Raw genomic sequence first — 144,179 nt, forward strand, 5'->3', positions numbered from 1 at the left:
ACCATGTGCTGACGTATTACGGCAATGAAGACACATCAGGCAGGATTCATGGCAAGAAGGAAAAAAGAAGGGCTGATCACGCCCGTGGGTCCCTTTTTATTGTACATGCATCCATAGCATACAATGTGCCATCACATCATTGGCTCCCCTCCCCATAGCATACAGACGTGTCATTAGACCATTGGCTCAGGGGGTGTGTACGGATCATTTCATTGGCTGCTGAATCCTATACCATATATGTGTCTGTCTTTTTCTTGCATCTGACTACATGACAACTAGCTATCCTTTCAGGCAGTCAGGGTTAATTATAAGCTAGAGAAATACGTGACAGCCAGGTATCCTCTCCTTAGGCAGAGAGGTTTAATTATAAGCTAGAGATTTAGATGCACTAGTGTTGCTGTATTCAGTGCAAAGGTCAGAGTTAGTATTAACCCCTGACATGGCTTACTGGCAAGCTCATAATTCCCCACATCTCACCTTTTCTGTCTTTATTTAAGCAGCATAAGAATATCTCTGAATCCATGCTTTAGACCCCTACTGAAATCTGTTATGTCTTGGTATGGGCTGGAGATAGGGGAAGGAGGACATGGAGAGAAAAGCTGAGTCGGTGTGGTGTGCCAGCTGCCGCAGAGCTCCTGAATCTCCACATCACCCAGAGCTGGTGCAGCGTGGTGTGCCAACTGCTGCAGGGCTCAGGATTCCCTATTAAGCAGCATACAAGACATCTTTGTATCCAGGCTGAAAGCAAGGTTTTAGTATGGATATGAGGTTGGGTATGCACTGAATACAGCAGCACAGGCAAATAATTAAGACAATTACAGTCATTATAATAGAAATCACCCTTTTGAGACCAGAAATATCAGGGAGCCAGGACCATAGCCAGTCCCATGGAGAAGTTGGTATTCTGTCAGAAAGTGGTGCATCAGCAACCATGGTTTCTATCTGCTCTATGGTATGTGTGAGGTTTGCTTTATAATCTGATATGTACACACAGCAATGAGATCCAATTAATGCACAAACACCACCCTTTGAAGCTAAAATGGTGTCTAAGCTATAGTGGTTCTGTAATGCTACCTCTCTAATCTGAGAAACTTCTGTTGTGAGTAGTTTTAATGCATGGACTGTCTGATTGAATAGGTCAGTCATCCAGTTAGCTAGGATGTGTAAGTCCCTGTAATTCATAGCTGTTCCCATTGGAGGAAACAGGCTTCTAGCTACCTGGGTTTCTGTATACTTATCTATGGGACTCTTGATCGCCTCCCTTTTGTTACGGAGTCTTGATTTGGGTAGATTGTTGACTGCATAGTATGAGGGGAGGATGTAGCCTAGAGTGCATCTGCCTCTCCATCTGGGGGGGGATGTGCATATATGCTCTACGCCCACATAACATCCAAATGTTCCCTATCTAGTTAGCGTACCAGTTACGGGGCTGTTTGACTTGTTGTACCATTGCAGATACATATTCACACAAGCTAAATTGCCCGTCTGAGAATTTTTCTCCTCTTTCACACCTTTTTGTTTCCCCCACTGAACATCCTGAGATCAGCCAATTGCACATATAGTGGGTAAAGCTATGCAAGTATTCTGTGATATTTTGTGGGAATTCAGGGTATGCTGTTACATTAGAGTACGACCTGATCATGACTTCTTCTAATACAATACGGATATTTTCCCACCTGAAGCCCCTTCCCATCCCCTGGATCATAGTCCCAACAAAGAGCGGTAGTCTCTTGAATACGGCTGCCGATGGGTATTATGGTATTACCAATTGGAGAGTTAAGGGGATAACCTCCCGGCCACGGGAAACTCATCCATCCTGTAAGATTAAATGGCACGGCATGCATAATTAGTCCTCCACGGGTATGGGTTGGCATGTGTGTGCAGATCCAACCGTTTGTTCAATTCAACAGGTGTGAAAAGTTCTGTGCATCGAGGTTGTACATGTTGTCCTGCCAGAGTCCTTGTTCGGAAATCGCCATAGCTGGAGAAATAAGGCAAAGGAGGAGGATGCAGAACACAATTGTTAATGAGTTGGCATTCAGGCAAGAAAAGGCGGCTAATAAGTTCTCTGGAGTTTTCTCAAAGCCTTGTTGTTCCAAGAGTTGTGCAGATTGGTTGGATAGGGCTTTGATCTGTCCCCAGGTCATTTGGTGCTGCTTTTTGCGGGGAGTCCGGTCTCTGTCCTTCTGAGGGCTGTGGAGGCTCAGGGAGAAGTTGGGGATCGGGTTCTGTAGATCCGGACGCCTTTCCATGGCTTGATACAACGGCTTGGAACCCAAAGTGGACCTGTGGGAGCAAGCACAGCAGCTTCCATGCCAGACAGGGTTAGGTAACATTCTATACAAGACTGACGGCTGTGGGTGACTAACCCTAGTCCCATAATGATTATCCATGGCCGTGGTCTGATTTGCACCTGATATGTTTAGATGATTTAAAGTGAACAGTACTTTGTTCAGCCAGTCCTGCTTAGGGGGCAATCCCTGCTTTTTATTTGTGTTTGTCAAGGGCATTCTTTAAGGTGTGATTGGCTCGCTCCACAATGGCTTGACCTGTGGAGTTGTAGGGAATGCCAAATATGTGTTTAATGTTTTAACAATAGACTTAGCATTCTGATGAAACATGGAATGACTATTCCAGGGAGTGACTGTAAGCACTGCCTGTTTCATGGCTGCATTTATGCAATTTTACCAAATGAAAACAAATCATTTAAAGGAAAAGTCATTTGCAGTAGGCTGAACCACGAACAACAAGTATATCTCTCAAGGCCCAATTACGCCTTATCTGGACAGCCCACTTCTTTTGAAAGACTCCTTTGTTGATGCATTAGTTCTTTAGCTCATGCATTACTCATGTTTATGCCCATCAACACTGTTCTCTGTTACCTGTATATCCCAATTTAGCCTACCCTCTTTTTTAGCTATTCCCTACATTTATTCACGTTATTTTGACGAGTTATTGTTGTCTATTTAATATTTATGTTCTTATGTTCAGAAACTCTGTTTAATGTAACGCCTTAACCGCGACAGTTTTGTTCTATGGAAACCGACCTGATTTGATATTTGTATCGAGAATGTCGGTATATAAAAATCCTAAATAAATAAATAAATTACATTAAACATATGTTACACAAGACTGACACATTCATTCATCCTACAAATATTCATTCATAGTCTTCTTAACATCAAGACAGACAACAGATAACACATAATTTGAGTTCAAAATTCGTATCAAAAACAAAATTAGATCAAAAATCAAAAGGTGTCAGAAAAATGTTTGAAAAATGTTAAAATAAGCTGCAAAGTGTTCATCTTCACATCTCTCATGGCAGGAAGGTTGTCAATCTGGAAAATATTAAAAACTGGCACACAGCAAAAATTTACTAAGGTAATGATTAAAGTGAAATTTTTACTTTTTTAACCTTGGAGAATCAATTCTATTATTCAATTTAATAAAATCAATTTGGATTTGCAAGAAAAGGCTTGGGAGGGATTACTTTAGATGTAGCAACCGCTGTCAGTAAAAATTTTAAGGTTCAGAATTCTGTAAAAAATTTAGAAAAAGAAAATAAAACTGAAGTTTCTTTAAGACAGAAGGACTGTAGACCTGAAAAATAAAAATTATTATTCAACAGAATTATTAAAATAATAATATAATATAACTGGTAGAATAGCATAGCGCCTCCTAGTGGAGGCACCATCATTACTTTATAGATTGCAACCTGGAACAATAAATTCAATCAATAATACTCCAAGCTTAATTTCAATGTGGAATATCAGAATACAATATCTTCATTTAATTATTAGAATAGGAAATTAAACACGCTGTTAGCTCAGCTCTGTCTGCTGCACGCTAAAGCAACTGTTACTACTATTAGATGTCCTTGTCAGTAACCTCAGTTCAGTATTAAAGAAGTTTGAAAGTATTAATGTAATAAAGGTTCAGCATTGAAGGTAGAGGGAGAAGGAGGTTTGGATCAGCAGGAGATCTGATCTGTGCCCCCCCTTTGAAAGCTGCAGCGCACAGTTAATGAAATCTATCAGAGTTATAACAAATATAGAAATTAGGGAGAGAAACTGCAGTACTAAGTCCAATTTTTTCTTTTCAAAAATTCTCCCTCCCCCCCATGAGTGGCAACCAAGAGTTAATAACAGAAAGACAGAGTGAGAGGGGGAGGAACAGTGATTCTCAAAAGAAAATAAACAGAGGAGAAAACTTCATTCAATGAATTAATCCTTCAGTCTATTGGAACTGAAAGGCAGCACTGTATAACATTAACTTAGTATGCAAGAAGTGTACCAGCAAGTGATAACATAACTAGATAACATCAACCAGAGACAATGACTGGCAAGGATTTGCTGATCTCTTGTAAACAGATTCTATCTTAACTTACTTTGTCCTAAAGGGAAAATTACAGTAAAAATACAAGTTCTGTGCACTGGCAATGCAAGCAATTGCTATAAACTTAAATCTCAGAGAAATGGAGTCATTTTAAATGTGAGAATTTAACTTTGCAAAAGGGGAACATTTCACATGAAATTTACACAGTATACTGTTCAAGTTTCAGTACAGTTATAACATAAGGCTGTGCATACACTTTCTGTGGGGAAATGCTCTCTAAGTATGCAGACTTTCTGTAACGGAATATCAAAGACCAAGACAAACACTCCTTCCATGTTTGGTGTGTCTGCTCCAGCACTAGGTGTAGTCTGGTTTGTAACAGGTCATTGTACTGTCTCATTAGATCATTTCTTTCATGTTGATACTGTTTTTATTTGTAACTCCACTGTGATTTCAGGAATGTCGCTGCCTGGCCCAAGGTCTTATATGCTAATTTCTTTGAAGACTTGGGGGCATAGTTACTGCTTATGGCACTCCGGGCGGTATTCAATTCGATTGCTGTCAGGTATCTCTCTAGCAACCCTCGGGTGTAAGAGGAGTGAAACCCTGCCTCTTTGATTCTTGTGCAGAGTTCTCTAAGAACACTATAGGGAAGGGCAGACCAACTATATTCTGTCCCACCTAGTTCTTTGGTCCTTTCTGTAATGGGAGAGGCTTGAATCCCTTCCAATAATTCCTCCCTTATGAGATTTCCATTCACTTGTTCTAGGTGAAACTCAATGCTGACCGCAGCACATAAATCGTTATCGGGAGCAGCGGTTTGAGATGGTAATTTACCTAGACAAATCGGTGATGCAGAATCAATGACTGTCTCAGGCAATGGCAACTGGGGGTACAGGGAGTTGGTGGTTGGTGGGGGAAGGGCTTGCGGGTAAGGTGGAGGGAGGCTAGCTTCTCTGATTTCAGTGACTTTAGTTTTCTGGGGTTTTTTCTCTGACTGCCTGAAAGGATAGCTAGTTGTCACGTAGTCAGATGCAAGAAAAAGACAGACACATATATGGTATAGGATTCAGCAGCCAATGAAATGATCCGTACACACCCCCTGAGCCAATGGTCTAATGACACGTCTGTATGCTATGGCTAGGAGAGCCAATGATATAATGACACATCTGTATGCTATGGGGAGGGGAGCCAATGATGTGATGGCACATTGTATGCTATGGATGCATGTACAATAAAAAAGGGACCCACGGGAGTGGTCAGCCCTTCTTTTTTCCTTCTTGCCATGAATCCTGCCTGATGTGTCTTCATTGCCGTAATATCTGGTGACCCCGATGTGATAGCCCCTGCTCACTCGGCTGGAACAGCCTAGGTGGCCACCGCAACAGCAGACTTGCTCCCGTAATCGTAAGTAATTTTTCAGCAAGTCTGCTCCCAACAAGCGTGAGTATGGGGGGGAAACTGTCAGCTAAGCAGACGTGTCATGCTAGAAAGCTGCAGATAATAATAAAGAATCATTATTTCGTCACCAAGGGAGAAATAGCACAAGTCAGACTAGGGGACTTAGAAAAATTGATAGGTGAGATAGCTTGCCGTTGCCCATTTTATCCAGAGGCTGGAACTCTGGATGTCCAAGATTGGATTAAGATAAGCAACAGCCTGCATCCGCCCCCACGAGCTCCCATACGGCAATTGTTACTCTGGCGATAGAATATCTGGGGACATCCCCGTCCCCTACCATGGCTCCTGTGGCTTCCTCTGCATCCACCTCAGAGAAAAAACCCCAGGAAACTAAAGACACTGAAATCAGAGAAGCTAGCCTCCCTCCACCTTACCCGCAAGCCCTTCCCCCACCAACCACCAACTCCCTGTACCCCCAGTTGCCATTGCCTGAGACAGTCATTGATTCTGCATCACCGATTTGTCTAGGTAAATTACCATCTCAAACCGCTGCTCCCGGTAACGATTTATGTGCTGCGGTCAGCTAGAGAAATACGTGACAGCCAGGTATCCTCTCCTTAGGCAGAAAGGTTTAATTATAAGCTAGAGATTTAGATGCACTAGTGTTGCTGTATTCAGTGCAAAGGTCAGAGTTAGTATTAACCCCTGACATGGCTTACTGGCACGCTCATAATTCCCCACATCACGTCCGATCCGTCTCCAACTGCTAGCACGAGCACACTATACCCATTTGTAATGAGTCCATCTGTTACACGCTAGGAAATGGATTATTTGTGCCCTTCTGAAGTGCTTATATCCAATGCACTCAAGAAACAGGACATCAGCTAGAAATGCAGAGGCCAGAGATGGTGAGTGCTGAGTCCCAGAACCCAAAGGACAGTGAATACAGAGTCAAGAGAGTCAGGATCACAAAGCCCTGAGCCCCATTGAGAGTCCTATGGTCACAGAGAGAGGGAATGTAGAGTCCTAGAACCCCAAGGTCACTGATCACACAAAACCGAAACAAAGAACCCAAGGCCCCTGAGCCCCCTACAGCCTCAGAAATGGGGAGCTCAGAGCTATAGCAGCCCAGAGCCAGAGACTGCACAGACTTCAGAGTCTTCAATCTATGTTACCACCATCGAAAAAGTCAAGTCACCTTTTCATTCAGACATGTTTGTGATGCAATGAAGGTAGAAAGTACAAGGATAAGGAGAAAAGGTTTCCCTAAGACAAAGACCCCCATCAGGGCACTGTCAACATTATCCAGTAATTAAGGAAAGGAGTCCAAAAGTGAGCTCGGTCCGGGGGGGCTACTGAAGTGCCAAGTACAGTTCAGGGCCCTGTCCACTGAGTCTCCTGCAATACTAAGAACAGCCCCTGGCCTGGTTTTCAGGGGTTTCCTGTAGCACTGACTCCCATCTTTGGGAGTATTCTATAGCAACACGCACAGTAGTGGTTCTTGTTTCTAGGTTGTTCCAGCGGCCCTGGGGAAGGGGGACAAAGAGCTTGGCTAACAGCATCAAGCATAGTAATGGGGGGGGGGGGGGGGATCTCCTACAGCATTGGGTCCCTATCCTCAAGAATTTACCGCAGTGCTGGGTCCTGGCTCAAGAGGGTTCCAGCACTGGGCTCCAAAAGTTATTGGTAATGTTGGGGCCTGTTGAAGGTCTCTAGCAGCACCAAGCACACCACAAAGACTGCTCCAATGGGTCTCCTGCATTATTTAGCCCTTTCCTCTGATGTCTCTTAGGATCCAGTCCTATGCATGACCTCTCTCTAAGCCTTTCCTGTAGCACCAAGCATAGCATTGGTCCCTGTCCCTTGGGGGTGTGCTTCTACCCTAGCAAACAGCACCAGGCCATGTCCCTGAAAGTTTTGTGTAGTGATGAATCCTACAAAGCATTGGGTCTGGTCTAAAATGGATTTCTGCATCAAGCACACCACTGGGCCTTGTCCCCAAGGGGCTCTTGCAGCACCAGACTCTGACCTTTAGTGGCTCCTACAGAAATCAGCATCCCACTAGGTGCTCTACACAGTAGTCTGCCACCCCAAGCACAGTACCCGCTCTATTCCCAGGAATCTCTTGGACCACAGAATATTGTACTGGGCCCTATGCATAGGGGCCTCCTGCAGTGCAGGGCTCTAGTCTTGGGCCTCTTCTGCATCATTTGACCCTGTGTCTGGAGGGTCAGTCCACAGCTCTGGCTCCTTTCTTCTCTGATCTCCTGCAGTGCCAGACTGTCTTTGGGCATCTTCTGTAGTGCCAAGCACCATACTGTCCTGGCCCTAGAGCACTGAGCACAAAACTAGGGCCCAGTCCCTGGGACTTTAATTTTTTTTTAAATATTTTGATTTGGCTTATGACTCTTCATTGAAGTTTGCCATACTAGGTCAGACCAAAGGTGCATCAAGCTTAATATCCAGTTTCCAACAGTAGCAAATCCAGGGCACAAGTACTTGGCCAGATCTGAAAAGGTAGATAACATACTGCTTATTCCACACATAAACAATGGATTTCCCCATGTCTACCTTAATAATGGTTTATGGACTTTTTCTCCAGGAACTTGTCCACACCTAATAACTTTCACCATCTCCTCTGGCTCTGAATGCCAGAGCTTAATTATATACGGAGTAAAAAAAAAATTCCATTTGTTTTAATTCTACTACTTAGTAACATCATTGCACAGGCCCTAGTCTTTGTTCTTTTGTAGACCTTTATCATATCTGCCCTCAGAGCTCTTCAGCTTGGAGAAAAGATGGCTAACCTCCTTAGTCTTTCCTCAAAGAGGAATCATGCCATCGCTTTTATCATTTTGGTTCCCTCTCTCTGTATCATTTCTAATTCTGCTCTATCTTTTCTGAGATTATGGTGACCAGAATTGCACAAAATACTCAAGATAGAGTCACACTATGGAGCAATATAGAGGCATTATGATATTTTGTGTTTTAGTCTCCATTCCTTTCCTACTAATTCCTAGCATTCTATTTGCTTTCTTGGCTGCTACCACACTAAGCAGAGGATTTCAGCATATTAACCATGGTAATACTTAAGATCCTTTTCCTGGATGGCGACTCCTAATGTGGAAACTTGCATTGTGTAGCAATAATTTATATTGCTCTTCCCTAAGTGCATAACTTTATACTCACTTGTGCACTGTTATTTTTTTGAGGTGTTGGGAGTGGATTCTTGGGTACTGTGGTACCCAGGGAGGAGCCCCATGAGGATGCACAGGACTAGGCTAGACTCTAGACATGCAAACACAGAGATTTGTCTTTTATTGTACAGAAGAAAGATACCACCAGAGGTGGCAATAGTGAGGCAACAGTCCAGGGACCCTCGGCGGAGGAGACCCGTCTCGCAATGATAGATTACTCACTAAGTTGGTAGCTGTATAGATGGAGATCGCAGCAGCCAGAAATAGTTGAATGCAAGCACCGAGGCAGGGAGAGCAGGCCCTCAAGGAGCGAGTACCTGATCCCTGATAGACACCTGAAAGAAAGCAAAGGGCCCCTGAGAGCAGGTACCCAGGTTAGAGAATTACCCCGAAGGGCAGAGAGAGCTTCCAGCGGCAGCAAGGAAGTGGCAGAGTAGCTTAGACCAGACAAGTCCAATCCTTGCTAACCCGAATTGTTAGCAAACGAAGGGCAGGCTAAATACCCAGATGGCGTGATGTCACTCGAGGGGACCGCCCTTGAGGTTCCCGTCCTGACGTGAATAAAGACGTGGGTGGCGTGCACACCCTAGGAGGCCCTCAGGAGAAACAAGGCGGATTGCCTTGCCATTGCCGTTCCGGGGACGCCGGAGCGAGTGGCATACAGACGAAGCAGTAGCCATCTTCCCAAGGCTAGCGGGGAGAGCAGAGAGAAAGGTGAGGCACAGAGGTTGAAGCCGTCAGACTGACGGATGCAATATGCACATTAAATGTTATCTCCATTTGTGTGCAAGGCAAGGTTCTCTTGCAATTCCTTACAGTTCTCTTGTGAATTAACAACTTAAAATAATTTTGCGTCATCTGCAAATTTGATCATCTTACTTGTTACCATTTCCAGGTTATTTATAAATATGTTAAAAAGCAGTAGTCACTGAACAGAGGCCGAGGGTACGCCCCTATTTACTTTTCTCTCTTGAAAAAAATGACCATTTAGCCCTGCTCTGTTTTCTATATTTGAACTAGTTCCTACTCCATAATATGATATTGTCTCCTATCCCATGCCTTTTTAAATTTCCTTAGAAGTCACTCCTGATGGACTTTGTTAATGCTTTCTGGAAATCCAAATGCACTATAATCAACTGCTCACCTTTATCCACATGTTTATTTACACCTTCACAAACATATAGCAGATTGATGAGGCATGACTTTTCTTGGTTAAATCCATGTTGACTTTGTCTCATTAAATAAGGACTCTCTCTATGTTCATTAATTTTTTATCTATCATATATTCTACCATTTTGCCCAGCCCTGGTTTGTAGTTTCCTGGCTCACCCCTGCAACCATTTTTAAAAATTGGTGTTATATTGGCAACCTTTCATGCTTTAGGTACCGAAAAAGTAATTTGTAAATTATGCTTAGAATCAAATATTTATTTACTTATTTAGTGCTTTTCTATACCGACATTCATGATACAGATCATGGAACATAGGGGAAATAACATTAACATAACCAAGAAGAAGCGAAAGTTACAATAAAACAGGGGTACTCAAACTGGGAAGAAGAGGAGCCAATGGCAGAGGAAACTCTGAACTAAACAAAATATGTTTGCAATTTTATTTTGCAGTTCTTTCAACACTTGGTTGGTGCTTTGCTACTCTTTAGCTTCTCAGGTTCACTAAGATTGGTTTTGGTTTCTCTGAATCATTACTTTATGTATCATTTTTGGCATGGGTATTTACCTTATATTTTCCTCAGTAAAGACTGAAGCAAAGAATTAATTTAATTTCTCCACCCTGGCCTTGTCTTCCCTAAGTGACCCTTTTACCCCTTGATCATCTAGTGGGTTGAATGACTCCATTGCAGGCTGTTTTAAATATACCTGGAAAAGGTTTTAATCATGAATTTTTGCTTCCATGGCAAACTTTTTTCACATTCTCTTTGCCTTTCTTACTAATGCTTTGCATCTAATTTGCCAGTGCTTATGCTGTGTCCTGTTTTCTTCATTTGGATCCTTTATCCATTTTTTTTTTAAAGATTTTTTTTTTTTATTTAGATTTATATTCCACTTTTTGCACTTTTTTCAGCACTTCAAAATGGATTACATTCAGGTACTGTAGGTATTCTTTGACCTATAATAGTACCTCTCGCCTCCCCTTTTAATCATGCCAGTAGTCATTTAGCCTTCTTTCAACCTTTTGTAATGTAGGGAGTACAACCGGTTTGGGCTTCCAAGATGGCATGTTTAAACATTCATGCCTGATAAACGCTTAATTTGGGCAGCTACTCCTTTCAGTTTTTTCCTAACCATTTTTCTCAATTTATCATAGCATTTTTCAAAAGGCAGACTATCACAGTAGCTTTCTTTAGTGTCCTCCCTCCAGTTAAGTCAAATTTGATCATGTTATGATGATTCACTATTGCCAAGTAGCTCCCAACCTGTTACCTCATGCTGTAGCCTCTAGAGCCTGTATGCCAAAGACTAGGTCTAAAATAGCTCCCCCTTTGTTGGTTCTTGCAAGAGCTGCGTACTGAAGCAGTCATTTATTTCATCTAGGAACTTCACCTTAGCATGTCTCACTAAGACACTTATCCATTCAATACTAGGGTAATTGAAATCACCCATTATCACAGTGCTGCTAATTGTGTTAGCTTCCCTAAGTTCTTTTAGCACAAGGTGCATTACATCCAGGCATAGTGGCCATTTATCTGTTCGCAGCAGCCTTACAATCTAAATTATAGCTAAGGAAATGGAGGGTTAAATGACTTGCTTAACATCACAAGACGTAACCATGGAATTTGAACCCTGCCTTCCTTGCTGCTATAAGCATTACGCTATTCCTCCACCCCACTCCTATTATGCCAGGCCTTGGCCTCAACGTGTGTGTGGGGTGGGGGTGGGGGGAGTTAAGGTAGTGTCACCTGCAGCACCACGTACAGTGCTGTTCACCTGCCTCTCTAGGTCCGGTCCTTGGTGGTCTTCTGCAACATGAAGAGCATGGTGCCTTTCCCTCAGGGTCTTCTGTAGCAGCAAGCCCAGTCCTGGCGGTCTCCTGCAGCATAGGCTTTAGCAGTGGGCCTAGCACAGTACTGAACTCTGGCCCTCAGGGGCTGCTGCAGTGCCCAGCCATGGTCCTTTCCCTGGTCATCTTCAGTGTTGAGCACAACTTTATGCCCCAGGTCTTGGTTTATGGTACAATGGCCAGTCTTGAACATGCAAATCTTCTGCAGTGCTGGGCACAGAGTCATGGGCCTCCAGGGTCTCCTGCAATACTAAGCGCATTGGCACAGTTGAACTTAATGGATTCTTACTAGCACCATGAATTTAAAATAAGATTTATGAGTAAATCTGACTCAGCTAGAATATGGCAGTTTGTTATGGGGTAGTTTTATACCAAGGAACTGCAGCCAAAAATCACAGAGAGAACTAGTATAATTTCTCTTATTGAAAGTATATTTGCTGCTGCTTAAGCTCTTCTGAGAGAATTGGATCACACTGCAGACTGTAAATACTAAAGTCAAGGAAGGGTCAGGCACTGTAAGATTCTTAGACAAGGTAGGTGTCAGCCAGTGTGTAGGGGCCATGGGTAGCTAGGGTGGGAGTCAATCAGCAGGTAGGGACTTCAGGGCAGGTAGTGTGTGAGGGTCCTGGTTATGATGACAGAGTAGCAGCATACGAGGAGTGCGTGGAATGAGTTAGAAAGCATAGGGGAGGGGAAGAGGCCATGTTTAAGCAGAAGGAAGCAAGTTACAGAAGCTCCCTTGAGGCTGCCTTATTTTTGCCATATTTAACTACTGCAGTTAATATAGTTTCCCATTTAATGGAGCTTTCCACCAAGGTGTCCACACCTCCTTCCCCTCCCCCCATGAAGATAGCCACTGGTCCCCAACACCCACAGACCCAAGTCATAACAAAGGCACAGCGCTGCTACCAAAATAAGACAGCCTAGTCCTTGAGCTATGGGCCTGACTTATCAGACTCCCTATTCCCAACCCACAGAGTAGGAAAAAAAAAGTATTAATAATAGGGATGTGAATCGTGTCCTCGATCGTCTTAACGATCGATTTCGGCTGGGAGGGGGAGGGAATCGTATTGTTGCCGTTTGGGGGGGTAAAATATCGTGAAAAATCGTGAAAAATCGCAAAACCGGCACATTAAAAACCCCCTAAAACCCACCCCCGACCCTTTAAATTAAATCCCCCACCCTCCCGAACCCCCCCCAAATGACTTAAATAACCTGCGGGTCCAGCGGCGGTCCGGAACGGCAGCAGTCCGGAACGGGCTCCTGCTCCTGAATCTTGTTGTCTTCAGCCAGCGCCATTTTCCAAAATGGCGCCGAAAAATGGCGGCGGCCATAGACGAACACGATTGGACGGCAGGAGGTCCTTCCGGACCCCCGCTGGACTTTTGGCAAGTCTCGTGGGGGTCAGGAGGCCCCCCACAAGCTGGCCAAAAGTTCCTGGAGGTCCAGCGGGGGTCAGGGAGCGATTTCCCGCCGCGAATCGTTTTCGTACGGAAAATGGCGCCGGCAGGAGATCGACTGCAGGAGGTCATTCAGCGAGGGTTCCGGTGCCTCGCTGAACAACCTCCTGCAGTCGATCTCCTGCCGGCGCCATTTTCCGTACGAAAACGATTCGCGGCGGGAAATCGCTCCCTGACCCCCGCTGGACCTCCAGGAACTTTTGGCCAGCTTGTGGGGGGCCTCCTGACCCCCACGAGACTTGCCAAAAGTCCAGCGGGGGTCCGGAAGGACCTCCTGCCGTCCAATCGTGTTCGTCTATGGCCGCCGCCATTTTTCGGCGCCATTTTGGAAAATGGCGCCGGCTGAAGACAACAAGATTCAGGAGCAGGAGCCCGTTCCGGACCGCTGCCGTTCTGGACCGCCGCTGGACCCGCAGGTTATTTAAGTCATTTGGGGGGGTTCGGGAGGGTGGGGGATTTAATTTAAAGGGTCGGGGGTGGGTTTTAGGGGGTTTTAGTGTGCCGGCTCACGATTCTAACGATTTATAACGATAAATCGTTAGAATCTCTATTGTATTGTGTTCCATAACGGTTTAAGACGATATTAAAATTATCGGACGATAATTTTAATCGTCCTAAAACGATTCACATCCCTAATTAATAAAGCAGAGCCAGTAGGGCTAATTAACCCTCTCCTCTTACAATGTCCAGAGGGAACTAAGCAGGATAGATAATGCCCTACTGTATTCTAACAGGACCAAGAAAGCCTAGACTAGGTTAGAGAAGAAAGACAGAACCAAGGTCCCATTTCTATTCTCTCTCAAATCCTAGAACAAGACATACCCTTCTCCCCACTACTAAAAAAAGAGTTGGAAAGCTCAGACAGTGGCAGGTATCAGACAACAAATTCTCAGCTCACTCTCCCCTTACATTTTTTATTAAATATTTGAACAAACAAAAAAAGGGAGAAAGCTGTAAACAGAAAGAGCAAAAAAATAAAACGAACAGCAGAACATAAGAACGGTGATCATCAGGGTGCCAAGGACTTGCACAAGGCTCAGGAGGTCCTAGAAAATAAAACTCTTTTCCCTTCTTGCTGACTGTTACCTATAACTGAAGGTTTACAACAATCTACATGAAAATGAAGTTATCATTTAAGATATCTTGAAAGGTGAGAGAAATCTCTTTATGGTGAAATAATTTTGAAAATATTCAGTTTCAAATGGAGAGTAAAAATGCTAAAAACCGTAAGAGCATCTCTCGAATTTCTTAACATGATTCAGTATCTCTGTTTCAATGTTTCTGTTTGAGTTGAAGTACTTCTGGCTTCCATTTACAAGTTCCAACTTTCAGTGCTTGTCTAATGAGAAGCTGTTCTGCTTAGTGTGAGGAGATGAAGATATTCTGAGAGATTTTTATGTAAGTATACTTGCACATCAGAGCGGTTTTGTAACATCATACATTTTCTGTATGCTTAGTTTAGCATTATGGACTCTCTGGCTATCTCTAAGTTTGTACCTCTCCTAGCTAAACAGTGGTGGAAACCAAGTTCCTCAAACAATGGGAACATTTTCTTCCCACTTCTAGTTTATGGATGCTATGATTTTGTTAATTAGTAATCTGCCTAGACAACTGCTTTTGTTCACAGGACTCCTTAGCCTTTGTATTAGAGCTACATTTTTCCATTTGGAGTTGGGTTGCTTGGACTTTCCAGTGCTACTAAACTATTAACCTGACCATTGTGTGGGATGCTACTAGAGATTGCTCCTCAGCTCCCACACAATGGTCAGGTTAATAGTTTGGTCTTTTGAGGACTCCAAAAAAATGAAGTTTACATTAATAAAGGGGCTAATTTGGTTGGCTTGATAGGTTGGGCTCTCTAAGGATCAGTTACAAATTAGGAAATGAGAATTTTGGTGTGGTGCGATTGCTACAGTATGGGTTTTTAGAGATACTATTACCAGTCCCTCAAGTTCCAGTTTGGTGGAAATTGTTTTCTTATGAAGGGTTTCCCCCATATTCTATTACTAGTCACATTTGTTTGGTCTAATGATTTGGCTCGTCAGGGGAGGAAGGTTTGTTTCTTCACAACAACTGTTACTGGTACCTCAGTTGTTAAATTTGGTTGTTACGGATATAACAGAATCTTCAGTTATCTCTAAGTCCCACTTTTGGTTGGTTGCTGGTACAATTGTAATGGTTTTGCTTAGATACTATTAATGAGTCTTTGGGTCTCACATTACGTGGGTTGAGGAATTGGGTTGCAGAGGCTGCTTGAAAAGTTGTTACAGATTCCTCAGATTCCAGTTTTGGCAGGTTAATGGTCCGAGTAGTAGGTATCTTAATAAATATTGCTAATTGTTCAGGTGTCAGTATAGTAGGACTAGAAATAGAGTCATTATCGGTCTCCAAAGACAGCAATATGGGTCCTACAATTTCCAGTTTAGTATTCACCACTTGATCATTAGGGACTTTTTGAGTAGCTGTTTTTGATCGCTGAAGCCCTATTTTAGCAGCAATGGTGGACTTCAGCGATACCATGTGGTTAGATTCTATTAGTGCTAGATACTCAGTTTCTGGAGACATAGCATGCAATGTTATAGTTCTTAGCATAGGGTCAGCAGGCGGTCTGGGGGAGCCCTCCACAGAGGCAACTGGTAGACTTATGCCATTGGTAGTGAAGACCACTGGAGGCTCGAGGGGATGCTCAGCAGAGCCCACTAAGAGACTATTAATGGATACAGTACTGGTCTTTCTGGATATATCAGAGGGAATTATATTGCTGTTTTCTCTCGTAATAGAAGAAATATTGGATGAAAGAGTCATAACAGTCCCAGGATCATCTTCATATTCCAATCCTGGCCAAAACATAGAAAAAGAAAATGCAAAATCTAAAACCTTATTCAATTTACTTCATGAAACTTTCCTCACACTGCTCCTCCTTGCTTACCCTGTTAATCAGTTCCTCCTACATCCCAGCTCTGGACCTGGTGTGGAGACAGCCCATCCCTCCCCTCCTAGATACAAAAACAGCAGGGACTCCTCCAAACAAACAATTCTTATCCCACCGACTCTGAAGTACAGGATAAGGACCAAAAAAATAAAAGATAATCCCATTGCCATGAGCCTTGGGAGGAAGACTACTCCCACCTCATCTTCCCTTTTTATCTGTGTAGGACTCCTACCTTTTGCTGGCTGGTACTGGGGGCAATTGTAATACTTGTTGATGCGGAGAATATCAGAGGCACTCAAGCTGAGCCTCTGACCCATGTTAGTGCTGTAGTAGTGCTCTGTAGTGATGGTAGGCAGCCCAGACCTGCTAAATGCATACCTAAAAATGCAAGCAGAGGGGCACAAAGCTTATTATACAGTTCCACAACAGAGGGGTGCTTAAGCAGTAGGCAAGAAATAAAAAAAGAAAGTAAATAGGTAGAACACAAGTACTGTACCCAATCCTGGGGGGGGGAAGAGGAATAAACATTTTGCTTGCCCACACTTAATGGGAACTTGACCTCATTTACATATGTTTTGAAAGTCTTATGGAGCCTGGGTGGGTGCATAGAAGTTAACAAGGAAAAAAAGGAGCAGACAGCTACAGAAAGCACCTTATAAAAGTCAACATTAAAAAAAAACACAAAAAAAAACCACATCCCCCCCCCCCCCCCCTTAAAGTAGAAAGTGCCAAACACTGCTGGAAGTTCAGCATGGCTGAAAACATTGCATACCGTCTTTTCCCCTTTCTGCAATCTTTATTCAGCATCATTTGACAGAAACAGACCGACAGCAGATAAAGAGCATAAGACATCTGTGCCTAAATTAATTCCTGTTGCATTGCCATAGGTTCCTTGTTGCTCTCTGGCTTTCCCCTCACTCCCTCATAATTAAGGAGCTTGTGTGCCACTTTAAATTCTGTTACCAATTTTGACTACCACACTCCAGTAGAAGGCCATTCCAAACATCAACCACACTTTGGTGGAAGTATTTCCTAATGCTATTCCCAAGTCTTCCATTGTTCCCTCTAATTTTTTGAAAGGCTGTGTGCACAAACCTTCTCTTTTGTGCATCTTTTTATAAGCAGAGTTCAACTTTGTGTGCTATGAGCCAGTATAATACAAACATTAGGATTGCACACAAGCACAACTAAGAGGGAATAATGCTGGCCTCTGATTCTCAGCTCATGACCTCACCTTCTAGAATGCCTCACCACTGAAAAGATTGCTTTTTATGCATCATTTATAAAGCTTAAAGGATATGAAAAATACATTCAAATACTAAATCTCCTCTTCTCTAGGGTATACATGTTTAGGTCTTCTCACATTGTGCTTTTGGTTTAAGCCCTGCACAGTGGCTGAAAGGAATCAGTAAGTTTTTGCTTGGGACATTGTCTTTTTTAAAAGTATTGGGGCAAAGTTAACTATTTGGGAATATTATTTAGTGATTGTGCTTTTAATAGTCAGTAAGGCAGTGAATAAACAAGTTAAGACTGTATTTTTAAATAGTCAGTCAATAAGGCAGCTGGTAAGCAGTAGGTAGTGTGTTTATTTTTAAAAGTCTGTAAGGCAGCTAGTAAGCAGAACTGAGTGTTTGTATTTAAAAAAAACCAAAAAACCCCACACACAAAACACAAACCCAAGAAGTAGCCAGAAGCTAGAAAGAAGCTAGGAGCAGTGTATACCTAAGTAAAAAGGTTGAAAAGTTCAGCTCAGTTACTCACCTTGGAAAGGTGTTGAGGTAATGTGATTTGGTTTGAATAGGTACCAAGATTTGTTAATCAAGAGAGCTGACTAGTCTGGCTGACTAACTGAAGTTAGACTGTTTGTATTTCCCAACCCTCGCCCGCCCACCCACCCCTAGCTCATCCTTTAATTTTTAGGCAGGTGCCACTTTCACAAAAAAAAAAAAAAAACACCAACAAAAACTTTGAGAGTTTGATCAGACCCCGGTAGGCCACTACCAGATATATAGTGAATTCACTAATACATTTAAAAGGATGTTAGACATTCCTATTCCCATACCAACCTAAAACTTAACTAGGAACTGATCAAAATTGAGATGAAGGCAGCAGTCCAGCAGCAAGAGGGGGGCTTCAAAGTCTTTTGCATAGAGTGTCACATTGTTGAGATTACTTACCCTGATAATCTCCTTTTCCTTAGTGTATGCAGATGGACTCAAAACAAGTGGGATATAGTGTGCTCGTGCTAGCAGTTGGAGACGGATCTGACGTCAGCATGGGTACATATACCCCCACAGGAAGTGTAGCAATTCAGTAATCTTCCTTGCAAAAGCTTTTATGGATATATGTGTGACTGACCGATCGTTTAAATGAACAGGATTACCCTGACCAATTGATGGTAGCTGGAGACCGCCAGTGTACTTAACTGGAAGGCGTCGACACCCAGCAGGGTGGAAGCCCTATATAAGCAAACATGGCTTACCGTGAGTCGGCGAATCCCCATGTATACCGGCAACCGGGCGGGATGCTGAGTCCATCTGCATACACTAAGGAAAAGGAGATTATCAGGTAAGTAATCTCAACATTTCCTAGCGTGTAGCAGATGGACTCAAAACAAGTGGGATGTACAAAAGCTACTCCCGGACTGGGTGGGAGGATGCCTGAGGTCCGTTTAGGATTGCCCTCGCAAATGTTGTGTCCTCCCTGGCCTGAACGTCCAGACGGTAGAACCTGGAGAAGGTATGGAGGGAGGACCACATCGCCACTTTACATATATCTCTGCAGGCGACAGCATCCTAGTTCCTGCCCAAGAGGCTGCTTGCGCTCTGGCAGAATGCGCCTTAACCTGTAGAGGTGGTGGTCTTGCTGCCTCTACATTGGCCGCCTTGATAACTTCTTTGATCCAGCGGGCGATGGTTGGCCGTGAGGCCTCTTCTCCTTGCTTCTTCCCGCTGTGAAGGACGAACAGTCTTTCGTACTGCTTCTGACATTTCCAAGTATCTGGCCAGTATTCTGCCGATGTCGAGATGACGCAGTATTCGACCTTCTGACTTCTTCAAACCTTCCGTGGTTGGCAAGGATATGGTTTGGTTGAAGTGAAATTGGGAGACTACTTTGGGTAAGAAGGAAGGAACCGTGCGAAGATGGATAGTCTCTGGAGTGATTCTGAGGAATGGATCACGGCAGGACAGTGCTTGTAGCTCTGAGATGCGGCGTGCTGAACATACAGCCAGCAGGAACACCATCTTCAAGGTCAACAAACGAAGAGACAGGCCTCGAAGGGGTCTGAAGGCGGATCCCGCTAGAAATTCCAACACTAGGTTGAGGTTCCACAGGGGCACCGGCCACTTCAGTGGCGGGCGAATGTGTTTGACTCCTTTCAGGAAACATGAAACGTCTGGGTGTGTGGCGATGCTTGTTGCCGTCACTCCGGGGACTGTAGCAGGATAGCGCTGCCACTTGAACTTTGCTGGAACTGAGGGACAGTCCTGCAAGATGGACTTCCTTCTGAAGTCCATCTTGCAGGAAATCCAAAAAGATAGGGATCTTAGTGGCATGTGGATTGGTGCCGTGAGTTTCGCACCAGGCTTCAAATACTCTCCAGATCCTTATATATGTTAGTGATGTGGAGAACTTGCGTGCTCTGAGGAGGGTATCTATTACCGGCCCCGAGTATCCACGTTTCTTCAATCTAGCCCTCTCAAGGGCCAGACCATAAGAGAGAATTGAGCTGGATCCTCGTGGAGGATGGGACCTTGCCGCAGCAGGTCCCTGTGTGGAGGCAGGAGTAGTGGAGTCCCTGCCAGTAGTCTTCTCATGTCTGCGTACCAGGGTCTTCTTGGCCAGTCCGGTGCCACTAGAAGAACTAGGCCTCTGTGCTGCTGAATCTTGTGTATAATGGTGCCCAGCAGGGGCCATGGAGGAAAGGCATATAGCAGGATCCCCTGAGGCCATAGCTGGACCAGGGCATCGATCCCCTGGGATAGAGGATCCCGCCTGCGGCTGAAATATCTGGGTACTTGAGCGTTGGACCTGTCCGCTAGTAGGTCCATGCCCAGCGTCCCCCACCGATCCACAATCATCTGGAAAGCTGAGGGAGACAGCTGCCATTCCCCTGGATGTAGGCTTTCTCTGCTGACTGCCAGAGAATGTGGTTCGTGCAGTTAGTATAGCTGTGTTTAAAAAAGGATTGGATAAGTTCTTGGAGGAGAAGTCCATTACCTGCTATTAAGTTCACTTAGAGAATAGCCACTGCCATTAGCAATGGTTACATGGAATAGACTTAGTTTTTGGGTACTTGCCAGGTTCTTATGGCCTGGATTGGCCACTGTTGGAAACAGGATGCTGGGCTCGATGGACCCTTGCTCTGACCCAGTATGGCATTTTCTTATGTTCTTAAGTCTGCCGTGGCGTTGTCCTTCCCGGCGATGTGGACGGCGGAGATGTCCTGGAGATTTGCTTCCGCCCAAGTCATCAGGGGGGCTATTTCTAAGGAAACCTGTTGGCTTCTGGTTCCGCCCTGTCGATTGATGTATGCCACCGTGGTGGCATTGTCCGACATCACTCTGACCGCTCTGTTGCGAAGTCTGTGGGCAAATCGCAGGCACGCTAGCCTGACTGCCCGTGCCTCTAGTCGGTTGATTTCCACCCCGACTCTTCTCTGTTCCACCGCCCTTGGGCGGTGAGTTCTTCGCAATGTGCTCTCCATCCATTCAGGCTGGCATACGTAGTGAGCAGGGTCCAGGTTGGGGAGGACATTCTTGACCCCCGGCTCATGTGGCCGTGCTGCAACCTGATTCTGCACTCTGGCTGGTAGAGGTAGGTGTGTGGTGTAGTTCTGTGATCGTGGGCTCCATCGAGATAGGAGGGCGCGTTGTAATGGTCTCATATGAGCCCGCGCCCATGGTATTACTTCCAGAGTGGATGCCATAAGGCCGAGGACCTGTAAGTAATCCCAAGCTGTGGGCCGGGTGGTGCTCAGCAGGGCTTGCAGACGATTCCGGAACTTTGATCTTCTCTTGGAGGTCAGGCTGACCTTGTCTTCCTGGGTGTCGAATCGGACTCCTAGGTATTCCAGCAACTGAGAAGGCTGTAGGGAACTCTTGTTCAAGTTTACAACCCATCCTAGGCTTTCCAGAAGAGCTATAACTCTGTTGGTTGCCTGGCGGCTCTCCTCTGGCGACTTCGCCCGGATCAGCCAATCGTCCAGGTAGGGATGGACGAGGATTCCCTCCTTCCTGAGGGACGCTGCCACTACTATTATGACCTTGGTAAAGGTCCGCGGCGCGGTGGCTAACCTGAAGGGTAAAGCTCGGAACTGGAAGTGCTGGTCCAGGACCTTGAAGCGTAAATAGCGCTGATGATCCCGATGGATTGGGATATGCAGGTAGGCTTCCGACAGATCTAGGGATGTGAGAAACTCCCCTGGCTGTACTGAACTTTTGACAGACCTCAGAGTTTCCATGCGAAAGCTGGGACCCGCAGGTATCTGTTGACTGACTTGAGGTCCAGGACGGGCCAGAAAGTGCCCTCCTTCTTAGGCACGATGAAATAAATGGAATAATGCCCAGAATTCATCTCCCTTGTAGGCACTTGGATTATGGCCTTTAGGGACAGGAGCCTCCGCAAAGTGACGTCTAGGGCCGTCCTCTTGATTGGCGAACAAGGAGATTCCACAAACCTGTCCGGCGGAAGCCGAAGAAAATCCAGGTAATACCCCTCTCGGATGATGGCGAGGACCCACCTGCGGTAGAAAAGGGACAGCCTGCCCCCTATGGCTGCAACCCCTGGATGGGTCGGCTGATTGTCATTGTGGGGTCCGGCCAGGGCCGGAACCAGAGCCGGTTCCCCTCTTGTTGTGCTTAGTCCGAAAGGACTGGTTCCTGGCCTGTGAACGAGGTGCTTGGTAGCGAGTCTTGTAAGGGTTGACGCGCTGAGAGTTTCTACCTCTGGATGGTCTGGGGAAGGGGCGCTGGTTCCTCCTTGACCGGTCTTCTGGTAGACGGGGTAATGGAGAGGCGCCCCATTTATTGGCCAGTTTCTCAAGGTCACTGCCGAACAGGAGGGATCCCTCAAAGGGCATTCTCGTGAGGAGCGTCTTGGAGGAGGAGTCGGCCGACCAATTACGTAGCCAGAGCTGTCTCCTGGCCGCCACTGAGGATGACACTCCCTTGGCTGCCGTACGGACTAGGTCGGAGGCTACATCAGTGAGGAATGAGAGAGCTGATTCCATTTCTTCTCCCAGGGTGTTGCTCCTAGCCTGTGATAAACAGGAACATGTCACCACGGTGCAGCAGGTCGCAATCTGTAGGGACATGGCTGCCACCTCAAAGGCTTGTTTCAGAATGGTGTCCATGCGCCGGTCATGTGTATCCTTGAGGGCCATCCCCCCCTCCACCGGAATGGTGGTGCGCTTCACAATTGCGCTAACCATGGCGTCTACCTGGGGGCACGCCAGCTTCTCCTTGGTTGCCGGGTCTAAGGGATACATGCCAGCCAAGGCCAGACCCCCTTTGAATGAGGCCTCTGGCGTATTCCATTCCAGATCGATTAACTGCTGAGCTACTTGTAGGAGGGGAAAATGGTGAGACGTTTGGCGCAGGCCCTCCAACAGGGGGTTCACTTCTCTGTTCCCCCCTGGAGCGTCATGGTCCGGAAGAGCCAGTTCCGACAGGCATTGAGAGATCAGGCCTGGGAGATCCCCTCAAGAAGAAGCGCCTCATGGTCCGATATGGTTCAACCCCCGAGGGAAGTTCTCCCTCCTCGGGGGAATCGTCGTCTTCCTCAGGGCAATCTGAATCCCCATAAGTGGGGGTCCCGGGTGGTGCGTGGCCATGCCTAGGCCTTGAGGGTCCAGGGGCCAGGTCATCCGGTATGTATGGACCCGCTCGGGGAGCAGCCTGCATTGAGACAAAAGCATGAATCCCCTTGAATAATTCCACCCAGGAGAGCGAAGCAGGATCTGGTCTGAGGGGTACCAGGTCCCTCGGGGTCCCCGGCTGCCCACTACCGCTGGCTAGGTCCGGTGTGTTCCCTGAGGAACTGGCAAGTACGCTGGGCTGAGACCGGTCCTGGCCTGGAACTCCCAGGGCCTCTTCACATTGGGCACATAGAGAGTCTGCTTCCTCGCTCTGTGTAGCTCTGAGGTTGCATGCTGAGCAGAGGCTCATGCCTGATGTTGGAGGGACCAGCTCCACTGATGCCTGGGCTCTCTTACGCTCCATGTGCGTCTAGGAACGGACGCTGTAACAGCGTGTGCGGAGCAGTGTGCGTGGAACAGTGTGCGCCTAACAATGTGCGGCTAACAAACCCGGCAAGAAAATGGCAACCTCCGTGGCGGATTTCCACCCAGGCAGACTCTGCAAAGCCTCACTTCCTCAGAGACCAAGTAAAGATGTATGCCTTACCTTGTCTTCGGTGCTTCCCGGTTGCGACCCGGGCGGTCTCCGGCTGCGGGGGGAGAGGGTAAGTACCGTCACCGCCGTGCTCGAGGAAGTTCACTCGCTGCCTCTGGGCCGCACCCGAACTCATCTCACTCGGGGGCCAAGTCCACGCCGGGACCGAGGCTGCCTCTATGCCACGCCCGAGCCCTTCTCACTCAGGGGCTAGGTCCCTGCCGCAAGCCGGCCACAGGACCGAGGCACTCACCTCCGAGGGACCACGGAAATCGCCTCGGGAAACTCAACTGGGGGAGGGACCGACTGGTATCACCGCAGGAGTGCGGGGCTCGTCTTCAGGTAGGTGTCGTCTATGAATTTAGTCGTGTAGAAGTTAGAAACACGCTCAGCGAGCCTGAGGGAGCTCCAAACTGCTTTGGAGACAGAAATTACTGAATTACTACACTTCCTGTGGGGGTAATATGTACCCGTGCTGACGTCAGATCCGTCTCCAACTGCTAGCACGAGCACACTATATCCCACTTGTTTTGAGTCCATCTGCTACACGCTAGGAAAGTATGATTTTTTTTACCCACTGGTGAGAAGTTGTACATGTGCATGCGATGCAAAGAGCTCCTGGCTCTCAAAGAACGAGTCCGATCTCTGGAGGCTAGAGTGGCAGACCTGGAGGAGCTGAGGCAGACAGAGAGGTATATAGATAAGACCTTCAGGGACATAGTAACCAAGTCCCAACTTCAGACTGGCAGCCCTGGTGCTGCCTTGGAGGAAGGTGGTCTCATGATTGAAGAGCATCAACCGGGTGCAGCAGGAAATGATCCTGTAGCAAGGACATGCTCTCCAGGTGATGCATTGACCTTTCGCACTAAGGATATCTCCCCAAGGCCTACTGCCCAGGAGGGAAGGGTTAGGTCGGCTGTCATAGTTGGTGATTTGATTATTAGGAATGTAGACATCTGGGTGGCTGGTGGGCGTGAGGATAGGCTGGTAACATGTCTTCCTGGTGCAAAGGTGGCAGACCTCACGCGTCACCTAGATAGGATTTTAGACAGTGCTGGGGAAGAGCCGATTGTCGTGGTACATGTGGGCAGGGAAGTTCTGGAAGCCAAATTTAGGTTTTTAGGTAGAAAGCTTAAATCCAGAACCTCCAGGGTAGCATTCTCTGAAATGCTCCCTGTTCCACGCACAGGTCACCAGAGGCAGGCAGAGCTCCGGAGTCTCAATGCGTGGATGAGACGATGATGCAAGGAAGATGGATTCAGCTTTGTTAGGAAATGGGGAAACTTTTGGGGAAGGTTGAGTCTCTTCCGAAGGGATGGGCTCCACCTTAACCAGTGTGGAACCAGACTGCTAGCACTAACCTTTAAAAGCTGCTCTATCTCCTTTTTAAACTAGAGCAAAGGGGAAAGCCGACAGTCGCTCAGCAGCGCATGGTTCGGAGAGAGGTATCTTCAAAGAATACTAATGATGCATTAGAATTAGGGCATCCCGACAGTGAGGTTCCAATAATAAGAAAAGTAGTCCAAGTGCCTGTAACTAAAAACTCACCTGAGCTAAAAAATTCTAACTTATCCCTATTAATTAAAAAGTAGAATGAGGGAGCAGAAAAATTCGAGGGGGTGAATCCCATTGTGAGCACGCCGGGAGGAGAGGCGTTTTCACCAGGGACGGAGGTTTCCCTCAGCCCCCCCGACGCACGCCCGCCGGCAGCCAGAGGAACCTCGACCCCGGACGCGCAGCAACCAGCGCAGACTGATGAGGTCAGAGCGACAGGATTGCTGGTAGAACCGTCAGTGAGTCTTGAGGAAGAAGGAAGGGGAGAGGATACACCGCGGGAAGGGGTGCTGACCCACGCTGTACCTGAAATTTCATCGGACCCCACAGAACCGACCCCCCTAACAACGGGAGAACGGCCGGAACCTCTGGTAAGGCCTGCGGTCGTCACCCTTGAATCCTTATGGGAACTCTCTGCGGGACTAACATTGGCTGTTCGTGACTGTAACACTAAATTAGACGCTTTTGCTTCTCAAGTGAATTCCAAAATTCATACTCAAGATGAAACTCTTTCCCATCTTCAGACGTCAGTTGGGAAGGTCGAATCCGAAATTAAACATTTTAAAGAATTTAATTTTGCTACTATACAGGATCGAGCCGCGCTTTCCAGGAGACTGGAACTATTGGAAAATTGGAACCGTCGGTTAAACTTAAGATTAATCAAGTTTCCAAGAATCATGGGAGAGATGCCTATTACCACACTAAAAAGATATTTTGCAGAAGTTCTTTTGCTTTCCGAGTCACAATTTCCTTTAATTAATAAAGTTTACTTTCTTTTGGGTCAAAATCGCCCAAATGAACAGGCAGTCCCTCCTATTGATTTTCAAAATTTGACAAATTTCTTAGAATCGTCTGCAATAGAGATAATAGATTTTTCTACATTGCATGTATCATTGATAGTTGAACAAGATATTAGTAGGTTGATGGTTCTGTATTTCAAAAATTTAAATACCCTGTTTCACAGTAGTAAGGTCCGTGTGTTCCCGGATATCTCTAAAATAACTCAGGAAAGAAGGAAAGGGTTTCTGAGTATGAGACAGAATGTGATATCTTTAGGTGCAACTTTTGTCCTAAGATATCCGTGTAAATGTGTTGTAAAAAAAGAAGCAGATACATATATTTTTTTTTCCCCAGAACAATTAAAGCTTTTTTTAGATTCTCATAGCTCTCCAGAGCATACCATATTTTCAGGGGAATAAAGCAGGTATTCTGCTCTTGTTCAGGTTAAATGTCTAGAATTTGACAATTTTTCCTATATTCTCCTTTAAAGTTTGTCTCCCTAAAGTGTTTATTTGAGAATTGGTTGCAACTTAGGTATATATTTTCTTTTAAATGAGATTTATTCAAATATTGTTTTCTCCTATAGTATGCAACATGTTTCCTGTTTTACTTTATGATACAAATTGTATTAGAAAAGTTATAAATAAAGATTAAAAAAAAAAAAAAGTAGAATGAAAATACAAACAAAAAACAAACTTTGAAATGTTTGTATGCTAATGCCAGAAGTCTAAGAAGTAAGATGGGAGAATTAGAATGTATAGCAGTGAATGATGACAGACTTAATTGGCATCTCAGAGACATGGTGGAAGGAGGACAACCAATGGGACAGTGCTATACTGGGGTACAAATTATATTGCAATGACAGAGGAGCACCCGGGAGACGGTGTGGCGCTTTATGTCCGGGATGGCATAGAGTCCAACAGGATAAACATCCTGTTGGAGACTAAATGCAAAATTGAATCTTTATGGGTAGAAATCCCTTGTGTGTCGGGGAAGACTATAGCGATAGGAGTATACACAGGACTTGGTGAGAGAGGTAACGGTGGTGGGGCCGCTTGGCAAAAGTGATCATAATATGATCAAATTTGAATTAATGACTGGAAGAGGAACAGTATGCAAATCCACAGCTCTCGTGCTAAACTTTCAAAAGGGAAACTGATAAAATGAGAAAAATTGTTAGAAAAAAAACTGAAAGGAGCAGCTACAAAAGTAAAAAATGTGCAAGAGGCGTGGTCATTGTTAAAAAAAAAATACTACTCTAGAAGTACAGTCCAGATGTATTCCACACATTAAGAAAGGTGGAAAGGCGGGAGGTCGACGAGCCAAGCAAGGAGAGAACTATCCAGGGCCTACCGGGGGTGAGGACACTATCCCGGCCCCGACGGCGCCCCTGACTCCTCCCTCTCTGACGTCACTGGACCAGCGGGGTTTTTAAACCGGGTCCTTTTTCCTCTGAAATTGAGGTCGACGAGCCAAGCCAAGTAAGGAGAGAACTATCCAGGGCCTACCGGGGGTGAGGACGCTATCCCGGCCCCGACGGCACCCCTGACTCCTCCCTCTCTGACGTCACTGGACCAGCGGGGTTTTTAAACCGGGTCCTTTTTCCTCTGAAATTGAGGTCGACGAGCCAAGCCAAGTAAGGAGAGAACTATCCAGGGCCTACCGGGGGTGAGGACGCTATCCCGGCCCCGACGGCGCCCCTGACTCCTCCCTCTCTGACGTCCTTTGATTGGATAGACTTTTTAATTTGGTGACTCTGCGGCGCATCGCGTCCGCCAGTGCGTCGCTAAAGGCGCATGCGACTTTGCTCCGACTTCGCTCCAGACTTCGAGTAAGACTTTGATATTGGACTGTTCTAATTACTTTTGGCTTTGAAACCTCCGTTTAAAAGTGGTGTGTATAATAGTGCTTAGAAGAGGCTGGTTTAAAAAATCACCATATTGCATATTTTTATAAGTAATGCCTCATACTAAGCGTAAGGGGAGGCTCCGTTTGGAGTCCTCTGCCCCACTGGTACCTGCCCCTATACAGCCATTGATTGATGTTTTTTTTTTGAGCCAGCTGCAGCTTCATCTCCGGGAGTTTCCGCTGAGAGGTTAGCTAAGGAGCATAGCCTTCCCTCCTTGGAAGAACCATCTTTAAGCCCCGGAGCTCCTGAGACTCCTCCACCCCCATCCCATACCAATCCTCACGAACTAGTCCGGGACTTTCCACCTAAGGTAGGAATAAGTACGGACTCAGAAGAGTTGCTTGGGGTAAAGGGAAAAGGGAATGAGATACCTAAGACACCTGAGGAGGGTCTTAAAGGGGAAGAACAAGTGGGTGGAGGAGCATCGGCATTAGAAATTAGTAAGATTTCTGAGATATGCCGAGAGGGAGGGACAAGTAGTAACCTCACATTACAAAAGTTGAAAAAACCAGACAAAATATCTTTAGATACTATTTGGAATGCAATAGTTATGCTGGAAGGTTCTATATCAATGCTAACAAATGTGGTAAACAATGTACAGAAAACAGTAACAGACTCGATAACAGGGGTTAATAATTGTGAAGGAAAGATAAATGAAGTTACAAAACAACTAAAAGTGGTTCAACAGGTTCAAACTAATTTAATTTGTTCAGACAATATGTTGAGAAGGAAAGTAGAGAATATAGAAAATAAGATGAGATATCTTAATTTACGGATATTAAATTTTCCTTCCTTAAAAATGATATCTCCAAAAGAACAATTTAGAAAATATTTAATGGAAATATTATTGATATCAGCAGAAAAAATACCTTTGACAACCAAAGTTTATTTTGTGGTAACATCAAAAACTACTTCTCAAATAGAAGAAAAAGATCAAAATTTGAATTTAAATATAGAAGCTGATTTAACAGCTTTCTTGGAGACACCAAGTGAGGAGCAAATTGAGTATAGAGGAACCTTGTTGGTATCCTTTGTTAACCCTACAGATAGAGATCTTGTGCTAAGATTATTTTTGAGAAATCGAAATAAACTTTATTTTGGGCAGAAGATATGGATCTACCCCGACATAATGAAAGAAACCCAAATTCGTAGGAAATTATTTGTTGAAATGATTCAAGAAGCAAGATCTTTTGGGATTAATATAAAAATAAGATATCTATGTAAATGTACTCTTCAATATGAAAAAAAAACAATTATGTCTTTTATGAGCCATCAGAATTGAAGAAGTTTTTAAACAATTGTAAAAGAGAGGTTAAGACTACCTGAATCCTGCAGGAGATAGATATAGAAGTAGATATGTTGGCCTTCTAAATTTAATTTTGGAATATATATATAATATGTTATTGCTCCATTTATAGATACACCACTTTATCTTTCTTTATGATTCGTATTGTGAATTATATGCTTATTTGAATAAGTATATCTTGCAATTATGTATTGTTAAAAAATTTTCAATAAATAATAAATAAATAAATAAAAAAAAAAGAAAGGTGGAAAGGCGGCAAAACGATTACCAGCATGGTTAAAAGGGGTGAAAGAAGCTATTTTAGCCAAAAGATCTTCATTCAAAAATTGGAAGAAGGATCCAACAGAAGAAAATAGGATAATGCATAAACGTTGGCAAGTTAAATGTAAGACATTGATAAGACAGGCTAAGAGAGAATTTGAAAAGAAGTTGGCCGTAGAGGCAAAAACTCACAGTAAAAACTTTTAAAAATATATCCAAAGCAGAAAGCCTGTGAGGGAGTCAGTTGGACCGTTAGATGATCGAGGGGTTAAAGGGGCACTTAGAGAAGATAAGGCCATCACGGAAAGATTAAATGATTTCTTTGCTTCGGTGTTTACTGAAGAGGATGTTGGGGAGGTACCCGTACTGGAGAAGGTTTTCATGGGTAATGATTCAGATGGACCGATTCAAATCACGGTGAACCTAGAAGATGTGGTAGACCTGATTGACAAACTGAAGAGTAATAAATCACCTAGACCGGATGGTATACACCCCAGAATTCTGAAGGAACTAAAAAATGAAATTTCATACCTATTAGTAAAAATTTGTAACCTATCATTAAAATCATCCATTGTACCTGAAGACTGGAGGATAGCTAATGTAACCCCAATATTTAAAAAGGGCTCCAGGGGCTATCCAGGAAACTACAGACCGGTTAGCCTGACTTCAGTGGCAGGAAAAATAGTGGAAAGTGTTCTAAACATCAAAATCACAGAACATACTGAAAGCCATGGTTTAATGGTACAAAGTCAGCATGGCTTTACCCAGGGCAAGTCTTGCCTCACAAATCTGCTTCACTTTTTTGAAGGCGTTAATAACATGTGGATAAAGGTGAACCGGTAGATGTAGTATACTTGGATTTTCAGAAGGCGTTTGACAAAGTTCCTCATGAGAGGCTTCTGGGAAAAGTAAAAAGTCATGGAATAGGTGGCGATGTCCTTTCATGGATTGCAAACTGGCTAAAAGACAGGAAACAGAGAGAGTGTAGGATTAAATGGACAATTTTCTCAGTGGAAGGGAGTGGGCAGTGGAGTGCCTCAGGGATCTGTATTGGGACCCTTACTTTTCAATATATTTATAAATGATCTGGAAAGAAATACAATGAGTGAGAATCAAATTTGCAGATGATACAAAATTGTTCAGAGTAGTTAAATCACAAGCAGATTGTGATAAATTGCAGGAAGACCTTGTGAGACTGGAAAATTAGGCATCAAAATGACAGATGAAATTTAATGTGGATAAGTGCAAGGTGATGCATATAGGGAAAAATAACCCATGCTATAGTTACACAATGTTAGGTTCCATATTAGGTGCTACAACCCAAGAAAGATCTAGGCATCATAGTGGTAACACATTGAAATCATTGGTTCAGTGTGCTGCGGCAGTCAAAAAAGCAAACAATGTTAGGCATTATTAAAAAAGGGAATGGTGAATAAAACGGAAAATGTCATAATGCCTCTGTATCGCTCCATGGTGAGACCGCACCTTGAATACTGTGTACAATTCTGGTCGCCGCATCTCAAAAAAGATGAAATTGCAATGGAGAAGGTACAGAGAAGGGCTACCAAAATGATAAGGGGAATGGAACAGCTCCCCTATGAGGAAAGACTAAAAAGGTTAGGACTTTTCAGCTTGGAGAAGAGACGGCTGAGGGGGGATATGATAGAGGTGTTTAAAATCATGAGAGGTCTAGAACGGGTAGATGTGAATCTGTTATTTACTCTTTCGGATAATAGAAAGACTAGGGGGCACTCCATGAAGTTAGCGTGTGGCACATTTAAAACTAATCGAAAAAAGTTATTTTTTACTCAATGCACAATTAAACTCTGGAATTTGCTGCCAGAGGATGTGGTTAGAGCAGTTAGTATAGCTGAGTGTAAAAAAGGATTGAATAAGTTCTTGGAGGAGAAGTCCATTACCTGCTATTAAGTTGACTTAGAAAATAGCCACTGCTATTACTAGCAATGGTAACATGGAATAGACTTAGTTTTTGGGTACTTTCCAGGTTCTTATGGCCTGGATTGGCCACTGTTGGAAACAGGATGCTGGGCTTGATGGACCCTTGGTCTGACCCAGTATGGCATGTTCTTATGTTCTACATCCTTTTGGGGGTTTGAATTTAGATTTAGTTTACTTGCCTATCCAAAGCCAGCTCAAGGCAAGTTACAATCAGCTTCAGTAGGCATTTCCCTTCCCCAGAGAGCTTACAGTAACTGGATATTTACCAAGTATTTCTCCCCATCGACAGAAAATGGGAGAAAAAGCTTAGTAAATCAGGCCCTAAGTTTGTACCTGGGACAATGAAAGGTAAAGTTACTTGCCTAAGGTAACAAGGAACATTAATGGGAGAAGCAGGATTGGAATCCTTATCTCTGTCCCACTGCTCTAAGCACTAGGCTACTCCCCCTCCCAAACGACATTTCTACTGATCCTCTTTCTCCCTATACACCCTTGCCTCCCTTTGACAACCATCTTATTTATGAATCACCTTACCAATTACAATAAGCTTCTCAAAGCAATGGACATCAAATTAAAAGGGTAATTGAAACAAAAAGCAGACATATAAACTGCAGCCATGTGGTGCTTGAACTATGACTCTTCAATATATGATTTGTGTTGTGGCAGCTTGTTGGCCACTTGAAATCAGAAGGCTTGATATTATTTCAATATTTGATATAAGATTCACTAGCACCAGTTGCACCTGACTGGTCTCCAAAAAGGATCGCAAACTATTAGATGGTAGGGAGGTACAGACAGAAAATCACAAGTGGCTAACTGGCTATAAGTTCTTTACAATAAATGGATTGGCAGGTATGGTCTGAACCTATGAGATTGAGTTTTTTCCCAGTAAAGGGTCCTAGGTAATGGAGATTGATCAAGCTGAAAATAAATAAATAAATACATACATACATACAAATAACCAAAGATCTGTATTTTGCAGAAAGTAAGGTAGCATGAGTCAAAAGTAAATGGGTCATGGTACCTTATTCTACAGTTTGGGGAGCATAACAGCTAAGAAGAAGGCTTTCTACCTTTAGCTTTTACCTTAAATTGTAAGTGATCATTCCTCAAGGTAGGAAAACAATCACTCGCCTGCTTGGCAAACAGCAGCATACCATGCCCATTGTAGATTGCTCCCTTGGATTTTGGCACCCCAAAATACACAACTACATGTTTTGCATTACAATTTAGCTCTCAACCACTTGATCACATCTCATTCTTTCTTTCACATCTGGGATGTCCTTGCTGTTGCAGAATAAAGGTGTTACCTACAACAAGACCAACTTTTCCTACAATCTTACTTACTAGGATATTGAACAGAACTGGCCCCAGGTCAAATCTGAGGGACACACCATTTTTTCTTAAGTGTAAACTCCATTTACCATGACCCTCTTGTCTACCACTTAACCAGTTTCTAACCAAATCCTCCATTTTAGGGCCTCTTCCTGGGCTACTCAGTTTATTGATGAGCCTTTCATATGGGACAATTTAAAAAGCTTTGCTGAAATTCAAGTAAACCAAATCCAAAATCACACCACAATCCTCTGCAGTCTCTGATCCAATTCTGTGGTCACACAAACAGCTAAGCTGATAGATTTGGTTTGATGTGGTCTCCCTTGGTAAAATGTCTCTGATCCTGCAGCTCACTAGATTCAGACACTTCACTATTCTTTCCTTAGTAGTGTCCATTAATTTACCCACCACTTAGATCTGATTAATAGGCCTTTAGTTTTTAATCTTCTCCCTATTACCACTTTTATGCAAGCTTGCAGAACTATTTCCTTCTCCAAAAGGTGGCTTGAATGTCTGAGCTCCCTTAATATTCTAGGATGTATCCCATCTGGCCTTATAGCTTTGTCAACTTAGTCTATAAACCCTTTGTCTACCTTTCTACCATATGTATTCTGCCAATTATTGATGGTCCTTCTCCAAGCCCTTCTCAGTGAATGAGAGCTGTCCAACTCAATGAGGTATAGAAAGCAGAGCATACCTTCCCCTTACACAGACCATAATAGTCAACCCCTAAACTACTTTCATTGCCTTGCAGCAGCCATGAACATAACAGCAGAGCAGCAAGAAAGATAGGGCCCATGGGAAATGGAGTGTCATCTACCCCACAAAGAAGGCTCTTGCTCTGTCACATCTAACCCTGCGGACACTTGTACTTAGCTCCCCCAGCACTCATGGCTTCATACAGGGAGGAGAGGATGGCAAGGGTTCTGCCTTCATATGCGCCTCTCATGGCAGCCCGCAGGTACTTGTATTCCACATCAGGAAAGTGATCACTAGAACAGGAAACCCTAGTCAGTGCTCACTATCTGTTTTAATGTTACACAGGGCTTGTCAGACACATAAAATTAACCATGCCATGTCCAAAGAAATTGATATAAAAAGGAGGGCTGCTTCTTACTTACTCTTCCTGGCCCTGTACAACAGACTGCTTATTGCCATCACAAAGCAATAGGGGGAAGTCTTTCAGCTCTGCTAAATAAGGCCAACCAGACCTAGTTCTTTTAAAAGGTTGTACTGGATCACCCTATTGGTGGTGGTAGATACTATCAAATGCATACATCACCTGGTTAAGCTCATTACCTGATTAAGAAGGCACCATGGTCAGCAGCAGCACAGCAACTTGGCCCTCACTACTTGCCTTTATGGAGAGACACTGATGCAATATCCCTGCTGGATGGTTCCTGCCAGCTCTGGCCAGCATTGTGTGGGTGAGGTTGAGGGTTATCAAACTGTTGAATGGCTCAATGTGTGCTCCAAGGATCAGAGCATGCAGAAAGTTACATGTTAATTTGTTATGACCTTATGTATGCTGAAAAGTAATGTTTTATCTTTTGTACTTTACAGCCTGACCTGGGCCCATTTAACATTCTGCTCAGCCTGGAGGTTGAAATGGGGCACCCTTCCTACTGGGTAGCAAAGAGAAGAGAGTCATAGGCCCCATGGAGAGCACACGAACACCTGGGAAAACAACTGTGACTGGTGAAGGACAGCCACCCTATGAGTATTAGCCTTCACCCATCTCTTCTCAAACATGTGTTACTACTCAAGACCCCAAAAGAGGTTTCAACCCTTTTTTCTGTGACTAAAGGCTTGATTCCACTCTTTCATTTAAACCTCAAATTAGATCCTTGATTAGATCAGGCTTCTTTAAGCTTCGTCTTTTAAAAGGTTTACGACACCTATTATATGATTCCGACTTCTTGATGGTAGTGCGAGCTATCATATTTCCACACATTGATTATTGTAACAGTCTTTAATAGGTCTGCCTAAGACTGTTATTCAGTCTATTCAATTAATTTTGAATTCAGCTGCTAGAGTTGTTTCAGCCTCCAAACGCTTTGATAGGATATCTCCTGTCCTAGCCAAATTGAATTGGCTCCCTGTTCATGAGCGTATTCTGTTTAAATTAGGCATGATAGTGTTTAAACTTCGCGATTCCGATTCTTCAGGTTGGTTCAATGCTCTTCTTCGTATCCATAAACCTGTTAGATCTCTAAGATCCTCGCAACTGAATTTATTAGATATTCCCACAGTTAGACAGGCCCGCCTTGTTAACACTAGAGAAAACTTCTTTTCCATCGCGGCTCCAGTTCAATGGAATCTTATCCCTTTGAAATTCGGGAGCTGGAAGATGTTAAAAAATTCAAGCTGGCTTTTAAGAGTTATTTGTTGTCTCGTGTGTTTAATACTGTATAAAGACGATGTGTCTGTTTTACAATACTCATTGTAATTTCATGGACACGTGAGTTGTTTGATCACTCTGCTAGTTTTACTGTAAAATTTGATTTAGCGAATTATACTTGTTTGGTATAATATGGCATAGTTCCTATGGAATTTTATATTTATATTTACATTTATATGTGCAATGTTTGTTTTATTATTATGTATGTTTTTATGTATATCGCCTAGACCTTTTTGTGTTAGGCGTTTAATAAATTTCCTAAATGAAAATGAAAAAATGAAACTCAAAACCAACTCAGTTCAAACCAGTAGTTACAGCTGCATGATCCTAGGGTGGTTCCCTTACAATACATTCAGGGGAAAACTTTCAATGCAATGTGAATATTTGCAGTTTGCCCTCGCAAATTGCCCTTTTGCTACTCTTCATGCAAGCAGTCTGTTTGGAGAAAGCAAAGGAACATTCTTACTCATGCCACTTTTGTTGTCCATTTTACTTTTATTTCCTCTTGATAGGGAATGGATTTTAGATCCTTTCCAGAATAAAAAAAAAAGGTTTTCCTACAACTTGGATCTAAAGTGTCACAAATTAATGCTTTTTAATATTAAAAATATCCTTGTAAATGGATTTTGATAATTTCAGAGAGCTTGATATATATTTGATCCTTTGCAACTTTCCATGTTCTTATATAACAACTTAGGAAAAATAAGATACAGGCTAAGCTAACATCTACTACAATTCCATCACATTCAATCAACTCACATAAATAGGGGTAGGACAGCGATATACTGTCCTTTTGCTTTAAATTAACAAGGATTGTTTTCTTAAATTTCTCCCATGTTATTTTTAAGACTTGATCATCCTTAGTTGTGGAGAAGAGATGGCTGAGGGGAAACATGATAGAGGTCTATAAAATAATGAATAAAATTGTACTTTTTGAAAGAGTATAAAAGCAATTCAAAGACTAGGGGACACACTATGAAGTTACTAGAGGATAAATTTAAAACTAATTAAAGAACATTTTTTTCACTCAGCACATACTTCAGCTCTGGCATTCATTGCCAGAGGATGTGGTGAAAGTTGTTAGTGGTAACTGCATTAAAGAGGGTTTGGACACGATCTTTGAGCAAAAGTCCATAAAGCATTAAGAACATAAGAAGTTGCCATACTGGTTCAGACAGATGATCCATCAAAGCCCAGCATCCTATTTCCAACAGTGGCCACTCCAGGTTACAAGTACCAGGCAAGTACTCAAACATTAAGCAAATCCCATGCTACCAATGCCAGTAAGAGCAGTGACTATTCTCTACATCAACTTGATTAAGAGCAGTTATGGACTTCTCATCCAGGAATTTATCCAACCTTTTTTAAGCCCAGCTACACTAACTGCCCTAACTACATATTCTGACAACAAATTCCAGATCTTAATGATGCATTGAGTGAAAAATGTTCTTCAATTTGTTTTAAAATGTGCTACTTGCTAACCTCATGGATTGCCCCCTATTCCTGTTATCCAAAAGAATAAAATAACTGATTCACCTGTACCTATTCTAATACCTCTATCATATCCTCCCCCCCCCCCCCCCCCAAGCATCTTCTCCAAGCTGAACAGCCCTAATCTCTTTAGCCTTTCCTTATAGGGGAGCTTGTTCCATCCCCTTTATCATTTTGATCACTCTTCTTCTATACGTTCTCCAGTGAAACTATATCTTTTTTGAAATGCAGTGGCCAGAATTGGTACACACTACTCAAGGGATGGTCTAACCATGGAGAGACTGAGGCATTATTACTTTGTCCGTTTTAGTCAACCATTCCCTTCCTAATATTCCTAACATTGTTTGTTTGGGGTTTTTTTTTCTGCTGCCGCAAAGCACATGGAACTGACGATTCAAATATATTAATCCATGACGACGCCGAGATCTTTTTCCCTGGGTGAAAAGTTCCATATTAGGCACTAGGGATGAGCATTTGTTTCAATGCATGGGCAATCCGCAATGCGTAATCCCTATTCGTTTGTATTCGTGGGTTCTCGAAACGCATTGTGATCCCCCATGAATAAAACATATCATATTAGTTTCATTCTTTGGTCTTGCAGAGACTTCTTAACAAGCCATTTGAAAATAGGAGGCCATGTGGGAGTATCCATAGCAAAATCCAGCTCTTTCCCGTGAGTCATAAGTGACATCACAGCCCTGTCAGAGTGGGTCAGGACAGGTTGGCAAGGAGATGAGAATACAACCTATCAGAGCTAAGCATTTTCTAATGCAGCCAATCGCCGTTCTCACTCAGTGCTCTGTGACACTATTCCTGATGCTGCTGCACTATTTATACCTTAAGCACGCGGCGTGCCACGCTCTCTTTGTGGGGGTGGCTTTTCTCAGCTAGTCTGAGTGTCTCATATCTGTATTCAATTGCTAGCTACTTTGATAGAATTTTCCATTGAAAAAGATTTCTTTCTTCGACTTTGCTGCAGTGCCGCCAGCTAGCCATGCTTTCTTGACCGCACTTTTATTGATCTCAGACTGTCCTCTCTGTCTGTCCCACTGAGACAAGCTGCTAGCAGTGCATTTTGCTGCTTATTTTTATATTGTACCTCCTGGGGTAGGTTACAAGCAGGATTTGGTATTGTGCGTGGGAGAGATATTCGATTTCTAGCTAGTTTGATAGAACTTTCCATTGAAAAAGATTTTTCTTCATTTTTGCTGCTGTGCCAAGCCATGTTTTTTTTGTTTTTTTTTTTAATTTAACTGCAGTTTTTTTGTTTTTTTTATTAAACTCAGGCAGTCTCTTTGTGCTCTTAAGCCAAGAAGGCAGTACACTGGGCATCGAATCCCAGTAGGCCTCTTTTGGAAATAATTCTTTTAATTGAAATCCCTAGTAGCAGTGACATTAAAATCCATAATGTCAGGGAAAGCTAGACGTGGTCGAGTGATTGGGACTGGCAGAGGAGGCACTTCAAAAGGCAGTGCCAGTCCCCCATTAAGTTAAAAAGGGACCTGTTCCAATCTAAAATCTCTGGAGGGGCAGGCAGTTCCATCCGAAAAAAAAGAAATTTAAAGATGATGCATCGCCACCACCTGTTTATAACCCTGTAGTTTTGGAGGTGAGGGAAGGGGAGGGTGAGTCATGCAAGACAAAATGGCAACACACAAAAGCAGCAGTGCGAGAACAGACTCTACTTAACGTTGAAAATGTAGCACAGGCACTGTTTGCTTCTGATTATGAAGAATCATCATCTTGTGTGGGATTCTCATCATCAAAAATGGAAGTAGTAATAGCTGAAGGAGGATTAGTTAGTCCTGTCTTAACCTCCACTTCAGTGCTGCAGGGGAAAGATGAAACTAATGAGGAGGAAGAGCAGTCAGCGCAGGCACAGAGTGTGACTGATGCCCCTGGCATTGCTTCTCAGGGTACACCTAATACTTCAGCATCCACCATGAAGGCTATAGAGAAGGAATCACGAAATAAATCTGCGATCTGGAGCCACTTTAAAGTGACAGTGGACCCGCGTTTTGCTCAGTGTAATTATTGTGCCAGGGCTATTAGCAGAGGCAAGCAAATGGGACATCTAACTAATTTTGGCATGATGCATCTTATGCAGAAGCAACACCCAGCAGTACTGACATCTGGGGATGGTGGCAGTACCAGTCAGGGGACCCTTCTTCCAGGCAGTGTAAAGTGGTTGAAAAGGAGCAGAGTCATCCCAAGCCCTCAGCCTCTTCTAGCAGTCAGATGGCAGGCCAGCAGCCCCCTGCCATGTGGCAGACTCGACAACCCACCATGGAGGAAATGGGGTGGTGTTCGGTAATGCTATCCCAGGGTAGGAGGCAGGCAGCCTCAAAGTTGTAACCAGGAGCATTGGGGAAATGAGTGCCCTTGATGACCAGCCCTTGCAAATAGTGGAGAATGTGGGTTCAAGCATTTGCTGAAGGTCTTAGTTCCAAATTACAAAGTCCCCTCCAGAACCACATTTAGCAGAAAGGTCATCCCCAGCCTGTACAACCTGTGTCGCAGTCGCATCCAAGCGCTGCTAGCTAAGGCAGAGAAGAGCGTGCATTTCACTTGCAATATCTGGACTGCCATGAATGCTGCACACCCTTACCTCTCCCTGACAGCACACTGGTGGGACCTGGCTGAGGTAGGGGCAGGCAGCAGCTCTATTAGTGAATAAGTATCAGGCTGGAGGTAGGCTTTACTGCACACCCACCTGACGGACGAAGACCATACCTCAGCCAATATTCTAGCATGCATCAGACAGATGCTGGTGGGCTGGCAGCTACACCATTGAGACAGGAATCTTCAGGCAGGGTTCTTTGTCACAGACCAATGGTGCAAACATGGTAAAGGCAATATCAGACAGGAACTTTCAGAACATCTGATGTTTTGCACACACACTCTGCACCTGTAGTGAAGTCAAGCTCTGGGGTTGGAGTCCAATCACTAAGAGAATGAATACCTGCATACGTTAATACACAAGTGCAGGAACATAGCAGCGCACTTCCACAGAAGTGTGAAGGCGGGGCAGGTTCTCTGACAAAAGCAGACTGATTTTGAGATGCCTCACAAGCATCTCATTCAAGGGAATTCCACCTATATGATGTTGCAGAGGTTAGTGGAGCAGCAGACACTCCTTCATGAACTTTCTGTGGCAATGGGACATAGGTGTGCATAGTTCCCTAGGGCATCAAGATTGGTTAGTTATGAATCAGCTGGTAAAAATCCTGCAGCCCTTCAAGGATGCCACGGAGGAGCTGAGTTCCAGAAGTGCCACCTTGGCTGACATCATCCCTATAGTTAATTTTCTGGAGAAAAATTTATAGGGCTTTAAACAGGAAGAGGGAATGACAGCAGAGGTGTTGCATTGTCTGGACGTTTTGCAGAAGCAGGTGCAAGAGAGATTAGGCCTTTAACAGAAGACCAGTCATACATACTCACTACAGTCTGTTATCCCTGTGTGAAAGGGAATCTCGCCCTACAGTCCAATTGTCTCACATTTGTGAAAGACCTGCTGTTACTAAAAGTCTGAATGGGAGTGCCATAGGCAGAGACAGATTAGGCACGAAGCAGAGGAGGAAACAGCGGGCACTTCATAGAGTTGTGCTAGCCCAAGCAGGAGCAGCACTCTGTCAGTGACAGCTAGTACTTCCTCCTCCTTCACTTCAGTACGCCAAAGCCATGTTGCCCATAAAGAATCATCTGTTCTGCATTGGACTAGAGAGAAAGCAGTTGGCATGAGCAACTCTCAGCCCACCAAAGCAAAGGAGACACCAGCACAAATGTCAGTGACATGGTATCTCTCAGAGCCCACAAAAGGATATGCAGACAGATCCGCTGACATATTGGGCACACAAGTCCACTGTCTGACCACACCTAGCCAAAATGGCTCAGTGATATCTGTCATGTCCACCAACCAGTGTGTCCAGTGAACGTGTGTATTTTCAATGACAGGGGATATCATGAGCCCTCACTGCTCAAGGCTGGCACCAGAGTTGAAGGAAATGCTAGTGTTTTTGAAAATAAACATGCCTTTGCTTGGGTTTCCAAATTTTCCCTGTGAATGGCAAGATGAATAAAAGCAATTGAAAGCCTTGCAGCAGCTCCAACTGCCTCCTATGCTCCAGATAATATCAGCACATATACCTGACCTGAATGCTGTGTCAGTCTGTCCACTGTCCAGGCCGTACGTCCCTACAAGGGCCTGACCTCAAACGCTGTGCCTGTCTGAGTTTAGTTCAAGTATTTCTAATTTCAGTTTCATGTATTTGTGTATCACTTCTTTCCAGAATATCCTTTCCTGTTTTGCAACATTGGATGTAAGAACATAAAAAGCTGACTTCAGATGTTTGGAGCTTGCATATTCATGACCTTCATAATATGGGCCATTTTCCCTAAATCTTTCTTAGGTGCCAACATTAATGTTTCTAGTAATATATAGAAAACTGGTGGAAGTTGCAGTCTAGTTCATCCTCTGTGTTCCCACAGGTTTAAGGAGGCACTAGGTAAACTACAAAGTCAACATAGGTTGATAGTGTAGATTTGGACTTGAGTAGCGGTTTTCTTATTTCTGAGAGCTCTTCAAGTTACTTTGTCATCAGCTGAAGTGCATAAGTACAGTTAATAGCTCCTGGGTATTCACTAGATGCCAATGAAACCACCACACTCTAGGGGCCAAACCCATTTCAGGGAGCCCTTTCCTGCACAAAGGAAAGGGAACTCTCCCCAGGTGGTAGCCAGCCTCTTAGTACACTCTGACAAATGTTGAACCGCTGTTCACACGGAAACCTCCTCCACGTCAACTCGCCACGCTTGAAGGCTCGTGCTCCACTCTAGGGGCCAACAACCCCTTCTAAGGAGCCCTTTCCTGCACAAAGGAAAGGGAACTCTCCCCGCATATAGCCAGCCTCTCTCAATGCCCACCGACCCATGCTGAACTGCTGTTCACGTGGAAACCTCCTCTGCCTTCAAAATTCTTGTTTGTATAGCTGCTATGTCCACCAGATTTTAAGAGGACCAGCGAGAGCTCACTAGACGCCAACAGAAACACCCCACTCTAGGGGCAAACACATTCTAGGGAGCCCTTTCCTGCGCAAAGGAAGGGGAACTCTCCCCGGGGCCAGCCTGTCTTGCCCCTATCAAAACCACAGGGACCAGACTACCTCCGCTCTGCCAGCCTGTCTTGCCCCTATCAACATTCTGCCACACACTAGACGACTCACTCTACTCCTTGTGGTGTTCTTGCCACTGTCATGGTTCCTCAGTGTGTTGGTGCTAGTCTTTCTGCTGCTTTGTCCCTTTATAGGCACCTTATGGTTTTTTTCTGACACTCTTTCTGCTTGCTATGCTCCCCCTTCATTGTGCTGAAGGATATTGATGCCACTTGTCTTGCCACTTTTGCCTGTCGTGCTGCCTTCAAGGGTTCATGTAACTTATCAGTACTCTCTTTTGAAGCTATGGTGTGTTTTTGACACTCTCGCTACTGCTTTGCACCTCTGTTAAAGCACTCTTGCCACTCCTGGTACCTTTGCCCCTTTACAGTGCCTTAGGCTATTCATGCCACTTTCGTGCCACAGTCTAAGTACCTTGGAGCTCTTTTCTCGTTCTGATGATTGCTCCCCAGATGTTTCATCAGAATTGATAAGAAAACCCCAATTCTGCAGCCAAAAATAGGCTGCAAATACTTTCCCTATTGACTGTAATGGGAAAACGGACAACGAATAAAACTAATCAACGAATTGGTTTCTCCTCTATGAAACTAATGCAATGAGTTTGGGTCCCGGTGAAACAAAAACCGAATCGAAATGAATTTTTTCCTTCTGCACATCCCTATTAGGCACTAACATCTTATAACTATAGCATGGGTTATTTTTCCCTATATGTACCACCTTGCATTTGTCCACATTAAATTTAATCTGCCATTTGGATACCCAGTCCTTCAGCCTTGCAAGGTCTCTCCTGCAATTTGTCACTATCCACTTGTGATTTAACTACTCTGAATAATTTTGTATCAATTGCAAAATGTATCACGCTCATTGTATCCCTTTCCAGATCATTTATAAATATATTGAAAAGCACTGGTCCAAGTACAGATCCCTGAGGTACTCCACTATTTACCTTTATCCACTGAGAAAATTGGCTACTTAATCTTACTCTCCGTTTCCTGTCTTTTAACCAGTTTGTAAACCATGAAAGGGCATCACCTCCTTTCCCATGACTTTTTATTCTCTTAGAAGTCTCATGAGGGGCTTTGTCAAATGCCTTCTGAAAATCCAAAATATACTATATCTACCAGTTCACCTTAAGCCACATGTTTATTAACTCCTTAAAAAAAAAAAAAAAAAAAAAAAAAAGGAAGCAGATTTGTGAGGCAAGACTTCCGTTGCGTAAATTCATGCTATGTTCCATTAAACTATGTTTTTCTATATGCTCTGTGATTTTGATCTTTAGAATAGTTTCCACTAGTCTTCCCGGACCTGAAGTCAGATTCACTGGTCTATAGTTTCCCGGATCCACTCTGGAGCCCTTTTTAAATAAATATTGGGGTTATATTGGCTACCCTCCAGTCTTCAGGTACCATGGATAATTTGAATGATAGTTTAAAATTTTAAACTAATAGATCTGAGATGGTTTTCAAGGGAGATGAGTCAGATGAACTGAATCAAATCACGATGAACCTGAAAGATTTAGTAGGCCAGATTGACAAATTGTAAAGAGTAGTAAATCAACTAAACCGGATGGTATGCATCCTAGGGTTTCTTCAGAACCAAATGTTGTGTTCCACTAAGAATTAGACTAAAATAGCTTCCTCTTATCATCTGTTCCTGAACTGCTTGCTCCAGGAAGCAGTCATTTATTCCATCCAGGAACTTTATGTCTCTAGCTTGTCCTGATGTTGCATTTACTCAGTCAATATTGGGGTAATTGAATGCTCCTATTACTACACTGCCAGAATTGGTTAGCTTCCCCGATTTTTCTTAGCAATTCATTGTCCATCTCATCATTTAGGCCAGGTGGATGGTAGTATACCATCTCATCATTTAGGCCAGGTGGATGGCCGGCGCCATTTTGCGCAAAATGGCGCCGGCCATTCAGCAACACGATTCAACTGCAGGAGGTAGTTCCGGGCCCCCGCTGGACTTTTGGCAAGACTTGTGGGGGTCAGGAGGCCCCCCCAAGCTGGCCAAAAGTCCCTGGGGGTCCAGCGGGGGTCCAGGAGCGATCTCCTACACTCCTGACGTTGGGGGACAAAAAAACAAAATGGCGCCGGCCTGTCATATGACAGGTCAAAGGTAGCGCCGGCGCCATTTTGTTTCTACAACGCACGGAGGTCCGAGAGTAAAAGATCACACCGGGACCCTTCCTCTGGACCCCAGGTAATTTAAGGCATTTTGGGGGGGTTTGGGAGGGTGGGGGATTTATTTTAAAGGGTCGGGGTGGGTTTTAGGGTTGTTTTAGTGTGCCGGTTTTCCCGCCCTCCCCCCCCACTGGACCCCAGGTAATTAAGGCATTTTGGGGGGTTCGGGAGGGTGGGGGGGATTTATTTTAAAGGGTCGGGGTGGGTTTTAGGGATGTTTTAGTGTGCCGGTTTTTGATTTACACGATATTTAAAAAACCCAAACTGCGACGATCCGATTCCCTCCCCCTCCCAGCCGAAATCGATCGTTAAGATGATCGATCACACGATTCACATCTCTACTAACCATTGCCTCAGTCAAAACAGCAAAGTTGACCCAAGTTAGAGAGACAGCACTATCCTTGGCAGATCCGCTATTATGGAACACATTACCACTTGAACTAAGACTAATGAAAGAATTAAAACTCTTCAAAAAAAGGCCTAAAAACTTGGCATTTCAAAAAAGCATTTCACAATGAGAGCAGCTGAAAGTCACAAAAAAAAAAAAAAAAAGGTAGAATTGACAATTTTATTATTTTTACTTATAATTAAATATTAAATTAAAACAGTATACACATATGATTATCCCAAATCATATAAATAGTTACCCCAACCCAATTCTCATCTAGAGTATATTATTGAACTATGTAACCGTAAAATATTGGCACACTATGGATAACTTTGAAACCATACCAAACCTATTTCGTGCCAAAATGTAAACCGTTATAGAAAAGTTTTAAATAAATCAACAAACTTATAGGTGCATGGACTACTTTTGCTTTGATTAGAATCTCTGTTGGGATGTCCTAACTGTCCTGTTTCTTTAGTATCCTTTGAAGATATCTCTTCCTCTGAACCATGCACTGCGGTGTGATTGTCAGCTTTCCCCCCTTGTTCTACTTTAAAAAGGAGATTAAAGCTGCTTTAAGGTTAGCGACAGCAGCCTGGCTCCACTCTAGTTAAAGTTAGAGCCTTTCCTTTTGGAAAAAAAAAAAAAAAAAAAGTCTCCCTATTCCCCAAACATTTGTTCAGTTCCTCACAAAACTGAATCCCTCTTCCCTGCACCATAGTCTCATCTATGCATTGAGACTCTGGAGCTCCGCCTGTCTCTGGGGACCTGCACGTGGAACAGGAAACATTTCAGAGAATGCTACCCTGGAGCTGCTGGATTTCACCTATCTAAAACCCTAAATTTGGCTTCCAGAACCTCCCTCCCACATTTTCCTATGTTGTTGGTGCCCACATTTACCATAACAGCCACCTTCTCCCCAGCACTGTGATCTAGGTGATGTGTGAGGTCCACCTCCTTTGCACCAGGCAGTAAAGTTACCCCTCATGTGCACCAGCCACCCAGCTGTCTACATTTCTAATATAGAAAGGAAAATTGGTTCTTACCTGCTAAATTTTCATTCCTGAGGTACCACGGGATCAGTCCAGACTGTGGTTTGAGCCTCCTGTCCAGCAGATGGAGACAGAAAAAAACTGAAAGGGTATCCTATATCAGGACAGAGCCTACCTTGCATCCCTTCAGTATAAAAAAAAGTTATCAAAGCAGAAAAAGAGAGAGATAACCAAGGTAAGATCAAGCAAGCAAGAAGTAACTAACAGATGGAACAATGCAAAGCTCTATAAAGATCCGCTCTTGTATAAATATCCCTATCCATCAAATAGATGCTTCCGTTGCCATAAACTTCTGATAGCAGCAGACAGATCTTTCCAAAATGCGTAAAGAAAAACAAGAGAAAAGCACTTCGAGCGGATGAAGCAACACTAGCCGGGCGGGTGTCTGGACTGATCCGTGGTACTACAGGAATGAAATTTAGCAGGTAAGAACCAATTTTCCTTTCCCTGTACATACATCAGTCCAGACCGTGGGATGTACCAAAGCTTCCCTAAACAGGGTGGGACCGTGACAGTTCCGCTCGAAGCCCCTGCCAGCCGAAGGAGCCAAAAATTGACACCTGTAGAACGAGAGAGACTTCCAAGTAGCCGCTCCCCAGATTTCCTGATAGAGATAGACTGACACTCCACCCCAGAAAACAGCCTGTGAACGTAAAAGAGTGGGCTACTAAAAACCTCCCGGAGCCATCCAGTCCTAACAGAAGCACACCGGCACAATCGCCTCCTTGAGGCTGCGAGCAATCATAGGCTCAGAAGCCTTGGTTCGTCCCAGAGGACCACTCCAAAAGATAAGAAATGATCAGAGACCCGGGACTCAATTGTAAACGGGAAACACCTTATAAGCACCGTTTGCCCATCAAGGAGCCACCAGCCCGCACCAGGTGTATTTGCAATGCCCTCAGTTGGAAGGCAGGGAGCTCCACTAACTGATCCCTACAAGACAACGCTTGGGGCTCCGACACCCCTCAGGCTGAACAAGTAGAGAGGAGCGTACAAAGCTTTACTCCCTAGAGGAATCCACTACATCCAGATGTGCAGACACCGGGAGTATGCCCGAGAGTGGAAAACCGTACCTGTAGAGATTGAAAAAGACAAACCAGGCTGGAAGTAAAAGACCTGAGATACCGGAGCCTTGTGTACCGGTCTTCTGGACTCAGCCCAGACAATCACAAAAACTCCTCAAAGCAGGGCGCAAGCAATAGAGGGAGAGGACGTACGAACCCGTAGCAGAGTGAAAATAAGTTCTTCCTGATATCCCTTCAGGTGTAGATGCCGCCATTCAAAACCAGGCAGCTAGATAGAAGCGATCGGACTGATTGAAAATACTAGCCCCCGTCGTAGCGGGTGTGAAGTATGGCTGGGGAGAGGGGGACCAAGTATTACGAGGTTCACTATATCCACGTACTATGGCCTGTGAAGCCACTCGGGTGCGATCCTTCCAAGTATCTCTCCCACCAGAGGCCAAGGAGGAAATACGTACCGGGAAAACATTGTAAAACGCGGGAAGATCCAGGGCATGCACTCCCTCCGAAGAGTGTACCCCTCTGCGGCTGAAGAATCTGCAAGCCATTGTCCAGTGGGGAGGAAGGGGACCCCCACCTGCGGACGATCAGCTCCATCGGTCTGCCGGAGAGCTCCCACCCTCCGGGGCCTAGACACCGACGACGGAGGAAGTCTGCTTGAACAAGCAGAGGCAACAGGCGATGTCCGGTGTCCCAGTCGATGTAGGGTGCACCGCCTTGCGACGGAACAGAGAAAGAAAGACCTTGAGGGCCAAAACGGACCCTCCGGGCCTCTAGGCAAGTGGCATGCCAGTAGGATTGGACTGAGGACCAGTACCCCTGTGCAGCTTGAGTTTGACCCAGGGCACCGGCGCCCATCGGGACCATGATCCACTGAGGAGTCTATAGAGGCATCCCTGTCATGAGGTGCGCAAAGCTAAAAAACCACTAGTGTATGCCAGCAATGGTGGAGTAGGAGAGCGGAGTAGCATCCAAAACTATTCAGACGCCGGCTTCCAGCCGGACAACAAAGCCTCCTGTAATGGACACTATGCGCAAAGCTGAAGGACCAGCACGATGGTGGAAGCCCTGGAGACCAGGACCAGAAGGTAATCCCAGGCCGTGGGTAGCGAGAGAATTATACACTTGATACCTAAATTTGAGCGCCCGACAGGAACACCTTGCTCCCAGGAATTCCAGAACCTGGGAGAACTGGAGATTGCTCTCGGGAACAGTGGATATTCCCCCCGAGGGAGGCCGCCAACCTGCAGAGAGGAAGAATGAACCAGAGCCCCGGTGGAGCATGGTGCCACCCCCACCAGGACATTGTTAACCTGTGAGGCGCAGAGGCAAGTCCGAACAGAGAAGCCCCAAAACTGAAAGAAAGTTACCCCAGAAGGGTGGAACCGGGAATTCGCCTGATGTTCGCGGCGTATCGGTATGTGCTGGAAGCCTGCATTAAGTCGAATGAGACCAGATAGCTGCCTGAGTGAACTGCCGCTATCTTCAGGGTCAACAGCCTGAGGGCCCAGGTGCCACACTTGAGGTCCAAGGTCGGACGGCACTGTCATTGTTCTTTTTTTTTTTTGTTTATTATTAGACACGGCGAAATAGATGGGATACTGGTTGGCTCCTGGTTCCTCCACCAGGGCTGGACCACAGCTCCAAGCTCGTGCCACCTGAAAAGTGACTGGCAGACTGCTGAACGCTTACAGTGCTCACAGGGAGAGCTTAAGCGGAGGTCAGGAAAATCCCAAGCAGGAGCTATCCCCTTGATGCCCCAGGGGCCAGACCTAATTTTGACCCATACCTTGAGAAACAGACCACCTACGGAGGAATGGGTCAGCCGTATTAACTGGAAGAGGACTTTGTGGCCAAGTGCTATGGGGTATCCTCCTGGAAGGAATGAAACCAGGGACTTAAAGAAAAAAAAAAGACTTAGACTGGGTCGGATGGGCCTCCGGCAGCTTAGGATCCTTGTTCCTCCGAGGATATAATAAGCTGTTCAAGGCCCTCACCAAAAGCAAATTGCCGCAGGGAAAAGTGCCCAACTTTGAATTAGAGGAGGACTCCGCCAGGCAAGGCAGCCCAGAGGAAAAACCTGACAGATACTGTTGAAACCATTGCCTTGGCCAGCACTCACATCAAACTTATAGGGGTATCCGTCCCATATGCCGCTACTGCCACCAGTCGCCCAGCCTTGGCAGACAGAAGGTCCTGGGTGCTGAGCAAGTGCGGAATCCACCCAGGGCTTGCCCGCTGCATGAGGCTACTGTAGATAGTTGCCCCGACCCCTAAAGCCAGGACATCAAGATGCATCTGAGAAAGCTTTCAGTGTTGTTGCCCCCACCAAGGTGGAAAACATCCACCTTGGAAGGTTTTAAGCATCTCTGGGCATTTGATCAGGGCGATAATAGAGCATGCCCATCACCTCACCCACGTGGAGTCCCACCTCAGGAGACCCCCAATCCCGGAGGAGCAGCTGTCTGCACATAGCGTGGAACATTCTAACTAACATTCTAACTAAATTAGACTACTGTAATTCACTCCTGCAGGCCTTCCAGCATACACTACCAAGCCACTCCAGATGGTTCTGAATGCCACTGCAAGGATCCTTACCAATGCCAAAAAAAGGGACCATATCACCCCAATCCTACAGCATCTCCACTGGCTCCCCATCAAATATAGGATCCAGTTCAAGACCTGCATGATGGTTCACAAGGCACTACATAACATCTCCCCCCTCAACCTAACTTTCCAGCTTCAACTACACTCTTCTAACAAACCAACAGAAGGGCATACAGAACAGAATGATCACCCAACCTGCAAAATCTACCCTGAGGAAACGCGCTCTATCCACAGCGGGCCCGTCACTCTGGAACTCACTACCACCGGACCTCCGCCTAGAACCGTGCCATACTACGTTCAAGGTGAAACTCAAGACTTGGCTCTTCCTTCAAGCTTTCCCAGAGAGCTAAAGCAGGAAGAACAAACATCCAGCCTTGTCTTACCACAATAATGTAATGCTCACATTGAGTCAGTTTTGTTCCAAGTTGTTATCTAAGTTGATCTTAGTTGTTTCTAAATATAATATATATACTGTATTATAGTTCTTCTGTTTCATTACTTTATATTTGATATGTTCATGTAAACCGCCTACCCGGCGATAGTTATCTCTGTTAATGTGAACCGGAGTGATATGTATTGTATACAGGAACTTCCGGTATATAAAAACCAATAAATAAATAAAATAAATAAACATAAACATACGTGGAGGAGCCTTAAGTCCTGCCAGGACTGGACCCACGTTAGCTTGAGAGAGGGCGTAGCAGGACCCTCCAGGGACACTCCAATGCCCAGCATGGTCAAAGGAAAAGAAATGAGCTAGTCCAAGGGAGAACACGCAGGCCGTCCTCCGCTTTAGGGGAGGCCCTGGGAGCAAAACAGAATCCAAATCAGGGGCGCAGCTCCAGATTCCAACAGAAGCCTGACCATCCGAAATAGCAGGGAGCTGAAAACAGCCAGGAGCCGTGGAGCAGATAACAGAGGGAGATTAGCTGGTAGAGATGTGAATCGTGTCCTCGATCGTCTTTAACGATCGATTTCGGCTGGGAGGGGAGGGAATCGTATTGTTGCCGTTGGGTGTGTAAAGTATCGTGAAAATCGTTAAAATTGTGAGCCGGCACACTAAAACCCCCTAAAACCCACCCCCGACCCTTTAAATTAAATCCCCCACCCTCCCGAACCCCCCCCTCCCCAAATGCCTTAAATTACCTGGGGGTCCGTAGCGGCGGTCCGTAGCTAAAATCGGGGGAAGGGGGAGCAGGAAAACCGGCACACTAAATCGTGTAGTCTTCAGCCGGCGCCATTTTGCAAAATGGCCGCCACAAAATGGCGGCGGCCATAGACCAAAACGATTCAACGCAGGAGGTCGTTCCGGACCCCCGCTGGACTTTTGGCAAGTCTTGTGGGGGTCAGGAGGCCCCCCCAAGCTGGGCAAAAGTTCCTGGGGGTCCAGCGGGGGTCAAGAAGCGATTTCCTGCCGCGAATCGTTTTCCGTACGGAAAATGCGCCGGCAGGAGATCGACTGCAGGAGGGGACCTCACTGAACGACCTCCTGCAGTCGATCTCCTGCCGGCGCCATTTTCCGTACGGAAAACGATTCGCGGCAGGAAATCGCTTCTTGACCCCCGCTGGACCCCCAGAACTTTTGCCCAGTTTGGGGGGGCCTCCTGACCCCCACAAGACTTGCCAAAAGTCCAGCGGGGGTCCGGAACGACCTCCTGCGTCGAATCGTTTTGGTCTATGGCCGCCGCCATTTTGTGGCGGCCATTTTGCAAAATGGCGCCGGCTGAAGACTACACGATTTAGTGTGCCGGTTTTCCTGCTCTCCCCCTTCCCCCGATTTAGCTACGGACCGCTGCTACGGAGGTAATTTAAGCTACGGACCGCCGCTACGGACCCCCAGGAAATTTAAGGCATTTGGGGGGGTTCGGGAGGGTGGGGGATTTAATTTAAAGGGTCGGGGGTGGGTTTTAGGGAGTTTTAGTGTGCCGGTTTTCCTGCCCTCCCCCTTCCCCCGATTTACGATTTTTTGACGATAAATCGGGGGAATTGTATTGTATCGTGGCCCTAACGATTTTTGACGATTTAAAATATATCGGACGATATTTTAAATCGTGAAAAAACGATTCACATCCCTATTAGCTGGAGGGGGGCAGGGAAAGAAACATCCCCTACTGAAGGGGTCTGAAGGCTTCAACCTGACAGAGGACAACCTGAAACTCCTGCCAAACAGGACTTCATGTACCAGAATTCCCTGCTTCATGACGGGTTTACTTACAGTCTGCAATACAGCTGTAATTAGGACATTGAGAAACTCTCTATCAGCACATTGCACGTTTTCATTTTTTTTTGGCTTCGCTGTTCATATTCTCTGATAAGCTTTCACTGCTGTAACCTAGAATAGAACAATGGATATATTATGTGAAGGGCTGTATTACTATAGACTCGTGAATTCCTTTCCAGAACTGCAAGTCCCGGCAGCCTCTCCTGCAGAACATGGGAGAAGTTTCACGAAAGTTCCAGGGTGTCTAGGGAGGGGGTCAGTAGCCCCTTCAGCCGGAATATGCTTGCTCAGCAATGCTTAGAACGCATGTGTAAAAGATAAGAACTGTAAAGTGCATAAGAGTCTGCTCCTGAAGGGGAGGGGCATGCAGTTGTACTAAGCCTTTGTCTTAGCTGCATCTTGCTGGCAATAAAAGTCTATCTTTACAGATCAGTTGTCTGGGCCTCCTTTCTGAGATTAGAGACGGTTACACTACCTGCAGGCTAGCGAAGGATGTGTAGGAAAATGACATATACTGTTGAGAAATGGAGGGGGGGGGGGGGGAAGGTCAGAGAACCCCTCCGGAGACTGAACAGGGCTTAGGGCCCGCGGGAAACCAGTAAAAAACGGGCTCCCCTGAAGCTGAAGAGAAAACCTCTCCCAAAATGTCTGCCATTCCTGCGGTTTTTCGGGCCGGGAACGGCCTAGCCATGCGTTGGAAGAGCCGACCCCGGGTCGTAGTACTCAGCGCTGCCATGGAGGGAGCCCCCCCACCCCCAAGCAGCCAGTAACCGAACAGAGCCCGTCGCGGTAGAGAACAAAGGGAGCCACCGCGAGAGACGATTAGCTGAGCCGGCCACAGGGGAAAAAAGTATGCCGACGATTTTTTTTTTTTTTTAACCAGATTGCAGGGGAATCCGTCTTCCCTGCCGAGGGAGCCGAAATTGCTCAGGGTGGAGTAATTGCTGCTATTTAACAGTTGCAGGGGAAAGAGTCTTCCCTGTTGGGGGACCCGATTGAGTAGCTGCTAGTCTTTTGAGCACTGGCAGGTGAAAAACACCTTCCCTGCTGAGGGACCTGCGATATTGACTACTCAAGGTCCAAGTAAGTGCTGATAGATTATTGAGCAGATGCAGGGGAATTTAAACTTCCCTGGCGGGGGGACCCGAGGAAATAGCTGCTCCGGGTCAGTGTAAATGCTGCTAGATATTTGAACAGTTGCAGGGAATCAAAAAGCTTCTCTGCTAGAGGACCCAAGGTATTGGTTGCTCAGGGTCAGTGCAGGCAGAAAAGGGGGAGGGGACTGGACCACCAGTATTGCCCCAAGACTGCACACAGGTCACTGGGAAAGGGAGCCTAGGCTGAATAATCAAGGGGCAAGACCCTGTAGGCTCCCAGCAGAGCAGGGAGACAGGGCTGTCTCCGTGACTGACAGAGCCGAAAACAGATTGGGATCCAATTTTTTTTTTTTTTTTTTTTTTTTTTAAATACAAAAAGTAGAGAGAATACTTGCTTGATCTTGGAATAAAATCTGAGAAGAAACCCCAAGGGAAATAGAAAACTGAGGAAATAAGCTAACTGCAGGTTCTACTGTCTGAATCTGCTGGAGACAGAGAAATACTGAAGAGATGCAGGGTAGGCTCTGTCCTGATATAGGATACCCTTCAGTTTTTCCTCTGTCTCCATCTGCTGGACAGGAGGCTCAACCCACAGTCGGGACTGATCCAGGTACGTACAGGGAAAGGCAGAGTTGCAGAAATTCCCTGCCTTACTTTTGGGATAAGCAGCTTGGAGTTTATCTACCCCTTGGGATCCTGCCAGGTACTTGGACTTGGATTGGCCACTGTTGGAACAGGATCCTGGGCTTGTTAGACCTTTCATCTGACCCAGTATGGCAAGTCTTATGGGATTGAATAGAGGATGTGACCATTTGTTTATTAAGTAATACAATGGTGAAAAAAGGAAACAACAAAATTCACTATTCTCATTGAAACAGGTTAATTTGTACTAGTAGAAAACAAGAGACACCAAGAATCTTATAGCCTTGTTAGTTCACTATAGCATCTCTGTGCCAGAACTGCTACAGGAGCAGAGGGCGGCTAATAGATGGTGCGAGGAGAAGCTGGACAGGGAAAGCTGAGCCAGACACTCTCCCACTGCTGGAAACCGGATCCTGCTCTTCTTCCCTAACCGATTCTTGTGTCTTAGTACAGCGGCAGGAAAACTTTAGGTAGCTTTGCCTCTATGAGAAACTAGGAAAGCCTCAGGCCAGAATCAGACTCTCAACACACCAATGGATCAATCGCTGGACTTACCAGCAACCAGTAGCTGCTGTTGTGCCCTGGCCAACCACAAGCAGCTTCTCCCTACCATTTCAGCAGAAATGAGGAGGCGGTAAAACAATAAAGGTCCGAATTTACTAAGGCTTTTCCTCCATTCTGTGGGTATGGAAAAAAGCTTAGTAAAAGTTAGCCCTAAAGTTGGATATGCAAATATTTCAAGCAAGTGGACCATTTATATTCTATGCACTCGAAAGTAGGTTCTCTCGTAATTACAGCATCCAGCACCATTTCACAACCAAGAACAAAGACATTGTTATGAACACCATGAAACAGACAAAACGTAAGTATATTAACATTGCTATGGAGTCATTTGAAAAACAAAATTGTCAAATCAAGTCTAACTACAAATGTTCTTTCTACATGGGGAAGTCATGGACCAGTTCTAATTACAGACTGGAAAGGCAACTCCTACAGAAGGAGAATACCTAAAAAGAAGTTCTTACTTTGTGCTAAGGAATTGTTCCAGGCAGCAGAAGACTTCTTGAGGTCCAAGAAGGATCATGAGATTGAGAGAACCAAGAGAGATGACGACTAGTGAAAGGGAATTAGTGTTCCCTGTACGTACCCGGATCAGTCCAGACACCTGGGCTGTGACTCCGCACCAGCAGATGGAGACAGAGCAAAACCTGTCGGGCTTCCCTACATATAGTAAGGTGCCACTCACAGCCCCTCAGTCTTACTCTGTCTCCAGCAGATGGGGCAGGGTCACTCACAGCCTCTGGGATCCCTGGGTGAAGTTCTTAGTTAGTCAGGGATTTTTGGTTTGTTTGTCTGGTTAGGACATCTTAAGTGGAAAAAAAAAAAAAAGGAGTTAGAAGAAACCACGGAAGGTACAGCAGTCTCCCTCGTCCTGGATGCCTCCCAGGGGGGTTGGAAGGTTCTGAGGGGACCATCCCCCCCTGGTTGAGGCCGCTGCTGAGGGTCGAGGGGCCCGGCCTGTCACAGGCAGCAGCGTCGGGGGTGATACCGGGGAGCCCGGTTTCACTCACCCCCGCTGGAGCAAGAACTTCAGGACCAGGGACAATGCAAGTTAAAAAAAAAACAAACAACTTTTTTTTATTCTGACCTTGCCGGCTCTCCGTTTTCTTACGTGTCTCCACCGCGGGTCGGGGCTTTCAGTAACAATTTTAATTGTTGTAAGTTTCCTCCATGCAGGGCGCGTTAGGGGATGCTGAGGGGCTCTTCTTGCCGCGCCTGCGGCTCGGTGCGCGGCGCACTTGTCGCACGATGGTGTGTGCTCAGCCTGTGTTCCGGGCGGCGAGGGGGCCGATCTCGGCCGGCGCGATTGCCGCCACGGGCAAGCCAGTGAGGGGAAGGCCAGTTCTGATCCGTTCCCCGCTTAGTGTGGGAACGGTGGCCATTTTGGGGCAGTGCAGGCGGCCACGCGGAGGGCTGCCGGTAATGGTGGCCTGCCTCCTAACGATTTCCCCGCAGCAGCGGCCACCCGGGGGGGGGGGGGGGGGGGGGGCCACATCCCCGGTAGAGGATAGTGTGGACGAGATGTCATCGGTGTCAGAGGCGTCCTTTTCGGCGGATTCTGCACTTCTTCTACTGCGGCAAAGTCCTGAAGTGCAAGCGTTCCAGGAGAAAGGCGGGCAAAGCGTCGGGGGGCTCGGCGGACCAGCCGGACTCCCGGAAGAGGAGGCTGCAGATAGGCTCAGGAGGGCCTCTGACCCACCGAGGGGGGAAGCATCCAGTGAGGGAACGTCCCTCAGGACAACCGACAGTGAGTCCATGGATTCGGAGGAAGTGGACCCGCTGGCAGAGCCCCTGGGGGGGGGGGGGGGGGCGGACGAGCCGGATGCCACGGGGCTGGGCCAACCGGGTACCGGCAAGGGAACACCGGCAGGCAATGGAGATGATCCAAGGTGGTCTGGTTGTTTCAAAGAGAGGAATTAGCGCCGCTTATTCCAGCCATTCTCCAGGAGCTGGGGGTGGAGGCTCCGCCGGTGGAGACCCGGCAGGGGGCCAGTATGGACCCGGTGCTGTTGGGCCTTTTGGGTCCGGCAGTGGCTTTTCCTTTCCATTTTTCGGCCTCAGATATCCTATTCAGAGAGTGTGATACCCCGGAGTTGGGCTTGAAAGTGAGTAAGGCCATGGACAAACTATACCCGTTGCCAGAACACACGCTGGAGCTCCTCCGCCTTCCTAGCGTGGACGCAGCGGTGTCTGCAGTGACGAAGAGATCAACGATCCCGGTCACAGGGGCCACAGCACTCAGGGATATCCAGGATAGAAAGCTGGAGATGCAGCTCAAAAAGGTTTTTGAGGTTTCGGCTCTGGGGGTCCGTGCAGCTATTTGTAGTAACTTTGCCCTGCGGGCAGGGCTACGCTGGGCCCAGGTACTTCAGGCTAATACAGGTCTCTTGGAAGAGGAATCGGCGCAGGCGGATCATCTGGAGGCGGTAATCGCTTACAGTGCGGATGCTCTGCATGATCTGCTGCGCACGTCGGCCAGGGCCATGGTCTCCGTGGTTTCGGCTCGCCGACTCCTCTGGCTTCGAAATTGGGCGGCGGACGGTTTCTTCCAAAGCTCACCTGGGCACGCTGCCGTTTAAAGGAAAGCTATTGTTTGGTAAACAGTTGGATGACCTGATGCAGTCAATCTGAGAAAACAAGGCTTTTCGGCTGCCGGAGGACAGGCCCAAGTCTCGCGCTTCTTTCTCCAATAGGTCCCGTTTTCGGGGGCCTAGAAGGTCGCAACAGCAGAGATAGTCAGGTTCGGCCTACAGGCCTGCCTCCTCCAGGTCTTCTTCGTGGCCTCAGTCCTTTCGTGGGAAACTGTTTGGGAGGCAAAGTGGACCCTCGGCGGGAACGGGGTCCAAGGGCTCCCAATGAAATGAGGTCGGTCCATTCCTCGGGACGGAAGCAGTCGGGCGTGCCAAATGTAGGAGCCCGGTTGGCATTGTTTGCAGAGGAGTGGATCAAGATAACATCGGACCAATGGGTCCTCAGCGTGATAAGGCAAGGCTACGCGTTAGATTTTGCAAGAGTCCCAGTCAACAAGTTTCTCGTGTCCCCGTGCAAAGGCCACGTCAAGCGTGCAGCGGTACGGGAAACTCTTTGGCGGCTGGAGGCCCTAGGAGCAATAACTCCCGTGCCCAGAGGGCAGAAACGACAGGGACGGTACTCCATTTACTTCATCGTACCAAAGAAAGAGGGCACGTTCAGACCAATTTTGGATTTGAAAGGCGTGAACAGGTGCCTTCGCATTCCCCGTTTCAAAATGGACGATCCGGTCGGTGGTGGCCTCGGTGCGACCAGGCGAGTTCCTGGCTTCGTTGGATCTCACCGAAGCATATCTTCATATAGGCATTCAGCCGTCCTATCAGAGGTTCCTCAGATTTTGCGTGCTGGGCAGACATTACCAATTCAGAGCTCTTCCCTTTGGTCTCACCACCGCTCCCCGTACTTTTACCAAAGTGATGGTAGTGGTGGCAGCCCAGCTCCGGAGGGAGGGGTTGCTAGTGCACCCCTACCTGGACGATTGGCTCATTCGGGTAAAGTCCGAGATAGAGTGTCGGCAGGCGGTCGACAGAGTCCTACAGCTCTTGCGCTCCCTCGGATGGGTGGTCAATTTAGCCAAGAGTCGCTTGGTTCCCACCCAGTCCTTGGAGTATCTGGGTGCGCTGTTCGACACGAAATACGGCAAAGTGTCCCTCTCAGAGGAGCATGTCTGCAAGCTGCAGAGCCAAGTGAGGCGTTTACTGTCCCTCCAAATGCCTCTGGTGTGCGATTACCTGATGGTCTTGGGCTCTATGGCATCAACGCTAGCTTTGGTTCCCTGGGCGTTTGCGCATCTATGTCCCTTACAATCGGCATTGCTCTCCCGCTGGAAGCCGGGTGTCAGAAGAATTTCAGCTCCCGCTCCCACTTACGGACAAGGCGAGGGACAGTCTTCACTGGTGGCTCCATCCCGACCATCTCAAGTGTGGAGTTTCACTACTTATGCCCAACTGGACGGTGGTCACGACGGACGCAAGTCTCTCGGCTGGGGAGCGGTCTGTCTGGGACGCTCGGTACAGGGACAGTGGTCCAGAGCTCAGTCACGGTGGTCCATCAATCACATGGAGACCAGGGCGGTAACGCTTGCGCTGCAATCCTTTTCTTCCGCTGATCCGGGGAAAGGCGGTCAGGGTGTTGTCAGACAATGCGACGACCGTGGTGTACATCAACCGCCAAGGAGGGACAAGGAGCCAGCTGGTGGCAGAGGAGGCGCAATGCTTGATGGGCTCTGCAGAACCTCAGCAGCATCACGGCGTTGCACATCGCCAGAGTGGACAATGTCCAGGCAGACTTCCTCAGTCGCCATCATCTGGATCCCGGAGAATGGGAATTGGCGGAGGATGCATATCGCCTCATCTGCAGGAGATGGGGTCCACCACACATGGATCTGATGGCCACCGCTCAGAAACACGAAGGCTCCAACGGTTTTTACAGCCGGCGGTGAGAATGAGGAGCCGAAGGAGTCGATGCGCTAGTGCTCCCCTGGCCAACAGACGTGTTGCTGTACATGTTTCCTCCTTGGCCCCTGATAGGCAAGGTCCTCCGGCGGATAGAGTTGCATCCGGCGGACGTGATTCTGGTGGCGCCAGGTGGCCACAGAGGCCTTTGTTTGCGGACCTGCTACACTTGGCTGTGGAACCTCCTCTGCGGCTTCAGGGGTCCACGGCTCTCCTCGTCAAGGCCCCGTTTATTTGGAGGACGCGGATCACTTCTGTCTCGCGGCATGGCGTTTGAGAGGAGACGTTTTTTGAAGAAGAGCTACTCGGTTGCGGTGGTGGCCACCTTGTTGAGATCCAGGAAGCAGTCTACGTCCTTAGCCTATGTGCGGGTTTGGACGGTATTTGAGAACTGGTGTAGGGATCACAGGGTGGATACTATGTTAGCTTCCGTGTCAGACGTTCTTGCCTTTCTTCAGATGGGTCTCTCAAAAGGGCTTTCTTGTAGTACCCTTCGGGTCCAGGTAGCGGCTCTCTGTTGTCTCAGGGGTAAGGTGCAAGGGGTGTCCCTGTCCCTTCACCCGGATATAGCTCGTTTTCTTCGGGGGTGCTAAGCATTTACGTCCTCCGTTGCGTCATCCTTGTCCGTCCTGGAACCTCAATTGGGTTCTTTTCTGCTTTGTGTTCGTCCCTGTTTGAACTGATAAAGCGGACGACGCTAAAGGACCGTACTCTAAAGGCAGTCTTCCTTGTAGCGATAGCATCGGCGAGACGAGTATCGGAGTTACAGGCTCTGTCATATAGGGAGCAGTTCTTACGGATCTCAGATTCAGGAGTGTCCTTAAGGACGGTTCCCTCCTTACCGAAGGTAGTGTCAGCGTTTCATTAAATCAATCAGTGGAGCTTCCTGCCTTCCGGAAGCCCGAAGTTCGGAGACGAAAGAGTTACAGAAGCTCGATGTTCGAAAGGGTCCTTCTCCGTTATCTGGATGTTACGAACCCTTTCCGAGTCTTGGACCACCTCTTTGTGCTGTGTTCTGGTCCCAAGAGGGGTGGTGCAGCTTCCAGGGCCACGATTGCTCGGTGGCTCAAGGAGGCTATTGCTTCGGCGTACATTCGGCGAGGCAAGCCGTTTCCAGTGGGCCTTCGGGCTCACTCCACGAGATCACACGCCGCCTCTTGGGCTGAATCCTCTCAGGTGTCGCCTCAGGAAATTTGCAGAGCGGCGACTTGGAAGTCATTGCACACTTTTCACTAGACATTATCAGGTGGATGTTCCAGGCGACAGACTCGGGGGGGTTTTGGGGAGAGAGTACTCCGAGCGGGACTCTCTCTGGTTCCCACCTGTAGTAGTTTGGCTCTGGTACATCCCAGGTGTCTGGACTGATCCGGGTACGTACAGGGAAAGGAAAATTAGTTTTTTACCTGATAATTTCGTTCCTGTAGTACCACGGATCAGTCCAGGATCCCGCCTGAGTAGTCTGTGTTGGCGATGCTGTTTTGTTTCTGAAGAACGGAGAGTCCGCTCGGTGGATTCAGTTGTTAATGTTGGGTTCTAAATCGGTTGTCCTCTGGTTGGGGACGTTCTGTTCCAGCTGGGGGTTTATTGAATCGGCCCTAGTTAGGGCGGTCTAGTTAGATAGTATGGTTAAGTTTTGCTTTGACATTAACATAAGACTGAGGGGCTGTGAGTGGCACCTTACTATATGTAGGGAAGCCCGACAGGTTTTGGCTCTGTCTCCATCTGCTGGTGCGGAGTCACAGCCCAGGTGTCGGACTGATCCGTGGTACTACAGGAACGAAAATTATCAGGTAAAACACTAATTTTCCTCTATCCTCCTTGCATGTCACAGATTTGCTTTAAGGGTTGGATTTCTGATTGGTGTCAGAGTAAGAACTGCTAGACTAGGAGAAATACTGTCAGAGTTGCTGCTTGGAAGAAGTCAGCAGAAGATCATCTGTTCAGGATAGTGTCCTGTTGTGACTGGACTATAGATATCTGCTCACTACAATGCAGGTACGAATAAGAGGAAACACTGGGAGGGTCCCATTCTTTTAAGAGTACCTCAGAGCTAGGCATATTAGAGGAAAAAAAAAACAAACACCTACTATGAAAATGTTGCAGCTAGTCAACACTTTTGGACTGCATGCTGTTTTCCTGTATAAATCTTCACTATTCTTTAATTTGCACACTAGTGATTTTATTCACCTGCATCAATATTCTGGTAAAGGTTTAATTTTTTGAACAGCAAACTGTGTGTCAGACAACCTTACAAACCTAATGATCTTGAAGGACTACCTCCCCCTCAGGAAAGAATCTAAGGAAGTTGTTGGGTTTTTTTTTGGGGGTGGGGGGGGGGGGGAGATGTTCTTACCCCACCAAGCCCAAAATATGCCCCAAGGTTTTAGTAGCCAGTGGAAGAGGGGCTACATTATAACTGCTCACTATTTTTCCTCTGGAAGAGCCAAGCAGGAATTTGTTTTCTTTGGCATGCAATACATGGCACAGTAAGGCCACCACCATATTGTTAATGGTAGCAAAGGCTTTTTTCACACAGCAAAATCAAGCCCCAAAATGTTTGTTGGCTGCACTGATAGGTTTTCTCTCTTTATCTTGCATAGCAGATGAATTAACAGTATTTGTAAAATTTCTGTAAACGGGAGGAGATTAGATGTTCTTTATGAGTTCCCATTGTATTAACATAGAAACATAGAAATGACGGCAGAAGACCAGACGGTCCATCCAGTCTGCCCAGCAAGCTTCGCACTTTTGGGTTTGTTTGTTTTTTCTCATACTTATGTTTCTCTTGGCTCTTAGTAACCTTTTGGTTCTATTTCCCTTCCACCCCCACCATTAATGTAGAGAGCAGTGTTGGAACTGCATCTAAGTGAAATATATAGCTTAATTAGTTAGGGGTAGTAACTGCCGCAATAAGCAAGCTACACCCATGCTTATTTGTTTACCCAGACTATGTAATTCAGTCTTTGTTGGTTGTCTGTATATAGATCCACTTTTCTTCACTCCCCTTGCCATTGAAGCAGAGAGCTATGCTGGATATGCGTGAAGTATCTGCGTGTTTTTAGAGTTCCTATCTATCCCTCCCCTTCTCCCTGTTTTATGTATTTTCCATCCTATGTGTTACGTTGTTTGATGTAAACCGATATGATGTCCCCACTAATATCGGTATAGAAATTTAATAAATAAGTATAGTCTCTCTCCCCTGCCGTTGAAGCAGATAGCTATGCTGGATATGCATTGAAAGTGAAGTATCAGGCTTATTTGGTTTGGGGTAGTAACCGCTGTAACAAGCAAGCTACTTCCCGCTTTTTTGTGAATGCAAATCCTTTTTTCCACATTTCCTCTTGCCTTTAAAGCTTAGAGTAATGTTGGAGTCGTAGTAACCATGTGTATGTTTATTGAATAAGGGTATTATCGCCAGGCAGTAGCCATCATTCCCGCGAGCCACCCACTCTTCATTCACGTCCTCTAGACTTTATGGATCCACAGTGTTTATCCCACGCCCCTTTGAAGTCCTTCACAGTTCTGGTCTTCACCACTTCCTCCGGATGGGCATTCCAGGCATCCACCACCCTCTCCGTGAAGAAATACTTCCTGACATTGGTTCTGAGTCTTCCTCCCTGGAGCTTCAAATCGTGACCTCTGGTTCTGTTGATTTTTTTCCCCCGACAGAAAAGGTTTGTCATTGTCTTTGGATCATTAAAACCTTTCAAGTATCTGAAAGTCTGTATCATATCACCTCTGCTTCTCCTTTCCTCCAGGGTGTACATATTTAGATTCTTCAATCTCTCCTCATAAGTCATTCGATGAAGACCCTCCACCTTTTTGGTCACCCTTCTCTGGACCGCCTCCATTTTGTCTGTCTCTTTGGAGATACGGTCTCCAGAACTGTACTCCAGGTGAGGCCTCACCAAGAACCTGTACAAGGGGATAATCACTTCCCTTTTCTTACTCTATATTCCTCTCTCTATGCAGCCCAGCATTCTTCTGCTTTAGCTATCGCCTTGTCACATTTGTTCATCGCCTTCAGATCATTAGACACATCAGTCAGGAAACCTGTGCATCAAGGTCATGTCTTTAAAAATGAAAGCCAGGACAACTGTTGCCAAAATTGTCAACATTTTGATTGTCTGCTCCCATGACACAGATTTCATGAACTTTGAGTGATAATGGAGTCTACAACTGGAAGAATTAGTGCTGCAGAGCAATAGCTGCAACTTGAGTTGAGGTAACCCTCTCATGCAACTTAGTACTAGTCTAATCTCTCTCAGATGCAAGCGGTCAGCAATACTTAAACCTCCTTAAGTCATTTTTTTTTTTTATCAACTAAAAACAGTTTTGGACAGTCACTGCACTTAAATTATCTGAATACTAAATTACAAGAACACAGAAATCCCTACTTCAGCTGTAGGAAGGCTGAAAACATTTTTCTCTGTTTAGCCATCTGTTTCTAGACAAGATATCAAAACTTCTCACTTTGATTAATGTAGTTCCGAAGGGGTTTTCAGAAGTAAACATTGGGGATATAAATGGGACAGCTGGAAGATGCATTCCGCAGATGATTCAAAAGGCTTCCATGACAAAAAAAGATCCCCACTTTCATTTCTTAGAAAGCCTGACACCACCAGCAAAATCTGAACTAAGAAAGGACCCTTGAAATTCCTCTGCCATTAGATGGAGTCACTCATACTTTCTGCCACAGCCAGGCTGATCTGGAGGACGATACAATCCGGTTACACAGCTGAGTCCAAAAGAAATTCCTCTTTTCTGTAGTAGGTGCCCCAGGAACATGGAGGCACCCTGGCAAATCTCTGCATCCCACCATGAACTCTCATTAACAATCTTGGTTCTTATATCATTAGGGGGAAGATAGAGGACATCAGCTCTATGCCTTAGTGCAACACTGTCCACACCGGGACATTAACTTGTGGACTTGCACCAATTCTCAAAGTGATGGCATGCACCCACTTTCCCTTTGAGCTGCAGCTATATGCACTTGTCTTTTCTGGGTGCAAACATTAAATCATACTATACATTGTGCTCTCCATGTGAATTATTTCCCTCCTTCAAGCTAAGCACACACCCCCAAACACTCCTCCTCTCACCCAGAATAGACTCTCAGCTGCCTTCAGAGAGGGCAACTTTTACATAGTCAATTAAAAGTGGGCAAAAATGCTTTTTATGTATGTAAATCAATTTAATGGTGGTTAAAAAGCATTGGTAAGTATATCTTTGGGAAATCTTTGGTCTTATAAAAGTTTGGAGAAAGGTGAAATAGTGGGATATATTCTTTAGAGTTTGTGTGTGTCTGTGGTAAATAAGCAAGCCAGAGATAGTTAATTCTAGTGTGTCTTTTCCACCCACTCAACCCTTGATTTTTTAGGCAAGAGATACTCATTAAAAATCAGGCTCTTATCTAAATCATACTATTATACCAACCCTTATTGAAAGTTTAATCATCCCCTTGTAGGACACTAGCTGATTAATTAGTAAATAAATTCACCTGTAAATATAAAGTACTCTAAATTCTAACTCCCTTAGTATCCTAAACATAACTATGAACTCGATAAAATTAAGATGAAGGCAGCAGTAGAGCAGCAAGAGGGGGGGGGGGGGGGGGCTTCCAGTCTTTTGCATTTGAGTGTCACATGTATGATTTTTTACCCACTGGTGAGAGATTGTATGTGTGCACTTGGTGCAAAGATCTCCTGGCTCTCAGGGAACGAGTGATCTCTGGAGGCTAGAGTAGAAGAACTGTAGGAGCTGAGGCAGACAGAGAGGTATATTGATGAGACCATCAGGGACACATTAGCCAAGTCCCAAATCCAGTCTGGCAGCCCCAGTGTTGCCTTGGATCAGAAAGGTCTCCCAGAAGGAGAATATCACCCTGATGTAGCAGGAAGTGATCCTGTAGCATGGACCTGCTCTCCAGGTGATGTATTATCCTCTCACACTGAGAACATGTCTCCCAAGGCTATTGCCCAGGAGGGAAGGGTTAGGCCGGCCATCATAGTTGGTGATTCAATTATTAGAAATGTAGATAGCAGGGTGGCTGGTGGACGTGAGGACCGCCTGGTAACCTGCCTGCCTGGTGCGAAGGTGGCAGACCTCACGCGTCACCTAGATAGGATTATAGACACTGCTGGGGATGAGTCAGCTGTTGTGGTACATGTGGGCACCAACAACATAGGAAAATGTGGAAGAGCGGTTCTGGAAGCCAAATTAAGGATTTAGGTAGAAAGCTGAAATCCAGAACCTCCAGGGTAGCATTCTCCGAAATGCTTCCTGTTCCATGTGCAGGTCCCCAGAGGCAGGGGCAGAGCTCCAGAGTTTCAATGCATGGATGAGACTATGGTGCAGGGAAGAGGGATTCAGTTTTGTAAGGAACTGGGGAAACTTTTTAAAAAGGATGGGCTCCAACTTAACTTGAGTGGAACCAAGCTGCTGGCACTAACTTTTAAAAACTAGAACAAGGGGTAAAGTCGACAGTCACTCAGCAGTGCATGGTTTGGAGAATGCATCCTTGAAGGATACTAATGAAACAGGAGCATTAAGGCATCCCAACAGAGGTTGAAATAAAGAGCAAATGTAGTCCATATGCCTATATGTAAAAAAACAAAACAAAAAAACCCAAGATCACCTGAGCTAAAGATTTCCAAATTATCCCTAAGAACTGAAAAGCAGGTTGTTAATACAAAAAAAAAAACACACACTTTGAAATGTCTGTATGCCAATGCCAGAAATCTAAGAAGTAAGATGGGAGAGTTAGAGTGTATAGCAGTAAATGAGTGACATAATTGGCATCACAGAGACATGGTGGAAGGAGGATAACCAATGGGACAGTGCTATACCGGGGTACAAATTATATCACAATGATAGGGAGGATCAACTTTGGTGGGGGTGTGGCACTTTATGTCCGGGAGGGTATAGAGCCCAACACGATAAAGATCATACAAGAGACTAAATACTCAGTAGAATCTATATGGGTAGAAATCCCTTGTGTGTTGGGTAAGAGTATAGTGATAGGAGTATACTACCATCTACCTGACAAAATGGTCAGACAGATGATTAAATGCTAAGAGAAATCAGGGAAGCTAACCAATTTGGCAGTGCAATAATAATGGGAGACTTCAATTACCCCAATATTGACTGGGTAAATGTAATATCAGGACTTGCTAGAGACAAAGTTTCTGGATGTAATAAATGACTGCTTCATGGAGCAATTGGTTCAGGAACCAACAAGAGGGGGAGCTATTTTAGATTTAATTCTTAGTGGAACGCAGGATTTGGTGAGAGGTAATGGTGGTGGGGCCACTTGGCAATAGTGAACATAACATGATCAAATTTAAACTAATAACTGGAAGGGGATCAATAAGTAAATCTACAGCTCTAATAAACTTTCAAAAGGGAAACTTTGATAAAATGAGGAAAATAGAAAAAACTGAAAAATGCAGCTGCAAAGGTTAAAAGTGTTCAACAGGCATGGACATTTTTTAAAAATACAATCCTAGATGCGCAGTCTAGATGTATTCCACACATTAAGAAAGGTGGAAGGAAGGCAAAACAATTATCGGCATGGTTAAAAGGTGAGGTGAAAGAGGCTATTTTAGCCAAAAAAAATCCTTCAAAAATTGGAAGAAGGATCCATCTGAAGAAAATAGGATAAAGCATAAGCATTGTCAAGTTAAGTGTAAAAACATTGATAAGACAGGCAAAGAAAGAATTTGAAATGAAGTTTGCCGTAGAGGCAAAAACTCATTCTAAAAACTTTAAAATATATCTGAAGCAAGAAACCTGTGAGGGAGTCGGTTGGACCGTTAGATGATGGAGGGGTTAAAGGGGCGCTTAGGGAAGATAAGGCCATTGCAGAAAGACTAAATGAATTCTTTGCTTCTGTGTTTACTAATGAGGATGTTGGGGAGATACCAGTTCCGGAGATGGTTTTCAAGGGTGATAAGTCAGACGAACTGAACCAAGTCACTGAACTGGGAAGGTATAGTAGGCCAGATTGACAAACTAAAGAGAGTAACAAATTACCTGGACTGAATGGTATGCATCCTAGGGAACTGAAGGAACTCAAATATGAAATTTCTGATCTATTAGTTAAAATTTGAAACCTATCATTAAAATCATCCATTGTACCTGAAGACTGGAGAGTGGCCAATGAAACCCCAATATTTAAAAAGGGCTCCAAGGGCGATCTGGGAAACTAGAGACCAGTGAGCCTGAGTTCAGTGCCGGGAAAAATAATGGAAGCTATTCTAAAAATCAAAATCGTAGAGCATATAGAAAGACATGGTTTAATGGAACACAGTCAACATGGATTTACCCAAGGGAAGGCTTGCCTAACAAATCTTCATTTTATTTTGAAGGGGTTAATAAACATGTGGATAAAGGTGAACTAGTAGATGTAGTGTATTTGTCAAACGCCTTCTGAAAATCCAAAGTCCCTCATGAGAGGCTTCTAAGAAAACTAAAAAGTCATGGGACAGGAGGCGATGTCCTTTCATGGATTACAAACTGGTTAAAAGACAGGAAAGAGTAGGATTAAATGGTCAATTTTCTCAGTGGAAAAGGGTAAACAGTGGAGTGCCTTTCAATATATTTATAAATGATCTGGAAAGGAATAAGATTAGCAAGATTATCAAATTTGCGGATACTACAAAATTATTCAGAGTAGTTAAATCACAAGCGGATTGTGATACATTACAGGAGGACCTTGCAGGACTGGAAGATTGGGTATACAAATGGCAAATGAAATTTAATGTGGACAAGTCAAGGTATTGCATATAGGGAAAAAATAACCCTTGCTGTAGTTAAAAGATGTTAGGTTCCATATTAGAGCTACCACCCAGGGAAGAGATCTAGGCATCATAGTGGATAATACTTTGAAATTGTATGCTCAGTGTGCTGCAGCAGTCAAAAAAGCAAACAGAATGTTTAAAAGTTAAAAGAACGGAAAATGTCAATGCCTCTGTATCACTCCATGGTGAGACCGCACCTTGAATACTATGAACAATTCTGGTTGCCGCATCTAAAAAAAAGAAATAGTTGCGATGGAGAAGGTACAGAGAAAGTCAACCAAAATGATAAAGGGAATGAAACAGCTCCCCTATGAAGAACGGCTGAAGAGGTTAGGGCTGTTCAGCTTGGAAAAGAGATGGCTGAGGGAGGATATGATAGAGGTCTTGAACGAGTAGATGTGAATCAGTTATTTACACTTTCGGATAATAGAAGGACCAGGGGCATTCCATGAAGTTAGCAAGTAGCACATTTAAGACTAATCAGAGAAAATTCTTCTTCACTCAATGCACAATTAAGCTCTGGAATTTGCTGCCAGAGGATGTGGTTAGTGTAGTGTAGTTTGGATAAGTTCTTGGAGAAGAAGTCCATTAACTGCTATTAATCAAGTTTACTTAGCCGATAGCCACTGCTATTAAATTGCATCAGTAGCATGGGATCTTCTTGGTGTTTGGGTACTTGCCAGGTTCGGCCTCTGTTGGAAACAGGATGCTGGGCTTGATGGACCCTTGGTCTGACCTAGCATGGCAATTTCTTATGTTCTCGTCCAGACATATTTGCTTCTGCTTGAGGCTGGTATATTTGTTGGAGCATTGCTGGTGAAGAATTTAAAAAAGTGTTACGTGTATGTCGGTATATAGGTGGTGTTAGTCTAAGGGTAGAAGGAATAGAGGGCATCAATGGAATACTGATGGAGACATCTCTTCCTGCACACATTGAATATTTTTATTCTGGCTGTGATGAATCTTTTTTGTGATATAGCAGGTGAATATCTGCTATTGGACAAAACTTGAATACTTCTGCTATTTGGCCTCAGGAGGCCAAGAAGTTTGAATGAAAGGAGCCTGAACAAAACTTGCCCAGAGTGAAAGGGTCTGTAAGACCTCAAACATTTCAGCAGATTTCCTGCTTCACAGCTCTGCTCATGGCTTTTCAAGAGCCATCTTGAATCTCAATCCACTGCTCTAACCAAGACATCACAGCTTTCTCAGGAGCACTCTTGACTCACAGCAAGTAAGTCTTACCAGACAGCAGCATTTAGAACAATCTAGTACTGAATTTTTCATCATTAGGGATACTAGATTATTTCTACAGAAAAAATCTCTCCCAGTTTGGCTTCCTTTTGTATATGGACATGCCTAAGGTAGGCAGGCTTATAAATCCATGCAAAACAGAACACAACTAGAACTATTTCATCCTATCCAACAGGATAATTCTGCAACCTAATGCACTTCAGATAACAAGTTATTCCATACAAGTTTCATTATTTTCTCACCACATTGTTTAGAAAATGATCCCATTTCCAATTCTTAGACCCAATACAAAACTAGTAAAGTGAATGTACTAGTTTAATGAAGATAGTATTTTTAAGGAACTGACACCATCGCTCGAGGTAAACCATGAAGAAAGTGGAGAACTGTGGAGCCAGAGGTGGAAATAGTGGACCTGAAGCAGAAAATGAGACATGGTGAAATGCTAGAAGGCCAGCATGAGAATGGAAAGACCCAAAAACCAAAAGTGACATTGGATGACAAACAGGAGGAGTAGGTTGTATATCCTAAACTCTTATCCTTACTGCTGTATCCTCCTCCATGCACTGGAAAGTACATTTCAAACTGCTGGCTAGGGAGTACTCAGAGACCAGTTTGAAGCACACTACTCTGTCCTCAGTGAGAACATGCACATTCATTGTAGATGTCCTGAAAACTAGACTGGCTAGGGGCTACTCCAGGACCAAGTTGAAATACACAGGGTTAGAGGAAAGAAGAGAACAAGGGCAGAGTGTGAAGAAAGAAGCATTTATCGCAAGGCAAATTCAAGAGAGATATCAGGAGAAAGGGTTAAAAATGTCAGAACAGGTAAGGAAGAGAGGTTTAACCAACCAGTGCAAAGAGGAAAAATTATCTTAGGGAAAGGATTCTGAAGAAGGGCTTACATACCTCCCATAGTGCAGAATGGATTCATAGTCATAGCTGACCAATGTGTTGCTGGTTGTGTATTTGTAAAAGTTAGGCTCGTAGCCTGAAAGAAAAGCATACAGGTTATTAGGCACATCCTGAAGGAGTTAGAGCCAAAGGAAAAGGTTAAAATTGTGAGTCTAGTACTGAAAGAGCAAGGGGTTGCTACAGGTGTGTGTGTGTGTCGGGGGGGGGGGGGGGGTCTCATTACCTGGTTTAATCTCAGACCACGTGATGTTGATGTACAGGTCACGATCTTCCCTGGAGTGCTCATGCCAGAATCCCAGCACATGCATGATCTCATGTAGAGCAACCCCCTTCCCCTTTTTCAGACACTCCTGCACCAGAGAGACTGGCTGCATCCCCCCAGCACGCCCCACAAATGAATAGCACCTGTAACAGACAGAGCCAGAGAGAGGGTTAATGCAGTGAGGGCTGGAACACAGAAAAGACTGGAGGTGTTAGATCAGGGGTCGGGAACCCATGGCTCGCGAGCCAGATATGGCTCTTTTGAGGGCTGCATCTGGCTCGCAGACAAGTGTCGCCATACTTCGTGGTTCCCCGCTGACCCAGCTGCTCCCCGGTCCTCCGCCGCCCGGGCTTAAAATGCTGTCAGCCCGGGCGGAACGCGGCACGACAGCTGGAGTCAGCGGCACCGGCGTGCTCTCTTCTCCTCCCCCCCCCCCCCCCCGCGGCCCGGAAGAGGAAGTGGAGAGCATCGGGTGCCTGCGCGGGAAGAAGAGACCACACTAGCGTTGGTCTCTTCTTCCGCGCAGGCACCCGATGCTCACCACTTCCTCTTCCGGGCCGCGGGGGGGAGGAGAAGAGAGCACGCCGACTGGAGTCATCCGGGGTGCCAGCGCTGGAGTCATCGGGTGCCTGCGCGGGTCTTCCCGCGCAGGCACCCGATGCTCTCCACTTCCTCTTCCGGGCCGCGGGAAGAAGAGAGCACGCCGGTGCTCTCTTCTTCCCGCGGCCCGGAAGAGGAAGTGGAGAGCATCGGGTGCCTGCGCGGGAAGACCCGCGCAGGCACGCTAGTGTCCAACGGGAAGAAGACTGCAGCGCGGCTCGGAGGAAATGAAAATCTTCAACCGCGGCCGATGGGACTCCGCCTTCGCCTCCGCGAGGGCTGAAAATGAAGGGGGTTAGCGTTGGGAGGTGGCTGCTGCTGCCGCGGAGTTCCCGGGGGGGGGGGGGGGGGGGGAGAGAGAGAGTGAATGAGCGAGCAAGCATGTGTGTTTGAGATCCTGTGTGTGTGAATGAGAGATTGCATGTATGTGAATGATTGAGAGCCTGTATATGTGAAAGAGAGTATGTCTGTGATTGAGATCCTGCCTGTGAGAGAGAGAGCATGAATGTAAGTTTACCATTGGGACCCTGTATGTGTAAGTTTGTAATTGAAAACCTGTTTGTTTGAAAGAGTATGTGTGTATGATTGAGATCCTTTGTGTGTGTGAGAGATCATGTGTATGTATGATTAAGAGCCTGTGTGTATAAGTAAGAGAGAGATCATGTGTGTCTGTGTCTGATTGACAGCTGGTTTAGGTGAGGGAGCATGTGAGTATGTGATTGAGAGCCTGTGTGTAAATGAGAGAAAGAGAGGACATGTTTGTAAGCATGTGAAGGAGAGTCTGTGTGTGAGAGAAAAAGACAGCATGTATTTATGGGTTGAAAAGCCTGTGTGTGTGGAAGCGTGAAAAGATAGACAGCATGTGTGTAAATGTGTAATTAAGAGCCTATATAAGTGAGAGAGAAAAAACATTTGTATATGTGAGTGACTGAGAGCATGTGTGTATAGGTGTGTCATTGAGAGCCAGTGTGAGAGAGAGCGCTGGTATGTGACAGAGAGGAGAAAGTTCCAAGCAAACCACCCCACCTCCTGCTAATTCAGAACAATCTCAGGACACCTGGATATCAAACGTTCCCAGGTATGCAGAGCAAAAAAATTTTTTGTATCCTTATTAGTTTTCATTACTGGATCTTGTGTCTGCTATTTTGAATATTTTGTTGGTATCTGGAAATGGTTTATATGAGTTTTTAATTATTGGATATTCTACTCATCAGCTGTTTCGTAATATGTTCTTTTGTTAGTACAGTTTTACTGCTGATGATTTATATTTCTTGATTTGTTTTATAAGGATGTGTGATGTTTCTTTTTTCCTTTGTTACACTGCATACAGAGACTCTGGCTTGTTGCAGTTTCCAATTCAGTTTTTGTCTGCATGCTTCTTGTTATGCGTTTTGGTCTCTTTATTCTATGTTAGGTGAGGGACAGCACGTGATTCAGGTGAGGTTTTCTGCTGGCGTGTAGTTTCTGTGTAGGACTCTATAGCAGCCTGACTTGGTCCGTTTTCCTAATAGGAGATGTATTGGTGTCTTAAGGCCTGGTGTAATATTTTCAGAGACTTATTGTACTTTAAAAGTGTGATCTTACATAAAATGCACACATTTACTTGTATTTAGTTTTAAACATATTGTATGGCTCTCATGGAATTACATTTTAAAATATGTGGCGTTTATGGCTCTCTCAGCCAAAAAGGTTCCTGACCCCTGTGTTAGATGGAGAGTGCTTTGATGAGAAGCCTTACTCCAGCAGCACTGTGTCCCCTTAAACTGCTAAGAGGGAAGTAAGGTAACTGGGATGTTTTGCTAGCATGGGGACCTCTAGCATTGCAGCCTGGTTGAATGTGTATGCGTGTGGGATAGTTTGTGATATGACAGCCAGAGCAAACTATGTTACAATCAGCCAAGAGGAGGAAGGCAACAGCAAGCAGGGCAGCAGCCAAACACTTTGTTGAGTCTGGGTTTTAAAACTTATAAGCCACTCACGAGGTGTAGAAAGAAATGTCTGACCCTCAGGAACATCCAAAGTAGAAAAAACCCACAGATCTGAAGAGCAAAACTGAAAGGAGATGTACATTCAACAAGCTTGTCTGGAGAGTAGAGAAGACTGGGAGCGCAGCATATCTAGTAATTGCACAAGCATTAGGGGGAAAAAAATCCACTTGTAGTTTGAAGACATCATGCAAAAGCAATAGAGAATGACAGCTGAAGAATAGATTGTGTCCTAGTAATGTAGGAAGCTTGCTGGGCAGACTGGATGGACCATTTTAGATTTTATCTGCCATCATTTTACTATATGTTTTTAAAGGGTAGTAGCAACTGCCGCTCCATGCAGGTTACCCCCAAGCAGAAATATACATTGGAGATGTAATAGTAAAGTTACCCAATTTGTTCATTTCTATTCTCTGGCCAGCAGGGATCCCCTGTGCTAGTAAAGCTTCAGAGGAGAAGACAGACAAAGTACTGCTGAGAGCCAAGATAAGTCAGACCAGTGGTCCATCTAGCCCAGCATCCTGTCTCCATCAGTTTCCCCAGATCCAAACTAGAGCTCATCTAAGCACTCCCTGTAGATATTTAGTTGTGTAGGAACCTGACCCTACCCACTCTAATATAATTTTTGTCCTTTTCTAGAAATGCATCTTGACCCTTCTTGAACCCCGCTATGCTGGTTGCTGCAACTCCATTTCACATCAGATTCCACAATTTAAACTACCCGCCAACTAAAGAAATTTTGCATTTATCTTGAAACTAATTGTTTCATTGGATGCCTCCTGGTCCTAGTACTTTTGGACATGATAAACAACTGCTTGCTTGTGGTTTGTTCTTTTCCAAGCCATAAAAAAAAAAAAACTAAAAAAAAAACACACACACACCCCCCCCCCCTAAATTTTTTCAGTCTCTTGAGAAAGGCTCCAATCCTCTGAGCATTCTGGAGGCCGCTCTGTACCTTTGAACTCCACACAGATGTGGTCACAGAGCTCTATGCAGAGGCACATAAATCTGATTAATCATCAATGCCTTTCTAAATGATCCCCAACATGTGGTTGGCTTTCTTTGGCCAAAGACTAGAGTGAATGGACAAAGATGAAGACATCCCACCACTATCCAAAGTGCACATGTAAGATGAATGCACAGGACCCAAGACAGCAGGCAAGTTGTCAATAGAATATACCAGCAATCTCAGTAGCTGCCTTGAAGTTCATACTAAAATAAAATTCCTGGTCTCTAGAAGGGCCACCTGAAACCCAACTATATTAAGAAATTCTACTGGCTGATCATTTCCAGTTAGTATATTTGAAAAAAAGGCCAACAATGGTTTCTAAAGAAACTAGCTTAGCTAAACTAGTCTTCTGTACTTGTCCTGCCTTTCACATGAAAGTGGAATTTAAAGTCTAATTTGATCTACCCAAGACTAAGAACTGAGGATAATTGGAAAAATCTTTGATAAAAGTTAAAGACCATGAGGGAACCCCCCATGTATATTAGAGTGGATAGACTTAGTAACATTTCTTAGCAGCTAGGCATCAACAAAAAGTTGCAAAAAAAAAATCATTCATTCAATGGGAAATTTTTAAAATTGCAGTGATAAAGTGTTTTTAATCTATTTTGATCTTTATAGAATTATGCTTATGAAAGTCCTCTAGGTTTCACTATACTTTAAAAGAAGGAAACTTCTAGCTATGGGAAGTTTAATGGGTATAGTGGTCATTCTGAATAGCAGCAAGGGTCCATCACCTAAAAGATGGATCAGTAGTCTGAAGTAGGTTTCAGAGATGACTCAGTGAGTCACTGGGAAACATTGGAAGAGACATCTTCAAGGAAGCGGGACAACCAGCAGTAGCCCTGTGGCTCTCCTAGGCTCCATGAAGGGAAAGGGTGGTTTGCCTCTTCTCCATAGATCCAGTTTTATTCAGCACTGACCCTCTGATAGGACCAATGGAGATGAAATCTCTCTCAGTTGTACGAGTCACAAATCTGATGCATGTTTGTGCCTCAAAAACAGCAAATGCCTCCATCAAGGTCTTCTCACTGGCACGATCTGCAGGAATAAAATGAAAGAAAAAAAAAAAGTATACATCAGATAGGAATGGTTAGTGGCAACGTCAAAGCTGTGCTGGGGCTGCAGGGGTCTATTCTCAGATCCTGGTTGTCACTTACCATAATCTGGTGACAGGCTGTATGCAATTGGCACCACCTTTTCTTCTTTTGGCCATTTTTGATCAACTCTCAGGAAGGTGCTAAGCTTTTTCTGCATAGATCAGCAATTTTAGTTATAATTAACATTCATTCAGCAACACAATGCCTATGTGTAAATTACACAAAAGACTCTGCTACTCCTACCCATCAGGTGGCTGATGCCATCCCAGTGTGCATTGGTCCTTTGGAGTCCCACACAAACTTTTACACTTTTTTTTTTTTTTTTTTTTTTATAAATGGACTAAACATATTAGAAAGTTTCTAAATTCAAACAATATGGCATTATGTCAAGATTAAAAATATTCTCTGCCTCCTCCCCAAACTTATTTTTTTTCCTGTTAGAAGGAATCTTAATCATTTTATTTGGTTCAATTGCCTTTATGGGCCTCTTTACTAAGACACATTGTTAATAAACTGGCCCCACTTAATCTCAATGGAGCCTATATACGAACATCGCACATTATTGAGTTGTGGTTTAAGTAAGTGTCTTGGGGGTTCATTTACCCCAAGAAAAAAATATTTTAATGGCAATGGAACTACTTGCCTTATTTAGCTGTAAACACAATGTGTTACTAAGGTTGCTTGCAAGTGAAATAAATTAAAGGTAAAAAAAATATCGGCACAATAGTCCAACAAAAAAAAGTAACTTAATACATTTTGTGACTAGCCTTTGGGAGTTACTCTCCCCCCATTAGGTCAAAACAGTGAGACTCCAAAAGCAAGTTAAAGAATGTTTAGTCCAATAAAGGGCTCAGTTATATTTTTGTTGAGCTTTATTGCTCTGCATACAAGTGCACCAACATGGCAGCCATACTACTTTATCCCAAATGTGTCATCATAGGTCAGATTCTGAAGGAATAAGTTATTTGTACTCATACCTCCAAGTATATTCTCATCTATCCAATACAAATGCTATTGCTCAGACTAAAGAAAGCTATTGATATTAGGGATGTGAATCGTTTTTCAACGATTAAAATTATCGTCCGATAATGTTTATATCGTCTTAAATCGTTATAGAACACGATACAATAGAAATTCTAACGATTTATCGTTAAAAATCGTTAAATCGTGTTAGTGCGCACTAACTCGAGATAGTGCGCACTAACTCCCTGTTAGTGCGCACTAACTCGATTTAGTGCGCACTAACTGAAAATGATACAAATAAACACTTTCCAGGTCACTGAAGGTCAGTTAGGAATGAATATGTGTTCCTATTGGCTGGCTGCCCTCTTATCTATTGATGTTACCAAGGTTACCACTGAGGTGATGGTTGGGGGGATGGGAAATGGAACTGGAAACTAACGAACACCAACAGAAAATGAACAAAGTGTTCACACTTCCCAGGTCAGTAAAGGTCACTTAGGAATGAATATGTATGTATGTATTCCTATTGGCTGGCTGTGCTCTTATCTATTGATGTTACCAATATGGTTGGGGGGATGTGAAATGGAAACAGTTGGAAGCTTGACAAAAAAAGTAATGTAATGATCAGCACTCACGTGACTAGAACTTGTTTGTTTATTATTTTTGTTAGCAGGCACCTGAAATGCTAGTGCATGTTGAATTTGCCAATCACTGTGCATTTTAGAAAGGTGGTCCTGGCTGGAACTGTACACAGTTCAAATATATGTAATTGATTGTTGGTAAGTGTATTTTTTAAGTAGCCACACTGGCACCAGTATGTTTACTTTTCCTCCTACTTAACTCACTAGCTCAGCTTTGTAAGAAGGGCTTCTCTGCTTGTGTGTTGTTTTTGTTTGGTGTGAGGAGAGCAGAAACATCAGATCTTTATTCAATCTACTACAGTCATCTCTTACAGTGCCCTATCCCTATTAATACCAGGAGTGTTGTGATCTTCCTGCACACAGTGCCCTAACCCTGATACCAGTCTGAGACAGCTCCCTCCCTGCATTACTAGTGAGAGGCTGGCTTCACAGACAGGGGGGAGCTGCCTGACCCTCACTCCTGACTTCCCCCATGTCCCAGCTAGTGAATGGTGTGTGGGTGAGGGGGGGGGAGGATGGTGAAGTCTGAGACAGCTCCCTCCCTGCATTACTAGTGAGAGGCTGGCTTCACAGACAGGGGGGAGCTGCCTGACCCTCACTCCTGACTTCCCCCATGTCCCAGCTAGTGAATGGTGTGTGGGTGAGGGGGGGGGGGAGGATGGTGAAGTCTGAGACAGCTCCCTCCCTGCATTACTAGTGAGAGGCTGGCTTCACAGACAGGGGGGAGCTGCCTGACCCTCACTCCTGACTTCCCCCATGTCCCAGCTAGTGAATGGTGTGTGGGTGAGGGGGGGGGGGGAGGATGGTGAAGTCTGAGACAGCTCCCTCCCTGCATTACTAGTGAGAGGCTGGCTTCACAGACAGGGGGGAGCTGCCTGACCCTCACTCCTGACTTCCCCCATGTCCCAGCTAGTGAATGGTGTGTGGGTGAGGGGGGGGGGGGAGGATGGTGAAGTCTGAGACAGCTCCCTCCCTGCATTACTAGTGAGAGGCTGGCTTCACAGACAGGGGGGAGCTGCCTGACCCTCACTCCTCCGGGGTATTGTGATCTTCCTGCACACAGTGCCCTATCCCTATTAATACCAGGAGTGTTGTGATCTTCCTGCATGCAGTGCCCTATCCCTATTAATACCAGGAGTGTTGTGATCTTCCTGCATGCAGTGCCCTATCCCTATTAATACCAGGAGTGTTGTGATCTTCCTGCATGCAGTGCCCTATCCCTGATATCGGGATGTGTGCAAGAAGATCACAACACCCCCGGTATCAGGAATAGGGCACTGTGTGCAGGAAGATCACAACACCCCCAGTATCAGGAATAGGGCACTGTGTGCAGGAAGATCACAACACCCCTGGTATTAGGGATAGGGCACTGTGTGCAGGAAGATCACAACACTCCTGGTATTAATAGGGATAGGGCACTGTGTGCAGGAAGATCACAATACCCCTGGTATCAGGGTTAGGGCACAAGTTCTAGTCACATTGACTGATCACATTACTTGTTTTGTCAAGCTACCAACTGTTTCCATTTCCCATCCCCCATATACTGTCAGTAGGAAAACTTGGTAACATGAATAAATAAGAGGGCAGCCAATAGGAATACATATTCATTCCTAAACTGACCTTAACTGACCTGAAAAGTGTCAAATTGTATCATTTTCAGTTAGTGCGCACTAACTCCCGTTAGTGCGCACTAACTCCCGTTAGTGCGCACTAACTCGAGTTAGTGCGCACTAATCGGAAAAAACGATTTTTAACGATTTTTTAACTAAAAAATCGTGCCTAAGACGATTTTCTTGCCCTGCCACACGATTTCTATCGTTAAGACGATATGGAAAACGATTCACATCCCTAATTGATATCCCTGGGAATAATGGGAATTAGATCTGTTTTATGGGATCTGCCAGGTCATTGTGATCTGGAGTGGCCACTCTTAGAGACATGATCTTGGTCTTGATAGACCTTAGTCTGTCCCAGTATGGCAATTCTTATGAATTGTTTTTATGTCCTTGCCATAGTTTTTTGTACCCTGTTGGGCTCCCTAACACAAATAGAAGGTCTTTAGGTCATCTGACTTATACAGCATACCTGCATGATAAGATCCCCTCCTATCACACAATCAAAGAATTCATACTATACTTCCTTCATTGCATGTGATGATTTTTGTAAGTCACTTTTTTTTTTTTTTTAAGTTGAATATCTAAGAAGTGGGAATAAAGGTTTCCAATATCTTGTTATTGTATACTGCTATTAAATAAGTAATTAAGAAAATATGTTTATCCTGTGCACAAACCCCCACCCCACGGGGTCCAGGTGATTTGTTACTTTTTAGTTTGTCAGTCTGCCCTATTATATCTTCCAGGTTCATAGTGATTTATTTCAGTTCTGCTGAATCACCATTACATATTTCTGACATGGGTATCTCCCCATCATCTTCAGTAAACATCATATAGTCTTTCCACTACGGCCTTGTCTTCCCTAAGTGCCCCTTCAACTCCTCGATCATCTAACGATCCAACTGATTCCTTCACAGGTTTCCTGCTTTGGATATATTTTAAGAAATTTTTATTATGTAGTTTTTGCCTCTACAGCCAGCTTTTCAAGATTCATTTAACCTGCCTTATCAATGTTTTACATCCAGCTTGCCATTGCTTGATGCTTTTTCCTAATTTTCTTTAGATAGATCCTTTTTTCCAATTTTTGAAAAAAGTGCTTTTGGATAAATAGCCTATTTCACCTCACCTTTTAACCATGCCAGCAGTCATTTGACCTTCCTTCCACCTTTGTTAATGTGTAGAACAGCGGTTCTCAACCGGTGCGTCGCGACACTAGTGTGTCGCCAAGCACCGGCAGGTGTGTCGCGTGGCTCCCGGTCCCTCCCGCTGCTCGTTCTTCCCTGCTGCCGTTGCCGCCGGGCTATCAGCATGTTCAAGCCCAGCGGGAACGGCAGCGGTGCAAAAAAAAAAAAAAAAAAAAAGCTGTGGCGTCTGCGGCTGCCCTTTTCTTCTTCCCGCGCCTGCATTCCCCCCCCCCCCCCCCCCCCCCCGGACCCGGAACAGGAAGTGGTGCGCGGGAAGAAGAAAGGCCGTGCCGCAAGAGAACCACGCCTCACGCGCCATTACGGCAACACATGGGAAGCGCTGCTGCGGTCGTATGGCCAACCGGTCTTCCTGTTCGGGGGGGGGGGGGGGGGGAGTGGAAGCGCCGCGTGCAGCTTCCGCTTCCTCCCCCCAATGCAGAAAGATCAGCTGGCCTCTCCTGCTGCACCGGCCTCCTGCTATCTTCGGGCGTCGGGCCGTATGGTCCGCCGATCTTCCTGCTTGGGGGGGGGGGGGGGTGGGGAGGGAGGAAGCGGACGTTGTGCGCTGCGCTTCCGCTACCCCCCCCCCCCCCGACAGGAAGTTCGGACACCGAAGATAGCAGGAGTCCGGTGGCAGCAGGAGAGGCAGCTGATCTTCCTGCTCTGGGGGAGAAAGCGGAAGGGAAAGGAGAGAGCAGCATGAGCCTCCCGCGATCGATGGAATTCTTCCTTCTTGGCCTGCGGGGCTGGAGGAGCAGCTACCGTTTGTGCTGGGGGGGGGGGGGGGGAGAGGAAGTGAGTGACAGAAAGAGAGAGAAGCAGCCAGCCAGCCTGTGTGTAAGTGAGAGAATGTGTGTGATTGAGAGCATGTGTGTGTGATTGAGAGAAACTGGTCAGAGAGCTGATGTATGTGTATACGTGAGAGAATGAAAGTGACTGCTCAAGGAGATGACTGATGTGTATGTGAGAGTGTGAGACAGTCAGGGATGTGTGTGTGTGTGAGTGTGAGAGAGAGAGAGAGAAAAAAAGCATGGAAGTGAGAAATCTGGGTATGTGAGAAAGCATGGGAGTAAGAAGCCTGGTGTGGGGGTGTATGTGAAAGAAAGCATGGGAGTGAGAAGCCTGATTATGTGAGAGAGAGCATGGGAGTGGGAAGCCTGTGTGTGTGCATGTATATGAGAGAGACTGGTTGGTAAGGTACTCATACCTTATGGTAATGAGAAGCCTGTGCATGTGGAGAGAACAAGCATGGGAGTGAGAGACTGGTGAGTGTATGTGAGAAAGAGAAAGTGATTATGAGAGTGAGAAGCCCATATATGTAAGTGGAACACGGGAGTGGGAAGCCTGTGTGTGTGTATGGCATGAGAGAAACTGTTCAGGAAGGTGACTGGTGTGTTTGTCAAAGACTGGGAGATGATTGGTGTGTGAGAGACAGAAACTGGTCATGGGGGCATGACTGGTATGGTGTGTGTGTGTGTGTGTGAGAGACATGGGCCCTAAGGAAGAGGACCATGAGTATAGAGCTTAGCCACTACTGCTGCTTCTGGTGTGTGCTACAGCCTGCATGGAAGAGGAGTAGGAAAGCTGCTGGAGGGGGTAAGTAAAGGTGGCTTTTTAAGTTATTTTTCTTGATTGACTGCTATTTTAATTATTTAATATTATGTGATGTGTCTGCTTTTTTTGAAATATTTTATTGGTGTTTGGAGAATTTTTAATAGTTTTTATGAGTTTTTAATTGTTGGATGTTATTCTGTTCATAGTTGTTGTGAAACATTTATTCTGCTTATTAGTATAGTTTTACAATTATTTCTGTGTGGGGATCTATAGCTGCTTGCTAGTTCTGTTTTCCTAATAAGAGGTGTATTGGTTTTTAGGGCCTGATTTAATATTTGTAGTGTTGCCTTTTCATAGATAGGGTTGCTCCTGTTTGAGTGTATTCCATAATACAGGTGTAACTGTGTGTGGATTAGTTTAATGTGCATTACTACAGATCCTGGGAGTATGTTAGGTCGGTTCTGTGTCTGTTACAGAGATATTTTACTAGCATGTAAGTGTTTTATCAGTCTTATTTGTTGCGTTTTCTCAAGAGGACATGCATTGGTGGTAAACTGCTGTCTTTTCATAAGTAGGGCTATTGAGCCTGAAAGTAGAAGGAGTTTGAGTTGCTGTTACTGAGATGACACCAGAACCAGAATATCTTTTTTGTAGAGTGAGTTGAACGGGGAATGTCATAATTCTGCTTTACATCCATTATTGTGGATCAGGGGGGGGTTCCCGTGGATGCAAACTGTACATTTACATCTAGCCCTGTGACGATCATGAGTCAGTGTGTCACGCATGTGACAACCATCTGTCAGGTGTGTCCCGACAGAAAAAAGGTTGAGAACCACTGGTGTAGAATATATCAGCTATTGCTGCTGTCACTGCAGCAAGATCTACAGCCCAAGAAGCATAGGAGGAAAGAGACAAAGAGGAGGGGGCTGTCGCTTGGCAGGGGTAAAGAGGGGAGCCAGAGAAGGGACATCTGATTGGGAGAGGGGCAAAGAGAGGGGTTTTCTGCCACTAGGCATGAGTGGGTGGGACTTCCACTTCTGGGCAGGGGGCTGGTGAGGAGAAAAGGGGGATGCAAGAGGAAGACCTAGGGCAAGGAGTTGGGGATAAATAGAAGGCTTCAGGGTACAGAGTGGAGTGGATGGAGAAAAACTCTGCTGACAGTTGTCCTATAAAGGACAACTGTGCCTTTGCTGCTAAAGGAGAAAGCAAAGGCACAGAGTAAGCGAAATTGGGAGAGGGGTTGAAATTCCGTATAGCCGCCCCAGGTTTAAAAAAAAAAAAAAAAAAAAAAAAAAAAGGCAGGTCCCATCCCCCCACCAAGTTGCTCCAACCTAGAACTGCAATACAAGTGTACCCTGGTATAGCAGTGTCCCATTGGTTATTCTCCTTCCATCAGCTGTGTCATCTTCATTCAATGCTATATATTCTAACGTTCCCATCTAACTTTTTAGACTTTTGGTTTTGAAACATTCAGTGTCTTACAGAGATATGTAAAATTGATCATGGTTGTACAACAGCTCCTTGTACTCTTTCAATAAGGCGATCTTGGGGTGGGTACTGAGGAAGGTGCAAGTGTTCTCCCACCTCTGCCTGTACTGATGAGTCCTATGTTCTCATGGCTCAGATCAGAGATAAGTGACAGAAAGGTGGACCCCACCACCTTATAGGGGTTCTAAGATTCAGGCAGTTAGTAGTTCCTATTCTGAATAGATAAGGTATTGTTGTTCATTCAGAGGAAAGGACAATGTTTTTTTTTTTTGTTTTGGGTTCCAGGTCAACATATAAACCAGGAAGTTTAAATGAGTGAAGAATGTTGCCATATTTAAGTGTTGGAGTATTCTAGGTTTCTGTGATCCATAAACACTTAAACCAGATGGATTACTACCTCAAGACAGAATCTCCATTTCTTGAAAGCTTTGATGGTTTGGAGCCTTCAGTCCAAGGTTGCATTATGGGAAAGAGGTTTTGGTTGTTTTTTTTTTTAAAGGTACTTGCAGGGTGAACCCCTACTGTTGAGAAAACATGACACCTATGACCACATCTGGAGCATCTGCCTCTGATGAATATTACATGAGATCATTTCCTAGTGTGTAGCAGATGGACTCAGGACCAATGGGTATAGTGTACTCCTGTTAGCAGTTGGAGATGGATCAGATTTCAATCTGACTTCAGCCCCTAGTACATATACCCCTGCAGGAAGTGCAGCTCTTCACTATTAATACCTTGCGCACATATCTACGGCTGAACGCACAGCTGCGCACACAACTACGCGCTCATCTTGAGCGCATAAGAGTTTACGTGCCGACAGCCATGGCACCTCCAGAAACAGGGATAAAGGCTCAAGGCCTCTGCCCAGCATGCCACATCAGAGCCACACAAAGAGAGGAGGCAGATGCCCTGTGCACGCAGTGCGAAGAGGCCCTGGGAGACCCAGTCCAGGGCCAGTCCCACCCAGGGCCAAGTTCTAGCTCCTCAGGGGGTACCCCGGACCTAACCAGGGGACCTCCCCACAAATGGGGACCCCCAAGGAACCAGCGCCCCTCAGCTTTGACCCAGCGATCTCATGGGTGGAGTTCAAGGGGATTCACGCCTTTGTTCAAATGTAAACTGAACCTCAGGCTGACCAGCCACATGCTCCACAGGAGGACCCTCATGCCCCAGGCCCTTCAAGACCTAGGCACAGGCTTCTACTACCCAGAAGCCCCACCTATGGGTACTCTGATATCTCTTAGGAGGAAGCCGAACCCTTAGAGGAGGGGGGAGCTCCCCCCGGGGACAGAGCCTCACTGAACCATGAGACGCTTCTTCACAAAGGACGAGCTCCTGGACCTGGTCAACCAATGCCTGACTGAGCTCACTATTCCAGGCCCAGGTACTTCGGGGGAACCTAAACTGAACCCCCTGCTGGAGGGTCTTAGACAGACTTCTCGCCATTTCTCTCTGTTACAAGCAGCACAGCATTTGATTGACCTGGAATGGAATGCTCCGGAGTCCACATTCAAGGGGGGACTAGCTTTGGCAGACCTGTACCCCCTGGACCTGGCAACCAAACATCTTCTTGCATGCCCAAGAGTTGATGCCATGGTCTGCATGGTCTCCAAGCGCACTACCATACCAGTGGAGGGAGGAGCTGCGCTCAAGGATGCACATGACCGGCAGCTGGAGTCCATCCTCAAACAGTCATTTGACGTAGCCGCTATGTCTCTACAAATTGCGGCCTGCTGCACCGTGGTGACATGTGCCTGCTTATCACAAACCAGGAACACCACCCCGGGAGAAGACATGGAACCAGCAGTATCATTCCTTGCGGATGCTGCCTTCGACCTAGTGCGCACCGCGGCCAGAGGAGTGTCCTCTGCGGTGGCGGCCAGGAGGCAACTCTGGCTCCGAAGCTGGTCAGCCGACATCTTCCAAAACGCACCTCACAAGGATGCCCTTCAAAGGATCCCTCCTGTTCGGCAGCAAACTAGAGAAACTGGCTGACAAATGGGGCGAGTCCCCATTGCCGCGCCTACCGGAGGATAAGACGAAGAGAAACCAGCGACCCTTCCCCAGGTCCTCTAGGCGCAGAAGTTCACAGTGCTTCAATCCTTACAGGAGTAACTATCAAGCCCACCGCCCTACGGGCAGGAACCAGTCCTTTCGGAACAAGCACAACAAGAGGGGAACCAGCTCGGGTACAGGCCCCAGCCGCACCCCACAATGAGATTCAGCTGACCCATCCAAGGAAAGAAGCCATAGGGGGCAGACTAGCCCTATTCTACCGCAGATGGGTCGAGATAACTTCGGACAAGTGGGTCCTAGCCATCATTTGGGAGGGGTACTACCTGGATTTTCTACGAATCCCTCCAGACAAGTTCGTGGAGTCCCCCTGCCACGACCTCTCCAAGAGGGCGGCAGTGGAAGCTACACTGTCCAGGCTACTGGCCCTCGAGGCCATAACCCCAGTGCCTCCACAAGAAATAAATACTGGGCATTATTCCATTTATTTTATCTTCCCCAAGAAAGAGGGAACATTCAGGCTCATCCTGGACCTCAAATCGATCAACCGCCACCTGAGGATTCCCCGCTTCCGCATGGAAGCCCTATGATCCATAATAAGGGCGATACAACCGGGAGAGTTTCTCACATCCCCGGATCTTTCGGAGGCCTACCTACACATCCCAATTCATCAGGAACACCAGCATTACCTACACTTCAAAGTCCTGAACCGTCACTACCAGTTCCGGGCACTACCCTTCGGGTTAGCCACAGCACCCCGGATGTTCACCAAGGTAATAGTAGTGGTGGCGCAACACTGAGGAAGGAAGGAATCCTCGTTCACCCTTACCTGGACGACTGGCTGATCAGGGCAAAGTCACCAGAGGAAAGCCGCCAAGCAACCAGCAGAGTCATAACTCTACTGGAGAGCCTAGGATGGGTGGTCAACACAAACAAAATCTCCCTACAGCTCTCACAGTCGCTGGAATACCTAGGAGTCCGATTCGACACCAAAGAGGACAAGGTCAGCCTAACCCCCACAAGGAAATCAAAATTGTGGAACCGGCTGCAAACCTTGCTGAACGATCGTCCCACAGCATGGGATTACCTGCAAGTCCTTGGGCTGATAGCATCCACCTTGGAAGTTGTGCCATGGGCGCGAGCCCACATGAGGACCCTACAGCGCTCCCTCCTATCACGGTGGAGCCCATGGTCCCAGAACTACACCGTATGTCCATTACTCCCGGGCAGAGTTCGGACCCAACTATGGTGGTGGCTGCAGGCCAGCCACATGAGCCAGGGATCAAGACTATCCTCCCCAACCTGGACCCTACTCACCACAGATGCCAGTCTACGAGGATGGGGAGCACACTGCGAGGAGTTAACCGCCCAAGGGCAGTGGAACGCAGAAGAGGTGGGATGGAACATCAACCGCCTAGAAGCGCGGGTAGTCCGACTAGCCTGTCTGCGGTTCGCTCAGACTCCAAAACAAAGCGGTCAGAGTAATGTCGGACAACACCACGACAGTGGCCTATATCCACTGGCAGGGGGGAACCAGGAGCCAACAGGTGTCCCTAGAAATAGACCCCCTGATGGCGTGGGCGGAAGCAAACCTCCAGGAGATCTTCGCCGTCCACATCGCCAGGAAAGACATCACGGCAGACTTCCTCAGCAGGGAAAGTCTAGACCCAGGAGAATGGAGGCTGTCATCCGCAGCCTTCCAATTGATAGTGAATCGGTGGGGGGGGGGGGGGGGGGGAGACACCGGACATGGACCTTCTGGCAAACACATCCAACGCCCAAGTATCCAGATACTTCAGCTGCAGGCGGGAACCGCAGTCCCAAGGGATTAACGCCCTGGTACAGACCTGGACACAGGGGACTCTACTATACGCCTTCCCGCCATGGCCCCTATTGGGCACGATCATTCACAAGATACAACTACACAAGGGACTAGTTCTTGGCCAATCCAGAGCCACCAGAAGACGACCCTGGTACGCAGACATGAGAAGACTGCTGGCAGGGAACCCTCTACCCCTGCCCCCACACAGGGACCTGCTACAACAAGGTCCAATCCTCCACGAGGACCCAGCTCAATTCTCTTACGGTCTGGCAATTGAGAGGGCCCGCCTGAGAGAGCGGATACTCGGGGGTGGTAATAGACACTCTCCTCCAATCATGCAACTTCTCCACATCGTTAACGTACATAAGGATTTGGATAGTATTTGAAGCCTGGTGCGAAGACCACAACATCAAGCCACGCTCATTTAAAGTTCCTGTGATCCTGGAATTCTTACAGAATGGACTACAGAAAGGTCTGTCCCTCAACTCCATCAAGGTACAAGTGGCCGCATTGTCATGCTACGGCTCCAAGAGTGAGGGCGACAGCATAGCTTCTCACTAAAGTGGCCGGTACCTCTATGGAATCTCAATCTCGTTTTGGACTTCCTAGCGGGAACTGCCTTCAGACCCCTCCGAGGCCTGTCCCTCCACCTGTTAACCTTAACTGTGTTCAGCCCGCCGCATCTCGGAACTACAAGCACTGTCCTGCCAGGAGCCGTTCCTCAGGCTCACCCCGGGGTCCATCCAACTACGCACGGTTCCCTCCTTCCTCCCCAAAATGGTCTCTCACTTCCACCTCAACCAGACCATCTCGTTACCAATGACGGATGGCTTGAAGAATTCAGAAGAAGCCTGTAGTCTATGTCACCTCAACAAACATTGGCAGACTCCTATCCAGATACCTGGAAATGTCGGAACCCGTACGAAGAACGAACCACCTTTTCGTCCTTCACTACGGAAAGAAACAAGGGGAAGCGGACTTGCGGGCAACCATCACCCACTGGATCAAGGAAGTCATCAAGGCGGCCTACATAGAAACTGGCAAGCCACCACCTCTACAGGTCAAGGCCCATTCTACCAGAGCCCAGGCAGTATCCTGGGCAGAAACTAGAATTCTGACACCTGCCGAGATCTGCAGGGCGGCCACATGGTCCTCCATCCATACTTTCTCCAGATTCTACCGTCTGGATGTTCAGGCTCGGGAGGACACTGCATTTGCAAGGGCAATACTAAATGGGTCACGGGCAGCCTCCCACCCGGTTCGGGAGTAGCTTTTATACATACCATTGGTCCTGAGTCCATCTGCTACACGCTAGGAAATGGAGAAATTACTTACCTGATAATTTCGTTTTCCTTAGTGTAGACAGATGGACTCTGCATCCCACCCTTGGCTGCCGTTATGCATGGTCTTTCATTTACCTAGGGCAGTGGTTCTCAACCTTTTTTCTGTTGGGACACACCTGACAGATGGTTCTCACATGCGTGACACACTGACCCATGATAGTCACAGGGCTAGATGTAAAAGTACAGTTTGCATCCACGGGAACCCCCCTGACCCACAATAATGGATGTAAAGCAGAATTATGATATTCCTCATACAACTCACCCTACAAAAAAGATATTCTGGTTCTGGTGTCATCTCAGTAACAGCAACTCAAACTCCTTCTACTTCCAGGCTCAATAGCCCTACTTATGAAAAGACAGCAGTTTACCACCAATGCATGTCCTCTTGAGAAAACACAACAAATAAGACTGATACAAACGCTTACATGCTAGTAAATTATTTCAGTAACAGACACAGAACCGACCTAACATACTCCCAGGATCTGTAGTAATGCACATAAACTAATCCGCACAGTTACACCTGTATTATGGAATACACTCAAACAGGAGCAACCCTATCTATGAAAAGGCAACACTACAAATATTAAATCAGGTCCTAAAAACCAATACACCTCTTATTAGGAAAACAGAACTAGCAAGCAGCTATAGATCTCCACATAGAAATAACTGTATAACTATACTAATAAGCAGAATAAATGTTTCACAACAACTATGAACAGAACAACATCCAACAATTAAAAACTCATAAAAACTATTAAAAATTCTCCAAACACCAATAAAATATTTCAAAAAAAGCAGACACATCACATAATATTAAATAATTAAAATGGTAGTCAATCAAGAAAAATAAACTTAAAAAGCCACCTTTACTTACCCCCTCCAGCAGCTCTCCTACTCCTCTTCCATGCAGGCTGTAGCACACACCAGAAGCAGCAGTAATGGCTAAGCTCTATACTCATGGTCCTCTTCCTTAGGGCCCATGTCTCTCACACACACACACACACCATATCAGTCATGCCCCCATGACCAGTTTCTGTCTCTCACACACCAATCATCTCCCAGTCTTTGACAAACACACCAGTCACCTTCCTAAACAGTTTCTCTCATGCCATACACACACACAGGCTTCCCACTCCCGTGTTCCACTTACATATATGGGCTTCTCACTCTCATAATCACTTTCTCTCACACACACACACACTCACCAGTCTCTCACTCCCATGCTTGTTCTCTCCACATGCACAGGCTTTTCATGCCCATAATCACTTTCTCACACAAACACACACAGGCTTCCCACTCCCATGTTCTCTTTCAGATATACAGGCTTCTCACTCCCATGCTGTGTGTCACACACACACACAGGTTTCTCACTCCCATGCTCACTCTTAAGAACATAAGAACATTGCCATACTGGGTCAGACCAAGGGTCCATCAAGCCCAGCATCCTGTTTCCAACAGTGGCCAATCCAGGCCATAAGAACCTGGCAAGTACCCAAAAACTAAGTCTATTCCATGTTACTGTTGCTAGTAATAGCAGTGGCTATTTTCTAAGTCAACTTAATTAATAGCAGGTAATGGACTTTTTTTAAACACAGCTATAATAACTGCACTAACCACATCCTCTGGCAGCAAATTCCAGAGTTTAATTGTGCGTTGAGTGAAAAAGAACTTTCTCCGATTAGTTTTAAATGTGCCACATGCTAACTTCATGGAGTGCCCCCTAGTCTTTCTATTATCTGAAAGAGTAAATAACCAAGTCACATCTACCCGTTCTAGACCTCTCATGATTTTAAACACCTCTATCATATCCCCCTCAGCCGTCTCTTCTCCAAGCTGAAAAGTCCTAACCTTTTTAGTCATTCCCCTTATCATTTTGGTAGCCCTTCTCTGTACCTTCTCCATCACAATTATATCTTTTTTGAGATGCGACGACCAGAATTGTACACAGTACAGTGGCCTGGATTGGCCACTGTTGGACACAGGATGCTGGGCTTGATGGACCCTTGGTCTGACCCAGTATGGCATTTTCTTATGTAGTATACTTGGATTTTCTCTTCTTACACATCTGTCATCTCCTTGAGCAGTCACTTTCATTGTCTCTCACATATACACACACATGCTCTCTCTCTGACCAGTTTCTCTCAATCACACACATGCTCTCGATCAAATACATTCTCTCACTTACACACAGGCTCTCAATCACACACACATTGGCTGGCTGCTTCTCTCTCTCTCCCCCCCACCCGAGCACAAATGGTAGCTGCAGCAGCCTCCTCCTCCAGCCCCCGCAGGCCAAGAAGGAAGAATTCCATCGACCGCGGGAGGCTCATGCTGCTGTCTCTTTTCTCGATTACCGGCTGCTTCAATTGCTCGGGGGCCGATGCTGCAGCGGCCGCTGCTACTTTATCATGCAGCATGGCTCTTTCTTCCCGCACACCACTTCCTGTTCCGGGTCCGGGGGGGGGGGGGGATGCAGGCACGGGAAGAAGAAAAGGCCAGCCACGGGTGCCACATCTTTTAGCACTGCTGTCATTCCCACTGGGCGTGAACGTGCTGATAGCCCGGCGGCAACAGCAGCAGGGAAGAAAGAGCAGCAGGAGAGACCGGGAGCACGCGATATACCAGCTGGTGCTTGGCGACACACTGGTGTGTCATGACACACCGGTTGAGAACTGCTGACCTAGGGCATCCACCCTGCCGGGTGTCGATGCTTTCCGGTTGAGTACACTGGCGGTCTCCAGCTATAGTCAACCAGTTCAAGTTAATCAAGTTATGAAGTTATTCAAGTTAACCAAGTTAACCAAATTAAGTTAATCAGTCAGTCACACATATATCCACAATGCTCTTTGAGGAGAATACTGAAGAGCTGCACTTCCTGCAGGGATATATGTACTAGGGGCCGATGTCAGATTGAAATCTGATCCGTCTCCAACTGCTAACAGGAGTACACTATACCCATTGGTCCTGAGTCCATCTGTCTACACTAAGGAAAACAAAATTATCAGGTAAGTAATTTCTCCGGTGTGAACCAGGAGGGGACACCCCCCCCCCCATGTAAACACTATTTTTGACTGGTTGAAGTCTTCAGCATAGATATTACAAAATGGGGGGGGGGGGGGAAAGACTTGTATGAATATTGGAGAACTTCTTTATAAGCATTTGATATTCCACCTTTCCCTAAAAAAGGTAGGCCCAAAGCAGATTACATAAACAAAGCCAATGAAATACTGAATGTCTCCCATGCATTTGAAGTCAGTGTGTCCTGGGCACTCCTAGGAGGTCCACCTGTAATCCTCCGGATGATTTGATGTACCCCCGAAAAAATAAAATCAATTGAAGGAACATTTCTCTACTTTTGTATAGTTGCTATATGATCACCACATGTTGTTCATGTAGCACTGCGTTCTCTTCCAGAGAGATTACAATGCCGCAGTCTAGAATATCTTTATTCTTGTCCAGCATATAAAGAGGTGGCAGAAGCATTGGTCAGTCTGAAGCACATGATGCTGTAGTTGTAATGAACATGTGTCTATTGAACTAATAGACAAATTGTAATGAGGTTGTATGCCCCCTACAAATCAAACTGACAATACGGGTAGACACAATTTGGAATCTGTTTAAAGATTGGTAATCTCCACATGCTGTCCTTCAAACAATATTGGTGCCCCAACTGGAGAGGATAACAGAATGCCCTGGATGTACTCCTTCAGTGCTGCAAGTTTGGGTTCCAACACAGCATATATCATCCCACAGGGCAGTTTTACAAGGACAGTCTTATTCCCCAGTGGGGTGGGAGGGTACACATTTTTTCTCTTCAAAGATATCTAAATAGATCCAGTATTTCATGGATATCAGAGTCTGGCATGGAGTAGAGGGAAGGATTGAGTTATGTTAGGCCTTCTCATGGAGCAATGGCACACCCAGCCCTCAAGCTAATTATAGATAAGTGGAGATAGCATAGCTCAATGAAGAGTTCCAAGCTAAATTTAACTTTTTGGATAGAGGAACAGATCTAAGGGCTATATTTGCTGATCCAGGTGATCCAACACGAGTGGCATACTTGGGACTTAGAAGTCCCAATACTACTATCCTTCAGTGGTTCCTGATGCTCATCTCTAAAGGGGGACCATTTCCTGAACTACTAATCCCAACTTTTGCAGGGCTCCATCAACTATTTTCTACCAGCTCAGGGGAAAACTCCCAACACACACATAGGAGTTTTAGAAAAAGTATTTCTGAAATGTCCATGAAGTTCACACTTGTAGAGAGTCTACTACCTCTAAACATTTGGAAGATAAGATGTACACCTAGATCAATAAATTGAGTCCATTTCAGCCTGGACAGGAGCACAACAGTGAGGGATGAAGGATCAAGGCTCTCATTCAGCACTCCCTCACCTAGGCTTCTTCCTCCATTAGGCCTAGGCCAGCAAGTTTTTTGCCAGCTGTTTTCAGGGACAGGTTTGTGTATAGAGGTATTTATCTTCATAATACAGGGACTAGTCCAAGCAGCCTAGTGAACACACATCAACTGGTTTGTATTCAGCGGACCTAGATGGTTTTTGTGTAGCCACGCTGGCTGCCAGAACAACTTCAAAACCAGTAGTAAAAAAAATTGCTAACAGCCTAGGTCCCTCATCCACTGTGGGGCTAACTTCCTTTTTGTAGGGGAGGAAGGCAGTATAGGGGACCCAGTATTGCAAGTGTATGATTTAGATCATAACCTGTTTCCATCACACTGCAGCCTGACAGTGTACCTCACCTGCTGCCAGCTGGAGTTTGAGTCAAAGTCACTGCAGCAGCCCCCTGCTACACAGAAATCCAAGAGAGACAAAGAGGAAAAGGACAAAGCTTGAGAGCAAGTAAGGGATAAAGGGAGGGGGGAAGGTTGAAGAGAGAATTAAAAACATTAAAAAAAAAAGTTGTGTTTGGAGTAGAATAGGTACATATAGCACATTCTCCGCTACCCCTCAGGGTTGGCAACTATTAGACTGCTGCTCCTTCTGTGGTTAACCTGCTCAATACCTACATGCAAACCTCCCATGAAAACATCTTTAAGTAAAAGAGCTCTATCCACAGCAGGCCCCAAACAGTGGAATCTGCTTCCTCCGGAGCTAAGGCTGATACATTGCCCCAACACGTTCAAAAAAAGACTCAAGACATGGCTATTCGGTCAAGCATTCCCTTAACTTAGTCTTCCACAGCTCCCATAGACTGTTTTCATACTGTTGACGTCCAGAACCTATGCTCATGTTTTTACTCATCAATAAGAAATTTCTCCCTCCTCCCCCCTCCACGAACAACCTTCCTTCCCCCTCCTCCCCCCATTAGCAAACCTCCCTCCCCATGTGCTAGTCTCGCTCTAATAGTGCATACTGCTACTGTTCCTAGTTATGTTATATTATCCAAGTTGTTCACTCCCTTGTTCATTGTAAGACATATGTTGTCATTGTTTTCTACTTGTTATAATGTAAACCGGAGTGATAAGTAATTCTGTTACCTGAACTTCGGTATAAAAAAAAGTTATAAATAAATACCTACCTATAGTGCCAGAACGTAATAGGTCTTGAAGCATTTGAAAGGTGGAATATTAAATAAAATAGTTCCATGCTCTGTAGGGTTACTCCAGCATCTGCTACTAGCTGTCAAGAAACTCCTGCATGTACCCCAGTTAGTCAGTCAAGCACACAGACACCCACCTAACTCATCCAAGCATCTTCAAACTGCTGTGTGATGCACCTAGTGTTCCCGCAGGCAGAGGGAAGCCTCCATTTCAGAAGGCATCAGAGAGAACCACTCCTCCATCTCAAGATAAGAGTAACCTCCTCCCCTCCCAAAAGCAGGAGCAGTCACAGGGGTCTTTAAGTGGTGTTCCACAAGTTGTTTTTTTCTATTACTTGGGAGCAGCTGGATACTCACAGGTTTGATGATATCACCCTCAATCAGGAAGCTGCTCTCTGGTGCATTCAAAGGAATAATTCCTGTAACGTAATGGATAGCAATAAGGATATTAAATACTGATTTAAAAAAAAAAAAGCCTCTCCCTAAAAACTACCCAGGGCCAGTGCTAAAAATTTTGCTATTTTAAGCAACTTAAATGCAAGACTCCCCCTGGACCACCACCATTCCATTTCCCCATCTCACCTGCAGGAAACTCATTCAGGAGAAGGCAGGGCCTTTACAGATTACTAGAAAATGTGTGCTAACTCAACCTCCTCCCTGAGCAGGGAAATGCCACTGTATTTGAATAGCAGCTGGCCCAGAGCCCAGCCCACTGCTTTGGAAGAAAGCATAATGCCTAGAAGGTTCGGGGCAGGAGGAACAAAGGCAGCAGCAGAAGCAGCCTAAATGGCATTTTTTGCTTTATCCCCCCCTCTCCCCTGCAGCTTGCTGCCCTAGGCAGCTGCCTAAGTAATTTCACCAGCCCTGTACCCACCTCTAATACATACTATCTCACCCAGCCACCTGCACCAACACACAGACCCTGTTTCCCAACCAACTTTGTACCCAGATATAACAGGTTTGGAGGGCAAGGGGGCAGAGAATGTGGAAGAAACTCATAGGCAAGGAAAGACAGGCCTTAACTGACTCTGGTTAATATCTAGAATGTCATCCTTCATTTGACATCTGTTGTCTTTGTTACCATTCCAGGGGAGATTGCAGATTGGTATTGGATTACCACAACACCCTGGAACTAGAACTGGAAGGGGAAAAAAAAAAAAGCATTTAGTGAATATCCAAATGTCTGCAGAGGTTTCTGCTGCCTCCTGCTGATAATTCAGTTAGGTTATGTCTTGTCAAATAAATCTGATCACTTTCTTTGGGTGACCAGAGAGTTGGATCAGGGAAAGTACTAGATGCAGTGTACTTGGGATTTCAGTAAGGCTTTTGACATGGTGCTACATAGGCATCTTATGTAAACTTTAAGGTCCTTGACATGGATCCTAAAAATGACTGGGTAGCAATAAATAGTAGGGATGTGAATCGTTTTTTGACGATTTAAAATATCGTCCGATATATTTTAAATCGTCAAAAGTCGTTAGGGCCATGATACAATACCAATTCCCCTGATTTATCGTCAAAAAATCGTAAATTGGGGGAAGGGGGAGGGCAGGAAAACCGGCACACTAAAACCCACCCCCGACCCTATAAATTAAATCCCCCACCCTCCCGAACCCCCCCCCCAAATGCCTTAAATTACCTGGGGGTCCAGCGGCGGTCCGGAACGGCCTCCTGCAATTGAATCGTGTTGTCTTCAGCCGGCAGGAAATCGCTCCCGGACCCCCGCTGGACCCCCAGGGACTTTTGGCCAGCTTGGGGGGGCCTCCTGACCCCCACAAGACTTGCCAAAAGTCCAGCGGGGGTCCGGAACGACCTCCTGCAGTCGAATCGTGTTGGTCTATGGCCGCCGCCATTTTGCACCGCCATTTTGCAAAATGGCGGCGCAGAATGGCGCCGGCTGAAGACAACACGATTCAATTGCAGGAGACCGTTCCGGACCGCCGTTGGACCCCCAGGTAATTTAAGGCATTTGGGGGGGGGGCGGGTTTTAGGGTGTTTTAGTGTGCCGGTTTTCCTGCCCTCCCCCTTCCCTCGATTTAGCTACAGACCGCCGCTGGACCCCCAGGTAATTTAAGGCATGGGGGGGGGGGGGGTTTAAGGGGGTTAGTGTGCCGGTTCACAATTTTAACGTTTTTCACGATACTCTAAACACCCAAACGGCGACGATACGATTCCCTCCCCCTCCCAGCTGAAATCGATCGTTAAGACGATCGAGGACACGATTCACATCTCTAATAAATAGTAATGCTAAGTGAGTTCACTCCATGCAGAGGGGCACCACTAGTAGTGCGCCACAGGGATCGGCTACTGGACCAATTGTTTTCAATATTTTCATAAGTGATATTGCAGGACAACCATCAGGACATGTTTGTCTTTTTTGTGGATGATACCAAGCTACAACAGGGTATTTAAAGATTTTTTATATACCGCGGCACATCACCTCTGTTTACAGAAAACATTAATTCAGCAATGCGCTTTACAATAAAACATTAACTGGTAAAACAAACAAGTAGCATGTTTAACCAATAACTAGGAGAATAAATATCATCGTTATGAGGGTGACAATGGTATCGAGGAGAGTAAATATCAAAGATGTAATGTTAAGAAGGGTAACCGAAATTTAATTACAGTAATAAATAACTAGAAGGGAGCTTTTCTAGGGGAAGGGAGACAGCGGGAGGTTGTGACAGCAACGTAAATGGATTGTATGGGTCCCCAGTCAGTTAATGGTAGACATTTTTGAACAGCCAGGTTTTTAGGTTTTGTTTAAATTTTTTGTGGCAAGGTTCCTGGCGCAGTTCAGAGGGCATACTGTTCCATATTGTGGTTCCAGCTATGATGAGCGATTGTTCTTTTGTAGAAGCAAGTTTGGTCAGTTTAGGAGAGGGGATTGGCAGTCTGGCTTGATGCTGGGATCTGGTTGGTCAGTTTGACTTTTTGAAGTATAGGTGTTGGAGAACCAAAGCATATTTCGGTTATGGATGGCTTTGTGTATTAGCGTAATGGATTTATATATGATCCTGGATGCAATGGGTAGCCAGTGTAGAGACTGAAGTGTGGGAGTGATGTGTCCGTGGCGGCGTGTGTCGGTAATGATGCGGGCAGCTGCATTTTGTAACATTTGCAATGGTTGTAGCGTGGTTTTTGGTAAGCCTAATAGAAGTGCATTGCAGTAGTCAAGCTTTGATAGAATAGTTGCTTGCAGTACTGTGCGGAAGTCATATGGGTGTAAGAGCGGTTTGATACGCTTTAGAGTGTGGAGCTTGAAAAAGCCAGTTTTTAACAGTGTCCAAGATGAATTTTTTAAACGTAAGATTGCTGTCAGTGATGATGCCAAGGCTGCGGACTTGCTGTGCCATAGGAGGGCTGGCTTGTGATAGTACAGTTGTGTTCAATGTCAAGTTTTTTGGAGGTGTGATGGTGAACAGCTCAGTTTTGTTGGTGTTAATGGCCAAGTAGCTGTCAGTAAGTAGTTTTTTAATTTCTGTGAGGGGCCACGTTCCATGTGTTCAGGGCATTTGAGAGAGAACTGGTAATAGGTATGAGGATCTGTACATCATTTATTTATTTATTTATTTAGGGATTTTATATACCGATTTTCTTGATACAGATCAAATCAACTCGGTTTACATAGAACGATAGTACATTAACAGTAACTAGTCAAACCTCAAAAGAGGAGACAGATTAGGAGCAGAAGGTAAAAGTTACATTATAACAATGGTGAATAACTTGGAATTGGAAATGAAGAGACAGATAATCAAAGTAGAGAGATATAACAGAGAGAAGGGGGTTGAAGCCAACCTCAGGAGAATAACTCTAGCATTATAACGTGATTATATGACATTCTGCTAGTTATTGAAGTACAGCTGATTGAATAATATCTTAGTAGAATATAGTCTAGGAGACAGGAAAGGCTCTACAGAAAAGCCAAGTCTTCAGTTTCTTCTTAAAATCTATGAGGCAGGTTTCCTGTCGAAGGTCTGGGGGTAGTGTATTCCAAATGGTGGGGCCTGCTGTTGAAAAAGCCCGGTCCCTGATTGTTAATTTTTGTACCAATTTGATCATCTGCGTAAATGAAGTGTTGAAGACCCAGTTTTGAAAGTAGCCGGTAGAGTGGTGTGAGATAAACATTAAACAGAGTCAAGGAAAGTGATGATCCTTGGGGGGACTCCTTGTGCGAGACTTCTTGGCTTGGATTCGCATCGTCCACTTTTAACACTGTAGGTCCTGTTGCTCAGGTATGATTGGAACCAGAGTAGCGCCGTGCCGGTGATTCCTATTTCGGTGAGGCGGGAGATGAGGGTGTTGTGATTTACAGTGTCAAAGGCGGCCGATATATCTAGGATGGCCAGAATGTGTGAGTGGCTGGAGTCTAGGGCTGTTAGGAGCGACTGATAGTGATAGTAGAAGAGTTTCTGTGCTGTGGAACTTTCTGAATCCATATTGGGAAGGGAAAAGTAATTGATGCTCGTCTAGGTATTCAGTGAGTTGTTTATTGATGATTCTTTCAATTATTTTGGATAGGAAGGGGAGGTTCGAAACTGGACGATAGTTCACTGGGTCAGATGTATCCAGGTTTTATTTTTTTAAGGGTAGGTGTTATGATTGCATGTTTGAGTTGAGAAGGAACTTTGTCCGATGCGATATTTGTTGAGTATCTTTGCGATGGGTTTTGCTATTGTAGAGTGTGTTGAGAGTAGGGTTTTAGTGGGCATTATGTCTGCGGGGTGCAGAGCTGGTTTAATTTTCTTTAGTATTGACTCTACTTCTATATAAGTCGTATTCTCAAGATTTGTAAGCTTTGTTTCAAAGTTTTTTTTAGTAGCTGGTGCAGATTGGTTGGTGTATGTAGATGCGGCAGTGAGATGGGAATTGTTATTGTGGGTGTTGCTGGGATTTAACGTTGAGTTGGGCAAGATTTGTGACTTAAAACGTGTTAAAATAGTTTGTATTTTGTTGTTGAAGTAAGCTGCTAGTTCCTCACATTTTGATTCACACCCAGGAAGGCATGGAAAACATGAGGAGGATCTAGTGAAGCTTGAAGAAGGTCTACAGTCTAAAAGCTAAGATTCAGTGCTAAAAACAAAAAACAAACATGCAGAGTCTTACATTTAGGATGTAGAAATGCAAGGGAGGGGTACACTATAGGGGTGAAATTAGTCTATGCCTGAAAAGAGCAGGATCTGGGTAAGGTAGTATCTGATGATAATCATTGCTAAGGCAATGGGAAAAGCCAGAAAGATGCTTGGGTGCACAGGGAGAGGAATGGTCAGCAGGAAATAAAGGAGGCAATATTGCCCCATATAAGTCCTTATTTTATTTATTTAGCTCTTTTTATAGTGTACCGATATTCATATATATTCATTGCGGAGTATAACACACATCACAAATAGAAAACATTTGACACCGCATTTTCAAAACAAAGACAAATCAAAAAAAATTTAAAACTAGCGAAAAAAAAGATAACATAACAAACTAATTCGTATCTTCAAAATATAGCAGTTTAGAATAATGCTTGCAATTCAGGAGACCGCACCTTCAAAAGGATATAAACTGGATGGAATCTGCCCAGAAGGGGGCTAACTATAACGGAGATAGAGCAGCTTTTAAACTAGAACAAAGGGGAAAGCCGAAAGTCGCTCAGCAGCGCATGGTTCGGAGAGAGGTATCTTTAAAGGATACTAATGATGCATTAGAATTAGGGCATCCCGACAGTGAGGTTCCAATAATTAGAAAAGTAGTCCAAGTGCCTGTAACTAAAAAAAAAACTCACCTGAGCTAAAAAATTCTAACTTATCCCTATCAATTAAAAAGCAGAATGAAAATACAAACAAAACAAACTTTGAAATGTTTGTATGCTAATGCCAGAAGTCTAAGTAGTAAGATGGGAGAATTAGAATGTATAGCAGTGAATGATGACAGACTTAATTGGCATCTCAGACATGGTGGAAAGAGGATAACCAATGGGACAGTGCTATACCGGGGTACAAATTATATCGCAATGACAGAGAGGAGCACTCGGGAGGAGGTGTGGCGCTTTATGTCCAGGATGGCATAGAGTCCAACAGGATAAACATCCTGCATGAGACTAAATGCAAAATTGAATCTTTATGGGTAGAAATCCCTTGTGTGTCAGGGAAGACTATAGTGATAGGGGTATACTACCTTCCACCTGGTCAAGATGGTGAGACGGAAGTGAAATGCTAAGAGAAATTAGGGAAGCTAACCAAATTGGTAGTGCAGTAATAATGGGAGACTTCAATTACCCCAATATTGACTGGGTAAATGTATCATCGGGTCACGCTAGAGAGATAACGTTCCTGGATGGAATAAATGAAAGCTTTATGGAGCAATTGGTTCAGGAACCGACAAGAGGGAGCAATTTTAGATCTAATTCTCAGTGGAGCACAGGACTTGGTGAGAGAGGTAACGGTGGTGGGGCCGCTTGGCAATAGTGATCATAATATGATCAAATTTGATTTAATGACTGGAAGAGGAACAGTGTGCAAATCCAAGGCTCTCGTGCTAAACTTTCAAAAGGGAAACTTTGATAAAATGAGAAAAATTGTTAGGAAAAAAAACTGAAAGGAGCAGCTACAAAAAGTAAAAAATGTCCAAGAGGCGTGGTCATTGTTAAAAAATACCATTCTAGAAGCACAGTCCAGATGTATTCCACACATTAAGAAAGGTGGAAAGAAGGCAAAACGATTACTGGCATGGTTAAAAGGGGAGGTGAAAGAAGCTATTTTAGCCAAAAGATCTTCATTCAAAAATTGGAAGAAGGATCCAACAGAAGAAAATAGGATAAAGCATAAACACTGGCAAGTTAAATGTAAGACATTGATAAGACAGGCTAAGAGAGAATTTGAAAAGAAGATGGCTGTAGAGGCAAAAAACTCACAGTAAAAACTTTGTAAAATATATCCAAAGCAGAAAGCCTGTGAGGGAGTCAGTTGGACCGTTAGATGATCGAGGGGTTAAAGGGGCACTTAGAGAAGATAATGCCATCACGGAAAGATTAAATGATTTCTTTGCTTCGGTGTTTACTGAAGAGGATGTTGGGGAGGTACCCATAATGGAGAAGGTTTTCATGGGTAATGATTCAGATGGACTGAATCAAATCACGGTGAACCTAGAAGATGTGGTAGGCCTGATTGACAAACTGAAGAGTAGTAAATCACCCGGACCGGATGGTATACACCCCAGAGTTCTGAAGGAACTAAAACATGAAATTTCAGACCTATTAGTAAAAATTTGTAACTTATCATTAAAATCATCCATTGTACCTGAAGACTGGAGGATAGCAAATGTAACCCCAATATTTAAAAAGGGCTCCAGGGACGATCCAGGAAACTACAGACCGGTTAGCCTGACTTCAGTGCCAGGAAAAATAGTGGAAAGTGTTCTAAACATCAAAATCACAGAACATATAGAAAGACTTGGTTTAATGGAACAAAGTCAGCATGGCTTTACCCAGGGCAAGTCTTGCCTCACAAATCTGCTTCACTTTTTTGAAGGAGTTAATAAACAAGTGGATAAAGGTGAACTGGTAGATGTAGTATACTTGGATTTTCAGAAGGCGTTTGACAAAGTTCCTCATGAGAGGCTACTAGGAAAAGTAAAAAAAGTCATGGGATAGGTGGCGATGTCCTTTCATGGATTGCAAACTGGCTAAAAGACAGGAAACAGAAAGTAGGATTAAATGGACAATTTTCTCAGTGGAAGGGAGTGGACAGTGGAGTGCCTCAGGGATCTGTATTGGGACCCTTACTTTTCAATATATTTATAAATGATCTGGAAAGAAATACGACGAGTGAGATAATCAAATTTGCAGATGACACAAAATTGTTCAGAGTAGTTAAATCACAAGCAGATTGTGATAAATTGCAGGAAGACCTTGTGAGACTGGAAAACTGGGCATCCAAATGGCAGATGAAATTTAATGTGGATAAGTGCAAGGTGATGAATATAGGGAAAAATAACCCATGCTATAATTACACAATGTTGGGTTCCATATTAGGTGCTACAACCCAAGAAAGAGATCTAGGTGTCATAGTGGATAACACATTGAAATTGTCGGTTCAGTGTGCTGCGGCAGTCAAAAAAGCAAACAGAATGTTGGGAATTATTAGAAAGGGAATGGCGAATAAAATGGAAAATGTCATAATAATGTCATAATAATCATCCATGTCATAATAATCATCCATGACATACTCACAGATGACCAACCAGACATATTCTGTATAACCGAATCTTGGCTGAAACACTCTGACAGTCCTACTCAATCAACTGCCCAAAAACACATACAATATTTTCTCCATACCCAGAAACAAAAGAAAGGGAGGTGGCCTACTATTCCTAGCTCACAAAAAACTTAAATTCTCTTCCCACTCCCTAAACTTACCACCCCCTATCGAGACCAACCTATTCAAATCAAAACATCTCCAAATTCTCCTCCTATATGCACCTCCTGGTTGCCTACAGCACAACCTTTCCCCCCTGATCGAATCCATCACAACCCACATAAACTTACAAGAACCAGCTATAATACTAGGAGACTTTAACCTCCACATCGATACCCACCCTCCATCCCCCACAAGCGAACTGCTCCTATCCACCATGTCTGCCATCGGATTCACCCAAATCATCAACTCACCCACCCAAAAATCAGGACACACCCTGGACTTAATATTCATAAACAACAAAATATCTGCAACTGAACCACCATCTACAACCCCCACCCCATGGTCTGATCACAGCCTCATCCAAGCCAAGCTTCAACTCCAATCAATCCCACTACAAACAAACAACCGAATCATCGAATTCACCAAACCATGCTCCAGTGAAGACATCACCAAACTGTTACCTGAGGCACTAAAAACAATCAACTTAAATGACGCCAACACAGCCACAAACTCCTGGATATCTATCAACGCAGACATAGCCAATACATTATGCCCCATGATAAAAAAGGAAATAAAACAATCCACAAAGCAAAGAACACCTTGGTACACCCCAGAACTGAAAACCTCAAAGCGAACACTGAGACAGACTGAGAAACAGTGGAGACGAACCCCCACCTCAAACCTGAAAGACAAATACAGAACACTACTACACAACTATACAACTGACCTTAACACAGCAAGCGTAATTTCCACACATCAAGAATTCACGATTACCAATTTAACCCAAGGACCCTCTTCGCCTATGTCAAAGACCTTACCAACCCCATCCAAAATGACAATACGCCAAACCCCAGCAACATCTCCAGTGAAAAACTAGCACATTTCTTCAAGGATAAAGTCAACAACATCATTGCCAAGATTCCGCAAACCCACAATGACTTAATTGACACCCCCCCTCCTATCCACTCATGGTCACAATTCACTCCTGTTGCTACCACAGAAATTGAACCTATCATCAGAAAAACCAACCCTGCATCCCATCCCTTAGACCCCATCCCCATCAAAACCCTAAAACTCATCAGAGAGATTATTGTCAAACCAATAACCTACATCATCAACCTATCCCTAGAACAAGGAATCTTCCCAGAAAAAACTCAAAAACGCCATCATCAAACCAATCATCAAAAAGCCTCAACTCGACAAATCCGACCCAGCAAACTACAGACCAGTCTCCAACCTCCCATTCCTAGCAAAAATCATCGAAAAAACAGTAAACAATCAACTCACAGACCACCTTGAAACCTTTAATGTTCTTCAGCCTGCCACAACATGGTTTCAGAAAACTCTTCAGCACTGAAACCCTCCTCCTCTCCCTCACCGATACCATCCTCAAAGGCCCGCGACAAAGGCAAATCGTTCCTCCTGATACTTCTTGATATATCAGCCGCCTTCGACACCATCAATCACAGAACACTCCTCACCAGACTTAAAGAAATTGGTCTCCAAGACACCACAATCAAGTGGTTCAAATCCTACCTCTCAAACAGATCTTACATCGTCAAGATGAACTCATCTGAATCCTCACAAGTGCCCCTCACTCATGGAGTCCCACAAGGTTCTTCCCTATCATCAACCCTCTTCAACATATATCTCATCCCACTATGCAAATACCTATCAGAGGCAAACCTCACCTACTTTGTCTATGCAGACGACATACAAATATTACTCCCCATAAACAACTCCATTCAACTCACTATGGAAAAATGGAACAAACTCAGCTCAAACTTATCCCATTTACTATCTCAATTATCACTATGTCTCAACCAAGCCAAAACAGAAATCATTCACATCCACGATGACCATCCCTCCTATCCACTCAAGTGCACCCCCTCTGACCACCCAGGAAACTCAATCAACCCGGGAGTGCCACAAATATCACAAACCTCACTCACGCCGTCCACAAGAAACCTAGGCGTAACAATTGACAGCCAACTCAACTTTAAACGACACATCTCCAATACAATCAAAGATGGATTCTTCAAACTGCAGACATTAAAAAAACTCAAACCCCTTCTCCAAGAGCACGATTTCAGAACAGTCCTCCAATCAATTATCTTGTCAAGACTCGACTACTGCAACTCCCTCCTCCTCGGACTACCAGAAATACACATCAAACCCCTCCAAGTTCTACAGAACGCTGCCGCCAGAATCATCTCTAACAACAAAAAATCCCCTCACATCACACCCACGCTCAAAGAACTCCACTGGCTACCCATTACACAAAGAATCCAGTATAAAACCCTCACCCTCATGCACAAAAAAATAAACAACAACAAAATGGACTGGCTAAACAACGGAATACAACCTTACTCTACTCAAAGAACTCTCAGATCCACCAACACTGGACTCCTAGCCGTCCCCAATCTCAAAGCTGCACACCTCAACGTCACCCGCAAACGAGCCATAACAATAGCGGGCCCCACCTTATGGAACACCCTCCCCACCTGTCTCAGAAACGAACCTTCACTGCAAGTCTTCAAAAAACACCTCAAAACATGGCTATTTTTAAAAGCTTTCCCACCCGACACATAACCCGCCCAATTCGCACCATCCACTCCATGCCCCCTCCACAAGCATCTCGCCCCACACCTTTCCCTCCCTACACAAGCATCTCCCACCACCCTTTCCCTCCCTATCACTACCTTCCTCCCACTCATCCCTTCCTCTCCCCTACCCCCTCTACACTCCCTGCTCTCCTTACCATAATTTATCCTCATCACCAAGCCAGTTATGTATATATGTTATATACTATAGTCTAATGTTCCATGTACTCCTGTTAGTTCTGTTACAACTTGTTATATTTATTACCATGTTATAATGTAAAATATTCTTGTTATATTTATTACCATGTTATAATGTAAAATATTCTTATATCTATTTAATACCATGTTATAATGTAAAATAGGGCTGTTACCACCCTATTCCTTTAGTTATCTGGAAACCGATGTGATATCTCGATCGAATGTCGGTATACAAAAGAAATAAATAAATAAATAAAATAATGCCTCTGTATCGCTCCATGGTGAGACCGCACCTTGAATACTGTGTACAGTTCTGGTCACCGCATCTCAAAAAAGATATAATTGCGATGGAGAAGGTACAGAGAAGGGCTACCAAAATGATAAGGGGAATGGAACAACTCCCCTATGAGGAAAGACTAAAGAGGTTAGGACTTTTCAGCTTGGAGAAGAGACGACTGAGGGGGGATATGATAGAGGTGTTTAAAATCATGAGAGGTCTAGAATGGGTAGATGTGAATCTGTTATTTACTCTTTCGGATAGTAGAAAAGACTAGGGGGCACTCCATGAAGTTAGCATGGGGCACATTTAAAACTAATCTGAGAAAGTTCTTTTTTACTCAACGCACAATTAAACTCTGGAATTTGTTGCCAGAGGATGTGGTTAGTGCAGTTAGTATAGCTGTGTTTAAAAAAGGACTGGATAAGTTCTTGGAGGAGAAGTCCATTACCTGCTATTAAGTTCACTTAGAGAATAGCCACTGCCATTAGCAATGGTAACATGGAATAGACTTAGTTTTTGGGTACTTGCCGGGTACTTGTAGCCTGGATTGGCCACTGTTGGAAACAGGATGCTGGGCTTGATGGACCCTTGGTCTGACCCAGTATGGCATTTTCTTATGTTCTTAGTGTTCTTCCTTATAAAGCATATGGGAACCAATTTAAATATATAAACCCTAAAGGAAAAGTGGATAGTGGAGATAAGACAGTGGCAATTAAATGCCTTCAAGGTATCGATGCACAGCAGGAAGGCCTCCAATTCTTCTGGCCCACTGGTGCTCCTGAGTGATCTCAGTGCTTCTGCAGCAGTGTAGGACCCCCCCCCCTCCCCCATTAACATAGCTCTGCTTAGCTTAATAAAACATAACCCCCTTCCACAGGGTCCTCCCTTTGTAGGCATAGGGACCACCTCCAAGTGCTGCAGAGTTCCAGGACAAAAGTTCCTCAATTTGGGGAGGAGGGCAAGGAAGAGGGGAAGCACCCATCCTAGACCCAAGGACAAGAACTATCACAGGACTAAACAGCTGTAACCAAAAGCCATTCTTTGGTTACCAGTATTCCTTGGGAAATAGTACTAATGCAGTTAGTGAAGGAAAGAATAAGGGGTGGAGCCATTTGTGTGCAGCCCCTCCTCTTGAGGGTGCTGGAATAGCCATCCCTGTCAGGTGTTATAGCAAAGCTCCAACAAGGCCTCTGCAGACAGTGTAAGTTTGCAGTTCATGAGGAAGGTTGAGAATTTTTCCTCAGTTGTATTTTTGGCCTACCTGGGCTCCATCCTGCCTGGGACTTTTCGGAACAAGTCAAGGGCTCCACCATTGTACTCTTCTCCCACAGTGCAGACTGGTTGTCCTGGAAATATTTTGGCTTTTGGACTTTTAAGTGGTAGGAGCCTTCTTGGACACCTAGGCCTTTTCTGAATTCAAGGAACAGGTAGCCCTATGTTCGGGATGTCTAGGGATGGGGAAGACTTGCCCTCATGGTGGTGACCTACTGCAAAAGGGACAACTCTGGTATTATTTCCTTTTGGGGACCAGAAGAAGTTATTTGAAGAACTGGGAGAGTGTTTTCTTCCCTTCTTATTCATCCACGGACCTGTAAAGTTGCAGTTCAATCCAGGAACCCTCCCAATAGGGATTCCCATTGAGTGAAAGGGAGAAAGAACTACTAACTGTGAGCAAGAATCTTTTTTCAATTTGGAGGACACCTGTCCGGAGATTGAGAAAAAAAGAGAGAGAAAGCTGTATGGAACTGGGATTTTTGGCCATCTTGGAAGGGGTTTTCCCCAACCATCTGAAGGTTGCCCTCCCCACTAGGCCTACCATTTTCCAAATCCAGGAGAGTGGATAGTTCCCTTGCCTACTTAAGACTCTTCCACAGATAAAAGGTCAAGGGATTGTAAAAAAGGGCCTGGAAGGAACATTTATTGTATTATTATTCAAATTACATCCAAATTTTAAAAGACCTACATGTGCAAAAAAAAAAACCCAACTCGGGAGTTACACTTGTGGCAGGGCCTTGCACATTTTTGTATTTTAGAAAGGGATGGGCTGGGACAGCACCATTAGACACTGTTCTGGGGAAATGCACACTGATAGCCGTGCAGAGTTTACTTCTGCTCTGGAGGAGCAAGAACAAAAATTAAAAAAAAAAAAAAATGGGGATAGGGATAAGAAAGTTTCCTCCCAGTCCGCTCCTTCATATGACAGCAACAGACAAACCACCTCCCCTTCTCCCTCCAAAACAGAGACAACCACAGATATGCTGCCTCCCCTGGTGACTGAGCACTTCTGGATTTGTTTTTATACCAAAATCATAACACTCTTCCTGTAGGGATGAGCCATTTATACAAATTCACTCCCACTGGCAGAAACTAACCATAAATTGTAACTTTACTGTTATTTCTCTCTTTTTCCCCTTCTTAATCATTATGTATTACTTTGGCAATACATGTAAAATTGTCAAATGTGTTCATAAAGTTATCCGAATCCAATAGAAAGTACTTCCTTATTACAGTCTTGGTAAGCCTTACACAGGCATCCATGCATAATGGAGTTTGTTAAGTACAGTACACAAAATGTCAATCTCAAAAATAAAGGGAGGCATTTTCTGTCCCTAAGTTTCCTTACCCCTAATCCCTCCTGAACAAGAACAAAAGTTTGGAATTAATGGTTTTCAGTAATAGTCCTTCAGATCAAGGCAGATTATGGGTTAAAAAGACAAGACACAAAAAACACAGAACATCCATTCCTGGAATTTGTCTCTTTAGGAAATACAGCTCAAACATAAAAGTTATCCCATCACAAGTTATGTTTTCAGAACTTTTGCTAAATAGCACAAAATTATAGCTTTACTTCTTATGCAATGGGACAGTCTCACTTGCAGCTGCTATCAGCATGCATTAAAAATAACAGCAAGTTACTATGGATCAGGGCATGTACTTGCTTGCCAAGATTTAGCCTTGTTCCTCTTTGGTTGGTGGGGGGCCTGGGTCACACAGGGTCCAGGAGCTAACCTTTCTTTGTCCCCCAGCCCTAGTATGTCAGGTTAGAAATATTCCTTCAAGGTGTGGAGGTGACTTTCTCTCCTGGTGAGCTCTCTCGCTACTGTAAATGGAGGGGGAGGGGAATTCAAGAGCCAATAAAATAAGCTGGACACTCAGGTTGAGTATCAAAGTTTACTGCAGCAATTCTTCAATAGCAAATTGTGGCACTACACACACCAGTTCTTGGCAGAAGAGTTTATCATAACAGTTCTTTAACTTTCCTTATATGTGCAAGTGTCTCTTGGTAGAAATGCTGAAAAAAAAAAAAGTGTGAAAAGCGTAATATAAAAATCTAAAAACAACAAAAAAAACAAGACAAAACACACCTCTCTCCAGAGCATGGAAAAAGTAAGGCTTCCCAGATGGACATGGGTATCTTTAGATGTGGGCAGAAACTCTCTTCCAAAATACCAGCAGACAGAACAGGACTCCACTATGCCCAGCTCCCAAGTGCATCTCTTCTCCCCAGGGTGAAGGCTCCAGATGAAGGTCTCATTCACACTTATTTTTCTGATCGACACACGTGATCTTTCAGATGAAAGGTCCAGCCAACAGGGATCACTCAGCTCTTCTAGTTTTCCCCACTCTAGGGCAAAATTCATCCTCCCAGATCCAAAGCAAAGTCCTTAACAGATGTCCAAGAACTGGAATTATCTTGTAGAAGGTCACCACTAGTAGAGCAACCAGAGTCTTACCTGCCCTGGCCACTCCAGGAAAGGGACTTCCCCTTAATCTCTTTCCCAGGCAAAGAACCAGGAGTCTCACAAGAAACTCCCAAACTCTCAGCAAAATTCTCAGGAACACAATATGGAAAAGGTTAAACCTCCCATCCCACATGGATTACAGATCGTGAAGTCCGGTCCTTGGCTTAGGCTGAACTCTAACACAAAACATCATCCTCCTGCCTCTAAACACAACTGAATATTGTCACTGCCACCAGATCTATGATTCAGCCTTTTCTCTATAAGCAGGGGGGGGGGGGTGCATAACCATTTCAGCAACCTCACTGGAGGTGCTGTTCCACAGATGGTATGTGCTCCTCCCCCCCCCCCCCCCCAACTCCTATTCCAAGGGTTTGGGCACATCCCAAGAGGTATCCACATTAGAAACTTGGATCTATATTCAGGCAACAACCAACAAGGACTGAATTACATAGTCTGGATAAACAGATAAGCATGGGTGTAGCTTGCTTATTGCAGCGGTTACTACCCCTAACTAATTAACAGCTCGATACAGTAAGGCCGCGGTAAAAACAGTGCGGCAGTGTCAGGCGCACCCTTCCTCCCCGCACGCACAGTTCTCCTGACCTAACGCCTGATTCTCTCTTCTAATCGCATGCAAATGCATGCCGCGGCTGTGAAGCGTTAGGGAAGGGTTATGCCCGCGCAACCCATTTTACTGTATAGGCGCTGTAACAGCGCCTATACAGTAACCTGGGTGCGCTGGTACCTGTCATTTCAAATGACATTTGAAATGACAGGTACCAGCGCACCCAGGTTACTGTCATTTCAAATGACATTTGAAATGACAGTAACCTGGGTGCGATTTTGGCGCTCATCCAGGCAGGGGGAGCCGGAGGTCGTTCGCCGTCGGCTCCCTCTGCCTGGATAAATGCCCGTGCGAAATCGGGAGGAAGGGAGAAGGGACTACCGGATGCCGCTGATGGCTGCCCGCCGCCCACCGGCCGCCTGGACCCACGGCCCTCCGACAGGTATTTAAAATTGTTTTATTTTTTTATATAACACACAGGTTTTTTGTTTTTTACACTTTTTACACTTACCGTAGCAGGCCCGAGCCTTGCTACTTTTTCGTTTGTTTTTTTTTTGCTTCGGGAGGAGGGGACCGGACGGGACCAGGGCAGGTAAGCAATGTTTTTACACTACACTACACTAACTCCTACTAGGGGGAGGCGGTAAACTAGCAGGTTAAGGCCGCGGCAGAACAGCGGGTTACGGAGGAGATAATATCAGCGCCCGTTACAGTATCGCAGGGGAATAGCTAATTCCTTCATTATACAGCTTTTTCGTTCATTTACATGCTGGGTGCGGAAAGGGTTTAGGAAAGGGTTTAGGAAGCACTAAGGACACGTGAAACTGGAGACTGTATCGTTGGATGGCCTTACTCGTCTGTATTGTGCGCTCCCAGCACGTTACAGACGGGGAATCTTTAACTCAACGTTACTGTATCGACCTGTAAGCTAAATATTTCACTTAGATGCAGTTCCAACACTGCTCTCTACATTAATGGCAGGGGTAGAAGGGAAATATAATAAAAAAGGTAACTAAGAGCCAAGAGTAACAGAAGTATGAGAGAAAAAAAAAGTGTGAAAGCTTGCTGGGCAGACTGGTCTTCTTCTGCCGTCATTTCTATGTTTCTATTAGCATGCAGGTACATGTAGAATATTCAAAATAGGATGAAGTTAGTTATCACTGTATTCACAAACCAGTGGTAATTTTACTGAGACTGTTGGGACCTGGTAAATTCAGCTCCTTCTCAGGGGTGGCTTATTTAGTTGGTCAGCATGTTAACCTAAGTGGGGATGAGGTGGATGTTTGGGGTGCCAGATATCCATGTTGGTTGGGGTAACTGGCAAAGACCTAGCAAATCATAAAACCTCCAACCTCCTCACGCATGTAGCTAAAACTAGGCTTGATCCCATCTCCCAGCCTTTCATTTTACCAACTCTGAAATACCAACTTACCCCTCCTATAGATCCAGAAATGTTTACCAGGAGGAGGCATTGACACCACATGCCAGTTCCACCACTAATCTCAAAATGGTGACACCTACAGCCAGTGGTGTAGGGGGAGGGGTCACCTATGCTAGACCACCCTTGCACTTTGGGCTAATTAGTACAGGGAATCTTAGGATACAAAGTGGACATCTATTAACATGGGCATGCATTACATCTTATTATCTTAGTGACTAGGCTTCTAGGTAAGGACTCACTGGTCCTTACCAAGAGAATATGGCTTTAAGAAGAAGACATAAGGTTGGAGAGAGTAGACTGTGGACTGGACCATTTGCTAAGTTCCATAATAATTCATTTCTAAGTTTTTACCATAGAATGGGAGAAAAGCCTTAGTAAGTCAGGCTCTTGGAGAGTACATACTCTGGGGTAGGGAAACATCTACTGCACCCGAAATTAACTAACCTTGATTATGAGTTTGGAAAGATAGGAATTAAATCTAAAATTAAAATCCACCTGCTGGAGCAATCTAATGCTGTCACATTAATCAACTATGCAACAAAAAGTCAGAAACACAAGGACTACTCTGATTCTTTTACAGAGCCAGTAGATGCAGCAACCCCTGCTGCAGAATTATCTGAAGCCCTGAAAGTGTAATCAGATGGCAGACTTGTTGAGTCTCATGTACCCAGAGCAGTAGTACAATTATTAATCAAACACCCACAAACACTCATTGCACACCCACAGAATTGTTAAGACTAGCAATTTTATGAGTCCAATATCAACATCTAACTAGAATTCAATCTTATATTGAAACTTTAGTACCATATAGCTGAGAATACATCATAGCAGTCTTACCTGCAGCTCATGGGGGAACTCTTAGTATTGTGTCACAGTATGTGGCAAGACTAAAGCACATCAATAAAATGTTTGTAATTTATATTGTTTGCCTTTTTGCATTCAAAGGGGATGACAACCCAAAACTGCACCAAATATAAGTTACCTCTGAAAGATTTACAGCATTACTTAACAAGGAAGATTATTATAGTCCCCAGGAAAAGGCCCAAAGTGCCATCCACGGACTCTGCACAGTTTGTTTCCCCACCCTCAAGGGAGGGGGGGGGGGGTCAATGCTCAGTTCACCTAATCTTCCCTCTCTCACTACCTAATGACAAACTAGCCTACTATCAGCCCACCCATTCCCCAAAAGACAACCAGCTAATGTTCCGTCCACAAGATCACCTCTCAGAAAGCCACCCAGCCCTCACAATCATTCCTGCCCCCAAGAAAATATTCAACCTTCAACTTCCCGCTCCTCAGGGAACAGCCCACAGCTCACCAATGCACCCATCCCCCCAGGGGAAACATCACTCAGCCTATACATGCCACCTCCTCCCCCTACCCATTCAAGGTAAAACATACTCAGCATACACTATTGTATTATCTGTGGGCTGATTCCTAGAAAACAAAGTCTATTTGTAATTTATAAGTGTTTTATCATTATTGGGTTATGAATATAGGAACCACCTGGAGTCTGAGCCACTGAAAAACTCTTATCCCAGGGCAGCAAGGAAGGAAAAATCTTTTGGTGATGTGAGTAGTAAAGCATTCCATTGAATATATAAATTGGAGACTTTACAAGTTGAATAACCTTTTTCAAATTACACCTAGCTCTGTACATACTCTCAGCTTTAGAAAGATCCCACACTGCAAAGCGAGATAACTTAAAAGACGGAACCTCTATCTACTTACATTCAATGTTCCAGAGCAATAATAGGGCAATAGAAGCCACCATGCTAGAAACAGAAAGACAATACATCTCTCATGGAATAGCAAGGGCAGAAACCAAAGGTACCTGTCTGATGAGCTCCTCATAGGAGTGGGAAAAGAGTTACAGCTGCACAGAATCATCAGCTAATCAAGAGCTCCCTGCCCTACGGCAAATCTTCTGATCCCAACAGCGCTAGTAGCAATTCATAGCTTTCTGGTAATTCAGTTGACAGAATCCTCAAAATCCCACTTTTGGTTCTGATGACTATCTGATTCTGAGAAGCTATCACAGTTTAAAGTTTTGCATACATTCCCTGCATAGTTATTCCCACCATACCACTTAATTCTGTGCTAATTCTGGACAAATCCTTACCTTGCTATTGTATTAATACATGTAAAGCAAGACTACAGCATAGACAGCTGAAGAGCAGGTCATCAAGCGAGGATGACACTAATACAAGTAAAGCAGCAATACAGCAAATTGCTGAAGAACACTTTTTCGGAACTCCATGTAGCCATCACACCGATGATTTATTCCAGGTGGAAGAACAAAAAACACAACAGAAATGTAACTTAAATACATGAAAACCTAAAATGAAAAGATCAGACTCATTCAATAGCACATTGAGGAAAGAATGAATATAGCATGAACAGCTGAAAATCGGAGCTTCATCAAAGCCCCCTGCAGGGCTTACACTGAAACACTGCACAGACAGCTGAATAACTGATCTTCATAAAGAGAACTCACAGTAAATAGTAAATAGTGAGGGTATGCACCGAAAAAAAAATTTCATTCCATTTCTGGAGGGGGTTTTTTCCCCATCTTGTTTATTTTGTTTGGTTTAATTTATTTAAAATGAAATACAACTTTTTCATTTTGTGTTTGCCTCCCAGTCCTGCCTCCCATCCTGCTTTGAAGTATAGCTACAGCCCCACTTCCCCACCCTCTGCCACCACAGTATTAAAAAGTTGTCATCCTCTCCCCCTCATCTTACACGAATTCCCTCATTCCCAGACTTCTCTGCACCTCCCCCCCATCCTACATCTTATCCCATAGCCATCATGAGGTCCAAATGCTGCTGTCCTGCCAGTGCCAGTCATTAGCCAGTACCACTTTGGAGTGTGGCTCTGGAGGGGCAGGAGTGATTGTAAAGTTCAGGGGGAAGAGTGGTGCTGATAAGCCCAGGAGGGCTTTACTTTTTAGATTGGCAGTAAGATGGGGGGGGGGGGGGGGGGAGGAGAAGAGTAGGTGGGCTGCATTAGGAAAGAAGCAAAAATGAACATAAACAAATTTGTACTTGCCTTTTATTATTCATTTCCACAATAAAATGAAAAGAAAACACATTCATTGGCTGCCTGAAAATTGTCCGCCCTGAATACAGCTAAAAATGCATGCATTGTGGAGCAACATGCATATGCTAGCCACATTTAGGAGAGGGGTTTTGGCATGGATAGAAAATAACATAGGGAAGCAAGACGGCAGCTCGCTGCTCCAGGTCCTCCTTTCCCCCCTGTACACAAGTCACTTACAACCTTATTACAACTGCGGCTTAAAAATGAGGCCACAGTTTATTAACAACATAACCCGAGCCCGCAACTTGTTAATACAATAATTCAAAACAGAGATCCCCTCTCCCCCCCCCCCCCCTCCGTTGTGCTCCTCTTCATTTACCACTGTGTCCCAATGGTAAGTCTTCTTCGACTTACCCTGCCATGGCACCAACGAGGGTAAGCATGCTGCCTGAGCATCGCCCTCCCCCCCCTTGCTCTTTAGGCCTTCCCGTGTAGCAGCCCCAAACTACACGGGCATTTCCCCCTCCTCCAATGTCCTTCACAATTGAATACAATACATTCCAACTTAGGGCTCGGGTTTTCCACCCCAAACTGTGACGAACAACTGCAAACACATTAATCCTTCAGCATTATCTTTCAAGGGCGGGAGGGAGGGAAGCAGGATTCTGCTGCTTGCTTCGCTGTTGATGCCCAATTGCCAACGTTCCTCACTACAACCTGCTATAAAAGGAGACGATCCGGGCTTGTCCGGGGTCGTCGATGGTAACGTGGGCTCGAGCGTAGGACGGCGGCCGGCAGGGGGCGGAGCGGGGAAGGGGGGGGAGAGAAGGGAGAGAGGTTACACCAATGGGAGGCAGCGAAATTCAAATGCTGTCCTGCCATTGGTGCATTGACAAGTTAGAAGGGGGGGGAGGTGAAGGGAGAAAGTCAGTTGGGAAACAGGCAGCGGAGCAAGCAGAGGGTTCTTTGCTTGCTGCGTGTCTGAGTCCCAGCTTTCCCGGCGCGCGGTTCGTTTTGTGCCGTTTGCGTTTCCCCTTTTTCTTTTGGGCGGTGCACGGCGCTGCGAGTCATGCGGCGTTCTACGGGGCAGCAGAGGGCAAAGCCGTGAGGGAGATCCTCCTCGCGGCCCTCGGCGAGGGAGGCCGGAGAGGGCCGGGCGACCGTCACGGCGGCGTGGGACCTTTCACTAAACGTGAGTTTTCCCTGCCAAGGCGCCTGGCCGGGTGCACACCACCCCCCGATTTCGCCTCCAAAATCCCCACCCCTCGTGCCGGTCCTGCATGCAGCTGACTCCGGGGAAAGCGGCCCGGAGCCGGACAGTCCGCCCCCCCCTGCAGCCCGGGTTCCCATTTCGGGCTGGTGACGGCACGTAGCATGCGGCCGGGCCCGGATCCGGCCACGTGTCAGGATTTCGAGGCGGCTAGGCCGCCCCAGCCGCCCGGCCTTGCTGCTGCCACCGAGCACTGCGCTCGGGCCACCCACGGGGATAAAGCCTCGCAGGGCGCCGCTGCCCCCACGAGTGCGGTACCCCCCCCCCCCCCCTGCGGGGGCGCACCCCAAGCGGCGTCCCGCCACAGGGCAGTCGGCGCGAATACTCGGCGAGGCCTCCTTTGCGGCCAGCGGGTCTAGCCCCGCCCTTCCCTGCGCCCGCCCCGGTTCAGCTGGCCGGCATAGGAGCGCGGCCCGCTGGGGCCCCAGTGGGGGCTCTCCGGCAGCCTTCCCCAAGGGTAGGGGTGCTCCCCGTGCGGCGCGCAGCCGCCCCATTCCTCCCGGTGGAGCCCCCTCCCTTCCCCCACTGCTACCCGCGAGGCACCCCCCCCCCGGAGCGAGGCCCAGTGGATACGGCGGCCTTAATTGCCGATATCCTGGGGCATATGGCCAGGTCGGGGTATAGTTTCCTCCAGGGGCCTAGTGACGGCGGCATTCGGGGTAGCCCGGGGATAGGCGGGTGGCAGGCGGGTTCCGGGGCTTTCTAGGGCGAGCAATTTTTCCCGGGCGCGTCGGGCCCACCCAGCGGCGTGCAGTGCACGGGAGGGCAGAGGGGGCTGCGCTTGGGCACGAGTGCGGGTACAGGCGCGTTGGTGGCGCCGAGCGCGGAGGCCAGAGGGGGGGGTTAGCGGTGCGAGGGGGTTTTTCGCAGCGGACGAAGAGGAGGAGCTCCCAGGCCCGTCCAGCCGCGAAGCGTGGAGGGAGCAGGAGGGTCTGGTGGCTGGCGGAACAGTGGAGCGGTGGACGAGGGAAGGAGAGGGCGAGTTGCCAGAAGCAGCGTGCACGGAGGCCACGGGACCGAAGGATGCAGGCGCTATCGGTGTGGACACGGATGCGGGTAAGGCAGGGCGGCTGCGAGCGGGCAGGGAATGGGGGGGTAGGAGACGGAGGTCCCGCGGGGAGTCCAGTTCGAGCTCCTCGACCTCACCATCGTGCTCTAGCGAGGCGGGGCCTAGCAGGAGGGCAGTGTTAGGTGAGGGTCCCAAATGCGAGGCGAGCTGCCCAGCTTCGGCGTCCCTTTCCGAATTGTGGGAAGAGGTCCCTACGCGCTTGGTTAAGCGGATTAGGAAGAGAAAATTTGTAAATATATTTAAGCTGCTGGAGGGTAGAAGGGGTGGGAAGAAGTTATCCAAAAAAGCGAAGAAGCGCCTTAGGAAGAGCGGATCGGGGCCGCGAATCGCCAAGAATATAGTAAATTGGATACGGGGTTTCTTATGGTTGGCAAGCATAGTTAGCCACTTTGATCCTTCCCAGTATGGAGCTTTGCTGTCCTACGCGGACAGCATTTTGGGTGCGTTCCGGGATTATGAAGGTTGGGCATGGCTCAACTATGACGAGAAATTCCGGGATAAGATGGCGGGGAATAAATTTATGTCGTGGGGTTCCCAGGACATACATCTGTGGTTGACACAGATGACCAACAAAGGGGTAGGGGCGGCAAAGAAGAGTATGATGGGGGGAGGGACAAGTGTTGCGGTGGGCATGGTGCCAGCGGGAAGCGGCAAGGGGCATTCCTTTCGGGCTGGAGGGGTGCGGGCGGGAGAGCCAGGCTCAAAGAGCGCGGGGGGGGGGGGGGCAGCGGACATCTGTTGGCGATTTAACAAACTCACATGTTTGTTTCCTGAGTGCAAATTTCGGCATGCCTGCGTGACCTGCGGGGGGGGGCCCACTCAGCCATTAAGTGCCCTCAAGGGGCAGGAGCGGGGGTTGGTAAGGGGGCCAAATAGTTACGATCTAACGTGCAAGGCGGACTCCCCTATCATTGTGGACGAATTGGTTGAGAGTCTACAGGATTACCCTGATAGGGTGGCAGCTGTTCTATTGCAGGATGGTTTTAGGGAGGGTTTTCGAATCCCCTATGGGGGTCCGGGGCAGGGGGAAAGGGCTAGGAATTCCAGGTCGGTGTACCGACTGGCGCATGTGGCCAGGGCCAAACTGCTCGAGGAAATTGAATTGGGCAGGATAACGGGGCCGTTTCCGGGCAAGCCGTACGAGCAGATGCACTTATCTCCGTTGGCAGTTATCCCGAAAAAGGTAGCGGGTAAATTTAGATTGATCCTGAATTTGTCGCATCCAGTTGGGGGGTCAGTTAACGATTTTATTCCAAAGGAAGCGTGCACGGTGAAGTATGCATCCTTCGACGAGGCGGTGGCATTGGAGCGCAAAGCGGGGCCGGGGGCGCTACTAGCCAAGGCGGACATTGAGTCCGCCTTTCGACTGCTCCCTATACACCCTTCTTGTTTCCCATTGTTAGGTTTCTATTTTTAGGGTGGTTACTTTATTGATCGTTGTCTGCCGATGGGGTGCGCGGTGTCGTGCGCCTTTTTTGAGGCGTTCAGTACGTTTATTCACTGGGCCACGATGGTCCATAATGCTTGCGAGGATTCGTTGCATTACCTGGATGATTTTTTATTTGTCGGACCGGGTGATTCTGACGCATGTCAGCGGCAGTTACGGGGTTTTATGGGGACGGCTGAGCGTTTTGGTGTGCCCATTGCGCGGGAAAAAACGGAGGGGCCGGTTACCAAGTTGACTTTCCTGGGCATAGAATTAGACTCAGTGGACATGGTTTGTCGATTGCCGGTGGACAAAGTCGACCAGCTGAGGGGTATGGTCCACACGGTTCAGGGAGCGGTGAAGGTTACCCTGAGGCAGTTACAATCGTTGATCGGTTCCTTGAATTTTGCGTGTCGGGTAATCCCCATGGGGCGGGCGTTCATTCGTCGCCTGTCAGCGAGAACAGCGGGGATTCGGGCGGGGCATCATTTCATTAGAGTATCGCGACCGGTTAAGGAGGAATTAGCAGTATGGGAGGACTTCTTGCACTCGTTCAATGGGATCCGTATGATGCTGGAGCCGGAAGTGTCCAACGTGGACCTGAATTGTATACGGACGCAGCGGGGCGTCGGGTTTCGGCCTCTACTTTCGAGGCAAGTGGTGCGCTGAGCCATGGCCAGCACCATGGATAGAGGGGGGTGTTGTGAAGAATATAACCTTCCTAGAACTTTTTCCTATCATTGTGGCGCTGACTATTTGGGGGACGGACCTAGCAAATAAGCAAGTAGTGTGGTGGTGTGATAATTTAGGGGTGGTGCAGGTAGTGAACAAACAGTCAGCTAAGTGTCCCAGGGTATCTGCTCTATTGCGGGTTATGGTCATGTTGTGCCTGAAGTGGAACGTTAATTTGAGAGCGCGGCATGTCCCAGGGTCTATGAACATCATAACAGATGCTCTCTCTCATTTTAAGTGGGACATCTTCCGGGCGGCGGCGCCTCAGGCGACATGGCAGGGAGAGCGGGTCCCAGAGCACTTGTGGAACCTGGGCACAACGAACAATGGGAGTTGATCCGGCGATCCTTGGCTCCGGTGACGTGGAGAGCTTATGTAGCCGGGAACACAGCTGTGAATCGTTTTCTGTTATCTTTGGGGTGGGCGGAGGGACGGGTACGGGATACCGAGGTGGTACAGTTCATACTTTGGGCGAAAGGCGTGGGTTTCTCTCTGGCATCCGTCAGGAGCCAATTGGCGGGGTTTGCTTTCTTTTGCAAACTGGAGGGTCACGGGAACCCTTTGCGCAGTATTTTAGTTAAAAAACTTTTAGACGGGTGGGGTAGGGGAGGGGGCAGTAGGGAGGACAAAAGGAGACCGATTTGGTATAGGGATTTGATTGGGTTAGCCAACGGGTTGCGGGGGGTGTGTAGTTCAGAGCATGAGTTATCGTTGTTTCGTTTAGCATTTTCCTGGGCGTTCTTTGGAGCTCTTCGCGTAGGGGAGCTAGTTGCGATGTCCAAGGTTGATAAGGGGCAGGAGGGGTTACTGGTAGGAGATGTGCGCGTGTATGCGGAGCGTGTGACAATCCGGATTCGGAAGTCGAAAACGGATCAGAGAGGCAAAGGTGCTTGGATTTCCTTAATCCGGGCCGAGTGCGAACTAGTGTGTCCAGTGCGTTTGGCGCTGGCATACATATTAGTCAGGCCGGAGGTAGGGGGTCATTTCTTGGTGCATGCGGATGGTTCCCCCCTCACCAGGTATCAATTTGTGACGGTGTTGCGTAGAGTGGTGGCGCTCTTAGGGTGGGAAGTGAACCGGTATACGTCGCATTCGTTTCGCATCGGTGCGGCTACGACGGCGGCGGAAATGGGTTGGCCAGCAGAGAGGATACAGGCGTTGGGGAGATGGAAGTCGGAGGTTTTCAGGGCTTACGTGCGGAAATAACGTATCCGGCACGGTTAGGGGGGTGTCCATCTATTGCAGCTGGTAACGGGACTGTTTGTATTGCAGATCGGGAATGGGAGGTGTCGAGCAAGGAATGTGCCTGGATCGTGGGTCATTCCTTTATCCAGCGAGCCTACCGGCGGGCTAAGAAAAGGCCTTACGGCGAGAATTTGAATCTGAATCGCAAAGACATCAGCGTGCGATGGATCGGGAAAGGGGGGATGAAATGGGGTGAATTATGTGACATTTTGCAAGGCAATATTGACCGATGGGGAGTCCCTAAATGGATCATCATTCATTTAGGCGGTAATAATATTGGCAGGCTGACATGTAGAGAGTTAATTAAAATAATGCGTAAGGATCTGGCTACCCTTATGAATCGCTTGCCATGCACTAAATTGGGGTGGTCGGACGTGATCATTCGAATCAAGCACCAGGTGGAGCCGATCTGGCGTAATGGTGTGAAAAAATTGAACCGACAAATTGGGAAATGGTTGGTGAGGGAAGGTGGTTTTTGGATTAGGCATCAGTGGTCTTGGGAACTGTTGGGGGGTTACTTTCTGGGGGACGGGGTGCACCTTTCCGAAGTTGGAATAGATCTGTTTAATAATGCCTTGGAAGATGGGATTCGACAGCAGATGAGTTAAAGGGGGCCGCAGTGGGGGCACAAAGACTGAAATTTGGTCTTTGTTGGTGGCGGAAAACCCGAGCCATATGTTGTATTGTATATTTTGAAACTGTAATGGACCGTTCGGGGGGGGGGGGGGAGGAATGCCCGTGTAGCTTGGGGCCGCTACACGAGAAGGCCTAAAGAGCAAGGGGGGGGCCGATGCTCAGGCCGCAAGCTTACCCTCGCTGGTGACGTGGCGGGGTAAGTAGGGGGAGGGGGGGGGGAAAACGCTAGCTTACCACCGGGCCGCGGTGGTAAGTGAAGATTGGGATGCGGCAGAGGAGGTGGAGGAGGGGATGTTATTTGGATTTATGTTAAGATTGCGGCTCGGGTTAGGTTCAATAAACTGCGGCCTTTTGTTATCACCATACAGTTGTTACGTAGTATTATTACAAGGGGGGGAGAGAAGAATGACAGCTGCCGGAACGAATGTCTCGAGTCCCTATGTTAAAGGAGACGATCCGGGCTTGTCCAGGGTCGTCGATGGTAACGTGGGCTCGAACGTAGGACGGCGGCCGGCAGGGGGCGGAGCGGGGAGGGGGGGGGGGGAGAGAAGGGAGAGAGGTTACACCAATGGGAGGCAGCGAAATTCAAATGCTGTCCTGCCATTGGTGCATTGACAAGTTAGAAGGGGGGGAGGTGTAGGGAGAAATTCAGTTGGGAAACAGGCAGCGGAGCAAGCAGAGGGTTCTTTGCTTCCCGCCCTCCCTCCCTTGGACGTTATGTGGAATTGTTGTGTGTATTTTGTGCATGTCGCAGAGGAGGCGGAAAACCCGAGCCGTATGTTGTATTGTATATTTTGAGGAATGCCCGTGTAGCTTGGGGCCGCTACACGGGAAGGCCTAAAGAGCAAGGGGGGGGGGGGCCAATGCTCAGGCCGCAAGCTTAACCTCGCTGGTAACGTGGCGGGGTAAGTAGGGGGAGGGGGGGGGCAAAACGCTAGCTTACCACCGGGCCGCGGTGGTAAGCGAAGATTGGGATGCAGCAGAGGAGGTGGAGGAGGGGATGTTATTTGGATTTATGTTAAGATTGCGGCTCGGGTTAGGTTCAATAAACTGCGGCCTTTTGTTATCACCATACAGTTGTTACGTAGTATTATTACAAGGGGGGGAGAGAAGATTGACAGCTGCCGGAACAAATGTCTCGAGTCCCTATGTTACTGCCCCGCAGCCAATGACAATGCAGCAATTCAAAATTGTTGCCATTGCCAATGCCTGCCTCCGCTTCTCCCGCCCCCCCAACCCCCTCCCTCTCTATGCTCTCTGCCTCTTGTGCCCATGTTACTTACAGCAGCGCAAGACGAGCTCGCACTGCTTCCTATAACATAGGGAAGCAAGACGGCAGCTCGCTGCTCCAGGTCCCCCTTTCCCCCCTGTACACAAGACACTTACAACCATATGGCTTAAAAATGAGGCCGCAGTTTATTAACAACATAACCCGAGCCCACAACTTGTTAATACAATAATTCAAAACAGAGATCCCCTCTCCCCCCCCCCTCCGTTGTGCTGCTCTTCACTTACCACTGCGTCCCAATGGTAAGTCTACTTCGACCCCGCCCCCCCCATAACTTACCCCACCTCGGCACCAGCGAGGGTAAGCATGTGGCCTGAGCATCGGCCCCCCCCCCCTCCTTGCTCTTTAGGCCTTCCCGTGTAGCAGCCCCAAACTACACGGGCATTCCCCCCCCCCCCCCCTCCAATGTCCTTCACAATTGAATACAATACATTCCAACTTAGGGCTCGGGTTTTCTGCCACAAACAAAGGCAAACTCTTTGCCTTTGTTCCCCCACTGCGGCCTTCCTACTGCGAGTGCTGCTCTAATCCTTCCTCCAGGGCATTATTGAATAAGTCCATTCCAATGTCCGAAAGGTGCACCCCATCACCCAAAAAGAACCCTCCCAGCACCTCCCATGACCAAGCATGCCGAATCCAAAAACCTCCCTGCTGAACCAACCATTTCCCAATTTGTCGATTCAACTTTTTTACCCCGTTACGCCATAAAGGCTCTGCGCAATGCTTGATGCGGATTATAATATCCGACCACCCCACTTTTGTATTTGGCATACCCAGCATGATTTGTGCCAAGTCTTTTCTCATGATTGCCACTAATTTGCGGCAAGACATTTTGCCAATATCATTTCCCCCCAAATGGATTATCAAAATCTGTGGTGCACCCCAAATTCGAACCTTCCCTCGGAGGAAAGAAAGCAGCTCCCCCCACGCCATGCCCCCTTTGCCAAACCATCGCACCCTCCATTGGTCGGTATTCAGATTCAAATTTTTACCATAAGGCCTCTTAGCGGCCCGCCGCCGAGCACGATGAACATAAGAATGGTCCACGACCCAAGCACATTTTCGGATAGAGTCCACCCTGTTAGTGTCTGCAAGGCAAAGCACTGTGTTAGTGAACGGAAATGTCCCACAGCACCCCTATTTCCTATTTGCGCATGTATGACCTGAAAACCGTAGACTTCCAACGGCCGAGCATTTGAATCCTGCTCGCCGACCATCCCAACTCCGCTTCTGTAGTTGCTGCCCCGATCCTAAAAGAATGCGTCGAGTACCTTCTCGCATCCCACCCTAACCCTTCAACTGCCCATTGTAACACACGTGCGAACTGAAAAATGGTTAATGGCGAACCATTCTCATGCACCAAAAAGAAACCTCGTGTTGCTGCCCGAACCCGTACAAAATCTTGTGCACTCTGCACAGGGAACACCACCGCATCCCGCGCTCGCACCAGTGAAATCCAACATCCTCTGCCAGATTGATCTGTTTTGGATTTCCTAATGCGCAACTGGACTAGCCGCTCGTAAACCCAAACATCTTGCGCCCTCAAACCATACCCGTCTCCCTGTGCCTTGGAATTGGCAACTAATTCGCTGACCCGCAGGGCCCCAAAGAACGCGAAACAACAAAACTTCGTACCGGGACTGGCTCACTACCTCCAATTGTTCCGCTATTTTTACTAAGTCTGGGTACTGGATAGGTTTTTGCTGGTCTCCCATTTGTACGTATCCCCTGCCCCAGCCCCTCAAGACTCGTCTGACTAGAAAACTCTTCATTGGATCCCTCCAACCCCTCAGTTTTTGAACGAAGGCGAAGCCTGCCAATTGGCATCGAACCGACCCTATCGAGTAACCTGCTCCCTTGGCCCACAAAATAAACTGTACCACCTCTTCCTCACTTACTGCCCTGCCCTCCCACCCAAAAGTCTGCAAGAACCGAGCAACCGTTCCTCTGCCTGACAGATAAGATTTCCACGTAGCCGGTGCCAATGATTGTCGTATCAAATCCCAGGTGTCATCCTGCCGAGCTGCCACAGATTCTCTGGGAAGACCTCTCCTTGCGAACTCGCTTGAGGAGCCTCGGCCCTGAAGACGTCCCACTTGAAACGAGAAAGAGCATCAGAGATCAAATTCAAGTTACCCGGCACGTGCCTTGCTCATATAGTCACATTCCAGTGCATGCATAGAAAAACCATTTCCCTAAGCAGTCTGGATACCTTTAAACATTTTGCGGCCTGTCTGTTAACCATTCCTAAACCATTCCTAAGTTGTCACACCACCATACCATTCTTTTATTCTGCAGCTCCTTCCCCCAGAGCTCTAAGAATGAAATGTTTCTTGTCAACCCCTCCTCGACCCAACCGTCTGGCCATGCTTCCGCACACCACCGCCCCTGGAAATATAAACCGAAACCGCAAGATCCCGCTGCATCGGAAATAACTCTAAGTCCTCATTTGAGACTTCTGCCTCTTGCATCATACAAACTCCGTTAAAAGAATCTAAAAATCTTTCCCACACTACCAGTTCATCTTTCTCCGCCCCAGTGACCCGGATGAAATGATGTCCTGCTTTCACTCCCACGGCCCAGGCGGACAGTCGACGAATGAAAGCTCGACCCATCGGTATGACTCGGCAGGCAAAGTTCAGAGAACCTATTAGCGATTGCATCTGCCTCAAGGTCACTTTCTCCGAACCGCGGACCTTCCGCACAACTTCATGCAACTGGATAACTTTCTCAGCTGGCAGACGTGATACCATGTTCACTGAATCTAATTCAATGCCCAAAAAGATTAACCTGGTGACCGGCCCTTCAGTCTTATCCTGAGCTATCGGCACTCCCAAGGACTTAGCTACTTCCAAGAAACCTGTCAACTGACTTTGGCATTCACTGGACACGCTCGACCCTACGAACAAAAAATCGTCTAAATGATGTAACATGCTCGAGCACTTATTATACTGCATTGTAGCCCATTGAAGGAAAGTGCTAAAGGCCTCAAAAAATGCGCATGAAACCGCACAACCCATGGGCAGACAATGATCAACAAAATAGCCCCCTTCAAAATAAAACCCTAATAGGGGAAAACTCCGCGGATGAATTGGTAAGAGCCGGAAAGCGGATTCGATGTCCGTCTTGGCTAGCAACGCCCCTGCCCCGGCACATCGCACCAAGGTTATAGCCTCGTCGAACGACGCATATTGTACCGTGCACTTCCGTCTCGGGATAAAGTCATTCACCGATAACCCTTCCGGGTGGGATAAATTCAAAATCAACTGGAACTTACCCGGCACCTTCTTCGGGATAACTGCTAACGGTGACAGATGCATCCTGTCAAAAGGCCGAGCCTCTAAAGGTCCCACAGTCCTCCCTATTAGTATTTCTGCTCTCAACTTTTCTCTTACTACGTCCGCCAGTCTGTAAGCCGACCTGGCATTTTTTGCTCTTCCCCCGGCCCCCGGGCCCACATAAGGGATGATGAACCCCTCGCTAAACCCCTCCCTTAACAATACAGCTGCCGCTAAATTAGGATAACCCTGCAAACCCTCTACCAAGGCGGAGAGCTCAATCGGTGATTCGGCCTTTTGGTACAACACCTCAAAATTTGCTGCCTTTGGTAAGGGCAGCCTTTTGTCCTTGGGAGCATTTGGTGGCCGGGTGTGCACCACCGCATGAAGAGCATGCGTGCCTGAACTTGCATTCAGGGGACAAGCATGTGAGCTTATTAAACCTCCAGCACACGTCCGAACCGCTCCCAATGACCTGGCCTCCCGAGTCAGACCTTCGATTAACTCTTGAACCTCGAAAGGAACTACCCTTAGCTCCCCCACTCGAGGACCCCACTAAACTCCCGCTTGCTACACCACCTGCTACCCCGCTTTTGATATTTCCGATGCCCTTATTTGTCCTCTGCGTTAACCACAGATGAATGTCCTACATAAGAACATAAGAACATAAGAAAATGTCATACTGGGTCAGACCAAGGGTCCATCAAGCCCAGCATCCTGTTTCCAACAGTGGCCAATCCAGGCCATAAGAACCTGGCAAGTACCCAAAAACTAAGTCTATTCCATGTTACCATTGCTAATGGCAGTGGCTATTCTCTAAGTGAACTTAATAGCAGGTAATGGACTTCTCCTTCAAGAACTTATCCAATCCTTTTTTAAACACCTCTATACTAACTGCACTAACCACATCCTATGGCAACAAATTCCAGAGTTTAATTGTGTATTGAGTAAAAAAGAACTTTCTCCGATTAGTTTTAAATGTGCCCCATGCTAACTTCATGGAGTGCCCCCTAGTCTTTCTACTATCCGAAAGAGTAAATAACCGATTCACATCTACCCGTTCTAGACCTCTCATAATTTAAAACATCTCTATCATATCCCCCCTCAGCCGTCTCTTCTCCAAGCTGAAAAGTCCTAACCTCTTTAGTGTTTCCTCATAGGGGAGCTGTTCCATTCCCCTTATCATTTTGGTAGCCCTTCTCTGTACCTTCTCCATCGCAATTATATCTTTTTTGAGATGCGGCGACCAGAATTGTACACAGTATTCAAGGTGTGGTCTCACCATGGAGCGATACAGAGGCATTATGACATTTTCCTTTTTATTCACCATTCCCTTTCTAATAATTCCCAACATTCTGTTTGCTTTTTTGACTGCCACAGCACACTGAACCAACAATTTCAATGTGTTATCCACTATGACGCCTAGATCGCTTTCTTGGGTTGTAGCACCTAATATGGAACCCAACATTGTGTAACTATAGCATGGGTTATTTTTCCCTATATGCATCACCTTGCACTTATCCACATTAAATTTCATCTGCCATTTGAATGCCCAATTTTCCAGTCTCACAAGGTCTTCCTGCAATTTATCACAATCTGCTTGTGATTTAACTACTCTGAACAATTTTGTGTCATCTGCAAATTTGATTATCTCACTCGTCGTATTTCTTTCCAGATCATTTATAAATATATTGAAAAGTAAGGGTCCCAATACAGATCCCTGAGGCACTCCACAGTCCACTCCCTTCCACTGAGAAAATTGTCCTCCCCAGGACATAAACTTATTCCCTGCCATTTTATCTCTAAATTCTTCGTCATAGTTGAGCCACGCCCAACCATCATAATCTCTGAACGCTTCTAAAATGTTGTCCGCGTAGGACAGCAGCGCTCCATTTTGCATGGCATCAAAATGACTGACTACGCTGGCAAGGTGTTGAAAACCCCTGACTCAATTAATGATATTCTTTGATATTTTTGGACCTATTCCCTCTCTTCTATTCTTCTTTTTGGCCATCTTTTTGTCTTTTTTCCTCCCTCTCCTCCCTTCCAGCAACTTAAATACGTCCACAAATTTACGCCTGCATATTCGTTTAACCAAGTGCTTGGGAACCTCCTTCCACAATTCCATCAGGGAAGCAAGAGCTGGGTGCCCCATGTCCTGCCGAGGACCTTCCCCTAGAGCGGAACTCCTGCCCGGACCCGCGCTACTCGAACTAGTAGATGACGAAGAGGAACTCGAGGAACTGCTAATTCTTGACCTCTTCTTTTTCTTTGCCTGCCCATCCCGACTTCCCTGCCTACCTGCTCCCATGCCCGAAGCGCCACTTTCCTGGACTCCTGCTGCGCCTCTGCTCTGAAGCTCATCTCCTGATAGCCACGCTTCCATCGGTCCCTTCCTGGACAGTTCATGCCTCGCCTCGAACTCGCGATCTCGCCATGCCTCTTGACGTGACGGCCCTGGGACAGCATCGCCTTCGGTTCCTGAAAGAAATCCTCCTGCCCCATATTCCCTCTGTTGAACTGCTGATCCCCTCCTCTCCTGTCTGTCACCCCACGCAGCTCCCCTAGGGGTGCCCTGCTCCCTGCTTTGTCCCCATGGAACATCTCAAACCCAATCCAAACCCTGGAACAAAGCTCGCTGCCCGTAAGTGGCCACCCCCCAAAAACCTCAGCGCTCCCACCTGTCTCACCCGTGGTCCTCCGGGCCCCCCCCCCCCCCCCACGGCTCTTGACTCAGATAATGCTTGATAATGTCTGCCACTACGGCCACAGGGATGCTGCGCTCCTTCCCCCGTGGGTCGTCTGAGGAGCCCCGGGGGGAGGGGGAGGGGCCTTGGCTGTAGTGACCCAGCCCTTGATGTGGTGCCCTACGTGATGTCCCGCTGTCCTGGCCACCCTGCCCTGCACTGAGTGTGTGCCTTCCCTTGGCCCTCCCCATCTTATGCCTGCACTGATTCCCTTATCTGCACTAGCAGCATTTGTCTGCTGCTGGCTGCCTAATAAGGCTATGTCCCGGCCCCTAACTCTCGGACTCTGCCCCCTGCTCCTCCGAGCCTGCTGAGACACCTGTGCTTTGGGAGCGGCTGCGTGGGGGGCTGGCCTGCGTCTCACGAGGGCTGCACGACTCTTCCTAGGGCCTGGATCGCCCTGCTGGGAGGCCCCATCGACTCCCCTCGCTGCCGATGTGTTTGGCCTGGAGGCCACCTCACAGGCCTCAAAAAAATTTGCCGCTGCGCCGCGCGTATGCTCCGCCCCCGGGCCCGGACCAGAGGAGGCCAAAACTGGGGCAGCATTCTCAGTCGAGGAGGCAGACGAAGGGCGCGTTGGCGATACCAGAATTACTGGTACCTGGTAAGCCTCGGGATCTGCGCCACTCTCGCCGGACTCGGAGAGGGGGGAAAGGCATGCTGAGGGAGCGAGGGTCAAACCAACTGTGACGGCTGCGGAAGCAGACAAGTCACCAGGTCTGAGGAGACTTACCAGATCCCGGCTGGGGGGGGGGGGGCTCCGGGCGGGGACCGCGGCCTCGCTGCCGACAGCCCGACGCGATCGGGTCGAGGGCATCCCAGCGGTGCCTGCAACCTGCTTGACTCTCGCTCTCCTCATTTCCGTATTGCAGCTCAAGCTACATGCGGCAGAAAAACAAAAACCGACCGGCAAAATAGGCAGTTAGGAATTGACAACAAAGCAAAAGTAGGATTCTGCTGCTTGCTTTGCTGTTGATGCCCAGCTGCCAACGTTCCTCACTACAACCTGCTATAACTGCCCCACAGCCAATGACAATGCAGCAATTCAAAATTGTTGCCATTGCCAATGTCTGCCTCCGCTTCTCCCGCCCCCCCCCCCCCAACCCCCGCCCTCTCTATGCTCTCTGCCCCTTGTGCCCATGTTCCTTACAGCAGCACAAGACGAGCTCGCACTACTTCCTATAATGTGCATGGATTGCGTTTTAAAGCCTTTGCACAATTTTTCCCATGGAAAATCTACTCACACATACAGGCCGATACAGTACAGATGCACTAAAAAAGCATGTCTGTTTTCGGCACCCACTCTTGCAACACGCACACAGCCCCCTCTCCTGGGCGCACGATACAGCATGCAAATGAGGGGTCGCTGTAAAAGTAGGCGCTAGGGACAATTGCGCACCCCTAGAGCCTCCTTGGCCCAGGAGAGGTGTCTGTCAGCGTGTTAGGAAAATGGACGCTCAATTTTATGAGCGTTTGGTTTCCTAACCTGTGCACAGCAAAGGGTTAGGAAAACAGATGCTCGTAAAATTGAGCGTCCATTTTCCTACCCTGTCCCGCCTGCACACTTTCATTTATTTACTTATTTTTTTAACCTTTGGTTCCTCCGACACTATTGCCACAATATTAAGTCGGAAGATGTACAGAAAAGTAGTATTTTCTGCTTTTCTGTACACTTTCTCGGGCTGCTCAGGCATTAATTTCTGTGCAGATCGGGCGCACATTTTTTTTTTTTTCAGTAGCCTCATCAACATGCATTTGCACATGATGAGTGCTATTAGTTTTGGGGGGGGGGGGAGTTTGGATGCGTATTATAGCGATGCTGAACCCCTTATTGTATAAGGGGTTGTGGACGTGCATCCAAAACGTGCGTCCAGTCCGGGTTAAACAGTGTTCTCAGCTTAGCATACTTTACAGTATCAGCCTGATAAAAGCAAGTTTGCTTACCGCAAATGGTGTTTCCATAGATAGCAGGATGAATTAACCATGCTGTCATGGAATCTGTCAATCAGGCTTTACAAAGCAGTGATTTAGATTTTAGCTCTCTGCGGCTGCTTGTGTGTTCCCGCGCAGGTAAGTAACAGATTCTCCTCAGTCTGTGATTAAGCTGTAGTTTGGAAAGACGGTGACTGCCAGGGAGGAGGGTGGGTCAGCATGGCTAATTCATCCTGCTATCTATGGAAACACCGTTTTTGGTAAGCAAACTTGCTTTTTCCCGTCCATAGCAGGGCTGAATTAGCCATGCTGTCATGGGAGTCCCAAGCTCCCGATCACGTTGGTTATGGTATATATGTTTGTACGTGATCATGAACAGTGTGGCATTCACCATGTACAAGAGGATAGAGATTGCAGGTGTTACGATCCCGGTCACTAGCCTAGTGACCGGGCTCTTACCTTCCTCCGTGGCGCCGCGAACCGCCGGGTTTCTGGCCTCCAGGGCCGCATGGCAGCGGCGTCTCCTCGTGGAGACGTCGTCAGAAACTCCTCCCCCCAGCCCTGGTACGCGCGCGCGCGAAGAGCCGTGTTTTAAGGCGTCTGCACCCGGATGTGCAGACACGCCTCTTTTGACGTCAGCTGATTGAGCAGGGGATTTAAGCCGGGACTTTTGAAGTTGCAATTCGCCTTGCAACGAGGTTTCTCTTCGGAGTGCTAGTTGCCATCGTTTATCTGCCTGCCTGGTTCCTGACTTCAGCCTGCCTGACTCTGGTATCGTTTATCTGCCTGCCTGGTTCCTGACTTCTGCCTGCCTGACTCTGGTATCGTTTATCTGCCTGCCTGGTTTCTGACTTCTGCCTGCCTGACTCCGGTATCGTTTGCCAGCCTGGTTCCTGATCTCTGCCTGCCTGACTCCGCTCTCTGCCTGCTTGTACCCCGGTTCGTATCGCTTCCTTGGATTCTTCTGTTATCACCTAAGACCCAGCGGTCCGGGTCCCTACAGGCTCCTCCTGGGGGGATCTCGGGCTTCCAGGGCGAAGACTCCTAAGCCCTAGTGACCCGGGCCTCCACAGCTCCTCTGGAGGGGTCACGGGTTCCCAGGTGAAGATTCATCGTTTCATCTAGTCTGCCTCCCGTCCGTCTCCCTCCGGCGGTCGGCCCAAGGATCCACTTCCGGATTGGTCAATCACAACAGCAGGATTGCGGGCCCTATTTTTGCATCAGTGGCTGCTTGTTGATCAAGGCAGTAGTGCGATGTGAAGGTATGGAGCGATGACCATGTAGCTGCCTTACAAATGTCAATGGGTTGTACATGTTTAAGGTGTGCCAAGGAGGCCACCACTGCTCTAACTTGGTGAGCTTTGGGAACAGAATGTAGCTTTAGGTTTTGTTTGTTGTAGCAGAACTTGATGCACTGTGCTATCCAGCTGGAGATGGTGCATTTAGCCACCGGTAGTCCAGGTGCTTTCGGGTCGAAAGAGACAAAGAGTTGAGAAACACGGGAGTCCGAGTTTGTTCTTTCTTTGTAATATGCTAACGCTCTTTTGCAGTCTAGCGTATGCAGTAATTTTTCCCTGTCATTTACATGAGGTTTAGGGAAAAAGATGGGTAGTTCTATGGTCTGATTGAGATAGAATTGAGACACCACTTTTGGTAGGAAGAATGGGTGAGTTCGGAGAATCACTTTTTGGTGATGAAACTGTAAATACAGAGAATAATGGACCAAGGCCTGTAATTCACTGACTCGCCGTGCTGATGTTACTGCCACGAGAAATACCACCTTCCATGTGAGGTATTTAATGTATGCCGAGTCCATGGGTTCAAACAGGAAAAGCATGAGCTGTTCAAGAACTATATTGAGGTTCCATGGAACTGGAGGCTTAGAGATCGGAGGTGAAGGTGAGTTAACCCCTTGATGAAACGAGATAGTAAGGGGTGATTGGAAATAGGAATATTGTTAAGTGGTCTGTGATTTGCCACTATGGCACTGAGATGTACCCTGATGGATGAGGTTGCCAGACCAGCTGTGTACAGTGTATGTAGATATCCATGAGTAACTCAGGTGAACAGTCTAAAGGTGGTACACTGTTAGAAGTGCGTTTCCATTTATAGCTATAGTTTTTCCTCGTTGAGAGTTTCCTGGATTCTAACAAAATGGATTGTGCCGAAGTGGAAACTCCTTGTTCAGTTAAAAGGAGCCTCTCAATCTCCATGCTGTCAAATGAAGAGATGAGTATAGTGGGTGTAGAAGCATTCCTTGATCTTGGAAGAGAAGATCTGGGTGATTCGGTAATCGAATGGGGTCCGTGATGGACAGTCGGAGAAGGAAACTGTACCACGGTTGCCTTGGCCAGGCTGGAGCTATGAGTATCAGTTGAGCCTTGTCTGCTATGCACTTCTGAAGTGTCCTTGTTATGAGTGGTATGGGAGGAAAAGCATACATGAGGCCTGTCGTCCACGGAATGAGGAAGGCATCTTGGGCGATCCTGAACTGACTTGGTCTTATCGAGCAGTATTTGGGAACCTGAGCGTTGATCTCGGTTACAAAGAGATCTATCGCAGGTGTCCCCCATTGCATGAAAATGTCTTGGGCTACCTCCGAATTGAGTGTCCATTCGTGAGAATGAAAGATGCGGCTTAGCCTGTCCACCCTTGTATTTGCTACTCTGGTAGATAAGTTGCTTGCAGATGTATGCAATGTTGGTGAGCATGTTTGAAGATTGTCAGGGTCTCCTTGCAAAGGGGCCATGAACCGGACCCTCCTTGCTTGTTGATATAAAACATTGCCACTTGATTGTCTGTGTAGATCATGACTCTGCGGCCCTTTAAGTGATCTTGAAACACTTGTAGCGCATTCCAAATTGCTCTGAGCTCTAATAGATTTATCTGCAGGGACGGCTTGGAGATTGTCCATAACCCTTGGGTTTCGTAAATCTCGAGATGTGCACCCCATCCCTTGCAAGACGCATCTGTGGTTGACTGCGTTGTGAGGAGGAGGACTGAATACTGCTTCTTTTGACAGGGTGGAGTGTAGGAGCCACCATGTTATGTCCTGTTTCATCTCGGAAGTCAACGATAGCTTCTGTGTCAACAGTTGTGAGTGTTGTTTCCATTGACGTTTTAGTCCCCATTGCAGGCGTGTCATGTGTAGTCTGGTGTTGGGTACTGTGAAGATAGCCACCGCCATGTGGCCGAGGACTACCAAAATTTGTCTTGCCGACGGCCTTTGAGTGTTGTTCAACGAGTAGAGAAATTAACGTGGTTGTGTTATTCTTTCTGTTGGGAAATATGCCCGATTGCAAACAGTGTCCAGGCCTGCTCCTTTGAACTGTAGTCGTTGTGTTGGAGATGTGATTTCTGAAAATTGATCACTAGTCCCAATTCCTGTAAGCACTGTATCACCCGTCGGAGGTGATCGAGTAAGATCTCTGTTGTCGAGGCTATTATTAGCCAATCGTCCAGATATGGAAAGATGGTCATACCCTGTTGTCTGAGATGAGCCACCACTACAACCATGCATTTGGGTGCAGCCGATAGTCCAAAGGGAAGAACCTTTTACTGGTAGTGTTGATGGCCGTAGCGAAAGCATAGGTAACGCCAAGAGGATGGATGGATTGGAATATGTTTGTACGCATCCTTCAGATCGATGGAACACATCCAGTTGTTGGGTTGAATCAGAGGTAAGATCGATTTCAACAATACCATCTTGAATTTTTCTTTGGTCAGGAATTTGTTCAATTCCCATAGATCTAATATGGGGCGAAGTCCACCCGACTTTTTGGGTATGAGGAAGTATGGGGAATAGAACCCTGTTTTTTGGGTTTTCAGGAAAATTTGTCAAATGGCCTGCTGTTTGCGAAGCAAAGCAATCTCCTCCCCCAGTTGTGGTTGGAAGCTTTGACTCTTCAGAGTGGAAAAGTGAGGTCGTATGGGTTTTGTGGTAAATTGGAGTTGATAGCCATGTCGTACTATTTCTAAAATCCATTGATCGGTTGTTATTTTCTCCCAGGCTGCCAGGCAAGAATGAATTCTGCCAGGTGGTGCTTGATGTAGTGGTGGTGGCTGATTTATTAAAAAGACCTTGTTGATTTTACTGCAGCAGCCAGTTGTTGTGTTTGCTGTCTCTGGTTACGTGGTTTACCCCTACGTTGAGTCGTGTTGTTTTGTTGCGGCAGAGGACGCTGGTAAGATGGATAGGTCTGTGTACGAAAAGATTAATAAGACCTGTAAGGCCTACGATTATAGGATTGTCTACGTGTAGATCCCACATAACGACGCATGGACGCGTAGTGAGATTGTGACGTTAAGGATTGGACTGCTAGAGTTTCCTCCTTTAATTTCCCAGCTGTTTCTTGAAACCGTTCTCCGAACAGGTCGTCTCCTGCACACGGAAGGTTCGTCAGTTTCTTGTGTAAATCTTCTCATATCGTACTAGAACGTAACCATGCCATCCTATGGGCTGCTATAGCTGTCGCAGACGCCCTATTTATGTATTTATTTATTTATTTATTTAGCATTTTTCTATACCGACTTTCCAATAACAGAATTACTGATCAATTCGGTTTACATTTTAAACAATAACAACAATGACAAGTAAATGTCTTACAATGAACAGGTCGAATTAACTTGGATTAAGATATATGGGGGTATAGATATTAACTTGGATTAAGATATATGGGGGTATAGATATATGGGGGTATAGATATTAACTTGGATTAAGATATATGGGGGCCCTAGAAGATGTTTCAAATGCCTCATATATTGATCGTAGAAGGTGTCGAGAACACTCCTCCATATCATGAAGAGGCGGTGGTACCTTATCAGCTGTCGAGGAAAGCATACTTTTTGTGGCTTGTATGCACTCATATAGGTATTGTACCATATAGAACTGATGGTGCATAATGCAGGCATTCAACATTGAGTTATGATACATCTTCCTGCCAAAGTCATCTAAGCACCGGTTGTCTTTACCTGGTGGATATGAGGCATGTGATTTTGCTTATTTGAATCTTTGCATTGCAGACTCTATCACAATTGAAGCATGTGGTAATTGTGGTATAGAGTAAGGCGATGTTTTTCTCATACGAAATTTTATATCCATTTTCTTGGAAACCGCTGATAGAGAATACGGCATTTCCCACGACTTCTGCAAGACAGAATGTAATAATTTTTGCGGTGGGAGAGATGTTGCTTCTCCTGGAGCATCGAAAATCTTTAGGAGACCAAAGGTTTCTGACCTAGGGTCTGTCTCCTTTTGGACCTCCAGATGTAATATCGTGCCCAATTTTTCTAAAACTTTTGGGTATGTCAGGTCCTCTGGAGGAGAATATGGTTCCTGTGGTTGTTCCTGTGGATCCAATGGGAATCCAGTAGATTACAATGGAGACGTTTGTGGAGATAGAGAATCTATAGGGGTATCTTGCTGTCGAATTGGTGAAATTGGTCGTTTCATCACTGGGGATGCCGGAGGCTCCACCGACGGTTCTCTAGAGGTATGTATATTGTGTTCTGGGGAACTCACAGATAGCTCGTTAGACATCTTAAAAGATGATTGAAGAGTTTCATAAAACCCTGCCAATGATTGGGATAATTGAAGAAATGCCTCTTTTGTCTGAGGAGGCATTGCTTTGGTAGTTCACCTGTTTTAGGTGATACTGTAGGAATTTTAGTGGAAGTAGCTGGTACATCATACTTGTTCCTCATCTTGCCCTCTGTGGTCTTAACAGAAATATCTGAGGACAAAGATGCAGCAGAGGAAGTGATTTGTATTAATTGTCTACTAGATAGGGAATCTACACTTCGTGGGTGAGATGACCTAGAAGTGGAAGGGCTCACTGCCCATGTATCTCTCATGTTCGCAGCTTTTTGAATTGAGTGACGTGATCGCCTATGGTGATGGTGTGACAATGATCCTGTATGGGTTCCATCTCCCGACAGTGATCGTCTGATTCGTTTTGACTTCACCTCTGTAGAATTAGAGTCTGAAGAGGTGGAATGAGGCACATGTGGAGACTGATGTCTTCGTTTTACCCCATGTGGTATTGAATGATGTATTTGTTTGGACGTTTGTACTCCACTGTGCATCGATCTGTGTGCTGTCGAATGCGCTAATGCCTTCGGCGCCATGTGCATCAATGTTTTTTGTAAGTTGTGCGCATATACTGACTTGGGGGTAGATTTTCAAAAAACGCGAATAGGCGTACTTTTGCTGGCGCATCAGGTGCAAGCAAAAGTACGCTGGATTTTAGTAGATATGTGCGGAGCCGCGCGTATCCACTAAAATCCTGGATCGGCGCGCGCAAGGCTATGAATTCTGTATAGCCGGCGCGCCGAGCCACGCAGCCTACCCCCGTTCCCTCCAAGGCCGCTCCGAAATCGGAGCGGCCTTGGAGGGAATCCTCTAACGCCCTCCCCTCACCTTCCCCTCCCTTCCTCTACCTAACCCACCCGCCCGGCCCTGTCTACACCCCCCCCCCTTACCTTTCTCCGGGGATTTACGCCTCCCGGAGGGAGAAGTAAATCCCCGCGCACCAGCGGGCCTGTTGCGCGCCGGGACGCGACCTGGGGGCGGGTACGGAGGGCGCGGCCACGCCCCCGGACCGCCCCGGGCCGTAGCCACGCCCCGTACCCGCCCCCAAAACGCTGCTGACACGCCCCCTAAACGCCGCGACGACCGGGCACGCCCCCGACACGCCCCCCTCGGAGAACCCCGGGACTTACGCGAGTCCCGGGGCTCTGCGCGCGCCGGTAGGCCTATGTAAAATAGGCTCACCGGCGCGCAGGGCCCTGCTTGCCTAAATCCGCCTGGTTTTGGGCGGATTTAGGCGAGCAGGGCTCTGAAAATCCGCCCCTTGTTGCGCAGAAATCATCGACGTTGTGCGTTCAGATCGTTTCGGCACCGAGCTCACTTCAGACGACTCCGGCGCCGTACGCGCAGAAGTCTTCGGCACCATGCGCGCATAAGTTTCCGGCGCCATGCGCACAGACGACTTCAGCACCGTGCGCGCAGTCGTCTTCAGCGCCGTGTGCGCAGATGTCTTCAGCATGTTATGCGCATACGCTTCCTGCATTGTGCGCGCCGATGTCTTGTGCGCCAATGATGATTCGGGTGCAGAAGTATGCGCCAATGGTGATTTGGGCGCAGAAGGTACTTCAGGCGCATAAGTCGTCGGCGCCGCAGATTTAGGCGCCGTTGTTTCCTGCGCCGATCACCGAGGCTCTTTCGGTCCTCTTGGATCCGAAGGCCTATGTCGGCTCGGTAAGTCCTTACCTCCAAGCCTGGAGGGTTGAGGATCCCACGACTACGCTCTTTTCTGTGACGGAGCCGCCGTCAACGAGGGACCCGGTGAAGAATGAGCCTCCGATGGCTCGGAAAATGTAAAAAGTTTAAAGATTTTGAAGGCCCGTTGTTTTTGGGCTCTTGGGGACATTCGAGCACAAAAATCACAATTTTGTAAATTGTGCTCTGGTCCCAGGCATCGGTAACATCGGTCATGGCCATCCATGACCGACATTACCTTGCCACAGGCACAGGGTTTAAACCCCGGCTTTTTTGACATTTCAATAAAATAAGAAATGCTGAGGAGAAGTTAGCCCTGCGTGCGATCCCGCTTGTGGAAAAAATAGACTAAAGAGAATCTGTTACTTTCCTGTGCGGGAACACACGCACAGCCGCAGAGAGCTAAAATCTAAATCTCTGCTTTGTAAAGCTCCGCCTCCCGGACCTGATTGACAGAACCCATGACAGCATGGCTAATTCAGCCCTGCTATTGACGGGAAAAGTAGGTGCAGAAGTCCCAATACCCGCTGCAGGTTTCAAAGTGAAAGTAAGCAAGTACTTCCTCTTTGAACCTTGGTAAAAAGTACCTGAGGACTTTATCCCCAGGCAGACAGTTTGAAAACTACCCACGTTAAGTATTGAGGGAAAACAGTTTGTAGTAGGGGATGTGATTGGCAAGGGAAGCTGCTCACGTTTCAAACTTCTGCTCAAAATTCAACCCTTTATATGTGTATATTACCATGTGCCTAATATGTACATGCATAATTTTCCTATGTATAGTTAGTTTTTGCCATTTCATTATTTGTTTTTTCATGTATTTGCCTTCTGTGATGTTATTGCATCTGCGTGTTTTCATATTATGCAGATATTGTTCATATCATTTATTGTGTTTCAAAAAGATAAAAGCTTTGATTTTGCTTCTGAATTTGTTTGTTTTTAGCCTCGGTTCTATATGAAGAGAGGCTTATCAGATATAACTAAGGGGGTCATTTTCAAAAGGGATCACATGCGAAAAGGGACTTTTCACATGCGATACCTAGATCAAGGCGGGTTCTGGGCGGCGTCCGCACTGGAAGGGGAGGAGTTGGGGCAGCATCAGGGCGGACGCCACGAAGACGTCGCTGACGGTGAAAAGGTAAGGACCCTTTTCGCCACCAGTTTCGCACCCAATAGCACCACCTTTTACGATGGCGCCTTTGGGTGCGAAAGCCAGCAGCAATAGCACCGCTGAGGTGCGATCGCTGCCGGCTTTCGCAGGCCCGCCCCTCCGCTTCGCCACCCCGCTCCCCGTTACCGCCGGATTTTCTAAGGTCTGCGACCTTAGAAAATCCAGGCCTAAATGTCTGTGCATGATTTGCTTTGTGTGTTTGGATGTGTTCCCCCATTCCCCACCTAAGACCTTTTAATTGGCTAGACTGAGCTAAACCAAACTTTGTGTGGAGATAGTCTGGTGCGGACATATGACTTTTCTGCTATTCAAAGTTTGGGAGTAATTAAGGAGGGTGCATAGGAAGGGGCAACTTTCCCCATAGGAAATGCATAAAGGAAAATCAAGCACATAGAGCTCCAGAACCATCAGGCTGATCAGAATGAAACGTAATATCTGGGTAGAGGACACGAGGAACGTTAGTTATATGGAATGAAAGTTAGAGGTGAAGAGCGATTTGGGGATAGGGTGTAAGAAGGGGGCAAAGTTGGCATCTTTCAAAAAGAAACACAATGGCGGGGGGAGGGGGGTCAACCAAGGCTATGTAGAATGTAGCACTTTCTACTTGTTGGACCTAATTTCCAAAGGGAGGAAGGCTTATGAGATCACCCTCCCTGTCTGTCTCCTGTTATGACTGCACTGCCTGCGGGTTCCCCACGAGCAGGCACACTCACCCCATGCTGCATCTTCACCCGACGTGGCAGGACGCCGCTGTCGGGCCTTCTGTGCGGCTGGAGCCGCGGTCATTGCTGCCCACGTGGCCTGGAGGCTGCCCTGGAGTCTCCTGTGCTCCGCGGTCGGAGCCGCAGCCTTGTTACCTCTCCTGCGGGGCCGGGACCGCCCCTGACGCTGCTCCCATCTTCGTGGCGCTAAGGCTGCATCCCCGGGCTGGCTCCTCAGGCTCTGCCGGCGTCTGTACGCGATTACATTGGTGCAGGCCGCTGTCCGCGGTCCTGCACAGTTCTTCCTGCTTCCCTTAGGTGCCGGCGCGTGCCTCTCTTCAAGATTTAAAAGGCCAGGCACAGGAAGTGTGCTGGCCCCACCTGTCATTGGACTTCCTGCTTCAGCCCTAAAGGGCTGAAGCAGGAAGTCCAATGACAGGTAACTCCAATGACAGGTGAAGAATGAAGAATGGCAGGTGAAGAATGACAGGTGAAGAATGAAGCAGGAAGTCCAATGACAGGTAACTCCAATGACAGGTGAAGAACAGCCCTATAAAGGGCTGTTCTTCACCTTGCATTGGAGTTACTTCACTCTGGAGGCTCCTACCTGCCAGAGCTCCGTCAGGTCTTCTATTGTCTTTGTGGAGCTCCTCATCTCGTCTTGTCTTCTCATCATGCCACGTCATGTCTTCATAGCCTGAGGTCCTCGTCCTGGTGTCCTGGTGTCTTGATGATCTTCTACGTCCTGGTGTTCTTGCCTTCCTGGATGTTCGTTCCTGCGTCTCGTCTTCTATGCTCCTGAGCCTTCTGGTCCTGTGGGCCGGACTCTCTCGGACGACGTCTTTCCCGGGTTGGAGTGGCCTGCAGGTGGACTGGTGACCTGCGTTCTCGAGCCATCATGTCCTGGATCTTTCCTGCACTGACCCACTCTTCTCATGGTCCGTGACCAGCCTGCAAGGGCTGTGTAGGGTGCGCAGTGGGACAGGGTGGTCCGTGACTCAGTCCCGCGGGTGGCCTGAGTAGGGCGCCCTGAGAGACAGTGCCAATGTCCGCCTTCCCTACTTCTCGTCTTGTCTGGATTCCAAGTTCCTCGTTATGTCTGCACTTCAGCGTCATGTCTCTGATGTCGTTGCATCGACCCTGGTCCGGGATGCCGTCGCATCGACCACTGGTCCGTGATGTCTTCGCATCAGCCTTGGTGTCATGTCTTCAATAGTCCTGGTGTCATGTCTTCAACCCAAGTCTTCGTGTCATGTGATGCCGTCGCATCAACCCAAGTCTTCGTGTCATGTGATGCCATCACATCAATCTTCATAGTCTTGCCTTCGTGTCAAGGTCTCCATCTGCCCTCAACCTCAGGCCAGGCCTGCTACTCCATGCTGCTCGCAGCAGGTCCGAAAGGGCTCGGAATGGTCGGAGGACCATTCAACTTCCAACATCCTCGGATGTTGGCCTTGGGAGCTTGCCGGCCTGGCAGAGGATAAGACCGTCAGCCATGTGGAGCCACCGTCAACCCTTGGCTTGGCCCTGAAGGTCTGGGTCCAGGGGCACACTAAAACACCCCATTTACGTAACATCTCCCACTAATAACTTTCCTATTTGGTGTCCTATCAATACCAAACTTCCAGAGGGTGCTGGGAGGAAGCAAGAAAAGTCAGATACGGGTTTTTTTTAGTTCCATATATTCCATAACAATGCTCATCCACATCACATTTTTAATTTCGAGGGCCAAGAGAAGATGGGCACAGATGTTTTTCCGAGATCCATGTAGGCATGTGCACTGATCTTTGTGCGCTTAGGCTCCATTAGTTCTGTACAGAACTTAAGTTTGTTTTTCTGTTTTATTTTATTTTTTATTTTTTGCATTTTTGTTTCGTTACCAGAAAAAAAATCTCCTGATGTTTGGTGAAAATTATTTTGAGAACTATCTCACAGCTGTATTTTCCCATTGGGACTTTAATGGATTTTTAGAAGCTTTGTTATTGTTATTTATATCTTTTATGTAATTTTGTCTTTTAAAATATTTTGAAAATTCCCTTGATGCAGGCAATTTTTAAAAACAAGGGCATCTTGGGACTTTTATAAAGATGTATTAACTTTATTATTATTATTATTATTATTATTATTATTATTAAAACATGAGAGATGTAAAGATTATATAAACTGGTTTTCTGATTATTTATATTATTTTTCCATTTATGAAGTGTTCTTTACAGTAAGTATTGTAGGCACACCTTGTACAGGTGACAATTTGTCTTTCTTTGTAATTTTTCATCTGTATATACACAAAAAGCTATGCAAGGACAGATGAAAATTGGCACAGAAAACAGCGAGAGAAACTGGTAGCTGAAGCAGCATGGCTGGCACGGCTCCCCAGGTCTCAAAAGCCAAAAAAAAAGGGATGAATATCATGGTTGATGAGATTCTCTAGGTCCCACCAGCCATAGAAATGACAGCAGAAAAGGACCAAATGATCCACCCAGTCTGCCCAGCAAGCTTATGCCAGTATCTGCTGCACTGTGCAGGTTACCCTCATGCTTGTCAGTTTACCAGACCATAAAAGTCAGGGCCCTCTGATGCTGTTTGATTCCAATTTCCCATAACCATTGCCATGAAAGCAGAGAGCAATGTGGAGTTGCATCAAAAGTATCAGGCTTACAGGTCTATCCTGTAAAGTGCGGCCGCGTTTACCCTGCTCCTAAGCCGCGTTTTACTCACTTTCCGGCCGCGTTATCCCTTCCTGCGATCCCGAATCCACTTTAACCTACTCCTACCGCGTCCTAAAATCCCCGGCCAACCCCTTCCGCACGCGGCATGGATATTGCATGCAAACGAGCAAATTAGCTATTCCCTAGCATCCCGTAACCCGCGCCCCGACTATCGCTATCTTTCCCTGCCGTTTTGTCGCGCGTTTAACCTGCTAACTTACCGCCTACCCTGACCCTGCGGTAGAGGCAGGGGTAAGGGTAGGTGGCAAGCTTTCCCCCAGCCCCCGCTCACCTGCCCCGGCCGCGATCATGGGTGCCGGTCTCCAGGGCAGCCCCAGTCCTCTCCCTCCTCCCGAAGCAAAAAAAAGCGAAAAAACCAAAAGCAAAAAGTAAGTCGCTTCGCCGCTGTCACTTCTCCCCTCCTCCCGGAGCAGGGCGCGAAAAGCAGCCTTGCTCCGGGAGGAGGGGAGAACTGACAGCGGCGAAGCACAAAAAAAAAAGCGAAAAAAACCAAAAGCAAAAGCAAAAAGTAAGTCGCTTCGCCGCTTCATGGCGAAGCAACTTACTTTTGCATCCCCGATCGGACTTCTCCTGCCTAAACTTACTTTTTTTGCAGCCGTCCAGTCCATCTGAAGAAGGTATCTTCCCCTCCCCGGGGAAGATGGATGCCAGCACGGGGGAAAGCGGCCCCTGTGCATTCAATTGGCTGCTGAAGACGTGACGTCACGACGTTTGGCGTCACTGCATGTGACGTCACGTCTTGAGCAGCCAATTGAATGCACAGGGGCCGCTTTCCCCCGTGCTGGCATCCATCTTCCCCCAGGAGGCAGGGGAGCCACGATACCTTCTTCAGATGGCCAGACGGCTGCAAAAAAAGTAAGTCCGATCGGGGATGCAAAAGTAAGTTGCTTCGCCTCTTCTCCCCTCCTCCCGGAGCAGGGCGCGAAAAGCAGCCTTGCTCCGGGAGGAGGGAAGAAGCGAAGCGACTTACTTTTTGGTTTTGGTTTTTCGCTTTTTTTTTTTTTTTTTGCTTCGCCGCTGTCAGGTTCTCCCCTCCTCCCGGAGCAAGGCTGCTTTTCGCGCCCTGCTTCGGGAGGAGGGGAGGGGGGATTGGCAGTCCCAACTTCCTGGTATCTGTCATTTCAAATGACATTTGAAATGACAGATACCAGTGTGGCGTGAAGCGTTAGGCCCGCGCACCCAGGATACTGTATAGGCGCTCTATCCAGTAAAATGGGTTGCGCGGGCCTAAGGCTTCACGGGCCCTTCTTAGACGCGGTTTACATTTACATAAAATTAGTGTTCAGGATCGAGCGGTAGGTGTGCTGCACTGTGCGTGCGGCAACCGCGGGTGCCGCAGGCACTAACACAGCTCTTCCTACCGCTCGGTACTGGATAGACCTGTTAGTGATTAAGGGTAGGAAGCGCCGCATCAGCAAGTTACCCCCATGTTTATTTGTTCCCAAACCATAAACGTCAGGGCCCTCGTTGGTTGCTGTCTGAATCCAATTCTCCTTTTCTCACTGCCGTCGAAGCAGAGAGCAATGATGGAGTTACTTTAACAATATCAAGGCTTATTGGTTAAGCGTAGTAACCGCCGCACCAGCAAGTTACCCCCATGCACTCTTTTCTTTATTTCCATCCTCTAGCCTTTTGGGATCCACAATGTTTATCCCATGCCCCTTTGCATTCCTTGACTGTTTTTATTTTCATCACCTCCTCCGGAAGGGCATTCCAGGCATTCACCACCCTCTCCGTGAAGAAATATTTCCTGACATTGTTTCTGAGTCGTCCTCGCTGGAGTTTTATTTCATGACCTCTAGTTCTATTGATTTCTTTCCAACAGAAAAGGTTTGATGATTATGCATTATTTAAACCATTCAGATATCTGAAAGTCTGGATCATATCCCCCTGCACCTCCTTTCTTTGAGGGTGTACTTTGTTTCAGGATGAACATGGCCAGAACAACATGGCTGATGAGGTTCCCCAGGCCCCAATAGCCAAAAAATAAAGGGAGCTGACTGTTGCAGGGTTGGAAAGATTCCCTAGACAAAACCCAAATGCTCTATGCTAGATGCCACCTCCCCCACCCCTGTTATTCCTTAGCTCAGCTCAGCTCATCAATGAGAAGGGGTTTGGGAGGGGAAGTGAGGATGGGGGGGGGGGGAGTTATGTTATCTGTATAATGTTGGTACGATTTATTGTATATTCGGCAATGGATAAGATTCTACCAGTTTCAGGACTGTATGTTCAATTGATGGAAAAGAAATAAAGATTTTTTTAAAACTATTTAATTCTATTTAATTGTAATTAAGTGGTTCTTACAGCTCACCCAATAGCAGAGGGTAGACAGCTCTAGTCCTCAAGTGGCACATACCTATCAGATTTTCAAGATATCCACACTAAATATACATGAGCTACATTTGTAGGCACTGCTTCCACTTCATGCAACTGCATCTCATGCCTATTCATTATGGATATCCTGAAAACCCAATTGACTTGCAGCACTTGAGGACTGGAGCTGCCAACCCCTCTCTTATAATTTAAGAGCCTGATTTACTAAGTTTTCCCCCATAGGCCTTAAGTCTCAACAAAATGTACTTTTAAACCTTTGTTTACAATTTAAATTTAAATTTGGTGCCTTTACGTCTACAGTTACTTTTCTCCATAACTCAAAACTGGAGAACATGGGCCCTAGATTGCAGTCTTCCATGTACTGTAATTCAAGAGGTATTTCTTACTGTGTAAGTGTCACAAGTGAAGATGGCAAGACAAACGGCCATAATCATACTGACAATCTTAAAATTCTTCTCATCCTTTTGATTAAGATTAAATATAAGGTCTGAACCATGAGCTGAGGTTGGTCCCATTTGGCCTTTTTGCTGAGATTAAGAACCTTCATTTAGCATGAGTATAACACCCTGACCACCATGGGAAGATGAAAGCACTGCTCACAAAATTAAACCTCCTGCCCGAAATAGACAAATATATACATAAAAAATGTTTTAAACAGTAAAACATACCAGCAGCATCTATTACATATAGATATTATGTAAACATTATAGATGCTTTATAATAAATTGTTTTTCAGTTTCAAATTATAGTACAGAAAAAGTTTCTCCTATGGAGTAATCGAATTGTTGATTCTTTATGCAGACCAGCACTGTACTAGTTAGAGAGGAAGAGGTATGTCAACCAACAATCTAATTGGTTAAAAACTCCCCCCTCCACCAGTACTTCAGAAATGGAAATCAATTGTTGTGGCAGTGTCCTGAGTACTGGACCCAAGCATTTGGGAAAAAGGTCTTAAAGATGAGCCTGGGCCCACCATGACTCATGGTATTGTTACCTCAGATGCCAGTCAGTTGTCATGGTTCTATGGTTTGAAAAATACATTTAGGCTATAGTGGGGTGAAGACCTTATATCTCCATGGTATGCAAATGTATCTCATGCACAAAGACCCAAGTTTTGCAGTTCAAAAATACAGACTTTGATGAAATGGGGAAGTACCTGGAGGAAGAACTAGTAGGCTGGGAGAACAAGAGAGATGTGGAACAACAGTGGACCAAACTAAAAAGAGCAATTACCAAGGCAACTAATCTATATGTTAGAAAAGTAAAGAAATCAAAAGAAAAATGAAACCTATCTGGTTCTCAAAGGAGGTGGCTGACAAAATAAAGACTAAAAGAAAAGCATTCAAGAAATATAAAAGATCCCAAAGGGAGGAGCACAAGGAAGAATATCTGGTAGAACTGAGGGAGACAAAGAAAATAATCAAGACAGCAAAAAGTCAAGCGGAAGAAAGGATTGCCAAAGAGGTAAAGAAAGGTGACAAAACATTTTTCAGATACATCAGTGAAAGGAGAAAAGTCCAAAGTGGTATAGTGAAATTGAAAGATGAAAAGGATCAATGTGTGGAGAGAGACGAAGAAATGGCAGAAATATTAAACAAATACTTCAGTTCGGTGTTCACTAAAAAGGACCCTGGAGAAGGACCATCACTAGTTAACAAGAAACTGGAGGGGAATGGAGTAGATGTAACTCCATTTACAGTAGAGAATGTATGGGAAGAGCTGGCGAAACTGAAAGTGGACAAAGGCATGGGGTCTGATGAGGTTCATCCCAGGATACTGAGGGAGCTCAGAGATGTGCTGGTG

General features: G+C 46.3%; 1 protein-coding gene across 4 annotated transcripts; it reads right to left on the minus strand.

Annotated features, from left to right (window-relative positions):
• Nucleotides 1-14,313: 14,313 nt before the first annotated feature.
• On the minus strand, nt 14,314-111,408 carry ASTL (astacin like metalloendopeptidase). Of its 4 annotated transcripts, none has more exons than XM_029604450.1 (9): nt 111,335-111,408; nt 93,293-93,403; nt 92,623-92,684; nt 74,144-74,234; nt 73,907-74,024; nt 69,354-69,535; nt 69,125-69,206; nt 16,578-16,723; nt 14,314-16,250 (listed from the first exon to the last, which is right to left on the minus strand). In XM_029604450.1, exons 2-9 carry the CDS (start codon nt 93,321-93,323, stop codon nt 15,541-15,543), a joined length of 1,422 nt encoding a protein of 473 aa, XP_029460310.1. In that variant the 5' UTR covers nt 93,324-93,403; nt 111,335-111,408; the 3' UTR covers nt 14,314-15,540. The 4 variants fall into 4 exon arrangements, with proteins under 4 accessions (XP_029460310.1, XP_029460309.1, XP_029460311.1 ...); XM_029604449.1 differs by lacking the exon at nt 111,335-111,408 and adding an exon at nt 111,232-111,330; XM_029604451.1 differs by lacking the exon at nt 111,335-111,408 and adding an exon at nt 110,338-110,509.
• Nucleotides 111,409-144,179: the final 32,771 nt, after the last annotated feature.

Source organism: Rhinatrema bivittatum, chromosome 5 (assembly GCF_901001135.1).
Source record: "Rhinatrema bivittatum chromosome 5, aRhiBiv1.1, whole genome shotgun sequence".
In the NCBI taxonomy this organism is placed as follows: domain Eukaryota; kingdom Metazoa; phylum Chordata; class Amphibia; order Gymnophiona; family Rhinatrematidae; genus Rhinatrema; species Rhinatrema bivittatum.

Coding starts and splice junctions, on each gene's coding strand:
- ASTL (XM_029604449.1), bottom strand. CDS start 111,298: ATGTATTGTCTTTCTGTTTCTAGCATGGTGGCTTCTATTGCCCTATTA. Junction 74,235..92,622: donor AGGGTGATATCATCAAACCT/GTGAGTATCCAG, acceptor TGATCTATGCAG/AAAAAGCTTAGCACCTTCCT. Junction 16,251..16,577: donor CCAGTACCAGCCAGCAAAAG/GTAGGAGTCCTA, acceptor TGTTTTGGCCAG/GATTGGAATATGAAGATGAT.